The sequence below is a fragment of the Colius striatus genome, chromosome 5 (genome assembly GCF_028858725.1).
Source record: "Colius striatus isolate bColStr4 chromosome 5, bColStr4.1.hap1, whole genome shotgun sequence".
Classification (NCBI taxonomy): Eukaryota; Metazoa; Chordata; class Aves; order Coliiformes; family Coliidae; genus Colius; species Colius striatus.
This window is the reverse complement of record NC_084763.1, coordinates 15,006,338-15,150,516: the sequence shown is the minus strand read 5'-3', so window position 1 is coordinate 15,150,516 and position 144,179 is coordinate 15,006,338. Positions and strand designations below refer to the sequence as shown.

Sequence of the window (144,179 nt, the reverse complement as noted above, 5' to 3'; positions counted from 1 at the left end):
GCCATTGTGGCCATCAAATGGGAGCGACTGTTGGGACAGCCCTGCTGTCATGCAGTGCCTGCAATGTCGGGACTCTCCTGAGCACAATAAAATCTATCAAAGAAGAAACATCAGCAAATCTGCAGAGACACAGCAGGAACCAAGGGCTAGGAGAGCACGTCCAAGGCTGCAGTCTGTGGATGAGCAGACCTGTGAGCAAGGGCCTGTAGTAGAGACTCCCAAAGAAGCTCTCTCTTTGCTGGTAAACAGCAGAACTGAGCTGGCACCTGATGCTAGCTGCTACAAGAGGTAACTTAGATGTCATTCCTTATGGAGAAGGCATTACCGGTGCTTTAGTTCAGAGAAATCTCCAGGACTGCTTCAATCTAGCTGCCTGCCATCTCCAGCCGTGTTCCACTGGGTTAAGACCACACCCAGGAGCCCAGGGGTCTCCAGGACCAGCTGGGTCTCAGCAAAAGCACCTCTGTGCAAGGCAGGTTGTGGACCAGCACCCTCCCATGCAAGGAAAGACTTGTCTCCTTCTACTCTCCCTTCTCCCAGGGTCACACTTAAAAAGGCCCAGAAACAGCAGCTTCTTGCCGTGAGTCACCAAAGTCACTTTTAAGCTCAGAGGGAATTTTTGAAGTGATTTTTAATGTTGACAAGTTTACACCTGTTTGGGGATGGATAAAACTCCTAAGCCCCACTGTGTTGCTTTTGAAAATGCCATGCCATGCTGATTAGCTGCAGATAGAGGCATTTGCAGGGTGAAAATGCTTGAGCTTCCCCTGCTTTTCTGGGCTAGACCATTTCCTGAGAGCAAGCCTTGCAAAACCTCTGAGTTCTCACCTGCGCAGCACAGCATGAACATCATGGTTGCAGGACTGGGCTGTCTTTCCTACTGGTGTGGTTTTTGGGCAGTGCATGTCTTCGATGCCCTGTCCTGCTCCCCTTGCCATCCTTCTCCGTGCTCGCCAGTGCTCCACTGGGCTGTCTGCCTGTTTGCTCTAGCTGGACGCACACAGCAAGGTTGGGGTCATCTTCAATGCTTTCCGTAGTTGGGTTGGCCACTATGAAATATAAGTACATATTTAGTTATGGCAAATGCCTTACCCAAATGAGTTTTTTGTGAACAGCTAAGTTTCAGGGAACCACGTTTTCTGCCAGCATAACTTTACTGGAGCCAGTGGAACATCTCCTAAAGAAGCCTGAGTGCAGGGGATCGTATCCATCAGCAGGACTGAAACTACTTGGAAATAAGAGCACAGACTTCTTTTAAAACATAATGAAAAGACTGCTTCTCTAGGCCTAAGCTGACAGCACTTCTTCATGTGCTTTGCTCAATTACAATCTTGAGGACTTGTATGATTTTCAGCACCTGGAAAGCTTGGCTGTTTTTGCTGGGTACTGTTTGTATTTAATGTGATGCCGGGGTTATGCTGTAGTCGTATGCTGCAGTCTAACCAGATAAAACTGCTGGTTTTGGCCCAAGCTTGTTTGGTCTCTTATTTTTCTTGGGGTTTTATCTTCCAGGGTGGTTCTCTGAACTGAGCATTGCTCCAAGGTCTTCTCCATGCCTTTGGAAGATAACATCCATCCTGCTGGGACTTGCTGCTTAGGCTGTGTGGGAACGAAGGGCTGTTTGACTCGCTAGCCCACCTTAGGCCTGCTTGTGATCCTTCAGCAGCTTGGGTGACAAAGCTTCCAGGGTTTGTGCTGCTCTGTAGAGAATTTGAATGCTGAGCTAGAGGAAAGCAGGGATAAGGGAGACGGGAATTCAGTGTCTTGTCACCAAAGGTACGGGATAGGACATATCTAGAGATATGGCTTCAGTTATTCACAACAATTACAAGAGAAGATTGCTGAATGTGGTTCCCCCGATCTTCTGACCAGTGGGTCTGCACCCACACCCTCCAAAGCTGGGATGGGCTTCCACTGTCCCTGTGCAGGCTGCATTCAGCTGGCTGAGCTCAGGCTGGGGCAAGGCCCGCTCCTGGGGAGAGGTGGACGTTAAACCTTTCGCAGCCGCTCTTCAGCCAGCATCTTCGATCACAAGGAAAGATGACAAATTGTTTGCTAAATTATTTAAGATATTACTGACTGGTTATGAATTATTAAAGCGTTTATTACTTACCATTCGGATGGCAACTCGGTGCAGAAAATCATAAGCCTTTCAAGAAACCTGAGGCTGGCCGTGGCTTGCCAGACGTGCCAGGGGCTCAGAGGTGAGCCAAGGTGGTGGGCACAGCAGCAGCTGGTGTGAGAAAAGGCACGGCTGCAGCCTGGAGCGTGTTGCAGCCTGTACTGCTGCAGATGGCTTTGCCACTGGTGTTGCAGTCTCACAACCTCCTGCCACTCCTCCCAGAGCTATCTTTATTTAATGTTTGCATGACAGTAGTACTAGGACCCCTTTGTGCCATGCACTGTACGAATGTACCACAGAGATAATCCTGGTTCCACTGGTTTGCTCCGTATTACTGTGATTTTCTTATTAATTAAATTACCTCTAGGTAGGAATGGACAGCACTAAAGCGAGAATATGCTTATTCTCATCAGGAAACTTAAACACTTGTTTTATGGTCTCACTCTTTTGAAGACATCAGAGTTTTTCTACACTGGCCCTTTTACCCTCCTTTCCAGCCTTCCCCATGCTTGGGGTTTGTGCTTTCTGTTTAAGTTTTCCCATTCCTTGAAACTGCAATCACGTGCTGATCATCGGGACTGCTGTTCAATGCATACTCATGCTTTGTGGTCACCGATCAAGAGTCAGAGATTAGTGATCAAAGAAAGAGCTATACCTTATCTTCCAGTGTTATTTTGAGAAAGACAAAGCAAAGAGATAAAAGTAGCTACACATGGACATGCAGCTCTGCTTAACAATACCCCCACATCAGCATTGAGACAGTCAGGATTGGACCTGTGGTTAAAATACAACTCGTTGGAGCAAAAATTCTGCTAGTGGCTTCTGATTACACAACATGGCTGCTAAAAAAAGGAGAAGAGGTTCACAAATGACACCTTTGGCTGAGGGTGAAGAGTTTGGTTTGCAGGTATACACACCTCTTGGCAACCAGCATCCACAGGGTAGTCCGCTGGAAATCTCGGCAAGGATTTGTGAATAAAGTCAGCTGAACATGTTTGTCCTTGAAATGCACTGTTTCTTATTTAGTATCCTGTGTTCATTTTTCCTTCCTTGCAAACATTTCAGTCATTCAGCCCAGGAACTGATTAAACCACCCAGTAAACACAGTACAGATGTCAAAGTGAAAAATTCACAAGCTATTCATAACAAGCCATCTGCTGAAAATAATTTGTCTAAACTATTTGGGGAAAACTTACAAAGTAATGAATATGCTCAGAGATATTTGGGGAGATTCTAATTACCAAAAATCGACAGAGGGTCTAATGATATGTTTTGGATACGACTGAAATCTTTACAGCTCGTTGCAGGATTTGGGATAATAAATGCTCTTTGGCCTGCCGTGATAATTACTGGCTGCTCAGTTTTGAAGCATGTAAACCTGTTTCACATTCATGATTACACTACAAGAATGAGCAGTCTGGGGTAGTCCGCGGTCTGATTTATATTCCCAGGGCGATAAATGGCCAAACTCCTACTCAGGCTGTATTCAGTCTATATCGGAAACCCATTCCTCACAAATGTAAACCACCCAAACAGTTACATACAGTTTTGGTCGAGAAAAGGCATACTTAGCCTTCAGCAATTTTTCATTCAGTTAAATCATTGTTTCTTTGGCTGTTTAAATTGGTTCAGTAGTGCCATATCCAGTTTTCAGAGCTCCTGCTGAGCCTTGGAGATAGGCTCTTTCATCTGCTGTGGCTCCAGGAGCTTGTTTCTCCATTCTCTGCATTTCTTCTTTACCTTGGTTTACACAGTGGTGCTTTGACAGACACCTGAACTGGCTAAAGTGTTTTTTGTGTGTGAAATGCAGATTCGGGCCCCCCGGGAGATATATGTGCTGGTAGATCAGAGATCTCACCTTTAAACCACAGGCAATTTCCTGAAGAAGGCTTAAAGTGAAATAAGAAAGAAAGGAAAAAGATTAGTATCTTCAGGGGACATTTTCCAGCACATCACTTAAATCCTCCTCCCCAGCATACAGGCTGAGTAAAGGTTAATCCTACGGCATATAAAATTGCATACAGCCCACACTCCCTCATATACACAGCTCCAGAAGGAATTCCTCTGACTGAGCATAGTTGGCAGCCACACAGAAAGGTATCTCAGACCTGAACGGCCACAAGGCAGGGGAAATCTGGGTCCATCAATCTCCAGTGGATATGAGAGTCACATGGGGACATTGCTGCTGTGCACATGGGGGGATGGGAGCTTCCTTTGGCAGGACTGGGCAGGGTGTGGGGAGGAGGAACATACGACATGGACCAAGAAGAAAGACGTCTCTGAAAATCCACACCAAGAGGCAGTTGTCAGAGCTTTCACTTTGGGATCAATGGGCCTGGGGTCAAACAGATAGGTTGGTAGGTACTTAATGAATTTTTCAGTAGATGTTACATCTCAAGTCTGTATTTAGAGTTGTTTCCACGTCCTGTTTCTTTCTTCCTTTGGAAACTGTCAAGGTAAATAGACTAAAATAGACTGAATAGACTGAAACGTCCATGACTACAGCTGGTTGCTGAACTTCACCAATGATGACAGCAGGAAAATCTATTCAATGTTTACAGTAAGAACTTGCTTCCCATTTTTAAGTCCCAATTATATACTTTTAAATCAAGATGAGCTAATGCATTGTCCAGCTGCTCCTGCCACTATCATGTGTTAGTTGCCCATCTGTTCTTTGCCAGCTTAAAAATAAACACTCACAAGTAATATCAAAAGATGTTAATTTACAGTATTTTCCCGATGCTGCACAACTCAGTGTTTCCCATCTACATGTTTATTCTATTAAATAAAAACCACGTAAAAACACAGTAGCTGTTGTCACTAGAGGGACAAAATGGACTTGCTTTGCAGAAATGTGCTGTTAAATGTTGCTGCCAAATTCAGAACTTCAACACCTGCGTTAGCCTACTTCTCTTGCTCTTTTGCCTTTTATGAGTGCAATACAACTCTCAGATCTGCAAAGATATTCGAGTGTCAAACTGCCATTGAATGCAGTGGGAGTAAAGCCCTGCATGCGTTCACAAAGGCTGGGTCTGAGGGTCTCCAGCTTTGTGTAGCGCGTGGCCCTGCTGAGGCATGAGCACACGGTTTGACTGGTGTCCCTGAGCACCACTGTCTCCTGCCACAGACAGCGTTTTCTATGGCAGAACGCTGGGAGAATGGGAAGCTGCTGCAGGCCTTCGGGCCCCCCACGCCTCTCCCCGGCTGGTAGGTCGTGGGCCTCGCCATGGCAGCGGTTGCAGGGTGCTGAGACTCGTCGAGGAGGCAGAAATCAGAGACACAAAGGAAAACCACAAGGTGTGAAGCCAGCACGCCCCTCTCGAGCAGGGGGCTGCTCCTCACGCCAGTTTCGGGGGTCTGCTGGCCGAGGTGGCGGCGGGGCCCCGGCTGCCAGCAGCCCCTTCGCCGTCTCCGTCCTTCCCCGAGCCGCTGCATCCCGCCCCGGCAGCCGTGCCGGCGGGTTTGGCGTGACGAGAGTGTCACCCAGCGGCTGGCGCCGCCATCACAGCGCCGCTCCCCGTGCCGCGCCGGCGCCGCCGGGACAGACGCCGCGGTCAGTCTCCACACCACGACGCCCGGCCCTGCGAAGCCCTCGTAAACCACTGTAAGGTTTTGGGTGGTTTTTATAATAAAGCCCGGATAGACACGAAGAAGCGTCAGAGGCCTGAGGAAGCCCGAGGAAAGGCTTGGGCTTGCTGCTGCTGTGCCAGGGGTGGCGGGAGAAAGGCAGCCACACGCCGCAGGACCTTGCAAACGCTGTTACAGCATCGGAGAGCAGGGTTTCTCCAGTTTCGTCCCAGGAGAGTCCTCCCAGGATGGGGACAGTGGTCCTCCAGGGCCTGAGCTCATGTGTCTCTGCCAACAACAGGAACTGAAGAGAAGATGAAAAGTCTGCCCGACTTAACTCCGATTGTGGTCAGTGGTATTCCAGTGGAGATGCTGGGCCTGCCAGAGCACCCAGGAGTGCTGCACTTCAGAACCGATTTTTGGCAAAAATAACTCAATCCTCTGCCTTGGAGTAACAAAGACGACATTAATCGTGCCTGGCAAGTAATGGTCTGCAAGCCCCAAAGCCTGCAGCGAGCATGGGTGGCGTCTGCTGCAATGCAGCCACAGGAGCCCACGGGCCACCAAGCTGAGCCAGGAGAGAGACAACTGGAGAGCAGGAGCCAGCCTGTCACTCACCTTCCTCCTCTGGGTCTGATCCAGAAAGCAGTTGCAAGAGAAATGATGCTAGGCTCTGCCAGTTTCATTCTGGCTGAACTCCTAGGGCAAGGGGATCTTAACCCTACATTGCTGTCTTTCTAAGAAGAGACTGTTGATAAGGGATGATCCAGATGTGGTTTTGGAAACAAGATAGAGTGCTCAAATGGCTGCATTTCAGTAGAAGCTGACTTTGGTTGGAAAAATATTTGAAGAAAAACTATTTATTACCGTTTTTAATCTTTTTAGCATGACTACAAACTGGTCAAACAGGCTACTTTTCTTGTGGTGTAAAACAATCCTCCTAAATGAATAAAATATGAGATATATTAGAGCTCAGCTTAAAAGCTAGGGAAAAAAGAGAGAAGAAAAAAGCAGAGAGAACACAGACAAGTCCCCATCTCAGCTGTCATTGCCATCTGAGAATTCGTGGTTGGGATCCTGTGAAAGAAAACCCCCTGGTGGGACAAGAATTAAAATTAAAGAAGAAGAAAAAAACAACAAAAAATCCCAAAGTGACCCGTGAAACCTAGCCCAGAGAGAAGGAGGGCCACCAGAGGAAATGAAGTTAAGGATATGTTTGGAGGGAGTTTGTTTTCTCAAAGCCTTCCGTTTCACTGCAGCTGATTTAAAACAAGGGTTGTGTTTCAGTCACAGCAGTTGTAGAAGTGTAAGAGGGAAGCCTTGGCCTCTGCCAGCACACTTCACACAGAGACGTTTCAGGGATGAGACCCAGAGGAAAAGCTGCTCTTCGCTCCTGCAAACCACGCGGTGCTGTGCAGGGGTGAGCAGAGGCGTGAAATGTGTCCCTTAGCCTGGCTGCAGACAAACAAGCAAGTTTGTTGCCCAACAGATTTCCCTGCTTGCAGAAATGGTCAGCAGTGATGCAGGCCAGTGCCCACCAACACAATGATTTGAGCAAGGCAAGAACTGAGCTGTGCTGAGGAGACAGTGCCATGCCATTAAACCCTTTCACATGATAAATGCTTGTGGAGTTGTCATTTCCCCATCAGCTCAACTTTTTCCCTCTCAGATTAATGGCCTCACAAACACGCCTACTTGCTTATTTTATTTACTTCTTGCCTTCGATTGTAGAGACAGCCAGTCATGGAAGGATACTTTTTTGTTTTTTCCAGGATAATTTACCTATTCAGCTCACTTACTGCCTTGAAAACATCTCTGGAGGATACCTAAGTAAGGCATCACAGACTAGAGCTGACCCTGAGGTACCAGGCCAAAAAATTAGCTCCAAGATGGTGTTCAACACAGTGAATTGCCATGAGGAGTTTGGGGATGGATGCAGGAGCAGAGAAGGGTTTTGCTCCAGAGGACATGGGCTTCTGGGGCAGAAAGCCAAATGTGCTGTGTGGTGATGAGAGAGACACAGCTCTTCTCACATTGAGAAATCCTGTGGGGACCAGAGCAAAGACAAAGGATCCCCAGAGATTCTGTAGCTCTTTACCACGTCAGGAGGCTTGGACTGGGGGATGCTCCTGCAGCGACGGGTGGATGAAGGTGTGGTGGTGCCTGCTGCTCCATCTTTCCTGCTCAATGGCAGGAGCAGCCACCTGTGTTTCCCTCCTTGGGGGAGTGATGAAGGTCCATGATGTCCAGCAATGTCAGCTGGAAGTTGTTGACACCATTAAACAAACACATTTCAAGGGATGGTTTAAATAATTGATAAATTATGGAGAAGCTTCTGCTTAGCAGAGATCTTTACACATGAAATACTAGTACCGTGCCTGAAAACAGCGGAGTGGATGGGGAAAAGTAAATTACACTGTCAAAGCCGAGCTGAGTAAGTGCCGCAGCGGGGATGTTTCAAATTCATTTGCTGTTTACAAAGCCATGCTTGCAATAGAAAAATGTCTCCAGTGAAGGGGTGGCAATGCTGCCATCATGGCCCAGGGCCCGAAAAGCCCGCTCATCCCTTGCTGAGGTGCACAAGTGCTGAGCTGCGCTTTGGAGCACAGGGTCTAACTGCACGTCATGGCTGAGGACACTTTATTGCTTTCTATCAACACCCCAGCACCAAGCTAGGAAGTAATATGCACTTCTAGTGATGTGATCCCTCAGATGACACTTTAAATCAAGCTTCTGTCTGCAGGGAGGCATGAAAGATCCCATGACACCATTTTTATTTCAAGAAGAATAAAGGCATTGATCTCTGCAACATTGGCTAGATTCTCTGCCTTATCCCAACAGGGCATCTTCACATAAACAGCTGAATTAAACTGCAGTCTGGGATAGCAGTTGGGGTAGGAAACTCAGGCTAGAAACTCAGGAACTGGTTTTACTTCTTCACTAAAACTATCTGCGTTTTATCACTCTGAAGGCGGGTAACCAGCATTTTGTAGCACGGCTTCCAAATAGTGGCACCATTTTACCTTGGACCCCAGAGTAATGTTTATTTAAATGTGGATGGCTGGTATTTATGTTTTCAAGCCCAGTCGTGGCCAGGAGTGTGAGAAGAAAATAAAAAACAAGCTCCAACCCCTATTTTCAAGGAATCTGGCCAAGCTGTGGAGGTCAAATTGCAGATTATAGCTTTAAAATGCAGTTTTAGTTCTAAAAGGAGAAAGATTGCACCAAGACAGCCAAAAGACAAATGATGATAACAAATGTAATACCAGTGGGGGCAGCTGATTTGAATTAAGCCTCTTCTCTCAAGAGAGAGACAGCAGCCCTTATAAGGGCCACATCTCTGCCATTGTGAAGCTTTTCATGACCATTCATAGTCACGACCCTCCCGAAAGCCGTGGAAGCTTTGAAAACATTATCCTCATTTTATAGATGTGGGTCTGTGGCCCAGGACTTCCCTGAGGTCACTCAGCAATCCCACAGTTGAAACAATACCGAAACCTTCCTTACCCTGTGGCAGCATCCTCCAGGCTGCTCCTCACACCTTGTCCCTGGCGAAGACTGGCCCCGCTGCTTTGTGTGAGGGCAGAAGAACCAGAAGGCTTCTCTGGCTGGGCTGATTTCATTCTCCCAACAGCAGAAAGGAGAAAAAAAAAAACCCATGTGTGTGAAGGGTAGAAATCAAAGTTGATGAAGGATACAGACATGTGTACTCACCACAGTGTATGGTGTACTTAAAGAATGAAGCAGGGATTCTAAATCCAACTATCCTTTTGCTTTAAAAGTAAGTGCCACTGGTGAATATGTGGCTGGATGAGTTGGTAATTTAGTGTTGTTGTACTTGGACTTGTTTATGCATTTTGAAAGCTGCTTCAGCCTCAGGTGGGTCTAACAGAGAATCGGGAAATGTGAAGCACATATCATAGAATCACAGAATCTCAAGGGCTGGAAGGGACCTCGAAAGATCATCTAGTCCAACTCCCCTGCCAGAGCAGGACCACCTGGAGTAGGTCACACAGGAACTCATTCAGGTGGGTTTTGATATATCTTTTCTCTTTTTTAGGTTTTGCATCAGTTTGACTGAAATCTTTTCAGGTCAGCTTATATTACAGTTAGTTTGGATCTGGATATGTGCATTACCACATTAGAAAGATCCAAAGCTAGACAGCCATGGTTCACAGATCATTGCTACTTTATAAGCGTACATTTAAGAACCACCTGGATATTTTTCACCTCACCTTTTCACAGACTCAACTCTTTCTCTTGTTGTTGGCAGCAACTGGGGAGAAAACATCCAGATGAACTGCTTACAGTATGACCTGCCCTGTTCCTGCCATGGGATAGGACTTCCCTGCCTTCTTTCTGCCTGCCCTTTGCAGGGTTTTCAAAACAGTATTGTGTGTTTCTCCTGGTCCCCAGCAGGTGAAACTACTCAGATAAGAGGAGAGCTCTGCTCTGTGAAACCACTTCTCCCTCCTCTCGAGCAGCTCTACTGGAGAGAAATAGAGGTTTATCATCTCTCACCTGTCACTAGAAATGTTGGTGTGGAATATCTTCTCTCTTTTTGTCCGGACAGCTGTGCCCCTCCCTCCCCAGGTCTGGGGTGACTCCTGAGGAGAATAAATCCAGGCCTGGGGTGTTCATCCTACAGAAACAATACCTTGCTGGAGGCAAGTACTGCAGATGGCTGCAGCTGCTCAGGCCAACTGTTATGGCAGCCACCAACCCCCACGCACCAGCCCCACAGCTCAGGTGTCCTCAGGAAGGAGAGAATTAGTGAGGACTTTAATGCTGGATTAGGCATCCCCAAGTTTTTCCTTTCTCTCCTACCAGCAGCTCAGCCTTTGGAAGCAAGCAGGTGGCCTCCGGTGTGGGTTACAGTCTAAGATTGTCCCTCAGGGTGGCCATGTCCTCTCCTTGACCTGCAGCCCTGCTACCTCTCCAAGTGTCTGGAGGCAGCCGATGCCTGAGGACGCACCCCAGGATGCCATGGGGACAGGAGCTCCTTGGGCTTAGGACTCACAACCTGTCCTGTCCTCTGCTGTGCAAAGCTTGAGGCTGACATGGAGCATTTTGCAAAGGGGCTTTCCCCACTGTATGTGTGTGGTGGAGGTTAACTGGCTCCCAGGAGACTGTCTTATTCAAAATCTGCCCACCCAACCATGGGTAGAGACCCCTGTGCAGACAACATCTCCCATGTTTTCAGGCATTTCCCTTCCCCACAAAACCTTTGGGATATTCCACCAAGCTGCAGAGAGATCTGCATCTGTCTTGGCTGACTTTAATGGTCCTTTATCCCTGGAAGACTGAGCAATACAACATTGTGGCCTTGCTTTAATGCCACAGAGAAGTGTGCACCATTCCCACTCTGGTCAGAGTTGCAACCATCAGTGTAACCACCAAGAAACCAGAGCTGACGTGACCGTTGAGTGGCATTTGGTAGGCTCCCTGGCTTGATTTAGATAGGCTGGCAGGCTGCCCTTCCACAGCAGTCATGTGGAAAGCTGTGAAGATCTGGCTGTTGTTGGGAGCTGCTCTGTGCCTTTTGAGAATGCTCAGGTGAGAAGCTTTCCTCCTGATAGTTCATCATCATTTCCTAAAGGGTAATTAAAAAGCGTTTGTTAGGATGTCAGGTCTGTAGCTGGATTGAACGCATCTTGGATTGAATGATCTCGGAGGCATTAGTTTGCTGCATTGTGGATTACACAAAAACATGGCCAAACTAACTGTTTAGGTTATCAGTGTGTGATAACTGCCATTGGACATGAGTCATACACCCCCAGGGAGAAAACCAATCTAGCTAGAAACTGGGAAGGACAATACTTTATATTTGCTATGCGTAAAACCAGGCATAGGGGGATTTGCAGCATGATTGACAGGTGTCATGGGTTTGTGTTGAGATGCTTTTGCTTGGTAACAGGGGGAGGGGGATGCAGTGCTATCCCTGTAAGCAGTTCTTGAAACTTTCCCCCCTCAGCTCTGAGGTGGACCCACCTCCAGCCCAGCTGGGCCAATGTGGTGCTTCTGCCATCACCATTTAAGAAGAGAAATATGCAGCTTAAGAGGAGATGAAGGAGTGGTACAAGATGGAGGCGACCATGTGGACTCCACCGTCAGAGAAGGAGGAAGGGAAGAGTAGCTTCAGGTCAGACACCCTCCGTGGTGAGAACATAGGCTGTACCCCTGCAACCCATACAGGGCTGCCCGGCCTGTGAGGGACCCCGCGGAGAAGCAGGGAGGGCAGCAAGGAGCCCGTCTGCCCTGAGGAGAGACAAGCGGCAGGAGCCATCGGGAAGGGACTGACTGCACCCCCCATTCCCTGCCCCCCTGAGCCATTCAGGAAGGCAGGAGATAAGGACACCAGGATCAGGATCCTGAGCCTAGGAAGAGGGGAGGGGTGGGGAGAAGGTGGTCTTAAAGGGCTGGATGTGCTCTTCATCATTGTACCACTCTGTGTTGGTTTCTATTTGTTATGTTTTGGGGTTTTATGGTTTTTTGATGGTGGTGGGTTAAATTAATTTTTGTTTTCTTTCCCAAGTTGAGTAGACTTGTCTGTTTTGCCAGACAGAAGTGTCAATTGAGCCTTCCCTGTCCTTAGTGGATTCTAAAGGTCCTTGGTACTTATGGCTGATTGTGGCCCTTTGTTCCTAGATGGGCCTAAACCACAAAAACAAGCCAGGAGAAATTAAACTGGTGACCGCTCTTTGTGTAGACACAGCCTCGGAAGACAAAATTCTGGCCTCAGAGGTTTGCTTTTAATTTGCTGCTCCACAAGTGCAAACAGTTCAGTAGGAAAACTGCACCCAGGCTGCTTGACCAGGTTGAGAGTTAGGTGAAGAGGAACCTCATGAGGTTCAACAAGGACAAGTGCAGAGTCCTGAATCTGGGGAGGAACAACCCCATGCACCAGGACAGACTGGGGATTGATCTGCTGGAGAGCAGCTCTGCAGAGAGAGACCTGGAAGTTCTGGTTGATAATAAACTAAACATGAGCCAGCAATGTGCCCTCGTGGCCAAGAAGGCCAATGGCACCCTGGGATGCATCAAGAAGAGTGTGGGCAGCAGGTCAAGGGAGGTTCTGCTCCCCCTCTGCTCTGCCCTGGTGAGGTCTCATCTGGAGTCCTGTGTCCAGTTCTGAGCTCCCCAGCTCAAAAGTGAGAGAGAACTTCTAGAGAAAGTCCAGTGGAAGGCTATCAAGATCTCTCTTAATGAGGAAAGGCTGCAAGATCTGGGACTATTTAGCCCAGAGAAGACTGAGAGGGCACCTTATCAACACTTAATAAATACTTAAAGGGCGGGTGTTGAGAGGATGGGGCCAGTTTTTTTTCTATGGTACTCAGTGTCAGGACAAGGGTTAACAGGCACAAGCTGGAACACAGGTAGTTCCACTTGAACAGGAGGACAGATTTCTTTGCTATTTGGGTGAGGGAGCCCTGGCACAGGCTGCCCAGGGAGAGTGCAGTCTCCTCTGATGATTTTCAAAGCCTGCCTGGATGTGTTCCTGTGCAGCCTGATTGAGGTGAATCTGCTTTAGCATGGGGTTGGACTGGATGATTTTTGGAGGTCCTTGCCAACCATAACCATTCTGTGATGGCTCCTGACCCTCCTCCTGCTTGAGGTATGAGGGGCAAGAACCTGACAATCACGGCTGCAATACATCAACTAATTGAACTCCGTCTGCCAGAGCAACACCCACACACTGTGCAGCACCACTTCGCTGCTGGGATATGAATTTTCTCAAGGACAGCTGGATGCAAAACTCATACTTTGGGAAACTGGTGGAGCTTAAGGAACTCATACTGAAGTGCCATAAGGAATCAGTGTTTTTCACAAGAAATATGTTGAAGTGGGCCCAATTCTCCTCTAGCTAGTGTGATTTATCCCTCAGTATTTTGTCTTGCCTAAACCAGGCATTTATAAGTTTTCATTAGCACAAATTTTTCTTCACAGGTTGAGTAAGAAGAGGTGAGACAATCTCACACTACATGCCCTGAGCTGACAGTCAATTCACAGCTCAGGCCACTGACCCTGTCTGTGTGCAGTTGTGCCACTTGGAGCAGAAATTTGAAGCAGATGGGGCACAAGCATGTTGGGCTCCTGTTTAATGTGTCAGAGGCCCTAACACAGGTTTTGCCCTGGTGCATGTCATGGGCATGTGCTCTGTGTAGCAGAAGTCACTGCACTGCATGCTGCCATATTCTTGTTCCCCTGCCATGTACTCTGCAGTGCTGCTGCTTGTGGGTAAGTGCCTGAGGGTCTGACCAAAGTCAGCCAATGCTGTATAAAAAAACACGTGAACAAAACATCAGGTTTGCCAGTGGGACTCTTTGTCTGACTGGAGAGGGCACTCTGCATGTCACACAGTTTGGGACCAGCCTCCTGCAAAAGCCTTGGTGCCCCTGTTCAAGATGCTCAAGGTGCTCAGCTAAGATGGACATAGAGGCAAGTTTTCCTTGCACAAGCAAGTCAGCTTTTGGGAAAAGCTTTCTTTAGCTTTGAGAAGTTGCAATCTGTGCTCATACGAATTCATAGGGTTTTTTTGGACCAGATGTGAGGTGAGAAGAGTGACCCTGTCACAGCCTCCCCAGCTCAGTAAGAGCAAGATTTCAGTTCCTAAAAGAGCATTTCCCACTTTTCAGCAGCATGGAGCTGCTGTGCCCAAGACCATCAAAGCAGTCATCAGAGTCTTTGGGGTGCTGCTGTCCTGGGAGCCCACAGGGTCTTGCTGCTGATGTCCCTATAAGCTGAGGCATGGCCTGTAGGAGCCCCATGGAAACAGAACCCTTGAGCCCCCACTTCCTTCCTGGGACTGCACGTGGTCTGGCATCGAGTGCTTTTATCTCTGGTGTCCCAGAAGCAGATCTGGGGGAGCAAGGGGTAGGTGTGTTGGCATCTAGAGTTCCATCAAGAATTGATCTTGGGGGGAGGACACTAGATGATCTATAAAGGTCCCTTCCAATCCCTACTATTCTATGATTTTGTGATCTGTATGAAGAATTAAAAAAAATAACCAATGGATCCTATTTTGCAGAATGCAAATCAAGAGGGTGGGAGAACTCAAGCTGAGGGTTCACAACACTGCCTTGCCTTTCCTCCAGCGGCTCTCAGAGGGTGTTTTGGAAATGATGGTCCACACACATCCTTTTGGACCATGAACAGAAGTACCCACTGCCTGCAGACACCATAGAGGTTGGAAGATAGCCTTGGCCATGGATTTTCTTGTGCTCAATTTGGAGCACTAAGAGCTCATGCAACACCTAATGTCTCCAGGTAGCGCTTGGCACCACCAGCCAGGCTGAGACAGTCCCTACAGTCTGCTACAGAAACATTCTCAGCAATTTGCATGCCACATCCCAGCTGGGACTGAGAAACTTGGCTTTAACTTCCTTTTTTAAAAACTTCTTTAAAACAGCTTTTTTATTTATTTGCTGTGATAAGGTCCCTTCCAACCCCTACCATTCTATGATTCTATGACAAAGTTTTTTAGGGATCTCGGGGCAAATCCTGCCTCGGATGGTGGATACTGGTATTGCAGCTGAAGCAGATAACCCGTAAAATGACATGCACCAGGTTTCCCACACATCGTTATGGAGAAAAGTACATGCCCAGAATAGATTTAAAACATACAGAAGCAGAAAAATGCTGAGGTAGCAAACATTTTAAAGAAGAGTATCATAGAATCATAGAATGGTAGGGTTGGAAGAGACCTTTAGAGATCATCTAGTCCAAACCCCCTGCAGAAGCAGGGTCACCTAGATCAGGTCGCATAGGAACATTTCCAGGAGAGTCTTGAAGACCTCCAAGGAAGGTGACTCCACAACCCCTCTGGGCAGCCTGTTCCACTGCTCCATCTAGATGTTTCTTCCTGTGTAAAGAAAAAAGGGGTGTTATTCTGCATATACCCTTTCAGAATGATTTTCTGGAGTTAAGATTTTTTTATTTGAAATGAGCATCAACTATACAGTTGATACACAATATAAGATATTTATATTGATCTATTGAATCACTATAATAAAAGTAGCTGAAAAGCAGAACAAAGCATTCTTGTGCTCATCAGCTGCAAATTTAGTTCTAACTTGTCAGCTTCTTCCCTGTTTTTAACTCGTTTTCCACTGCCTCTTCTTACATGAGACAACTGTTCTATTTATCATTTTCATGATAAACTTATGCAGAACTTCATTCAGCTTTAGCGCAATGGTGGGAGAGATGTGTAGGATACAAAAGTGGAACTGAGACCTCGGTGTGGGGAAAGGGGTTTGTGTAAGTTGCTGAGCTCTGGCAGAAGCAAGCAAAGGGGGAAATTCAGTGAGACCCAAGTGCATGCATCCAGGACACCAGCTGGCAGCAGGGTGGCTTGTACAAAGTGTGTGCACGGATACCCGCTGCTCCTGGAAAACAGTTGTTTTCTGCACTACAGCCACCACCTCCCCGTGTGCTATGGTTATTTTGGGCAAGGTTGGGGGGACTGGTATGGAGACAATGGGCTTTGAAATCCTCCACTATGCTTTATAAGGAGAGGTGCCAGGTATGCAGGGCACAGGGCGGGGGCTGGGGGGCAGGAGGGAAGAGCAGGGCGCACAGCAGCAGGAGCTTTTTAGGATAAAAGCAGGGGACGAAGCCAGAGGCCAGAGAAGCACTGCAGACAGAATGCTGCAGTGCTGAATATTTCAAGTGGTGGGAATAACTCTTGACACCTCAGAAATGTCAAGGTTTATTTAATATGCCTTTTTTTTTGCTCTCTTGTCCCCAGCCCTGGAGAGGAGGGTGCAGTGCTGCTTTGCATGCCCGGTGCTGAGCAAGAAGCTCTTCTCCTGTGCCAATGCTGTGTGGCATCTCCAGAAACGCAGACCCCAACCCTGTGGAGAAATGTGTTATCAGAACTTTACCTGCAGCTTCACCAGCTCCTGCATCCACTGGCGAGGATGTGGTGCAGACTCTGTCTGCCTCTGGGATGCTCTGAGCTGAAAGCATCCAAAGATTGGATTTGCTGTGCTGCTACGTTCTTCTGCTGCAAGAAAATCAAACCATTGAGTAAAACGCTCCCAATAGGAAACATGAAGATCTTCAAATGCAGAACACAGAGTGGATTTTCTACTACTGTGCCAGCCTTGTACACATCAAGGAACAGTGAAATATGGTGTCTTCAGCTTCATATGTGGACTGCTGGGGCAGACTTGCTGCTGGCAGAGACAGAGAATGCTCTGTGTGGCTCTTTGGTTGCACCCAGAGACTGGACATGTGCTCCTCACTGCACAAAAAAGAAAGACAAGTGAGTCCTGAGTCATACTTGCACACAGCACATACACATTAGAAACAATTACCCAACATCTTCATAAGTTATTTGAGCTGGGGAAATAGCAAAGGAGGACAGAGAAATTTCTCACTAGCTAGGAAAAATGAGACCATAATTGCAAAGACATCGTATCCTCTGCCTTCATGGCTCTGGGTCTTATTTCCCAGCATGAAACGTGCCACTTCATTATAGTATGATTTGAACAAAGTCAGATGGAGCAGCATGGCCACACGTGGAAACCCAATGCTTGTGCCTCCCTGCACCCATCCGGCCTGCAGGAGGGCTCCGGCAGCAGCCTCAATGGAGGTGACTGCAGCACAGAGCTGGGGATGGAGCCCTGTGCTTTTCCCCAGGCGAGGAAGGAGTCAGTTGCAGGCGGCAGGAAGGCGGACAGGGAGGGACAAAAAGGAAGAACCCCCCGCCCAGAGGCCACAGCTGATGGCCGTGCCCAGGGCGCGCGCCCCGGCCGCTTCTGGTCCGGAAACACTGGCGGGAGGCCCAGCGAAGGCGAGCCACGCAGGGAGAAAAGCAGCCTCAGAGCATGTCTAAGGTCCTGACACTTGACCTTTTCATTTCTTTTCTTCTTTGAAACCTGATTACGTCTATTTTTAGGCCCGTGCTTGGGGAAGGAGTGGGGGCAGGGGTAGCCTGACCCTGCCCCGTAGTGTGGCTCTGCTGCTTTCCCCACCCCCCCTGCACGCCCCTCTTTGCACATCCTGCCCCATGCGCCCATGCATGCTCCCAGCCACCACACGAGCTGGGGCTGGGACGCGGGTACTTTCACGCCTGGAATCCCCCATGGACTGACATCCTCCCCAGTCCACTCAGCATGTGTGAGAGGGAGGAGCATGTGCCATACACGGCTGGTTGGAGAAGGGAGCATTGGAGCAGCGTCCATGGGGATTTGCTCCAGGTGGTGGGGGGGAAAGACAAAGTTTGGTGCAAAGGAGCATGGCCACTGCCAGATGTCTGCTCTGTATCGAGATAACCCCGTGTGTGCCGCTGGCAAGACAGGGATTAGTACTGGGATGGCAGAGGCAGAACACAGACATCTTTGATTTAGGAACCGATTATTGGAAGCCAACATAGGCTCTGGGCTTTTTCCTTTTATGGTGGGCAAAAGCACGCTTGCAGAAACAAGGAAAAGGGGGTGACATAATCAAGGGTGGTGGTAGCAAAGGTGGCATCAACACCCCCTTCACCAAGCATGACATTGATTTTACTTTAGCATTCTAGCTTAGCTGAGCAATAGGAACAAAAACTCCCCAAAACCTTCTGTCAGAGCATTTTTTCTAGACAGACATCAGTTTTCTCCCACTCAACTTCCAGGAGTGCACAAGGGGAAAGCCAGGCACTGAGCAGGCCGGGTCAGCACAGGCTGTCCCCAGGGGGCTGGGCTCTTGCCTTCCTCCCCCCGGGTGGGGGGTGGGTGGGTGGTGCAGCAGCAGGGGCTGCTGGGACCTCCTGCAGTAGCTGTTACTTGACCCACTATGAGTTTTGCAACCTGCCTTTCCCACAGCTCTGCCAAAAGCAAGCTGGGAATGAGGGGTGTGGGCTTTTCAGTGCTTTATGCTGTTTTATACATCGGTGTTTGGAAAAAGAACAATGCTGAAGGCCCCTTTGGTGACAGTGTCTGGGAGAGGAGGGACTTAGATCCCCAGAAATTGGTCCCTGTGACCATCAGCATGAAGCTTTTCAGGGGGATGCAAGATCACGCCCTTGAAGGGACTCTTCAAAACCCAAGGAAGTGCTGCTTGGCCCTCCTGACATGGCAGAATTTCTCTCTTTCTCCCTCTCCTTTTTTGTTTATTTAAAAAACCCCCATTATCCTGCCCACCCAAGGCCTGACTTGTTTCACTTCACCTAGGCAGCAGCACCTCACAAACCATTCAACAACAACAAAAAGGGGGCTTTGTATGCTAATATGATATTTACATGTTATTTCATATGCCCTTAACACACACACACACACACACACACACAGAGCTTTCTGCTTTGTGGTTTGGTTGGTTTTTTTTGTTTCAAAGCCCAGGGTATGGTCAACCAATTCTCTTGGCTGCTTAGCAACAGGCAATTGAGACTGCCTATCAATTCTCAGTTTGTAATAACCTGAGGCAGACCTAGATTTTTGTTTTCCCTTGAGCTTTTGTCTTCCCTTCCCTCTATAATAAATACCAGAAACGTAGGGGCAGCGTGTGTCAGAAATCCCCCGGTGGAATATCTTTCATCGTGCTGGCGGGGCTGCTCCTCTGGCAGGACAGAACTCCAGATCTCACACATCCTCCTCCCCTTTGTTGAAACATTTGAGAGATTCACTCTGCATTAGACCACACCCTGCAGTAGATGTATCTTTAAAATAGGTAAGTTAAAACCAGACATTTTCTATTTTGTATTAAAAATAAGATCCAAAGATTTGACCTGGACAGACAGACTGAATGTAGCTTTCCAAGTATACAAAGAACTTGGATATTTCTGTCTTTGAATGGGCTATAGAAGAAGACAGGCTATAATTAATTCTGCTGGCTAATGGAGCCCTAAAAGGCCTGTCGGTGCACTGTAGCTCCAGGGTCTGTGGCCGAGGGCCTGGCTGTGCTCCGAGGGTGCGGTGGTGGCAGCGCATGGAGGCGTTGGGAGCAGAAGGTGCTGTGCCCAGCAGGGGCCGGGAGCTGCTGCCCTGCACTCAGGGAGGGGCCACATGGCAGTGATGGAGAGGCAGGATGTCAGCCTGTTCCCAGAGGTGCCGAATGGGCCGTGGAGACTGTGGCCAGGCCTCTACAGCCAGCTTTGCAGCTACACCAAGCTTCCTCCAAAACCCCTTTGTCCTCCACTGGGAGCTCTTTAGGGATGCTGCTTCCTGACTATCACTGCCCTTACTCGGACAGGCTGGAGCAATGGGCCGAGGCCAATCACATGAGGTGCAACAAGGCTGAGTCCTGCACTTGGGCCACAACAACCCCAGGCCATGCTACAGGCTTGGGGCAGAGTGGCTGGAAAGCTGTCTGGCAGAAAAGGACCTGGGGGTGTTAATTGACAGCCAGCTGAACGTGAGCCAGCAGCGTGCCCAGGTGGCCAAGGCCAATGGCATCCTGGCTTGCATCAGAAATAGTGTGACCAGCAGGAGCAGGGAAATGATTGTCCCCCTGTACAACTTACATTGTACAGCACTAGTGAGGCTGCACCTTGAATACAGTGTTACATTTCAGGCCTCTCACTACAAAAAGGACACTGAATGCTGGAGGGTGTCCATAGACGGGTAATGAAGCTGGTGATGGGGCTGCAGCACAAGCCTTATGAAGAGAAGCTGAGGGAACTGCAGTTGTTAGTCTGGAGGAAGCTGAGGGGAGACATCATCTTACTACCTGAAAGGAGGTTGTAAAGAGGTGGGAGTCAGTCTCTTCTCTCAAGTAACAAGTGACAGGACAAGAGGAAATGGGCTCAAGTTGCACCAGGGGAGGCTCAGATTGGACACTAGGAAGAACTTTTTCACTGAAGGGGTTGGTAAACATTCGAATGGGCTGCCCAGGGAGGTGGTGGAGTTGCTATCCCTGGAGATATCTAAAAGACACATAGATGAGGTGCTGAGGGACATGGATGGTTTAGTGGTGGTCTTGGCAGTGTGAGGTTAGTGGTTGTACTTAATAATCTTAAAGGCTTTTTCCAACTAAAATGATTCTATGATTCTACTCAGGAGGGAAAAGCCACCTATAAGGCCTGGAGATAAGACAAACCTATGGAAACTTTGCCCCATGGGCAGTTCTGTCCTTAGAGAGCCTGAGGCAGTCTCAGGCTGCTGGGTATGACCATTCCATACTAGGATGACTATAATTCTCATAGTTATCCTGTACCAAACCTAAGCATCTCCATTACAAGAAGGATTTCCAGGAGACTCAATATATAGTTTTTGTAAGTGGTGCGCAGGAGGAGCCCAGCCACCCTGCATGCCCTGGATCATCCTGGCAAGGGATCAGCATCCCTGGCACCGGTCCCCAGCCTTCAGCTTTGTCAGGGCCACAGCTTTCCTGCTCACACACTGCAGTACAAGGTAGCTCCCTGCCCACCACAGCCCTCACCCCAACTCCAGGCAGCCTCCAGCATTCCTGGCCAGGATCCCTGCAGAGGATGAGTGTTTTCACTCATGTGGGGAGCCCTAGCTCTGGGTGAGAGGTTTTGCACCAGCCCTTCACCCCACCAAGACAAGCCTGCTCACTGCAAGTCCCCAGGCTCCATGGGTTCCCAGGCACTGCTGACCCATGGCCCTCAGCAGCAGCAGGTAACAACAGATATAAGCATCCTAATTGCAGACGAACAATGCAAGCAGCACTGGCCCTCACAGCCAGGTTGTCTGAAGGGGACTTAAAAGCGGTGCAAGGACAACTGAAATGCTCTCCTTTTGTTGAGGTATCTACAAGTCCTGCAGACAGACTCTGGCCCTTACCAGGTCTCCACCATGTGTCTGTCACAGGACCAAGCACTGCTTCTCCCAGAGCTCCTGACTGAATGAATGATGGTCAGAAACGGCTGGCAATGCTTTTGCTCTTTGATCTTTCTGTGCAGATTGATGGGGTCTTCAAATGCTGATTCATGCTGTTCCTGGAGGTGGCAGAGATGATGGAGACTGAGAAATCCAGTATGAATGAACCTCGTCCTACAAAGACCAGACTAAAGGATCATCTAGACTTTCCCCTTGCAGCAAGACTGGAGCTGGTGCCAGCGTAGGAGGACTGGGAGTCTCCATAGCCTGAGTGCAATCTGCATACTCACAAGCCCTTCCCTCCAGCTCTGGGCTGGAGCTGGCTGAATGTTCTGAGCTGCCATGTCACATAACACCATCACTCATCTTTTGTTTGCTGGAAGTTTAGCAGATGATCTAGCTCGTTAAAAGTCAGAAGGTCTGGAAATGAATGATGGGCAGGGTATACATGGAGACTGGCCTTGAACTTCACTTAACCTCAGGGCTCTTTTGTCCCCACAGAGACTGCCCAGCAGCTTTCCGCACCCTGAGTGACAGAAGCATGCTGCGTGCATGCATTGCCCCAGCTGCATGGCTTTGTAAGGTACAAGTAGCAAATAAATACACACATATTGACACACGCCTGAAATAAAAAGGCACATCTGGAAAAAGTGTGTGTGGAAAAGCAGTACTTTGGGTGCTGCACTTGGTCTAAAAATTATATTTTTATCACAAAACAGGTTGATGCATTAATCGTTAAGTAAAGTGAGTAAAAATTCCATTCCAGGTGGTAAGTGCCCCCATACAAAGGACAGGAGCATTTCTAAAGGTGGAACAACGTCTGACCGGGAAGACCAAAGACTTCTTCCCAATATAGATGGATGCACCCTGAACAGGGTGGCAAGGGCTGTCTTGCATCATACCATGTCAAATATGAAATCTGGCTTATCAAAGAAAACATGGGTCAAGAAATCCAGAACTTCTCCCAGAAAATCTACCTAAGCAAATAAAGCAGAAACCACCCCAGCAGTATCTCCAGGTGCCCCTGGCTGCTGAGGGAGGCTGCACTCTGCCATCCATCCTTTGAGCCATCCCTCAAGCCAGCCCTGCTGCCATTGTTGGGTCTCTTCTCTGCAGTAATGAACGACAGGACAAGAGGTAATGGGCTCAAGTTGCACCAGGGGAGGTTTAGGTTGGACATTAGAAAGAACTTTTTCACCAAGAGGGTTATGAAGCATTGGAATGGGCTGCCCAGGGAGGTGGTGGAGTCACCATCCCTGGAGATATTCAAAAGACACATAGATGAGGTGCTGAGGGATAGGGTTGAGTTTAGCAATGGGCCTGGCCATGTGAGGTGACTGGTTGGACTCCATGATCTTAAAGGTCTTTTCCAACTGTAATGATTCTATGACAGCAGTTGATCAGCTCCCTCATGCCTGCGGTGCAGGGTCACCAGTGGCTCAGCCTCCAAGTCACACCATGCCAGCAGGAAGGAGTGGGTCCTGGCACATGTACCTGCAGCTAAGCTGGTTGGAGGTGTCAGTGGGCAAACATGCAGAGTAGACACAAATGGAAATGTCTGGCTTCAGTGTTCACCTTCTGTGAGCTCTTCTGCCATGGGAGAAGCACATCATTGGGAAGGCAATAGGCCTTTCTTCTGGAAGAATCCTGCAGGAAAAACACATCTCTGCACCATGAAAACCCAGAGACAAGCAACTGCCAAGGTTTCCAGCATGAGTGCCTGCTGTTGCAGAGGGAGTTTGTGGTATGGTATTCTCTTCTGACCCTTCTTATAGTGGGAGAGAAAATTCATATTGCTGCTGTTGGATGTTCAGTTACAATGGTGTTGAAAATTGTGCCAACCTATCTCCCAGTGCTCTGCCCTCCTGTTAGGGCAGTAAAACAACATGAGAAAGCAAGCTCTACCTTTCAAAATAAGATGTTAAGGGGAAAAAATAAAAAATCAGAAAAATCTGTGCATTTGACCTGTTTGTAGCAGGAATTACAACCTACACAAAGAAATCCAAGACACCTGGTGCACCATTGTTTGAATGTGGTTTCTGGATGCAAAGCATCTAACGGGTTACAGAAACACCAAACTCCAATGGCATCCTTTAGGATTGGGGAAATATTTTAAAATACATCAGCTGTGGTGGATAAATCAGAAACAGCTTCACTGAAGACACACAAGAGCTCGTTACCACAAAAGCGATGCTGTCATAAGCGTAATGTACGGTAATGCTGGTGTAATTCTCCACTGGGAACTCACTTCTGGAACAATTAATATTACGTTTAAGGAAACATAAGAACCAAAACAAAAATGAAATACTGGAACAACTATCCACACAAGAGGTTACACCGTTTTAGTCACCTGAATTAACTCTGCCTTTCAAACTGGTGACATGTTCGCAGACACAACCTTTCCATAGACCCTGCAACTGAACATCTAAGTGCACCAGCTGGAACGAGGCCCTTTCCCAGAGAGAGGATGAAGCACTGGCAGCTCCATCATTAACTAGTTTCTTTGAGGAAAACAGGTTTACTTTTTAAAAAAAAATAAAGAATTGGCAACAACTACAAAGTACAAACCAGAATAGCATCAAGACAGAAGAAACCTAACCATGAGTGCCAACTGCTGAGAAGATGGCTCTGGTGTGCAGGAAAATTATCCATACTGATGCTGTGCAATTTGTGTGTTAAACTGTTTATTATGCTCATACACATGGTGACGGTATCAAACTTCTCATTGGCAAAATGTCCATTCAAAATTAAATGATGCTTAAGCCTCATCACCAGCATTTTTCTCATCCCAAGCTACGTCTGCAATAAACTTTATTAAATGCGATAAAATATTACACAGTTCTAACACAGAAACCCAACAGGGAAATCGCATCCATTTTTGTTAAACTAAGTAGCAGAGCTCTGTTGCTGAGATCAGAACAGCTTTGAGCTTTGCCAGAGATGTGTTCTAGAAAATCCCTGTAGCTCTTAATGAATAATTGAAGACAATATATAACTGAGATGCTTGTTTGCTGCCTCCACAGCTGGATCCTAGAGGACCGTTACATTCATTTTTAATGACGTATGCTATGGTTAAAGTTACGGGGCACAACATTTCACTCTAAACATCCTCATCGTATAAAGGATAATCCCAAGGTTGGAACCTGGGGAGCAGGAGGTTTACAACGATTACTAAAGCAGAAACACCAGGAGAGCTTATAGCCACTCCAATTTGTTTTTCACGTATCATTTGTTTACGCCTCTTACCTAAACACTTACTCCATGACTTGAACAGTGCACTGCGACAATAATGCTCAAATCCTCCAGTGCAGTTCTCCTCACTTACACGGTCACTTTTATTCCCTCAGAAGCCAGGAACTCTGCAGGTCTTTCAAGGGTGCAGGATCTGTGCATGGTCCTATCCAGTTTAGTTGGCAATCACACATGGTCAGTGAGGAGACAATTTCTGCTGCTGCCTCAGGGTGACGCTGTAAATGTTTCATAAATTCATTATCCAAGAAGAATTCTGTACAGTAAGTTGTCTGCAAAATAAATTTGTACAGAACAAAGTAATCAATAGGAAACATGGTCCATTTTAACTAATTGCTAGCTGCACCTATGCTTCCAGTTAGCACTGCAGAATAGTGTTTCACCTAATATTAACTCTGTCCTTAAGAAAGGCTGGCTTCTCTGTGCAATTAAGGAAGATAATAAAAGAAGGTAACAATGAAAAAAGCCAATCACAAAACCAGTACAAGTTTTAAACCAAAGGAAGAACAGAAGAGTTACCAAAGATCTTGTGCCATGGATGACCTGGTACTTGTATGAAGCCTCTAGGCACTGCCACCAGCAGCACGCCAGGACATGTTTGAATGCAGGCTGAGTAAGGCTATGACAGAACATGAGGGTTTCAGAGAGTGACAGTCTGCACTCAGAAAGCTTTTATTTCATTAGAAGCAGAAAGTAGTGTTGCAAACTCTGGTTTTAAATGTCTTGACAAACTCTGTCACTGTCACACCCAACAGTCCATGCTCCCTAGAGGTGGAGAAGCCACTTCTTGAGACAATAAATGGTGGAAAGAGGAAAACAGATCAGCTGAACACTCAATCCCTTCACACTCTCTTCTTAACCGCCCTTGAACACATTTAGAATAAATTGGTCTATCATTTGTACCTACCAAGAACAACCTGATGAGGGCGAAATTTGGACATGCATACCTAGACAGAACAGCAGTCCTTTTCTCCCAAAGAAACCTCTAGTGTCCAGCAGCTCTGCAGACATTTGCTATACAGCCTTATGCACGTTTGCTTGGATGAAAGAGTATCTTTTAGCAAGTGATTTTTCAAATTAAGACATAATTAAGTTTAAAGGGCTCTGAGAGAGACCTGTGAGCTGAGAAGGTCTGCTGTTGGAGACATCTGAAGATACCTGCAGAGGCAGCAAGGTCTCTGTGGCTTTCAAAGAGCTGCCACCCAGAAAATTATGTGCTACTAAATTACATTTAGTAGAATAATCTACTACTCAGATAGAACCTGCTCTTAAGATCTGCCATTGAGTGTTGGCCATAACAAACTACATTATGAAGGAGGTGAGCAAACACTCAAAATGTCAAGCTGCAGCAATCCTAAACCTTGTTGTTCAACGTCCTCATTTTTAGACCAAAGTATAAACTGTAGATGAAATGCAGCTCTTGCCAGCGGACTAGTGATGGTTTCCACACCCAGCAAAGATGGAAAGAACTACACAGTAACAAGACATCTATATATACACATACACACTATTTTTTTTCCAGTCCTGATCTTGGCCAGGAGGAGTTCAGACCTGCAGAGCTTTTTGTCCCACTAACTTTTCGCCATCTCAAAATTGAGACAGGGGATCTTCAGCACAGATTTCTTCTGGTTAAAACCAGAATGTATGTACACGCCATAAGCTACAGTATAGGCTGTTTTGCCTTCAAAGTTTGTCATACCAGGACAGCAAAGACCTGAGGAGTGAAAAAACATTTGCAAAAATACAGGCTTCCAAACTCTGATTCATTAATGTGATTTTTTTTGGCAGCAGTACAGGGTACAAGAGACCCAGCTATTCTAGGCAGCATGTAAGTACAAATGAAGACAAGATTCCCTGTTGCTAAAACCTTTATGAACTGGTTAGTCACATTTAGATTAATGCTTTGTGACCTTTGGAGAAAGGTCTCACAAGCTCAAAGATTAAACAGAAAGGAATGTGCATCTGATCAAGCAATACACTAACGGCCCTGTGTTTAAATATCACCTGGCAAGTGGGATTGTCCATTTTTCAGACAGCAGCATCATCCTTCAGGAATCTTCCCTTATTTCATATGTGCAAAACTGCACCAGAGAATTCCCTTTTAACACCATTAACAGTTTCTTTCTTCAACACTGTGACAAAACCAGTGAGCAGTTTCAAAAAGGTCTTTCCACATTTTTGTTTTGGTGGAGGTTTTGTTTGGTTGGTTTTGTGTGTGCTTGTTGCCCTTTTCAGAATGAGCAGGGCTCCTCAGGCCACCCCACCAGAGAGGCTGTTCTCCCCTGGGGCTGCTTAGGCAGTCCTGATGAACACAGCATTGGCTCACCCTTGGTAACTCTGCTTCTCCAAGCCAACATCACCTTCGCAAATCTGTGCTGGCAGGGTGAGCCCCAAATCACGCAGACTCTGTACAGCGCTGCCCTGGCTGCAGATTGGTGAGACACATCAAATTAAAGTTATTTGCAGTACTAAAATTAGCTCAAGTGCTTTCTAGTAATTTTAAGTGGGAAATTGAGGGATTTGCATTTACTTATATTTTTAAGTATTGTGTGACTGTGTAGAAGTTACAATTCTACCTTGATGGACTGTCTGAAATCAACGCAAGCCAAAAACCAGGAGTTACTAAGGTCTTTGAATTATAAAACAGGCAGGATTCAAAACCTCAACTATGACCCACTGACTTAATGAACTTGAAACATCCCACTAAACCCAGAACACGAGGTTCCCAGGAGCTTGACAAACCAATGGGTAAAGTAACGTGTGGGTTGGACAAAACACTATCAAGGAACTGCCTTGATCTTGAACTGTGGCTGCCAGATCACAGAGTAGTCTTGAGGGAGTAAATCAGGTTCTCATCCGATTGCTGCTTTCAGTAAGTGGTCCCAGAATATCCCATTACAGTGAGGGTGCTCACAGCTACCACAGGCATTAGCTGACTGCTCAACTGTAGCCCTGCAACATATAAAAATCAAATGACAAAGAGAGGTTGATTAAAGAGAAACAATCAAAAAAGAAATTAAAGCTGACTGGCATCTTAAGCTACATCAAATTGCCTTGCATCCTCCCGAGCAGCTAGGTAGGGCTGCTGGAGCTAAATTGAGAAGAAAATTATAACTCTGCTCTTTTTATCTAACCTCCATGTCAAACCCCATTTTGTGTTGTCATTGAAGCTGTTGCATTCAGCACAAACATCAGCCACTCTCTCTTTTCTGAAATCTTTTTCCCTGTTACAATCCAAGAGTTACACAGCTCAATTTAAGGCATGTTTGGTGGGGCTGCAGTTAGTACAGTCCACAGCACAGACAGGGCTAATTTAAACCTGTGCTCTTCAGGTAAACCTGTCAGGGAAAGCTAAAGGGTTAAAAACATTTAAACTTGCTAAAATTGTGGAGCCACACAATAAATAGCCAAAAGCTATGGAAATAGAGGATCACAGAAAAAGCAATTTCAGAATATAGAAGCTGGCAAGAAAATGTTACATTTCAGCTCTATTGAATAAAATATCTTCAAAAGCATTTTTACTTTCAAGGCATCATGGAGATCATAATCAATCAGTCTGGCTACTTAGACACACAGTGTCCCATTGGAGGATTTAGGAAAAATGAAGTACTAAGTTATTCAGCACTTAAGCAATTGTGTAAGGAATATGTAGTTGAAAAGGACAAACTGCAAAACAAGACTATTTTTCTGTTACTTCAGTATAGTTTTAACAGGGTCTGCCATAGTCTAAACATTTTTCCCAAGTAGAGAACCAAGAACTCAGCTTTTAATCTCATATTTTAAAGTCACTCTAGTACTAATATGCAATTGCAAAGCTTGATCTCCAACTCTGAGCTTTTTAAATTAACATTTTGAAGTTATTTAAAGCTCTGCTTTTTCTTGCTCAGCTAACCTGTCTTATTTTCCAACTGCCCTGCTCTGTTAAGAATCTATATACTGTTAGGCTTACAAAGAAACATTAGGAAAGCCTCATCTTTGGATACATGTACTAGACACACAGTATATGCGCATGTCCAAGGAATCACAGAGACAACCCTGTTCAGACAAATACTAAATATTCTCAGAAATGCAACTTCAAATTAATAAGCCTTAAAGTTTCAGTTTCCTCAGAAAGTTTAACTGTAATGGACACAAACTAGATGAGATCTATGTTCTCCATGAAAAGTTCTAATGAATTTTGGATATGCTTTGACACAGCAGCTCTAATTCCTTAGAAGACTTTCCCCTTTTTAAGTGTTTCTGAAGATTCACTGTCAACATTTTGAACATCTCAGAACATATGAATACAAGCCTACTAGTTCCAGAGATGGTATCACAGCACTTGATAGGCAAAAGAACAATGCCCAAACAGGCATCACCTCACATAATTTTTAACAATAAAAACTACATATCAAGGTGTTGAAACACAGGCAGGAGCCTGTAAAATTGGAATTCATACAGAACTGATGCTGTAAAGCATCGTGCCAACACCAAATGAAATGGAAATTGCTGTTTGCCACCGCGTGCATGTCAAGGCCACAGTATTAAACAGCATCAAAACAACTCGTTAAGGTGATAAATTTTGTCTTAAGTCCCCAAGTCTTTCATTCTAGCATTGAATTTCCTTCTGGCAGCTGCCCTAAAATACTAAACTCTTCTCAGAGGCTGAGTGACACGACCTGGGCACCACGGTTTATTAGCTCATGACGGATGACCAGTACATGTTGCAAGTCTTTGATCACTGGTAGAGATTCTTATTTATCTTTCAAATGTTTGTTGCAAATTTCTAAACAAGAGGAGAAAAACTCAAATCTAAGCCAAACAATCATGATGAAAACAGCAAGACATCAACTCAACCTAATATTTTATATTAGGATTTGTTTTTAAAGAGAACACTTTTTGAAACTTCCTACCAGGTGTGTTTTTGGTTGCTGGCCACAGAACAAGCAGGAATGCTGCACCAAGTAAAGCTACAGAGGATGTTAATATTCATTCAAATCTATTTCCACAATGAGCTGATAGCACAGCCTGGTGAACAAAATTTGAGGCATTCTGCATGGACAATGATTTGAAACTTCTATTTCCACTCTGCTATTGTGACACAAGACTTTCAGAGTTCTAAATCTTTTTTTTTCCCCCTACTTTTGGAAATAAGTGAATCAAAATAAATACCTACATCATGCACATTAAGTTTATCCTTTTGCAGTTTCTACTGCTCCTCTAAATATACTAATAAATGCTGGGAGGCCCATGTGTTTATAAAGTCAACTTGACCATTCTGCAGTAAAATGGTTTCCAGAAAGTGCACTACAAAATCGTTCTGTTAAGACACAACCCTTGCCATGCTGAATTACTGACCTATACACAACCTTCATTTTTATATTGCTTAACTTTTGAGCAGTTTTAAAGATTTTGACACGCAACTCCTTCAGAACTCAGGAAAAGCAAATCTGATACCTAATAGAGAAGGGAAGGACTACTCCCACAGCACCTGAGCTGATCACCTCTCTGGTGGGGTAGCACCAGGACTGGAACTCCTTGGCTTAGTGCACCGTTCCAAGACCCAAACCTAGAGGGAATCTTCAGAAAAGCAAGCTGTTTTTAATCTTTGAGGGCTGACATGTTTCAACAGAGGATTTTGGCTACTTCCCCTTACAAGGAATAGCAAGAATTTTCAGATCTCTCCCAGACTTTAAACGTTTAACAGCAACTATGCTGCTTCCACATTTAAAATGAATCCTGTTCCCTCCTGCCTGCCCTTGGCAACTTCCATCCCCACATTCCAGGTCAGGGTCTCCATTGTCTCAGTTGACTACAGACACATCCCATGCCCTGTTTCACAAAGGCTCTTTACAGCTTACATCTTCTCCTTCAGTCAGTCCTAGTGTCCTCTACGCCGTGAAGAGAAGGCCCCGAGCTCTTGTCACTGCCCTCTGTGGTGTGTTGGTCTTCACAGAATTACATCAGGCTCTTCATTGAGTCTATGTGCCTTCACTTAGACTTTATCCTCTCTACAGTCAAACTGGACAGCTGCTTCTTGCCTGAACACCTGTAAAGTTTCATTCAATTCAAGCAAGAAAAGAATGACATGACCACACTGAGTTTTTATGCCCCAAGATGCCCTACTTGCAAAGGGCAGCTAAAAGGAATACTGCCGGGCTTGAACTGCCAGCACTGGCTCTCTTGCTTAGCACAGCTGGGATATTAACAGGGTCACCAATGCCAGATGGAGTGAGGGCAAGTCATGGGCAATAGCATGTAACTACTTAGAAGAAACTAATCTTCAGAATCTATACAGGACTTGCTAGCAATTCAGCTGAATCAACGGCCTGAGAAAGTTACAGCTTCTGCCTCAAGGTTTTAAAAATAGACGTGTTTCAGATCACAGTGGGCGGTTAAGTTTGGTAACACAATAAACAATTTGACATGGAGCATTTTAAACAGGAGAAAACAGAGAACCACAACAATTTCCCTGTTGAAAACAAATATAAATAAATACAAGGCCTGTAAGCACTTGACGATTCCTTCTTTTCTTTTTTGCCAGTTGTTTTAGTTGAATTCATTTCTAGAAATGTTAAGCAGTTGGTTCTTCTCCAACGATATCTTGCAAAGTATAACCCAAATACAAAATGCATCTTCGTAGTACAGAAAAAGCATTGACATGTATTTACACTTTATTTCTTCCTTTTTTTTCAAGGAATAAAGTACCAGTAAAGATCCAGGCATTTGCCTTACTGCAAACTCCTTGCTCTCACTGAGAAGTACTTAGTCTTGCAGACAAACCCGTACAAATCAAAGCTTCCTTTCCTTAGATGTCACATCAAACTACTCGGGTTTTAAGTGTCGCGAATGGGATTTGCAATCTGTTGTAGTCCAAGTAAAGAGGATTGTCTGCATTTATGGAGCAAATGCTGGGAAACAAGAGAATGAGACCTCCTTTAAAGTAACTGTGGGCAGCACAACTGGCACATTTTGAAATTCCAAGGCAATGATGTTGGACCAACATATGAAACTCTACTTCACAGACCAACTTAACAAACTGTTTCCTTGCCTTTTTTTTAAACCCAGTCCTAGGCAGCAATATGAAAGGTCCATATTGACAACTAGATAACTTAGGTACTCTGCGTGCAGTGAATTCCCTAAGATAATCTGTCACGTCTGGTTTGAGCAGTACAGACTTTAAGATGATCTATGTGTCAACGTTCATACATATTCAAGATACACACGCACATTTTTGTGGACTTGTAATTTAATATATTTTCATAGTTCACTACAAAAATGCGGTTTCACAACTGCTATCATACACTGGGGCTCCTCCAGCAGTAGGAAGGATGTGCAAATGGCCTTCCCAGAACTAGTAATACAGCGCACTGTGCAAATTGTCTAGGACTCCCAAGACTCCAATCCTTTTTGAGCAGCAGTCAGAAGAGAACTTGTGGGCTGAATACTGATATCAAAATACAGATTTAAATAATTTACTCTTAAAAACATTCATATTTATAGCCTCTTGCAGAAAATAAACAATCCATCTGATTATCAGATATGTCCTTAGCTTTTCCAGTTCCAAGGTATACACAGGTCTCCATCCTGCAGCACAGAGTAGAAATGGGAAATGCAAAGGTGCATGCCTTGGAGGTACGGCAACGACTCCTCCAGGAGCCTCTTACAACAGTCTATCATCTGAGCGCTGGACACACTCGGCTCCTTATACAGGCGATCCAAACTAAATCTTTCAGCGGAAGTATCCATCAGCTCTTTTTCTGTAATCATCATCCTAGCAAACGAAGACAACACACAGTGACAAAATTACAATTTCATCTCATAAATAAAACACGTACCTTGAAGTAAGTCTATTTGCAGGTTATAGGCACGTACACAAAGGTGTCACTTCAAGTGCAGCTCTGGTACAGCTGAGATTTTTGTGCAGGTTGATACCTCAGAGGCTGGACTCAACATGTTTCCAGTGACCATGGACAACAAGTATGCCTAACAAGTCACATCTGAAAGCCTGCATCATGACTTTTTTTTTTTTTTGCTCACCAGTTAACAGGGAAAAAAGCCAAAATAAAAAGCACGTGAGACTTCACTTCTCACGTAAGAGGGTAAAGTACTTAACCTTTAAAGTGTAAGCTTTCAGAATAAAACCCTGTTTGTAACTACTGTTGTCTTAACTAAGACAAATCTTGCATGTCATCAAAAACAACAGATGACATGGTCAGTAACCTGATGCATATTAAATGTGTTAATAACTTACTAATTACAGAAGTATACGGACTCAGTTGGACTGCATGATCTTAACCTAAATGACTCTTATCAGTCTTTTTTCTGGGTGGCCAGTGACAAGACAAGGGGTAATGAGCACAAGCTGGAACACAGGAAGTTCCACTTGAACATGAAGAGAGACTTCTTTGCTGTTCAGGTGAGGGAGCCCTGGCACAGGCTGCCCAGGAAGGGTGTGGAGTCTTCTCCTCTGGAGGTTTCCAAACCCACCTGGACATGTTCCTGAGTGATCTTATCTGGGTGAATCTGCTCTAGCAGGTGGCTGGGCTAGATGATCTTTAGAATTCACTTCCAACTCTCACCATTCAGTGATTTTGTGAATATTGAATTCATAGCTTGCAGACACTTATTCCTGCTCACCTCAGACACAGAGTGGTAAGACAACACATGGCAATCTCAAGCTACTCAGAAATAAAGTCAATGTGCAGAATTAATTAAGAGTCACTGGAACTATGACTGATCATCCAGTGCAAACAATTCAGGTTCAGCAAGCCTTACTAGCTCAGGCACTGTGTCACATTAACATAGCTACCTTTCCAGAGTCAGCTTGGTTATAGCAACAGCACATTTGATTCGTGTGAGAATAGCACTGCAGGGACTCAACATCCCTTTTTCTAGAGCTCAGTATGGGACCTTCCTGTCCTTGCACAGCACTACCCTATGCTGAGGTACCCAGATTTCTGTGCAAGAGCTCAGTACACCTCTGACAGTCAGGGATGAACTGAGTCAGTGAGGTCACCTGGAACAAGTTCACCTCTCCTCTCTACTGACCGTATCCACACCATCCTCCTGAGCACATGCTACAACACCTGAGCACCAAACCTTCCTGTTCTGTGAAACCCCAGGCTCCCTTGAAGGATCTCAAGTTAGCTGCATGGAGTGAGAACTGCAGGGTCATTTTTAGTCACTTCCACAAGGAGGCTTACACCTCTATCACAATACAAAACTGATACTTTACAAAAGCAAGGGAAGGAGAAGCAGTTCCAAACTAAATCCTGCATTACTAGAAAACTGACGTTATCCTCACAGATAAGAATTTCTTATAGCAGCAGTGTTTGAACTCCCAGTGCATCAGGTCATACAGAATTCCTGGTATAGTATGCTCTTTTCTGCATGTAAAACATTCATCTCCATGTGCAAAATAAATCCAGTGTGTCTCAAAATATTTTCCTTTACCTCAGAGTCCTTTTAACAACTACGTGAGTCTAAGGAATATCAGAAGTACCAAATGGCTTCTGTTCAAGGAAGCATTAAGTGGAAATGGGGGTTTTCCATTTCAATAAAAAGACAACTAAGGGGAAATATGACGTATCCACAAAAAAAGGTAGGAGGTGATAAATACAGAATGATCCTTTTGTATTTTTTACATCACAAGAACAAAAGATGCCAAGGGAAATCATTAGGCTGCAGGTCTGTAATTCAAAGAACACCTATTCCCTGCTTCATATATACAAGCTATATGTAATTAAACTGTGCAATTTGCTGCCACAGGATATTTTGGAGTCACGAAGTATAATTTGGGTCAAAAAAATAATAAGACAATTAAGGAGAGGGGAAGAGATTTATTGAACACTTGGGATAATGTTTCTAGCTTCAGGTATTTTCTCCAAGGGCATTCATTAAGAAACTGATGAGTATAGAGGAAAAAACCCACCCTACTTTTTGCCCTGTTCACAGTCTTTTGTAAGCTCATGGATGATGGGGACAGAACACCAGTACAGGTGTTCTTTACAATCTTATACAAACCAATGTGCAACAGAAGAACTAGGCAGTTTGCCTCTTACATTCCTACAACACAGCTGCTTATGCTGAAGAGAACCCCAATTTTTTCCTGAATTAGTGTCTTTAAAATGTGGGGTAGCATGAGGTTTTTTGGAGACTGAGTTACCCAGATGCAAATGAATACATCCCTCAACCTCTACAGACCATACTTCCTCAGCTGCCACGTATGGACAGCTACACAGAGAGCTATACAGCAATTGTATGGCAAAACCAAGCTGGACTATAGTCATGGAACAAACATTCATATTTTAAGTCCACCTCCAAAATACACCCTCTCAAGTAATCAGGCCTTAATCAGAGCTTAAGTCATAAAGCCTTCAGTAAGACTCATGTCTGAAATCACCTTCACAAAAAAAATACCTGGATCTAAACATCTTGTACGCACTCAGGACACTGTGGTATATCAGTAATTCATTAAACATTTTCCAAAGCAGAAAAATAAACTCACAGTAACAATCTCTAAGAGGGCAGTAACACCCAGTTACCTCTAACATTTTATTCAAAATAAAACCAGTATCTCTACTTCATGCTCTTAATCCTCAAAGACACATATAAAGTCATTTACAGATCTGATGGATATTACAAGTCATAGACTTAATATTAAGTAGAGTACTGTTGCTATTAAGTGACTTACTACTGTCTTCTCTCTCATGTGTGGAAAAGAACCAAGGCCATATTTCTCTCATCATTCTATCCTGTTTTGTTTTTCTTCCCCTTGTCTCCTGCCAACTCATCTTTTCCTTGACCAGCTGACAAAAAACTAGAAATAATCATCCCTTAGTGGGTCTCAGTTAATTTTAATTAGATTTTACTGCTTTCTTGTCATAGTGTAAGCATTAACAGTTTGTTGCTTTCTTTCTTCAATAAAAAGGTCTCTTACAATGGATTACCTCTCCTCTGGGGAAGTAATTGCAAAAAAAGGATGTAATTTTGTTGTAAGCAAAGACCTTTTATTTCCAAATAAAGTACAACTGTTCCTACAAGGTGAAGGATGGGTATCTTCTACAACTGTTGATGGTCACTGAACACAAAGTTTTGACTCAGTGAAGCTGATAAGTAAAGTTTTATTTTATAAACAGAAGGGGGTTTTTTCCACCAAAAGAGTATGACTGCAATCTTCAAAGCTCTCTTCCTTCAAAAAAAAGCCAGAACCCAACATGAGATATGCAAATATTTTAATGAACTAAATGTATCAAACACTTACTCCTCCTTTCTTTTTAGATTCTCTCTTGCTTCCTGTGCTTTGGAAAAAATAAACCATTGAAGAGTTGCTGGATCACAGACCGTTGGGATCGTAAAGTGTCCAAACTCATGTAGGCCGGGAGCATATCTGTCACTAATGAAACATGATGGAAGTGAAAACAAGTTGGTTTTTGTAGGTTTTGATTGTTTGTTTTTTAAACACAAGTACTTAAATTCATTATTTTCATAAAGGAATATCAATTAATCACACTCAGAATAATTGGTAAAAGTCACTCCAATTTAGTTCACAAGGATACAGAGGCATCACACAAAGCTTTTTAAAAATAGCATTTCAAAAGCAACTGTCAACAACACTCAAAAAACATACAGCAGCACCATCATAGACAGTTAAACGTTGACCTGACAGAACAAAACCTTTGATTTAACCCAGCACAACACTAATATAAAGACAAAACTTTGACTCTAACTTGAATGGAATTAAAGCAGGATTTTCTTAAATTTGATTGCCTCTTAAGCCATAAAAAGGCATTTAAAAACCTCAGAAACAAAATGACTTTGACATAATGAAAATGCAAGATTATGTTTCCTCTTTAGTGTGAGCAACAATTAGTGTAACAAAAAAAACCCCAAATCCTGTAAAAGCTCTAAAAGAGAGAAACCTTTCCTGCAAATACGTACCTTTCCAGAATCATTTGCAAGCCTCGCAGACTGCGAGGATGAAAAGGTAGTCTACTGTCACATAACTTGTTATAGAAAGAGTCCAGAGTCTCATAGTACTCTTCTAGAGTCATCAGGGGTTGCAGTTCTTCAATATATATTACTTGTATGCCTCCCAGAAGCTGGCTTATCCGATCTTCCAAGAACAGCAGCCTTTTTTGAAGTTTATAATAATTTGGCAACCTCTCAAAAATCTGTACACACACACACAAATATATCTTATGTTATAAAGGGTAACTAGAATAAATGAAAAAATAACAAGAAGCTATAAAAGAAAAGTAAGACACATTTAACAATGCAAACATTATCAAAGAATACAAAAAAACCCAGAATTAACACGTATATTCATTTTAAGGCAAGATCTAATGAAGTAAGCTCATAAGTATTTTCAGTATTTATAGTATAAAGGCAACAAAAGGCCATTAGGAGATTGATGGATGTCCTTTTTCTTTACAAAAATTAATAATCACAGATTAAAAAAATAATTCTGAGGCCTACAAAAAATGTTTGTCGCCACAGTTATAGCGGTAGAGCTATTCCTCACACAGTCAAATGTAGTTTTGCTGGCCTAACTTATACCATTTCTCATAAAAAAGAGAAGTCATTCTTTCTGGAACTTCTTCTTTCCAAGGGTTTGCAGGATAACTTCACTCATTTTGGGTCTGAAGAGACGGCAGAAAAGAAGAAAGTCCCAGATCTCTGATCTACAAAACCTGTTCCAGAACAGGTTAAGAAGCAATCAGACTTGTGAGCCAACAAACAGGCGTGACAGGGAGAAGGCTGGAACAGGATAACAAGTGAAAAGGGAAAGTCCGCAGTAAAAGTCACTACTTACCATCTACCCAGTTATTACTCTAACAGTTTTCCACACAAAACCACATACTACTGCTAAAACAAGTCAAGTGATTTCAGAATAATCTTTGGAACACCTTTCAGCACAATGAAATCCATTGGTTCAGCATTTGCACTTGTTATAAACCGCAAAAATCCTCTAAACATTGTACCTCTGACCAAGCACTCCACAGACTGACTTGACACTATTCTACTCCTTCCTTTTTCTAAGAGTTAATAACAAAAGTAATAGCACTTTGGGCTGCTTTCTAAAAATCAGTTAGAATTTGACAAAGAATCCTGCTCTCTAAAATCCAAGTGGCTAACGAATCTCACAAAGACTTTCACTGATTTTTTTCTATGTAATGTTTAACGTGATCTTCAGTGCATCTTAAAAAGAAGAGCTTTTTTTTTCAGGTTCAAATATACACTTCTTCTTTGTCTTCCAGAGCAAATAGCATCACCACAAGTAACTACACATTATCCCATCTGCGCAATACTTTGTGTGGATATATGACCCCTTCAGAAAACGCCTTGGCAAACGTTATAAAGAGGAAGCATTTCTCTTTTAGAGGAAGACAGTATTTATTTTAGTATTAATCAGAAGAACACTTTTATTCCAGTGACTATCAACACTCACAAATCTCAGAGCAGAAAGCTAAGCATGAAATTCTAGTTTCTCAGTTTAAGTTCTTTGTTTATCATTTATACTAACAAACCATGGTTTGCTTTCTCACTCAGTGAAAAACATGCAGTCAAAAATTCAATCACCAGAGAAAGCTTTGGATTGAGTAGTAAATGTTCATATTATTAATTGATTGGAATACAGAAATACAATATTTTGATATTCTAGCTGAGAGAAATTCCCCAACTATGAAATTCCACTAATTATCTCCTTTACAAAAGATTTTGGACAGAAGTAGAAATATTTCAGGAACAAAGATGCAAGAAGTTTTCCTTAAGGGACATGCTGATATCAATGTGTATTGCATTTGTGATCGCTTGCATACAATACTTGATCATTTAGGATGCCAGAAAGCTTGTGAAAACTTCACACAAGCAGCAGCAGAATTTGCATTGTCACTACATTTCTGCAACATTCATGTAATCTGCCTAAAAGAACAAAGCAGATTGACATGGTTGGTTGGCAGCCACTGACTGAAACAATCACTTTACAACTCCTTTTAAGTCACATTTTTACAAAAAAAATGAATGAAATTCCTGAACACTTCAGAGGAAGAAGCTCTTTATGGATCAAGAAATATTTTGCCAGTGCTGATTACAGACTGGAACGTTGCATAAAAAACTCCACTTTTTCTTTACATCTAATCAAGGGTAGGACTGATTTGTTAGTGAAAGCAGCAGTACTAGCGACCTGACAAAGATTGTTGTTAGTAACAGTCTGTCAGAGGATTAAATTTAGAAAGCAGTGTATACAGTTATGCTGAACACAGTAGCTATGTGTTTGCTTTAAATTGAATTACTCATCAGTTATCTGCACCAATTCATATTTTGGTTAATATTTGGTTTGAAAAAGGATATCTTAATAAGAGGCATTATCATCTACTTTGAAATCTTCTTACTTTGGTCCAGTGATGGTGAACATCCATGGTCCCCAGCATTATGTGGCCTGCTGCACTCATACCTGAACGGTCTGTAAATACCACCGTGCGCCCTAAAGATCAAACAAAGCTCTTTACTAATCTGGGTTATTGCAATCATTCTCACAACTACTTAAGGCTTAACTAATGCTTATAACACGTCATAAGCAACACATGTCTGCAGCACAAACACACACAGGTAGGTGCTTTTGTTATTCTCAACATTTGAAAGAGTGATTCTTGAAAACTCCTTACCTAGAGTTTGCATTGTTTAAACTTCATAGTCTTTTAGTTAATTGGATTTTTTTCTTACAAATAATTCATTTAAAATAAGATAAAATCCCAGCAGTCAGCATATTTAAAGAATCTGTACCAGTCATGTATACAGCAGGAAATATTTGCTTAAGGTATATATAAATAAAGGCTGGTCAAAGAACTATCAGAACAGCCATTCAACACTAATTCCACAGAACTCTGCAACATGCAAGCTGGAAGAAAAGCTTTCACATTAGTTTTTTTCTTTTTCTTAGAAAGCAAGAATAGAGATGACATTAAAAGATAATACTAGGTTTACTTTTGGGAGCACAAATCAGTTTTGATCCTCAAGAGTTCTTTAGGGTAAAAGTACAGGCAACTATTTATCAAAATTAGCTTCCACAAAAGCCTTCAAGTGTGATGTATTAATCTACAAGATAAGGCTTAAACAGAAAATCTTGCTTTCAGAAATGTTTTCCAAAATTCTTAAGAAAGAGCAATACCTGACCTTAAAGCATCTAGTCCATCCTTGTACCTCAAGGCAAAATCAACTGTGTCTGTATAATGACTGACAGGTATTTGACCAGTTCATTATCAAAGATCTTCAAAGACAGAGACTGCAAGAGGTTCACAAGACTGACTTCTCTAGCACTTGAAATCCTTAGCTCACTTACGTAAAGAAATTAATTTGAAACCTGACACAATTAAAAACTACTACTTATTGTCCTACTCATTCTGTCTTTTGACAAAGGATGCCTCAAATGAATGCCACTCAAAATTGAGTAGCTGCGGACTGGCACAAAATGTGGAGTTACAATTAAAAGAAACAGCTACTGCCACAGGTCAAACATCTGTATGAGAAGAATGACAGGTCAGGTTTACAGAACATTTTAGTATTTCCTGAGAAAATGCAGACTTGAATACAGGTATTTTATGGAACATGTATGATAAGAGAATACCATTTTAAAGGTATTCTAGTAAGTCTTCCTTATATTTACTCTTTGGGGATCTACTCACATTTTTTCCTGAATCTAACATGGGTTAACAACCTATTGCTACCTCCACCCCACCAGAAATTAATATTTTTTACTTTTACTGTTAGTACCAAGTCTGGTGCCTTCAACTCACTCAATCTGCACTTATTAAGCAGTAAAACAGAAGCTGAGCATAGCAAATACACCATAAGGAAAGGTCAAGTTAAAAAGCCTCACCAGCTTTTCAGTAAGCCTGGCAGGCTTGTTTTTGCAGTTATCAAAAGCATTCGTGAAAAGAACTAGAGCTCCCTTGTCACAGCAGACTCATGCTCATCTTTGAAGCAATACTATATTGGGATACATGAAACAAGCATCAGAAATACCTTTAACATTCTTTAATACCTCAGGTCTCTGTTGGACTAAGCGACTTAGGCTGTGTAGCTGGCTACAGCGGTGAGCAATACCCCAGCTTCTCTGCCACCTAAATAAAAATAATTGAAAGCATTTCATTAGAAACGAAAAACCATAGAAGCTGGGATACAGCTGAAAGCCTCATAACACAAATTTAAACAAAAAAGCACTCCAATAAAAGCAACGGCCTGCTGAAAAGCTGTGTCACATGCTATCTGAACAGATAAAAAGCCTAAATAAAATTTCACAGTCTGGCTTAAAGTGAGTGCCAAAATAAAAAAAAAGGAATAAAATAAAACCAGACATTGGAAAAATAAAACCTGGCAGATAGAACAGAACTTGCAAATCTCTCCCTCAATAAGAAGGGGGTTAGTAAGTAAACAGCGATAGACAACCCAGTATTTGCTTCAGTGATACAGCATGTTGTTTCTGTTTCTACACTGTGTAATGCTTGTCTACAGAAGCAAATACTATGTAAGAACGTTGTCTCTTTTTTTTTCCCCCCTTTGAGTTACTAGCCCTAGACTGCTATGATTCCAGTGGTAAATTGCTATGTGTATTGATATTTTACAGTAGCATAGTTTTTGTTAAGCCACATAGGAGCCGGGTGTTACACGGTAACTGTAATACACATAGTTTTGACATCTCTTCCATCACGGACAGATCAAAACAACTATATTGCAAAAAGCATTAAAATAATAAATTTGGACTAGTGTTAAATCCTTTTACAAACTTCTAGCTGATATAAAACTCCCTCAAAGTGGGAAGTAACATTCCCTTATTGTACTGGGTCTGTCTGGGATGGAGTTAATTTTCATCATAGCACCCGTGTGCTTTGTATTTTTTTACTGAAACAGCATTGATAACACACCACTGTTTTGGCTATTGTGCAGTGCTGGCACAGAGTCCAGGTTTTCACTCTTCCTTCCCACTCTGTACCCTTCCATCAGTGAGTAGGCTGGGATGTGCAAGAAGCTGGGAGTGCACACAGCCAGGGCAGGCGATTCCAGCTGACCAGAGGGATATTCCAGACCATGTGATGTCAGCTCAGCAACAAATGCTTATGGAAAGGAGAGAGACCCTCGTGGTTGTGGCATTTTGTCTTCCACATGCTGAGGCCCTGTTCTCCCAAATTAATGCAAGTGCACAGGTTCTATTTCAAGTGCTTACGGTGTCTGCCTTAACTACAGCCTATGGTGTCTTTATGAGCAGATTGTAACAGGAAATTTCTGTCTGGATAGAATTCTTCTAGAAAAGTATTATTCAGTGCAATAACTCTTTTACATATACAAAAATATTTCTGTTTTGCTGGAAGAAGCCTTTAAAGCTTATGGCACAGTATTACACCACACTTCCTTGCTTTGACTGTCTTCATGCAAGTCCAACTGATCTATTACCTGATATCTGAGAGCTGGAGTTGACAAGAGAGTTCAAATTTTAAACGTTCTAGTTCCTTTCTAAGTGGCAAACTCCTTTTCAGCTTTTTTACTGCACTTGCTTCATTATCATCTAGCCAAGATCTGAAAGAGAAGAAGGAAGAAACCCAATAGTAGAAGAATACTCTTATTTTTCAGGCAAACAGTACAACTGAAGTCTAACTGTTAACATTTTAGTTCAAGTTACCAGGTAAAAAGTTACCAGGTAAAAGGATTATTTTTTTTAAAGGAGAAGACAAACCGAAATTGCTAAATGCTTCACCTTAAGATAGCTACAACTGAAAATCTGGCACTTAAGGTCTTTGAGGGAGACTATGGAATCCAATTGAAACAAAAGACATTGACAGTGTTACAACTGTAAGACTTAAGAGGTGTGAGAGGTATAGCGCTGCTCATTAGCATGATCTAGGGGAGGGAGCTTCAGAACTTTAATGAAAGAAGCTCCCACACATCAGTCTTTCAAAAAACAAAAAAACCCAACCAAAATGATCATAGTAGACTATCAAATAAGGGAGTTGGTACTGAAGGGCCAAGTTAGGTCAAACTCTTACAGAACTGGGATGAACATTGATTAAGCAGGTTAACGTTTTACAGTTCTTTTGTCAATAATCACAACCAGACAAATATGATTCATGGAGTATATCTAAAAACTTTCAATAAATAGATCATTCTCTTTCTAGGAAAAAGTTAGTCTTAAGAGATTAAGCTTTTGTTCATACCATAAATTATTTTCATTCCCCAATTTTTTACAAACAAATAATTCCATTCTTATAATGTATTGTAAGTGGAAAAAACCCCATCAAACTCAGAGGCAAAAAGAGAAACCCAATGCCAAGGGCTAGGGGCTAAAACCAGACTGTTAATATGTAACTGTGACACTTCTTGTAAAAGCATAAAAATAAGTAAAAATGTTCCCCAGCATGTTAAAACTCAGTAGAGTGTTTTACAGTAGCATATATTACAGCAGCTTTATTTGTGAGGTGCTACACAGGAGGAAGAGCGTTCTTTGCCCTGAAGATACTACCACCACAGTTCTGCATTTATTTCAAATGGCACCTAAGTCTTATTGTTACCAAATGTTTTTCAAGGCAGTACTTTTCCCCTTTCCCCAAAACAAGCACATACAGACTTTATAAATCACCAACTTCTAATACACAACATGCTGCATATACTGAAAGCCTGGTATTTATAATTGCCTCAATTTAAATATGGCATGCTAAACAACAAATCAGAAGCACAACACTAAGGCATCTGTCAAATTAAAACATTCTGACTTTAGTTTTCATGTATTATTTCCCATCCCCAATAGAATGTGTTACTGAAATAATAGCAATAAAAGTTAATAGCCACATAGTTGTGTGTTATGGAACTCCTGTAGGAGGTAAGGAGTTTTTCAGAGCAAGTGGAACCTCTGCCTCCTCCTGAATGGCCACCAATATTCCACAACACTGAAAAACTAGATCAGCCAAAACTATATCAACCAAACACAAATGCTGGGCAAAGAGACGAGAATGCCTCAGCTTAACTGGCACCACAGTTATCCCAGGAGCTCCTCTGAATTCTCTTTAATTATAAAAACCATTACAAGATTTCATGTTGGACTATGATGTTTTGTGTCATTCAGAATGTTTATTGACTGCCTTTAGAAAATTCAGCATTAGAATAAGACCAATCTAGGTTATAAAATATCTGTTAAATAAACAGCTACATTAAAGGTACATACATTAAAGTTGTTTCCACTCTCTGAGCTTGTTCTAGTTCCTCCTCAGGATCCTTGAATCCAGTAAATGAATAATAAGTTTTATCCCACTTGATAGGTCTGTTTGCTGTGCTTTTTACTTCCTTGTGGGGCTGAGAGTTCACATTCAAACTCTGAACATGCTCGGTAGATAAACTGCAGGAGTTGAGAATATCTAATACTGTGCTCAGGAGATCCCTGGTATGTAATGTAAAACTGACTGCTCGAAATCCTACAAAACATAAGTCCCACAAGATCAGTATTAGGTAATTAAAATTATTTACAATGCATTACAAGAGCCCAAACAAGGCATACAAAGACGGAAACGATGATGATATTGTTATTGCAATACTACCTGCAAAATTCATGTGCAGTTTAACCTTTAAAACTGTTACGTGTCCAAAAATATAAATAGATCTGTTCTAACAATCTGAATTGTTGGACACATCTTTAGCTAATTGTAGATGTAGCATAACTGAGAAAAAAATGCTTTCACTTCAGCAGTGGCAGTTTTGTCCAATAGCTCTACACAATCCCTGTTACCACTTGATACAATTTACTGTAGAAACATAGTACTATAACATTTCCTCACAAGCTACCAATAGAAGATTTAGAACAAAACATTACACTTGTACTCTGGCTAAAACTAAGTCTCATCCCTTAGCTACTGGGACTAATCGCCCCATTAGAAAGCAAGCATCAAACTCCAAAGCAGATCCTAACTGCCAGATCAAATGTTATTTTAAGTAGACTGGACATTACACTATTATTTTCTGAAAAATGGTATGATGTTGTTTTCTAGCACGAGGGTCCCTCTCAATTTGCTTGAGAGTTTTGACTAGCAAGCTATAGAACATAAACCTCATCTGTTAGATAGGCACACTGTACATCAGAGACAAATATGTACAATAAAAGCCCTATTATAAACTCCACAATATTTTCTGTAGTCTCAAAGCTAAGGAGGTAAATTGAAGCTTCAGATGTTCTACTACTTCTTCTTAGAGAATAAATTCCTACTGATCCCACAAGCCCTTTAACATTGTATACTATACATTATTTGCAATGAAAACAAGGAGCCAGCCGTTGTTCCACTTAAACATGACAATGGTATAAAAAGCAGAAAAATCATCATTTACATCAACCTATGTTTGACATTCTCATACTGTAACTTGACTCCAACTTCATAATTTCTCACTCTTCCAATGCTTTTTAAAGCTTAAGATGTTTAATTACTTGGGAGAGTGTCAGATGTCTGATCTAACACATATTTTCATGGTTTGACAGGATTTTATTCAGCTGAAAAGTCATTATGACTGCACAAGGCTAAGTAACCATCCTAAAATAATCTAAATACATGACAACACTCTGCATGATGTAAAAGCACCTGAAGCACTGAAGGATTCTTGAACATTAGAAGAGTTTGGTTCTCTTTCTCTTACATAAAAAGTAAGCTGAGTTGGCTTAAAGGAGCGAAATCCAGGTTTTTGTAGGTTCTCCAAGTAGCCATTTAACCTCTTCAGAGAATTTTCATTTACTTCCTGTTTGAAAAAAAAAGAAACAACAGCTGATGAATTTGACTGTTTTTCATCTAAACATTCTAATTTTAAATGCAGAATTAGTTTTTACAAATTGCCAGCTGCTTTTAACAAGTAGTGGCATAGTTTGTATTCTCAGCATAAATTAATAATTATCTGCTGTAATAAACTGCGAGATGCACATACTTGTACATTCCAAATCACCACTTTTAAGGTTTAAGGCTTAAAGAAATCCACTGATTCAAATATAAAGCAAGTAATAGGTACTATAAAATTAGTCTGGAAATACTTGGTATTTTCCTTTTAACAAATAAACAGAAAATATGACTAAAATAATGGATGTTTAAGAGACCTACCCTAGTTTAAAAATAAAGAAGGTGCATATTTTTGTTCTCTGCTAACAACCACATTCAACTCTAATAGTACTTTTGTTTCTCTGGTGGCAGAAAAAATAGAAAGTTTCCATCCTTGATGTATGACACATTTACAAAGAAAGTATACTAAAAGATTTTTACCCTCTCTTTGGGATGCTGGCCAAAGAAATCTGGATGCACAGCAAAATAGAAAGGTCTGAGAGCATTGATGGCATCAGCTCCTGACAAAGTTCTTGACTGAGGAATGCATTGTAACAATATCTTCTCCAGACATAACCTAATAAAGTAATAAAATGTTCAGGCACGATGCAACAAATCAAGTGATAAACTGATACAAAATACATTAGGATGTGACAGAATGGAGTAAATATTCACACTCTCAAGTATCATGATTTAAAACTGGTATTAGAAGTCTGAGTTCTGGATTTTTCCCCTTGAGACTCACAAAGCTTTGAGAGATGGTGTATCCCAATGGCTGATTAAAGACACGTAAATAAGTACAATAACTTTTTCCTCTACTTTCTAAAAGCAGGCTCAAATCAAAATTCTCCAGTCAAGTAGTTTGAATGATGAAGACTGGCTTTAATAATATTTTTATATCTATTTCTGAAGCTGCTCTTAAAATCCAACCCCTACATACTTTTGAACTTCCCAGTTAAGAAGCCAAAGCCAGTACCTTTCAAGTAGTGCCAAAAGAATATTAAGTATTATCCAGGAATAATAATCACAAGTCAATCAAAAGAAGTTCTGCATTAGCACTTGAGGTGTACATACTCGTGTCCATTTAACAAAAATTAACCTACTTTCCCAAAGATACTCTCACAGAAGACATCAAGTAAAAAGACAGAACTTTTTTGCCCTTTGATCTTCACTGAAATAGAAGAAAATAAGGACTTAAAGAAATATCAGTGGTAGGAAAAGAAGATTGTTTCATCCAAGATAAGAAGTTGAAGAAGTTCTAGGATGTTCAGAAAGCACAAGACTGAGTAACTCCAATTGTGTGTAAAGAAAACAATGGTTCTGCAATGAGCACATTTGTGTAATAGAAAACTGAAATGGAAGGAAAAAGCAGTTCTGAATTAAAGACCATCAAAATTTCCTGCCATAGCTCAAAGTTGATACTGAAGTTAGCAAACAAATTACCAAGAGATGGTACATATGAAAACTGCAAGAAAATGTGAAATGGTAAATACTGAATAATAGATTTCTCTTTGAGCTGATTTCACAGGCTAATAAACTCAACAGGCCAACCACTTTTTCTGTGATTAATCTTCACTTCAGTTTTTAGCTCAGAAGGGTAAGAATTCTGCTCTGTTAAGCAATACAATGCTGTTTGGCTTCTCACAGTATCATTCAAATTGCAGCCTCCAAATAGGAAAATACATGGCAGACAGGAGACAAAGCTGCTTCCAATTCACATAAAACTAATAACAGTAAGCAAGACTGTTTTACAAAGAGCTATTTGTTCAGCAATCTAGACCAAATAATCATCCTGGACACAGAAGTATACGAGACTTTTTTTTTTTAACTGATGAAAGCAGTCAACAAAGTCCTCAAATTCATGCTCGGACAATAACCAGTATTTTTCATTTTGGCAGATGGTAGAGAAAATGACAACAGCTGAGTTGTCAAGTAGATGCAATGACCCTTACTTTTCTACTTTTCCTTCAACCTTTCCAGCTCGTCAATTAGAAACATGAAAGAAGTTGAAGTTAATGTTTTCTGCCTAAGAGGTGAGCAAATATTTAATTAGTAGCTCCTAAAAGTCAGCTTGCTGAACACAGGAGAAGTTTTCATAGAAAAGTGGGATGGAAAGCCTGTAATGTAAGATGACTGATGAGGTTTCAAACTGTTATGACCAAAACCAATTTTCACCTTATGGATTAAATAGAAGATTAAAAAAAAGACAAAATGTATTACTTCTCATTTGCTGCATCTCAGAAAGACTCTAAAACCAGCCACTGCTATAGCCCATGACCCTACTCAAAATAGCAGGAGATGGTGTAGCACAAAAGCAATATCATGTTTTTATGGAGAGCAAAAGCTCTCAGCAAGAGCATGCCAGAGTTGCTCAGCGACGCAGCAAAGTTGTCTCTACCTAAACTGGCAAGAGAGGAACCAAAGCACATTGGATCAAAGTCCACTTGGTCACATGCTTTACCATTTTGGATCCAGAAACGCCAAAATAAATGTCTTGAGAAAAAAATCCAACCAAAATCAACAGGGTTTTTTTTTTCTGTAGCAAGTGGGCACAAGTGGTAAAAAGCAAAAAACCAACTTTATAACAAAGGAAAAAAAAAAAAATATCAGCCACCTATCTGATAGCAGTTTTGAGTAACAGCTGTGCAAGAAACCCACATTGTCCTTGACCCAGCTGCTAGGACAAAGTAAGGAGCTCTCTTCACCTGAGTGGTACATCATTTCCCACATCCACTCTGCAGTGACACTGCATGCTGTTTCCAGCAGTGACGAAAAAGGTTCCAACATACCTGGAAACGATTGATCATATTTCCAAGTTTATTAATCATAAACTTCTATCTGATATCCTACGATAAATATGGCCAATTATCTTTAACTTTAGATCCCTTGTTTTGAATCTAAACAACAGTGTCATGCTAGTAGGAAGGCTCAGGATTCCAGCCAAAAGTCTATTTTGAACTTGCTTAAAAGAGAAATGCTCCAAGGCCAAAATTAGTCTGTGTGACAGAAGGAAGAATTCATTCACTGAAGGTGAAAGACAGAACTCTGAGGCATCCTTCAAGTGAAGTGACAAAATAAAGACACTAAAATGAACTTAAGAGAAAGAAATTGCAAGAAAGATGCTCATGGCTCCTCTCACAAGGAGCAAGGATTGTTCTAAAAGCGTCATTCAGATTTCAAGAGCAGAGAAAGGCTTCGTGTTAAAATCAAGGTCACAACCACTTTGAGAACAGCCGTCTCCACTTCATGAAAGACAGGAAACACAATCTCTACTAGAACACATTATGCAATCGTACCCCATGATAGATTTAATTTATTGATTAAATAATTCCCTTCAGCTTTCTTTTTACTTTTTCTTCACATCTCTCTGAAGTTTAACTTTTTCACTTATAGCTTTGGCACTGAAAAGCTTTGTTAAATTAAGCTCATTATGACAGATACATTCTCTCATTTTGAAACACTAAGCTTTAATAACTCAGTAACACAGTAATATATTGGATATCATATTCAGATTTAGACTACCACTTTCTCATAATTAAGCTATTCTAAAACCCTTGTTTGTCAAGAGCCTTTTTAACATTTCACTCTAGGACAGGCATATGGCTTTTGGGGATTTTCAACTGTGGATGTTCTGTAAAAGCTTCAAGCTGTAAAGATGAGAAGCCAAAGAAACAAGCATGAAACAAAAATGAATAGTTTTTCAATATATGCAAATCATAAGCAAACATCTAAACATATGCTAAAGGTAAACTGGGTAAGCAACATGCCATACCTTCTCACAGTTCTCAAGCAGCAAAACATTTCAGCAATTCAATGGTCAAGCCAACTTTCAGCCATCCACTAACTCACTTAGAAAAAGAAAACAAAATCCTGTTTAGTAGTGGACATGAGTATTTTCCCCTGTTACTTAGCAGTGCATTCTCTAAACCCTAGATGACAACTTTTAAAGTTACAATAGTAATATGAAATTGAGAAATCACACATAAAACCTAAAGCATAGCATATGAATGTTTCCAGTTTCTGATACTAAAAATTAGACTAATCAATATTAAAAGTTATTACCAGATTTTGATTTGAAGATGAATATGTAAAGATGTAGCACCAAGGAACAACAAAATTAGTTTTTGAAAATGTTTCCTGCTGTTCCTGATGTCTTTTGTCTTGAAGCATGGGAACAAAAGAATACAGACTCTCTTCAAGCACTAACACACACCAGCTTGTGGAGTTCGACTTTAATTTTTGCTCTGCTACATCCAAAACTTTCAAACAAATGGTAACACTTTACAATTTGTATGACAGCTATTTTATGGGGACATAACACAAAACCAAAGGGAAAGGCACTGTCATATACCAATGCTTGGAAATGTTTATTAAAAGTTTGCTGGCAATCATAAAAATGAATTAGGAATTTTTACCAGTAGCTTCTGCACTACACAACTATAACTAGGAGTTTTCCAACATGAGATAAACCACTCAGCTTGTCAGAGTGCAAACCTATTGTAACTATTAAGGATTAATAGGAAAGCTTCCTGTTGGCAATGCCTTTCTCATTTTCACATGCTTTTTTTTGCTTTAAATATACTTTGTAAAATAACATGTTCCCACTAAATATGCCATCTCAAAGCAGCTGAGATGAGTAGCTGTCAGAGAAATGACACCTCTGTTCCAGTACAGTACTATAGTTCCTATGACTATTGTGCAAAACACTTAGAAGTACATCTTACCAATACAAATACACTTAACTAAGAACACAAACTGTTTACCAGATGTATTACTACAGATGAATAGGATTAGTAAAAAAATATGCTGAGCTAGAATAACCAAAAAATATGGAGTGTTTTGAGTCTTCTGATTTTCAGGTGGGCAAGACAATAACAATCTAATTTTTAGTGTCCCTAACAACAGACCTAAAAATTAACTTAAATATATTAACAGGCTCTGTGGTAATAAAACTGGTTTCTCTCGCTGTAATTTTAGCTTCAGGGATTTGGACAGATGGAAAAAACCAACAATCTCACTAATCTGTGGTGACACTTTATATAACCAGACAAAAGCATCATTGTTTCTTGTTTTAAATGTTCAATTAACTGCTGTGAAATTGTTATATTGCTCAGTTAAAAAAATAATATCTCCTGGTTTTGAGTGAGCTTTTGCCTGCACCCCACCTCAAAGGCTTGCTTGCTAACACAAACCAAAACACTAATTATGCTGAAGTCGTTTTGCAAAAGCCTTTGGAAACATGACAGGGCATGCTAGTGCCTCACGCCTCAAACTGAGATTATCTATTTCAGGTGTTCACCTGCGCTTGACCCTTAAGGTAGGACGGAGAAAACAGTATGAAAACAAACAAGGTGACAGTGCTTAGCAAATAAGCTTGGGTGAAACCGACTCGCCCACTGCTGGAAAGGAAACAGGCTACGGTGTTCCAACCACTAGTTTTAACTACTTAAAACAGAGCCCTGATAGAATTGACTTTAATGTTCACTAAAGAGAGATCTCTCATATCGTTAATTACGGCATAAGCGCTAGTGACACGTATCACAGGCCTTCTCCCCGCCTCGTTAAAAAGGCACCGCATATAGAGCCATCTCGTCCGCACACCCGCGCTGCTCTGGGCCGGGCCGGTGCCGGCCACCCCGGGCCGCAGGCAGCGCCCAAGCAAGTGCCTCTGGCCCCAGCTGCCGGAGAACAGCAGCGAGCGCCCGCCTGCCCCACTGCCCACCACACCGCCTTGCGCGGGCGGGCGGCGAAGCCCCAGCAGCGGCCCCGCCACCTGCCGGGCCGGGGCCGCCTCACGGCCGCCAGCGCACCCCGCCGCGCGTGCCGCCGCGCACGTACCGCTACGCGTACACACCGCTACGCGTACAGGGAGCGGCCGCGGCCGCCAGCGCCCCGTTACGAGTAGCCTCCCACGGGGCGCCGACCCTGGCCCGGCCCCCTCCATCCACCCCACCGGGGCCGGGGAGCGAGATCCCGGCCCGCTTCAGCACAGCCCCGGGTCAGCCCCGCGCCGTCCTCCAGCTCCGCTCCTCCCCTCTCCCCGGTGTACCCCTCGCGGAGGAGCCTGAAGGCCCCATCCCGGCCCCACTTACCGCCACGGCCGGAGAGTGCCCACGGCAACTCGGCCCCCATTGCCTGGCGCAGCCACCCCCGCCGACGGCTCCGGAGGCGGCGGGACGGGGCGGGGCGAGGCGAGGCAACGCCGCGGCGGGCGAGGGGATTCCCGCCGTGGGGGCGGGGCGAGGGCGTGGATGGGGACGGGCACGGGGGCGGGCACGGGGGCACAGCGCCGTGCAACGCTCCAGGCACCGCGGCCGCTCTGCCACCGCCTCCCCGCGCCCCGGCCCTGGACGCACCGCTCCGCGCAGGCGCAGGCGCCCGCTGTCAGCCGCGCGCAGGCCGGGCCTCGCTCTGGGTCGGGGGCGAAAGCGGCGCTTTGGTTCACCGCGTGGGGGGCTGTCGCCCTGCCTGCCCTGTCAGAAATGTTACGGGTCGGGCACCGGAGGGCTGACCGAAACAAGCACGTAATAGCTGTTGATTTCGTGCTTTCCGTGTTGCTGCTGCCTTCGGTTGCAAACTGTACCCCATCGCTAAAGGTGAACGATGGAAGGGCAGCCGTTGGTCCAGGGCCTGTAACACAAGCTGCAAGGAAGCGGTCCCGTCCCATTTCTGTGAGGACTGCTGCTCGTGGCAGAGTGTGTCGGCTGTTGTAACTCAGGGAGATGGAAGGGAAATCACTGTCACAAGAAATCACTACTCTTCTGCAAAGAGGATGGAGAGGGGTTATCCAAATCCTTCCCTGCGCATTGCATGGCCTTATTTCTGCGACAGAAAAACACCCGATGGGTGAAGTCCCAGCTGCGAGCTTTGCAGTGCCAAGGGAAAAAGCAAGAGCCATTTTGCTGCCATTACTAAGGCCTTTTGATACATAATACACACTTATCTATTTTTCTTCCAAGGTAGGTGGGTGTCAAGGAGCAGCAATGCAGACACATGCAACCTCAGAGAAAGAAACCCTCTTGCTGATGGGTTTCAGAACCAAGGGAAATGAACTGTTAGGGACTGGCAGTTATTTGCATACAATCTATTACATTTCTAGACTGCACAAAAAGGTTAAAAAGAGGACTGACGAGGTTTAGGAACTATCTGTAGTTCAGTGAAGCTTTAAATCAAGTTAATGCTCCCACAGCCCTTGGGGGATTTGCATAATTTCCATAATGTGCAGCATGTTTTTTGCATCCAGACAGAAGCCATCAGCTATGTAAGCAAATTGGTTGCATAATTATGCAGATGGAGAAATAAATTTAATTGATTCAACAGAAGAAGTGTGCTGTTAATTTCACCTGGGATTTCTTTTTTAAGTCAGTGAGGAATAAAATAAATTGGGAGAGGTAATCAGCAGGTGACACAGCCAGATACCAGCTGCATTGTGTAGGGAACGGATTTTCAGAGCCCCTCTACCCCCAGGCACAGGGATGAATTCCTACTTGTTAGCTAAAAGTCTCAACACTTAGTACTTATGAATATTGCCACAGTATTGCATGGGAGTAGCAGTATTGTGGCTTCATTTGGTCTCATCATTCACGACCAGTTCCCAGGACACATCCCGCTGGTTCAGCAAGAGCAGCATGGACATTTCAGAATGGAAAGCTTGTAAAGGTAACATGTGAAAAAAGATTGTCTTTTGATTACCTCTTGTCCCCTAACAGAAGGAGAATTTTAGGCATCACAATGAAGTTGCTACAAGCAGCAACTGTGCCATTTTCTCCTTGCTCTTTTTTTCCTGTTCTGGTCCTTGGTCTGAAGTGGCATTGGTTTCTCCAGTCCCATCACATGAAATGGCACAGAGGCTCTAAGGCCAATAATGTCAGCATTAATTTTGATACTGCTTATCATACTACTTATTTTAGAAAAGAGTTATGCAGGAAGGGTTAAGACTTAAAGAATGTAGATCTGGGATTGGCCTAAAAACCCCCACAAAGATGCAAGATGCATCTGGAGAATGTGAAAGGACAAAAAAGTGAACTAGTAATTGCTCTCAGTGTGGCTGTATTTTACTGAGCTGAGGAATATGGCATTAAGATTTTGGTAATTTAAAGTTTGATTACTATACATGGGACACTGAATGTTACTATTTCTCCTCATGTAAACCTCTCACTAACATTTCTTAGAATTCTTTATCGAACTGAGCCCAGCCCTGTAGGCTCAGCTGTAGCCTTCCCTTAAGTCTGTAGTTCAAACTGGAAGCTGGCCATGCCCACAGGTGGGGAGTTTCAGCCCAAGCATTTGCTCTATCACGTGCTATGGCGTGGTGAAAAACTGCAGCGTCTGACTGATTTCACATATTCTTAACCTGCAGCATATTATACTCTAGATTCTTGGAGTACTTACAAGATATTAAACTTCACATCTACTTTGCCACTTGCCTATCCTCCGGTATGCCTAAGAATACTAATTACAGGGATCTGTATGGAATTAATTTAATGACCATACCGACTCACAGATATTTTGAGTACTTCATATAAAGAATAAAACCTGTTTATTAACATCTTAACAACTCCTCCAAAATGATCCCCCCAAATGTTCTTTATAAAACACTGTAAAACTATCAAGCTTCTATTTCCAGCTTTGCACCCCTGACCCTGCTGTGGGTTAAAAACCTCAAAACTATCAATGCTTTGAAATGAAGTTGTGGTAAATCTTCCAAACAACATTATTCTAGTCTTTAGTTACAAGAAATTTCCATACCTAACAAAAGTAATCTTTCCAAAAGCATACCCTGTATTACCCTGTTCTGAAGAAAGACTTTCGCAAAAGGATTTTCTTCTGCATCTAACAACATACTGAAGGAGCACAGCGTTGTCTAGACCTCGATGCTGAGTGCAGCACAGGAAAAGTTTTTCACACATTTTTCTGCCTCTGCAAATGGGTAAACATATATTTTATTTCCTATATGAAAAATTAAATATATCAGAAGAGCTGCTTAATCTTAAACACAGAAGTTCTTTCAGCTACTAAGAAACAGTAACTTAAACCTAGGGTAATGCAAAAATATGGCTATTGTCTACTGAGAGGCTGGATCTGCAAAACTGCCTCGTCTCTGTTGTACTTCATTCTTAGCAACACGTTTTTTTCATCTTTCCAGGCTTGTTTCCATTCCAGATTGGAATTTTGTCCTGTTTAGCACATGGAATTTCTGTCACCAAAATGCTGCTGAGAACATTGCTCAAGAAACCTTTCTGGCGTTTTGCTACAGATGGAAGTGACCAGATTTGTTTGGTGTTTCAAGGAGACTTAGACAGTACACAGATAGGAAATGCTGGACTTACCAGTGAAGTTGCTTAGATTGCCTGCTGGTTTATCAAGGCGAAAGGGAGAAACTGTATCGGTAGAAACACCATCGGCTGTAACTAAACTTATGAGCAGTGATTCGGGGAGCTTGCTGGGCTTGTTAATATAAAACGTGACTGAGATTGCATCCTATCAGCTGAAGATGATACTCAGGAGATGCAGCCAAAACATTGCACAAATTTTACACAGTTCCAAGTTAAGCTACAAGGTCAATGATTAACCTCTGTCTGAAAAATAAAGCAACGCTGGCAATTTTTTTCTGGGGATGATCCAAGCGAAAATTCAAGGTTGCTTATAATGGAACAAATAATGCTGTCTCTAGAACATCCCAAGCTTTGAAGTCACACAGATTACCAGGAGAATTTTGTCCTTCTGCATCTCTCTGTCACAGTATTAGCCACGTCTGATACTGCTTACAGAAATGCGGGATTTAGCTGAGGTTCAGATAGCCCCTATCTAATTCCAAGGGAGATTTAAGCTACAAAGGATCTTACAAAAAGTAATTAGCAAAAATTACTTAAGTTTCTCATTGCCAGTTTTAGTTTGTTGAAACTTGTCAAAATCGCTCTTGCCACCAATGCTGGAGAGGTTTGGAGAATATCAGTTTAGATCCCTCGTCTTAAACCTGATCACTTCTTATCTAGTCTTTCAGCTGTTGGGAAACAAAAGCATTGGAATGCTACCGGATTTGACCAGGTGGATAGCCTTACAAATGGCAGAGCCATCTTGGTGAATACCAAAGGGTGGAATCAAAAGTCCATTTGAACTAGTGCCTACTGTTCTTCAAGAGAAATTCTGAGGTAAGGGGCTTCCAAAGAAACGCTATTTGATTGTTAGTACTTAATCTACCATTTTTTAGAAGGGAAGCAGATGAGATCCCTACAGAAGAATGATGCCTTGTGAAAACACAAGAGCTTCTTTTCTGTACAGGTGGCACAGGAGGAAGGCAGCAATCTTGGTCATCATCAGATTCCACCCTCTCTCTTCCAGTAACAGCTCCCAGACAGACTGGTTGAGCAGCAGTATGGAGAAAGGTCAGGACACAATCCTGAAGAGGATCAAAAATCTAACAATTGTCAATCAATGATACCAGATTAATGAACCTCCAGACTAGAGTGGCAAACTCCCCAACCAAAAAAACACTGCTCCAAAATCCTTCACAGCCCTCCAGCACTAAGATAATTTCATGATTCAGACATGCAAAGGACACCTTCAGTGATGCTACTGGAACTGTGAAGAGACTCACGCTGACCTGAAGGAGGGAAAGATTTTTCAAACATTGAGGTCTTATGCCCCCATTTTGATCTCACTTATGATAAAAGAGCCTTGAAAAACTCCTGAACTTCTACACTCAAAAGAGTTTTACTTTTCAGCATATAAAACTCTGAAGGGGATAACAAGTAGGACTAAAAGAAGTGTATTATTGGTGTGTTATGAAGGTTGGTACTGGAGATCTAAACTAACACTACAGAAGTGGTACCAACTTTGCCAAAGGTCCCACTGATTTGCTACAAAGAGTTTTCTGATATGAACCATTTGGTTCTTCTTACTCAGGATGCTGATCAGTAGATGAAGTGTGACCTTAATTCATGCTCCAAATCAGATTCGGGATATGCAGGTAGAAAAAAGAATTCCTGAAGAACCAAGAATGCTAGAATCAGCTTGTCAGAAGCCTCCGTTTCATCATACAGTTGGCAGAAGCTAAAAAATGGGCAAAACCACTTCCCTCTAAGAGCAAAATCAATGGAGAAAGGAAGATTTCCTTTTCAGTGGAAGTATGTGTACATACATGTTATTCTCAAGACAGAGGGAAACCTTTAGCTGTGAGCAAGTTGTGTAGACTCTCAGTTCTGCAAAGTACCCTAAGTCAGGCATGTCTCAAGTGATTTTGAAGTTATTTTCTTCTCAGTGCTTTCTACAGGGTTTTTTGAGTAAGGAAATTAAGATCAAAGTGCCACGCAGACGACAGCTCTAAGGGGCATATACGATACTGTGAGGAAGACAAAAGGAAGCATCTATTACTTCTACAGACTATTCAGCAATGTGGAACACATCTCACTCAAGAGCAGTAGATATACTCCATCATGCACTTCTATACCATCATCTGCTGAGGGAAGGGTATCACTGCCAGATTCTCCGTTAACAAGATTGTAGGTCTGAGGCTGCAGCTTCCTCATTATGTAATGATGATGAAACATCCATGTAAGTCAGTGTGATAATCTATATAGTTAGGGATAAGAAATATTCTGTCTGTGCTGCTATCTGCTTATCCATCAATAAGTATTTATAACGACAACTTGGAGATAGAAGCTTTGCTGTAACTCAGAAAGGCAGTCTGAACACAGTGGGAACTGCCTTTATTAATTTGTGTTATTTTCAACAATTGCTTTGTTTTAATGTTTTAACTGTTCAAAACCCAAAGTCTTCACTATTTGATGACTACTGAAACAGCCAGACCTTCCCAGCCCATTTCATATTCTCCTGAAGCCATTTTACAGCAGATGTAAACTCTAAGGTGTAAACTTCTTCCATATTAACATTCATTGTCATATGTTTAAGAAAAAGCTTTGGATCACAAAGATGAGCAGCCAGAATCAGTCTCTCCACTGCTGCTGCATAGTCACTGTTCTTTTGATCTGTCTGGTCTTCAGATCTGTAAGTTAATTTTGACAAATATAGAATTAGGTACAATACAGGCCCCGTGTCACTTGCCTTATGACTAGCAACCAGAACACAAAAACATTAAAACAATGCCTTGTGTTCACTTTACTTGTAATAGATGATGTTATTTTCTAGGCAAATTTTATCTGATTAACCTGAAGAATGAAAAAGTTAGAAAAGTGTATTTTAATAGATTTTACAGTAATGAAAAGCAATTGGATTTAATGCCAATGCAAAGCAGGTCTGCAATATTCACAGCATGTTTCACGAAGAAATGGTCGACTCTGAGCTGGAAAATTCAGTCAAGGAATGTAAACTATTTTACGAATTGATATAGGAAGAATTCATGTACATGCTTGAATCCAAAAAGGATTACTCATTTTTGGCATGTAATCACTTTTGGAATAAAGATGTGCCTAAGTGACATGCCTATGTTTTTGCAAGAGCAGAACTTAACTCTGTACGCAAATAAGCAGAGGTACAATAGTACATTCAAAAAACAAGAGATAGAAACATTCTAATTTATCAAAAAAATCCAAAATTAAGAGATGTATCTCTTGGGAAGGGCAAAGTGGAAGGAAGAGAGAGTACTCAAGTTTGAGATGCCTCTGTTGATTCATAACAAATTTAGCTTTCCTATCTGATTTCACAGTTTGATGCTGAGCCAGTCAACCTCAGAGAAAATGGACCCTTTCCAAATAAATTGTAGGTATGATCTAGTGACAGTGGTTGATGGTTTATGAATAAAAAGAAACAAACAACATTTTTAGCTGAAGCTATTAAGTCTCACAGAAAGGGGAAAAAAAATCTAACCAATTTAATATTGGTAACATCCTCTATAAAGAGAATCAAATAAAAGGGCTTCAGGTACTTTCCAAAAAACAGCCAAGAAATGTTATATTAAAGTTGCTTTTTGAAAAGGACTAACATCTTGACTGTGCCCTTCTACTCTACTGCTTAACCACAACTCAAGAATCTATACACCAAGATATCCATGTAGACTGTTTTTGAAAATACAGCACACTCTTCGCACAGCAGACACATTCAGTTAGGGAGCACAGCCCAGTATCACTCTGCAGCTATTATTTTACTGCTCTGTACATGTAATAATAAATCCCCCCAAACATTGTTCTATAAGAAGCTTAGAAAGAAGGATAAAAAAAAAAAAAAAGAAGTTTAAAAGCAAGCATTCTCTATCCCAGCCAATGGAAAGTAAGATTTCTCATTAATTACATGATCACATAGATAATTAGATAATTACAGCCGAAGTGGTACGTATCTGACAACAAACCTTTTCAGTATTATTTGAAGAGTCTGACTAGTAGTCATTGGACTTAGAATACCACTGGCATTTGAAACAAGAAGTATTTCAATGGCCAACAGCATCTCAACTTCAGACAGGTAAGATGGAATCATCAAAGTTTTGCGGTACAAATTTCCTTCCAGTGGTGGGTAGCAACCCAATGACAGAGCACCTGAGAGTAAATGCAGAAATATAAGGAATTAGGATTATCAATACTGATTTCTTTGCTATGTGAGTAGCTAAGAATGTGGGAAAAAATCGCCATCAAACCCGTAAGTAAAATCCATTAATCCATTTATTTTATGCCAGGTAGTATGCATTGAGTATTTTCAACTGTCACTATTTCCCGAGAAACATTTTGGCTACATATAAATTCCTGATAGTGACACAGAAAGTACTGTTTTCTTCTTACAAAGTATACTCTTGCCCATTTCTCCCCCAAATACTGAGCTGTTATAGGTTATCCAAAGAACTTAAGATATTAAGAAGCAACTTACTTTTGTAATAGGTCCTAGCTTTAGACCACAAAGAATTTCTTCCCAAAGCTGTGATTAATTCTCGAAGTAAAAAAAAATCAATAGCTATGTTTTTTGAAAGCATGAAGTCTACTGCAGAACTTGGGACCCCAAGATTCTTGCTCTCAAAACAGGCACGTATCAGCTTGTTAAAAAGGCAGCTGTACTGAGAAACACCTACAGCATCTGAAATGAAATGAAGACTGTTAGCTAGTGAATTAAGTCAAACACAAATCTCACTGAAGAATCACTTCTCAATCAGTACCTAAATCAGCACTCTTGATCCCATCAGCAAAATGGAACAAGGTTGAAATAATTTATGATAATTCTTTACTAATAAAGTTTTTTCATACCGTTAGTTCATTCACATTGTGAAGGAGAAGTGTTCTGGTCCAAGTACTGATTCACTGCCAAAACCAATAGGATCAGATAAAAGCATATTCATTTGACCAAACTATAAATACAATCTTCACCTAATGTCTCAAGACTTAATACTGCACCAATAAAAATCACCTTGGTGCTTCGAGTTCTTCTACACTTACTCTGAACTGTCCACTTCTCAGAACTGAGGAACCTTATATCCACCTCATGCTTCAAAGGACCAGATCCTTTTAGGAGTCTCTAAAAAGATGGGTCTTTCAAGTAAGCTCTCTTGATGTACCCAAAACTACACACTGAACAGGACTGACACCTACACATGGGAATCAGCTGGGGCTTCCTCAGTGGAGCCTTGAAGTACATACCCAGAATTTATCAGGTAAATTGAACCCAAAAAAGCATTCAGTTCTTACTATGGTATGTAAAAGAAACCTAGGTTATTTAGCTCAGTTACAGAAAAACAAAGCATTACTCTGAAGTTAAGATAAAATGAATCATCCCAATGATATTCCTGTTTTATCTTGTTGTGCAGACTCTTGTGATCCTTAAAAATTCAGTGGATCTTTCCTGTTGCCCTGTGTAACTGAGCCAACTGGAAAAAAAAAAAAGAGTACAGGTGTATAAACCTGGTGTGCATGGGTCTGGCAAGAGCTGCAGAGTACAACGCATATTTTAACTGACTCTTTGGAAGAAAAAAATGGGCTTGTGTAAAACCATCTTACTTCTTCAACAATTTTTGTCTGGAAAACAAACAAAAGAGCAGTACAGACAATCTTAGATTTTTACCACAGTACCTTTTTCTTTACTTACCAGAACTATTTAGAAAACCTGGTAAGTTCTGCAGAACTTCAAATGCCTGCCTGTATAAATTCTTCCCCAAGTATCTGTGCACTAGGGTACACAACAAATTATGTCGATTGAGAATGTCTGTTTTATCACAGGGCCACATCGGTGTGTTCGTGGTCCACTTTGACTCTGTGGCAGACAACAGTGCAGTGTTATTAGTATGAACTGAAACTTCTGGAGCCTGAGGCTTTTGGCCATTAAGAATATGCTGGAAACTGTAGCAGACAACAAATGTCAGAATTTCACCAGAAATGGGGTTCTAGTTATCAACAATTTGTTCCTTACCAGCAGTACTCTCAGATGGATCCTCTGAATCTTTATAATGGAAATAACCTCTTTTATTAAATAGTACAGTAGTAAAATGGTCAGTAGCATATATATGTGGATAAATATGTATATATCTATGTACATATATAGAATTGAATACCAAATTTCAGCTCCTCAATAATACTTTATAAAACAACTTCTGTTCTTTTTTGTACTTTTGAGTTTCTTCTCTTCAGCAGAATTTAAAAAACCCCAGTAATTATACATTACTTGATTTTAAAGCTGTTTTAGTAAATGTGGCTACTGTGAGGGGTATAGAAATACTGCACTGACCCAAGCCTGAAATTTTTTTGACACTGAATGTCACCTGTCTCAAAGCAAATCTATATGGAGCAGGGTCACTTTCCAAGATGCACCCCTCCCTCATTATGATAGGCTTTTGAGTAGAATAGTGTTGGCGACAGAACAGTCTGAAAGCTTTTCTGAAAAAAAATGTATTAGTCTTAAGTATTTCTTACACGTATCAAGAAAAATACTAACCAGTAAGATGGAGCACGTTGTTTTTGTTTTCTCAGTATTATCTTTATTTAATAACACAGACCAGCTTGTAACTTTTATCTAAACTATCACAGAAACTGTTCCAATTGAAGTCAAAACTCCATCTAAGACAAGCTTACCTCTCAATACCCGCATTGCTCCATCCAAACTTCCAGTTTTAAGAAAAATTTCTGCAGCTTTATTAACAATTTGACATCTTGATGCTAACCTCTCTGTACCTGAAAGTCCTTTCAAGACTGTAAAATCTATCTGTAGCTCATGCAATTTATCCAAAACCTTCCTTCCCTAGCATAAGAGGGAGAAGAGAAAGAGGGAAGGTGAGAAGAAGCAATGAACACAGAGTATATTTACACAAAATATAGCAGATGTGATTTGGTGAGACAGATTTATAGGCATCAGTTTAAGTTATCCAAATTGAGTTGGAGAAAAAAACCCAGTATGGTAAAATTTTTAATTAATAGTAAGGGTTTTTGACTGTGTAGGCAAAATTCTGTCTGTTATGAGGGAACATTATTTCTACTATATAATATTCTTATACAGTATTTTTCATGTACTTTCTAATTATTTTTATTTTCCTATCAGTATTTTTACTCTTTTGATTCCATTCAGCACCATACAACCTATACAATTCTAAAAAGATGATACAGAGAATTTTCATTTTGCAGCAGAGGCATAACTGTTAAACTGAAATAATGATTCCAGCATAAGCCAAAGAAAACACTGATAGCTGTACCCAGGACAGTAAAATGGAAGAAGTTTGGCTTATCTAGCCAGCAGGGTAACAGCCAACAATTTTAATAATCATACTGCAGGTTGATATTTAGACTGTTTCCTACAGTGGCTTCCTCTTAACAATTGTTTGGTTTGTGTTTTTCAGTCAAAGATGAAAGAAAGGTAGCGGTCTCAAAGATAATTAGTATCTGGCCAGTCTAAAGAGCATGATGGTCCAGACAAGGTGGAATACTAAATTAATGTTCTCAGCAAGGCAAGGACAAGTAGGATTCATCCCTTGTCCTGTCCAGCTGCACCTTGCTGGTCAAGCAGTATCAACGCAACTCCAAACTGGATCAGCTCTTGCTTAGGAGGTGTATCAATGAGAAGGTGGCTTATTAAGAATTGTGTGTGCACTCACTGTGGTGCTAGAACAAGGATCATGGAGGCAGAGGGAAAGGTGAGTTTAGGAAAACAAAGGAGGTGACAGAAAATGAAACTTGCTAAGAAGCTGATGTTTTGAAACTGCTTTATGCACATGCACATACGTACTGTGGACTGGCATACTGTAGACTTTTGAAGGCCTAGAGGTGTCTGCAATAGTTGATCTCAGCATAATCCATAAAGAATTACATCATTGTAGTTACTATTTAAGGTATAAAGAACCCATTTGACTATAGATATATGTGGCTGAAGGGAAATAATACATACCAGAAAGACTTGGGTGAAACTTTTGAGAGCAAAACAGAAACTTGAAATCTATGTGCAAACCAGAGACAAAAGACAAAATTAAGTAGGATCTGCATCTATTCAATCCATCTAGCAAAAGGATGGGTCACTAAGGAGTCTTTAGAAAAAGATGGAAAGCATACAGCTATAAGCACAACTGATCTATAAAGCAAGGGCACCCAATTAAAATGCAGATGTGGAATGAGATCCTTAATAGGACAAAAACCTCTGATTGATCCTCTGATGTATATAAGAAGTTGAGTAAAAATAAACCATAGCAAAGACTTCAAGAGGGGAAATAGTTGAAACAGGAAGTGGATGAAGTATTTGCCAAAGGAGTGTTAACATTGCAGGAGTATCTACAAGTATACAGAAAGTAGTCCAGTGTTGCTTGAAGAGCTTTCTTCACAGAACAGCTATTCAGATGTTTCAAGTCTCTGTGCTTTTTCGAGTATGTCTGTGTTATGATCTTTCCTTAGCTCTTACCAAAAATACTCTCTCAGGACACATTTTACCCCTGAAAGCCACCAAGCATGTGATAAAGCTATGTGATAAAGAGATTTGATGTTCAGAACGGCAAGATGATCTGAAAAGCACATGTAGAGTTTAAGCAGTCTAACATATTCATAAAATGCCAGAGTGCATATCCGAAAGCAAAAATTACTTTGGACACAGCAGGAAGAACAAACCCATCACTGTCTTACTTTCTGGACCACTTTTTGGAAAAAACAAGACATGGGATCAAGGAGATATTACTCCATAACCACAGGATTAGGGACTTATCCAATACATATAATGGAGTGAAACTGGCTGGAGAGAGGGAGGAATGACAGTTCAAGTTTGCCCCTGAAGCAGAGATCAATTTGGGATCTGCTAGGTCTGATAAAAATCATTCAGAACACAGCCTCAGTCACACTTCCATCTGATCAACACAGGTGGTCCACAAGGCTATTTGAGGATCTTGGTGAGCAGTCTGTTGAGAGGTGGGTTTGATACCGAACACAATATTCTCAAAGAAACAATGATCTTTTGCTGTAGGCATGAAAAAAAATGATAGTATCCTAAGGAGTGTCTACTTTTAGCAATTCCTGTTACACAAGAGAACAGTACACATACTTTTGACACCCTGCACCTCTGAAATTTAGACATGAAGATGAACCTCCTTGGAATATCAAGAGGTCCTGCAACTCAAATATTAGGATCTTCTTCAAGATGGATCTGGAAAACAGCTAAAACATATGAAGGCATTTCCCTACAAACATTGAATATATGCTGTCTCTGCTGTAAGAAGACAGACAAAAGCTAAGCCAAACTAAGGTCTTTGATGGGGATCTGACCAGTACTCAATGACAAAAACTTAGACTGCCTCTTCTATGGCCAGGAATACGTTAACTATTCTAATTGCCGAGTCTTTTGGAATTAAAATGCTTAAGAAAGTTCTAGTGCAGTGCCACAAAAGTGGTAATGCAGCTTCTCTCCTTCCCTTTACTCCAAAACTGTACTACATTCTGCTGCTGCTTGATAGAGACCTGCTAGAGGCCAGTCAACTCAAGAAGCTGACGCTGCAAAATTAATGATTCCTCAAAAAGGGTGTATTGCCTCTACACTAAGCACCTCTATCAAATATCTCCCGGGCTTGGCTTGACCCTGGAAACACACTGAGCAGTGCACAGGTTTTACATAACAGAATTCCTGAAGGTCACTCCCTAGAGACAGAAGTACAAACGTCATTTTAGTCCTTTGGTGCAAAGTAGAAAGGTTTCCTCAATGCTAATTCACCAAAAAACCCCCCACCCCAAACCCAAGAGACAAAAGTGGAGAAGGACTGTGTTTACTTTTGTCCATAGAAGTATATGCTGGAAATCATCTTGGGATGAGGAACCTCCGCATACAGCATAATTTTTAGTTGTAAAGATCAGGGCCTTTGACACAAAGGTAAATTCTGAATGTGATCACTAGCCAAAATATACTCTAAAATCATTGGCAGTTTATATTATTTCTACATTGTTACTTGTCATGTTGCACTGTATAGAAGGTCCGTCTTGTTATATACAGCTGCCTTTCAAGAGGAAAAAGATGAAATTAACACTGCAATGGATCTTGCTGCCTAAAAAGTGTAAAACATACAGTGAAAAGTCTAGTCTCTTGATCTTGGCCCTTTGTAAAATCTGACAGCAAAGAAAGGACTGTAAGGGGCATTTTTTTGTGAGGTCCAAGTGTTTAGAAGATTTACAGAATTCAGAACCTCAGATTCAGTGAAGTGACGTTTTAGGGAATGAGCAGTTCACCAAGTGCAGTCACAGCCTTGCTATGCTTCCCTTTTGCCCTCTTGGCCTTATCCATTCCTTGTGAGGCCAGTTCCAGGAGCATCAGTACAGGAAAGGGCCCACTCAAACTTCTGTCGCTATTGCTTGTGTTGGGAGTATACGCTGTGCCAGAATACACCAGTACTGCCAGACATAAGAAAGTAACGTTTCTGGGAAACAATCCTTGCTGCAGAATCTCAGGAAGACCTGCCTCAAAATCCAGATTAGCTAAGAAAAGTCAAAAGCTGAACCTGAACATTCAAGTTTCTAGGTTGCAAGACAGAGTTATAACTGGCTCCACAGAAGACCACTACTCAGAAAGGCATAATAAAATATTTTCATCCAAGCTGGACAATTAAGAAGTACTAAGATGGTGCTGCATCCTGCCATTTATCTAGAGAAACAATTTAACATCTAGAAAACAAATGACTCATTCTTTTCTTCCAGTCAGGTTCCTGTAGTCCAGTATACCTTTATCCACTGCAGAGCTTTGAAATAAGAATACATTACACTTATCCCAATCCTTCCAATGAAAATTCTGTCTGCTTCATTATGGTGTGATTTTTTTATTACTGGAAAGAAAAAACATTAAAAAATATTTTACATGTAAATGCAATTTTAAAGAATGAACACATTTGAAAATCACAGTAATTGTGAAAATATTAAATACACTTTCTGAAATATTTTCCACTCGAAGTAGTAACTTCTTAAGTTAACACTAAAAGCAGGGTAAATAACTATAGTTTATTCAGATACTGTTTCACAGAAGTCTACTTCATCCATGCCTGGACATGCAGTAATTTAATATAATCATCATTTGTAAAAGTTGTGCATTTTCTGACACCATGAAGAAATGCTGGCCATTACAGAACTGAGTAATTACAAGTTTTTCCAACCATATTATGCAACCACTTTGGAAGCACTGTTGGTATTCTGCAGTAGTGGTCTCCAAAGTGAGCTATGAGCACAATTAAGGTGTGGGAAAAGAATATTTTTTGTACCATAAAAAAAAGAAGATAAATATTTTTTAAAGTACTGTTTATTTAATCTTTACCTCATCTTTTTCTTTCTGTTTTTGTGTATGCTTTATAATGTACTTAATGTATTAGTGCAGTAGTACATGGATAAAATATTTTTTAGTCATAGAGGTGCCTATCAGTTTGGAGACCATTGCTCTAGGGGAGACAGACTTCCCAGTCCCACCAAAGTCGTTCTTTGGAACCTGTGATAGCTGTTTTCATACTATAACATAAAAGCCTGTGGTCAGAAAGGTTATGTCACATATCCCAAAAATATATTCATCATGTTTTAGTAGTTAACAGAGTTTGAAAAAGATCTGAGGCACCCATTCTAAAATGCTTTAATATGTCACTGACAGTTCATTAAGTCTCAGTTTTCTGCAAACTTCTTAGTTACAGATATGTAAATTAAGAGCCACAGAGAAGACAGGAGTAAGAAAACCTGCCAGAACTATTAAAAAATCTAGAAGGTGTCTGTGGACCCAGCAGAAATTCTTGCTTCTTTAGCGGATGAAATAATTCTAAAAATCCAAATTACTAAAAAAACCCCCAAACTACTGATGATAGACATGATGTAACCTTGGTCAATGTGTTTTGAAATATAGTAGATATCTGTATCTACAGCTCTAAAGTAATTAAGAGTGTTATTAAGAGTATGACACTCCACGTGACAATAATGAAATATGTTTGTCTGTCTCCTGAGAACAGGACATTCTTACTATGAGACCACTCATTTGTTTTCTTTTCTTGATTTCACATACTTCATATGTTCATCTTTCAGAACTCTCTTTAAGTGTAAGCACTGTGGATTTTACTTCTACTACCAAATGGCTTCTATTGAGCATACAAATTTGGTTTTTTATCTCTTACAAACTATACAAGAAACAGGGAAGAACAAAAAGCATGTCTTGCATCTTAATTTTACCTGCATCAGCAAAATCACAAAAAGGAACTCCTGGTCTCTGTGTCTCAAGATCTTTACATAGTATTTCAGCAGTACATAAAGACAGTTTCTGAAGATCACCAAAATGTTCACATCCCCTTTTTACATGAATAAACAGAGCTCCCAGCTTGGTCCAATCACTTTTTTCCTTGCAATGCTGCAAAGAAGGCAGGTGATAAACAAACCTACTTCTAGAACATCCAGTAGAAAATACATCTAAATACATATAAAATACATATAAAATTTGAGAGATACACCAGGGATAAACTTAAAGCAGAAAAAAAGAGATGCAGATGAAACACTACTGCCAAGAACCCCCATGTCTCATGTGGCACAGTTGTACAGTGCCTAAAGTTGCACAGTGCCTAACTTGTATCCACTACTAATCACTTTTGTCCCTCAAGAAATTAAAATCCTTCTTCCATTTAATTTATGTCATGACCTCAAATGGAGAAGCTTATAACTTAAACATCCTATTTAAGAACCGTCATTCTTCCAGTATTTTACTATATTTTTTTTTCTTTTTGCACAATGCATGCCAAATTGGTGCTTATTTTCTATATTAATTAGTCTTCTGTTTGCCAAATCTCTTGATGACTTTGGTGTTAAAGGAGTAAAAAAATTAGTCCTGGTTCTTCTCAGATTTTGGTCTCTGGATCTGTGCAGTAAGTGTGATAATATGTAAATGATATAATAATTATGCAAAATAAGTAATCTGCCCTTGATTATGAAACATGCAAGTGTCCAATGAAAGAATTTTTAATAATATTTTCTTATTTTTAAAAATATCTGCTTTGTGTTGCCAATTGCAGCCTTTTACAATTGTGGGTTTTTTTACAGTATACATGAATTCTATCTGCCAAATAACATATAGTAAATAAATATTTTGATGAGATGATGTACCATTACCAATTACAAGCACAACAAATGTAAAGCACAGGTAATAATTGTTTAAAATTATAAAATCTTTGAATTAGATGCAAAACCAAGATAAAAACTAGAAGTATATAAATGAAAATACTGAGATGACAGAAAAGCAAAGAGTTCTCCCCTGCACGTTAACATTTCCCAAATATGGCTTTGCATATTTTGTAATAATATACTTAATAATAAAGTCCACTGACTTTAAATGATGTAGAAATTGTTATTTCTTGTAGGTTTAAAAGAAGTCATGGTTTAAGTATTCCAAGAGGCTTGAAGAATGCACATACTGTACCTGAATTTCAGCCATTGCCAAGTTGAAGTCAAAAAGCCAGCTCTTTTCAAGATGCTTTTCCTGAAATCTTCCATAAGGAAAAAACACTAATAATTTTAAACACATCCTATTGAACAACACTAATTATCATGAATGAACAAAAAACTGATGTGATTTTTGAACCTATTTAGTAGACACTATGCAAACTGAAACAGATGCTTACAGTCATGCTAAGAGAAGTCAATACGTACATTAACCAAATAACTGAGCAGAGCTATTTTCACAGAAAATACTCCCTTGTTTCAGTAGAAATGGAACTGAAAAGGTATGACTGAGTCTAGCAATCCATTAAGTAAATGCAGAACTTTATTGTATATATTTCTGACATAAATGTAAAAAAAAGTTAATTACATGAAAGAAAGTACTATTCAGCTTCAATACCTTAGGGCATAATACTTGACTCTGATACCACTGCTTAAAGAATGGCTATGTCTACCCAGTGTGATGCTATGATGCCAAGATACATAACCTACACATGAGCTAATACTTGAAGTACAGCTGTTCAGCCTTGATAGATACACAGACTGTTTCTCAGTTTGTGCTGAAAACACATATATACTGAGGTAACCTGGAAAAGGCTCTTTCTTTGTAAATCAGACTCCTGATCTGCAAAGTGATACAAATTACCTTCAACATGTGTACTAAATTGCACTGGTAAAACACTGAGATCTGTGGCTAGAAAGTACTCTAGGCGAAAAGTATGAAAAGTGGCAAATAATTTCTAGTGCTTTCTTGAGAGACTGCTGGCTTGTTTTGACACAGTAGATGCTGTGTAATTGGTTTCGTTTATGAATCAGAAGTTGCTTTGTGAATTGTAAATTTAGTTTCTCAAATTGTGTGTGCATGTATGATGCAGATGATTAAAAAAAAGAGAAAAGGATCACAGTCTTGTGCAAGTGATGGAGAGATATCCATAGTTTTGGAAGAGATTTCAGCCATGATTTCACATTTTGCCCAGCATAATTCAGCAGCATGTAAAAAATGACCTTCCTCCCTATTTATGTTGGCACAAGTGTTAATGCAGTCACACAATAAATGAAACTAGAAAACTACTTCAGATTATAACTGATCCTCTTATTGCCCGGAAGGGCTTTTTGGTACTGAACAGAAGTACTGTTTGTTTACGCAGGCCTAAATGATATATTAAATAATTATGTTTCTATTTTGACTCCAGTTATATAAACTTGCAACAGAGCTGAGTACAGACTGTACAATGATGATCAATATGGACAAAAATTAATCATAATTGCGGTCAGAACATAAGTTTTGACTTCACAATAGTTGGTCTTTGAAGCAGAGTAGATTGATAGCACTTCAAAAGACAATTAGGCATGATATGATTATATTTTCATCCCAAACACAGATTTTGTATTTCCTAATTGCCTTTTAAAGTTTCTGCATGACTTTATAAAAATAGAACCTAAGGAACTGGAGTGATATAATTATAAAACAGCTCCTTAAAGACATACCTGGATTTTATGTTCAGAACAGTATTTATTTCCTCTCTGGAAACTTTCAGTTGGTGAAGAAACTTTAAAATATAGTCAAAATGTTCAGACTCAAGGAACATACCAGCATCAATGAACTGCAGTATCAAACAGGGAGAAGAAAAGTAAGCATACAAAAAATTGTGGTAACCTACATATTTCCAGAGACAAGTGGGAAATAACAGTGGGAAAAACAGGTCACAGTGAATCTCAGTCAAAAATTAAGAGATAAAGAGAAATCTTTTCAACAAAGGGAAACATTCAGCTATCCATAACATAGCTTTTAAAATATAGTACTGAAATAATAATAAAACAGTAAGTTTCACTTTTAAAACAGGCATGGTATTTCAGAAATTCCAAAAAGCAGCACCAGCACAATGAAACTCATACCTTATAAAAGGTACTGATTAATGTAGGTACAGCGTCTCTTATGTTCAAAGATGCCACATGCTCAAAAACTTTCAGAAGAACATCTACAGCTGGCTAATTTAGACAAAAAAGCACAATCAGTTTTGCAAGTCTGTTCAACTAGAAAGCTTAGAGTTTTTAAAACAGGAACTCTTGGCCTGCTCTTCCCATCCCCTGCCAAGATTTGAATACTAGAGTAAACCCGAAGTTATTCCTACACATGGCAGAGTACTCAAAAACCTAACAATTTTTGGATCCAAGATTTAAAAAATATTACAAGGTCACCTACCAGTGTATTGATTTGCATAGTTACATTCAATATTTGAAATACTTCCTGCAACAAAGAGTTCTTGAGCAAAGAAATGAGAAGATCGTTCAGCACTTGAGAAGCAAAATCCACACCAGGAGTACCTTCTCTGTAGAATTCCACAAATATTTGGACTGAAAAAGCAATTTAATGAATTTCATTTTGAGGCAACGGATGCTACGTTAGCAGGTTATTTCCTTGAAATCTTTAATGCAGTGTAAACAATCCTTAATTATCCAGGATATTATGGGAGAGGGATATGGAGAAAAATCACTGAAAGGATCCAGTGTGAATATAGCTAACCTTACTAGACCCAGACTGACCATCCTGAAATACTTTATGCCATTGAACTGAACATCATAAGCCCTGTCAGTTTCAAGAAAGTGTAGCTGATTTGGTGCAGCACAAGAAGAATGGACAAAACAGGTTACACTGGTTAAGCACATTGAGGTATTAAGACCCTTCCAGACATGAAGCTCTAGGAAGTCAAGTGCCATATTATCACGGTGGATGGTCTTACACCTTGTTCCAGTGCTTGCCCTGATGGACACATGCTGTGGCCCTGCTGGTGCCCACTGTTAGAATTGCTCAGTATTAGAATGTATTAGTATTAGAATGCTCAGTATTTCATCATGAGACCATTACTACACAAACTGCAACTGCATCACATGTTCACGTTGTGCTACACACTAATAAGCTTTCAAAAACTTCAGACTGCTCAGGACAGGTACAAAAGGTCCTTTTTGACTGAACTTAAAAGCTTAGATGGATTTGAATCAACTAAAGTACCTAAAATTTGTTGATTATAATTGTTTGCATATATGGGAATATGAAAGGACTAAACTAAATCTTGTTTGTGTGCTGTAACAACATTTCCAGAGCTTAATTCTAAAGTTTTTGGATTTGTGCTGTTTGGCCAGCGTGTTCAAAGGTGCCTTAAAAAATTTTTGGTTCTTTTAAATGTCCTCCCTGCCCCATTTACTCATTTCTACTCTCAAGACCAGTTCCCCTCAGGTTAAGTTAACTTCCTGTACAAGTTAAGACTTTAAAAATCTTCTGAGATAACTCTGTATCTAATTACCTAGCTTCAATGGCAATATGGAACAGGAAGACATATGGACCAAACGTACTCCTTTGAAATCAGAACTTTTAATTCACTGTTGTAGTGGCACTCATCTATCTCCTTAGAGAATATTTAACTTGCTTTAAATAGATATCAAAGATACATCAAAAGTTACTATGACATCATACCTGCACGTTTTAGAAGGCCTGGTTCTTTGATACTAATGTATGTCCTAAGTATTGTCATGCAAATCTAGAAAAAGAGGAAAAAACCCATAGTAAAATGTTACCTCAGTTTATGTCAAACAAAAGAACTACCCATAAATATAAGTTCTGTAAGGAAACGAGCTTTACATTGCTTCTATTTAACCTACACATACTGACAAATGGTATAAGAAGGTAACTAGGTCTGCAGGCAAAGACACTGTCAAAAGCAGAGAAAGAGAACCAGTGGAAACGAAATGTTTGGAAAAGGAGCTGCTGAGACCACAACTGCATGCATTCATACCCATAGCAAACAAAAAAATTTGCAAGGTCAAAATAAAAACATGATGAACAAAAATTACATGATTGTACCAACTAAGAAGTAAAAAACTTATCTACAAATGGAGTTGGCAACACTGCTAATCAACAAGAATCATTCACAAGGACGTAGATGAAAAACCTCAGAAGGAACTCAGTTTAATGAACCATTTCACCCCAGATACACCTAGATATTTTAATATATTATTTGGTATTGGAACACTGTCTGAACATCTTAAGCCGTTAGCTTTGTAATACACATTTTACTCCATCTCTGCAAGTGAAGAAATAAAGGCTATTGAGACTGAATCTTTAGAGTTCTAAGTTAGGAAAAAAAACACCTTTCAGATACCCTTTGTCACTTCTGGAACACATACAGTCTTTCTGCAAAACAATGCAAATGCATCATACTGAACACTATTTTGAGAAATAATGCAAAATCAAGAGACCTAGATTAGTAGCCATGTTATTATGGAATTGAGTCAGGTTTATTTTACATGCAACTTCAAATTAGACAAGCAGAAGATTCTGGCTTGTGGCTTTTTAAAAAACCATTAACCCGTTCAGATCAAGTCAAAGAACACAAAAATCATACATGTAAGTATGCTGAATATAAATAAAACTTGTTGCTTTTATTCTGAAAGTGTCATAATATTGTTGTACTATGAGATATACATTTCACAAAATCATGTAGAACTTGGATCATTAATGGATATGCAATGCCACTTGGCAATGGGTTAACTCATTTAATCCAAATCTACTGTCCCAGGTGGTTGAAGGCATTTCTAAAATAAACTTTAGCACATGCTTACAGTATGTAAAATAGTTTGCTTTCTTTTGGAATCTGTTTTCCTCCTTCTTTGGACTGACTCCTCCAAAAGTTCAAGTTTGCATCTGGAGCTCTGACTGTTCCAAGTATTAGTGAAATTGCTTGGAAAATCCAGTTGCAGTAGTATTTAATCACGGGACACGTTACATTACATTCATAAAAGAAACTAAATGTGTTACTCATTTACAGCTTCTAGGAGGCTTCAGTTGATTTAGTTGTTTCAATTTTAAAAGGTGTAACTGAACCTACGGTCCATGTAAAAATGTTACAGTCTCTAAATTTTGAGTTAACTATAATACACTTTGAATTAAGGTACTTGAAAGAAACAATTCTCATTTTCAAAAGGTAGTATAGATCACACTATTCTGTCACCTGTAAGTTGATTCCACAACTCATTTAACATGACAGTTTAATAAAAAACATAATAAAGGGATGTGTATCTTATACAAGCTACTGAGTATCTAATAAAATACAGTTCTGTGTAATATGGAGGTGCTTAAATCAGAAGAAAAGTACTAGAATTTATTAAATCCTTCAGCATCTCCCAGTCAGTGTGCACTCTGATGGTTAATAAAGGAGAAAAACCCATGCTTCAGCCCTTAGCTCAGTGAGATCAAAACTAGGATCCTTTTTAAAAGAGATTCTATTTATGAATCCTGTGGCATCTTTCTGACATCCACTTCACCTTAAATGTGGCTGAAACTGACCAACGGGTTAAAAAATGATTTAAAAGCAGTTAGAGATACTAATAGAAGGACAGCACAATGCTAAGTTTAATTTTTTAGGAAGCCAGATTTAAAAAAAACCCCAACATAACAGAAGCATACACTCAAAGCTCTCAAGCTGCAAGACAACATTAAGGAATTGATTGGTTCCAGTTAGAGGTTTGTGGGATCAAGGAAAAAGTAAACCTTTTTTTTTAGTGGATATGGGCCCAAAAAAGTTAATGGCTACAGTGCAAAAAGTTAAAATCAGAGAAACAGAGTTTGCATAAAGACATGTTTTCAAAACACTTAACTGTTCAATTATTATGTGTCCTGGTTTTAGCTGGGATAGAGTTAATTTTCTTTCTAGTAGCTGGTATGGGGCTGTGCTCTGGGTTTAAGCTGAAAAGAATGTTGATAACAGGGATGTTTTGGTTACTGCTGAGCCTCAAGGCCTTTTCTGCTCCTCACTGTGCCCTGCCAGTGAGCAGGCTGGTAGGCCACAAGAAGCTGTGAGGGAACATGGCCAGAACAGCTGATACTCCAAATAGTCAAAGGGCTGTTCTATGCATCAGAATGTCAATCCAGTATGTAATCTGGTGGGGGCTCATGGGGAGGGGTGGATTTCTGCTGAAGCATCAGTGGGTGGTAAGCAATTCAACTGTTAATGACTCTCTCTTTCTTTTTGGTTATATTCCTTTTCTTTGTAATTATAATATATTTTATTAGTGTTATTAGTATATTTTATGTCATTTTAGTTATTAAACTGTTCTTGTCTCAACCCATGAGTTTTACTTTTTTTCCTGTTTTCCTCTCTGTCCCACTGGGTGGGGTGAGGAGTGAGGAGCGGCTGCGAGGTGCTTAGGTGTTGGCTGGGGGCACACCATGACCCTGTGCTACAGTCCGAAGCATCATTCAAGCTAAACTGCATTTCCTGGCATTTCAATTTATGCTCAGTGTCTCTTCTCCTTTCACTGGGCACCACTGAGAGCCTGGCTTCATCTTCTTTGCCCCTGCCATCAGATACTGATAAACATTATTAAGATCCCTTCCTTTTAAATACTTTGGAGAGTAGTTAAAACTTAAGTCTTAATAGCTTTGTTTACTTTGCCTAATATAAAAGAGATTTCAGTGTTTGAAATTAATGGCATCTTTTGAAAATAATAAAAACTGCTATCTTGTAGTACTGGCTTAGCTCAAGAGTATGCCCATTTGTAAAACATATGTATGTATTAAATAATTCACTATTGTGTTGTGTGATCAGCCACAGCCGAGAAGAACTTTCAGTCCTAGTAAATGATGCCTTAAAGCATCAACCAGCTACTTAAGAAAAAGGAATATTAATTATGGGGAAAAGTATCTCTCTTCAAAAATTCTTGTAAACAATCAGTCCTAGTAAATGATGCCTTAAAGCATCAACCAGCTACTTAAGAAAAAGGAATATTAATTATGGGGAAAAGTATCTCTCTTCAAAAATTCTTGTAAACAAGTGCCACTGAAAACAGTACTAAGCAAGTGGACTACCAGTCTGCTTAGCAGTTCCTAAAGAGATTTCTTTCCCCTGCACTGAAGTGGATGGCTATGTTGCTGTTTTTACCTGTCTTCCATTTATGTACTTTGGTGCCACCATGAGGTGCTTGGACCTAGTACCATTGTTTCAATGGATGGTTCTAAAAAATTAAATAAATACACAAACAAACCAACCCCAAAGTACACATCCAGACTACTAAGAAAGTTAGGCTAAGTTTGGTAGGCAGAAGAAATATTCTGTAGTGCTGCACCACAACTAAAATCACATGGAACGGATTTTTAATAGTTTGAAGCAAATAATGTAATTCTTCAATGTGTCTATATATAATAAAGCACTATAAACCGTGACAACTTATACAAACTAGCTGAAAATTACTGATATTCACTACAGCCTGCTAAAGATATTTCACAGTTGAGGAAAATGCAAAATGCCCCATAAAGAATTACTCTCAAATGATTTTAGAGTTTGTAAGCTGTCATATAAACTTTCAGTGGGGTTACAAATCATTAAAAAAGAGCTCTTGTGATATAAAAGAGAAAATAGTCAAAAAAATAAATCCAAATGACTGTGATGTATTTTTAAAATCTTGACAGAGAATATTTAAGATATGAAAAAGATGTATAAGCTCCTGTAGATGCTACTTTTTATTTTTTAGTATTGATGTCTAACAGGTTCACCATGAGTTATTGTTTACATTTTGGTCCTGTAATTTCTTACCTACAGACAGCGATGATAAAATTGTATTCATATGAATAAGACAGTAGGTAAGAAACAGATCACGTAAGACCTGATAAGGACAAGTCTGGGCATTTGTCTTTGTTTAGTTGTTTTCACGTTTTTGTTTGCTTCCAAGTGACTGACAGAACCACATAAGAAGCACATTACAAAATCTTATTCCATGACAGCATAATTAGCTTGCCTTGCACAGTTCTTGGAAGTATTGCAGACTCTTCTTTGTTAAATGGTTTGAAAACACATCTACTTTGCCACCACTGGAAAAGTATTTTTGCTTGCAAATAATATAAGAATTGTTGCTCCATTTGAAGCAGATTACACCTTTAAACAAATGTGACTCTGTTGCCATAGTTGCCTTTTGACTTTAAGAATACATATGAAGTCCAGCTTTGCTTACAGGTCTCCAATGCCTGGGATGGGGAGATTCTGAGACTTTTTTATTTTACTACTCTGTATTTATGCTGCCTAATTCTTGCTGCTTTGCTGATGTCTGTTCTCTTTAAAAGTCTGCTAGTTCAAACTGTTAGCTTTTCTTTTTTTTAAAAAAGGAACCTTAAAGGACCCTGTGAGGAAGAATTTCAGAACTGTTTTTTGATCTGTCACTCTGACATTTACTCCCTTTCCATACATAGATGAAGAAAGGAGACATTGCTTTGCATTTAAACAGTATTCACACTTACAATTCCCCTTTTTTCTCCAATAAATCTCTTTACCTTTTCATCTCCTTGTTCAGGAACATGCCCAAACCAACATTTTGCTCTTCCACACCCACGTAAAGTCATGAAATAAAATCTGCAGTATTTACGGGGCAATTCCATCATCTGGAGGATCTGCTGAACTGAGTGGCAAGCCTGAAATAAAACACAAGCAAAACAAGCAAAAAAACCCCAACAGATAATATTTTTTGGAAAGCAAACATGCTCTTTTTTTCTGAGAATTTCAAAATATTGGCAAATTATAAACAAAGGAGAAAAAAAGGTCATCTATAACTAAACCTTTGAAATAGCTCTTATGTCTATCTGCAGCATTTCCCAGAAGGCCACAGACAGAGAGAATGCAAGAACTGCTAAATGAGACAGACAATGAGCAGAGAGAAGGAAGAAAGGTAAAAGACTCCTGCATGGCTCTGGATATCAGTCTGAGAATTCTGGGGCATTTCCTTTATTCTTGTTCAGTGCCTAAAATAATGGATAATGCAGTCTGACTTAAACATGTGAAACCTTGTCTGTTTTTCAGTTTTATAAAAACAATAGAGCAAAATGCACTATTTGATTTTGCTTAATCTGGAAATAGAAATCGACAAAGTTCCACTGTGAAGAGGTGTCCCCTCATCACTGATTTTGTTCTCAGAAATTGTATTTACACAGTGATAAAACCTTTAAAAGGATCATAAACATAGATTCGTAATTTCTGACTAGAACCATAGAGAATTGTCTGAGTATCAGTAACAAAATTAGTGGCAAAGGATCAGAAATCATTAAGGATTTAACAACTCACAATTTCTCTTTTTGCCATCTTCCACGGCTGAAAATCTTTATTATCTTGCAACAGTAGTAAAGGACTATTTCCTGAAAATCTGTAATCTAAAAGTAAGAATGAGAGTAATACATGAATCATGTAATGAAACAAATATTGAAACCACTCTCATTTATCTTATTTTCCTTTGTATTTATAGTTCCTTCAAGTCACAGCAATGATTAATGAAAATTTGATTGATACAATCTAAAGACAGTAATTTAAGTTACAGTTTTCTTAATTATCCTAAAACTGAGACTTCACACAAACTTCAAGAGTGGGCATATTCAAATGAAAAACTGCACTGCTTTATCCACGGTTTCTAAACTAATTTACAGGGTTAAGAAATGAAATTAAAATATTCAGAAGTTTTCACTTCAAAGGGGAAAAAAAGCCAAACCCCTTTATAAGTAATCTTTAGATTCCCACATCACTAGCCACAAATTTAAACTTTTTTTTCCCAGAATTAAAGAAAGCCTTTCATACTCTGTTTTAAGCAGTTCAACATCAAGCTGAAGCCAAACCTAAGTTACTGGTTTCTTAACCATCAAACTTGGTTTTGGAATTTTAATTATTATTGATATCAGACTTCTTTCTCTGAAAAATTATCATGTTAATGGAAAAGAAAACTTCAGATTTTCAACTCCACATCTAAAGAGAAGAGCTTTTGAATATCTGACTTTCAAGGGTTCCCATCTGTCCCCTTGAAAGAACTGTGTATTTAAAAGGCAGGCTGCTTAGCCCTTTCTGACAAACTACAGTTACTGAAGAGCATCCAATAATGACACATGTTCTGCTAGAGACTTTTACTAGGTACACAGTTCTTAATCTGCATGTCTTTCTAATCAGATAGGACTATGACAGAATAGGAAGGATCAATATAACATTACCTACTATCATGGTTGCATCACTTTGTGGATAAATTGGATGAATTTAGTGACAGGAAAAAATACTATGGGAACAATCAGCCGCTGGCTGCAGAAAAATGCCAGAATGAGAGCCCGAGCTCAGAAGTCTTTCCTTCAAATTCTTGCTGTTCCCACAGTAGAAAGTTTCTGGCCAGGTCTCAGGTCTCTTCAACATTTTGTATTCTCTCTGCTGACCGTTATGTGAAATTTGGAGGGAAGAGGCACTAAAATGAAATACCCAATTCTGCCTGCACAGTTCTTGGGAAAACAAAAGGCTGTTCTGTCCTCTCCTAGCATGGAAACTCTTGCTTTAAGAATGAGTTTAAATGATTTTAAGAAGGAAGTTTTGGAAGAACTCATCAGGAGGTATATATACTTTTAAGGCCAAAGATATGAGCAGTTTCAAACTACTGTAGTCTAGAGACATATTTCACAGTTACTTTTTGTAGTATCTGTTTCTTGCATTTCCTGAAAATATTGTTAAATGACACAATGATAAAACTGTTCTACAAGCTCAGACTGGCAGTATAATTTGAAACTAATAATGAATCTGCTACTGACCTTATTCAGGGAAGTCATGTTTATAAACATTTATATTAACCAATAATTCAAAAAACATTAATTCCCAAAACAGCTGTTACAAAAATCTAAAATGCAGTATCTATCCATAAGTAATCAATTCCTGGTTTCCTCTAACTTGTATGGCAAATAAAGTATGCATTTATGTAAGGATAAATGTCAGAGTTGTTACATGCAGACCAAAGAAGAAAGAAACTTCGACTACAATTCCATTACATTATGATTTCTGTGGTGGCAGAGACACTTAAGAAGTACTATTTATGAAATAAATCAGGTCAAAATGAAGCACTGCTTATTGTTATATTTGATTCCATTTTAGTTATTAAACTATCTCAACCCATAAGTTTTAAGGTTTTTTTTCTCATTCTCCTTTGCATCCGATTGCAGGGTGTCTGGGGAGGTGAGCTAGTGGCTGTGTGGTGCTTAGATGCTGGCTGGGGTTAAACCATGACAATGTGTCCACCAACATTTGAACTAGCATAAACAACAAAGTTCAGACTTTGGCAAGGTGGGAAAATCCCTTAGCTACATTTTGCTGACAGATAACAAACTACCAAGAAAATCTGCAGTCATGTTCTCTGACCAGAAATAAAGAAAAACCAATAATGTCTCAAACACGATGTGTCAAAATATGAACACTGTACCATTAAAGTATCTGAGAACCATAAATACCAAGACAGAATGATTGCTATTTGACCCTACCAATCAGGACTCTGCTGTAAAACCCAAGCCCAAAAACCTCAGTAATTGACAGCTTGCCTTTTTGCTTCTATGTATGCAAACCAAATCAAATTCCAGCCAACGCCTTCAGGAATTGAAAAAATTAGTTAAGACTTTATAGGTAAATAAAACACAGGTAAAAATGTATTCTGGAGGGTTCACCAATACAGCATACAATACCAGTTCTCTGCAGTTTCATCACTGTAGCTTCCCTGAGGTCATCTACTTTCCGAGCAGTCAATGGCAATCCTGAGAGCAATTCATGGTTTGTGAGGTCTTCATGTTTACAGTCACTGTTGAATATTAAAAACAAAAAATTTGTTCAACCAAATTAAACAGGTGCTTCTCCCATATACTTAACGCCTAAAAAGGGGGATGAAGTGTATAAAAAGATGACAATTTCTTCGACAGTTTACAGAACACTTAAAAACTGTAAATTTAAGTAGCAGTCCCAACAACTTTACTTACATTACTCTCATTTATTTACTTCTGTTACTCTCATTGCCTGATCCAATCTGATTATGATCATTCTAGGTATTTAATACTTCTCATAGTCAGGATAATTCCACTCTTTCCTAAATTACAGGCTGTTTAATATAGTTTGAAACTAAAATGCCATGGCAGAGAAGAATAAATTCTGTTTCCAAAAACACTTGATCTTTTATTTTCTCCTGCAGGGCTTAGTGTCTGTGTTTCTAATTTAAAAGCACTGGAATTAGTGCTTCATTGGAGAATTATTGTTTGAATTATAATACATAAAGTTTTGTTCACTCTTAGCTAATTGATGCTGAATATTTTGATGCCATCTTTCCTATGGATTAATTATGTGTGTCTTGTTATATATGTTTCATTGATAAATTTGGTAAAATAATTATCCTGTATAGCTCCATTATTTGACCTGGGAAAGTCTGAATTTCTCATCATCTTCTCTAGAATGCCATTTCTTTTTTAACGCAGTGGTTTTGGTTTTTGTTAGGACTGTTTGTGTTTGATCACAAGTGTTGACAAACTGAACTTTGAGCTGTTTAATGTTTCTGTGTATAAGCAACTGAAGAAAAATAGACAATTGAAGATAACTGCCTTGTTGTTTGTATCACTCATTAATGTTTATAAATATGTAAAGGGTGGGTGTCAGAAGGATGGAGCCAGGCTGTTCTCAGTGATGTCCAGCATTAGGACAAGGGGCAACAGGTACAAGCAGCAACATCAGAGGTGCCAAAGAAACACAAGGGAAAATTTCTTCACTGTTCAGGTGAGGGAGCACTGGAACAGGCTGCTCAGATGGATTGTGGAGGCTCCTTCTCTGGAGACATTCAAAACCCACCTGGATGAGTTCCTGTGTGACCTACTCTAGGTGGTCCTGCTCTGGCAGGGGCGTTGGACTGGATGATCTTTCGAGGTCCCTTCCAACCCTTGAGATTCTGTTTCAACAAACCTAAATTCTTCAATCTTTATTTTTATTCTAGTCAACATTTTGTATTGGTCTCTACAGGAAAAAAACCTGCAGATCTAGCTACTCAGAATTTTCAAGTTAACATGTAAAAAAAAATCTTATGCTTCCTTGTGATGCTTCCTCAGATCTGACACAGCAGGATTTTCATAGCCACTTACCTTCAGGATAACAATCTAAGCTCTCTTTTTAATCTAGACATTTAACTACACACAGTTTTGCCTGGAGTTGTAAACTATAGAGCTCTACAATCAATTCCCTTTTTTAAGTAACAGCAACACTAGGAGTGGAGTCTGCTAAATAAGAATAGTAACTACATTTTCTTCTAGATGAAACTTTGCAATGGCAACACTTTTGAGTAAAACTAGAGAAAACAGTTTGATTCCAAATGAAGGAATAAATCCCTCTTCTCTAACTGCAGAGAGTGCTGCATTTCAGCTAAGGAAGTAATGCAGCATCCATTGTACAAACATTTTATCTAGCATAGTCTACTTGCTCTATAGCCTAAAAAACTATTTATGCTGCTAAGGTAAATTTAAATGGGTATTTTACTAGGAGGAGGAGCTTGGAGCTATCTAGCAAATTAATTACAAGATGTCATAATCTCCATTTAAGGGACTTCTAGTACACTTCAAATCTGTCGCAGAAATGTGACTAGTGCTGGAAAAACACAATACCCTCTTCTACATCAGCCAAGGTTTCTTGGCAGTTGTGAAAACAACTCTGAAATATCTGTTATTTCTCTTATAATTACCTAAGTATTCCACCAGTTAACTATACTTTTTCTACAAAGTCTTATCCTGCTTAATTTTTGGGCTGACACTTTGAGTTGTACGTACAATAAACACTGTAAGCACAGCTTGAAGTTAGCAAAACAGTAAAGCATGTGCTTTAACTCCACATGCCATGTTTTCAAGAGCCTTTTTCTACCGCTGTTCAAGTATTTGTCAGCCTGAATTTGAATGAGATCCTTCAATTCTTTCATCACTTTAGAAAGTCCCAAGAGGCAGAAAAGCAAGCTGAAAATTTCATCGATTTTGGTTTTTAAAAAAAATGTTCTGGTAAGTGCTATTGTGGCTGGAAATGTATCTTATGCTACACTCACACTGAGATGTCAAGGAGAGACACTGGCATAAAGTGGATATATTTTGTTACCAGCCAGAGGACAAAAAAAAGCTTCTATTGTCCCACTATATGACTCCACTTGTCTTGTACTTTGCACAGAGAAATTATATTATTTGATGTATTTATTTTCTTCCTCACGTAGTCACAATAACATAGAAAAAATGAATTAAAAGGCTGATGGTGATTTGGTGAAATCATATTTAATTTGTACAGTGACTGGGGAACATCACGGGTTCCAGGAAGGGCACAGTATATATACCTTTTTTCAGCTTCACTCTTTTCTTGCTTCACATCTGGCACTCCATCTGCAAAACTGAACTGTGAAGATATTTAAAGTGCACTTTGAGATACAGCAAAGCAGTACTAAGCGTTTTGCACTACAGACTTAAAACTGTTAGTGATTACTGAAAGGTGTGATGACATAGTCTTGATGGTAAAAACTGTAATTTGGACTGTAAGGCTACCCTTATATCATCTTTTTAAATGGACATATTGCCATTATACTCCAATCTTTAAATTAGTGATTTTTAATTGGAAAAAAAAGTGACATGACTGCTGTCACTTCTTTTTGTTTTGACTGATAATCCCAGCAATTTTTAGGCCCACTGCCTGACTTTAACCATGGCTGACACACAAAAGGTATTCCATCACATTGAATGAAAATTAAAAGCTGTATTGGGGAGAAATCTAAGGCTTTTGCTCAGCATGCACCATGGCGTGTAGGAGAAAAAAGACAGCACCTAACAGATCTGGGGGTGAGAATCTGAAAGGACTAATATAGAACAGAGTCATGGAATCCTGGCTTTGTTTTGTCCATTATTTATGAAGTAACCTGAACTTTGTATTACATCATAGATTTACAATAGTCAAAGAATTAGAGATGAATATGCTTTCATTTTACCAGTTCCCCAAATATTCAGTTTTCTTCATGGTTAGTTTTTGTCCTTCTCACAGCATTATTGATTGGAAAAGCCATCAAAAAACCAAAATCCCCAAATCACCCCAAACAGCAGAATACTTGCAATGTGTCCTGCACTGCACTCGCTCCCCAAGTCTGCATAGTTGGTTTTTCATCTACATACAGGAATGGGCTGTAGCAAGTGCTTCATGGCTCAAGTTTGGTTAAGTGTGAGTGAAATTTGCTTTACATATTTAATGATGACCAACACAGCAGCACAGAAAAGCAAACATTAGGACATGGATTTTAGCTCAAACACTACAAAGGAGCCCAACTGGGACTGATCTGGCAACACTGCAACAAGTACGGCACCTCCAGTAACCTGTCCCATTGGACAGACTCTTACCTTCAGAGGTCAGGGAACAAAACATTACTGCTCACTTTGTGAATGAGATGTCAGCAGTCCCAATTCCATTTACTGAAGGAAACACTTCTGTTTTCAAATAGTGATTTTGCCAGGGAAGTTGATGCCCTACTGTTTGATTACCTTATCAATAACTTACCAGTTTTCAGCCATGTGAATTTTACAGTTTGACTTATCCAGTTAAAACCATTATCTACTCTTGAAGTAGTGGAAGATGGTAAATGCTACCAGCAGCTATGTCTGAGTGGCAGTGAGATGTAGATTTCAATCCATTATCAAAGAAGTAAATAGTATAAAACTTCAGCAAGTCTTAAAAGACCTAGACTTATTATCTAGAGGAAGGAGGACAGAGAATAGAAAGGTCGGATAAAGTTAGTAAGTATGAAAATGGCTTAATGTTCCCTCTGAATTGCCAGGAAGTCAGAATGTTCATGTAATGGTCCTTCTGCCCAAGTAACGAGCTACAGAATGATCCTCTATGGATGTGTGATGTGTGGCTGTGTGGCTCCCCAGCTTTCCAACACTACCCCATCCTTCTGAGACCGTATGGTGAGAAACATTTAGCACCAACTTTAAAACTAGGTATGTTATGTAAAAATGTCACATAGTCACAATAGGACTCTTAGGTGTTCACTGGAACAGTAATTTCCATACAATTAGCAGTACAGAATTACTGTAACAACTGCTGAAACAGTATCTCATTTCATTTCAAATTGAAGATGGATTATTACGGTGAAGTAAAAAAACCCCAAGATCTGTCAAGCAAAACTTACACTGTCAATAACACAGCAATCTATGAAACACTAATATTCTATTACAGGGAATTAAAATTTTTTGTTCATGACATAGTGTTAGTAATTAAAATTACCCAATTACACAGGCTATCATTTATTAAACTATTTAGTGACAGCATGATTTTTCAGTACCTTTTTATCCATGTCAAAACTCTTTAAAAGCTTATCTGTTCCTCTCAGCTGCCCATCTTCAAGAAAGTCTTCAGCAATATCTCCCATAGGATTGCTTCCTCTGGAGAAGTCGTGGGTTTTAATATTTTCAGCTGAAAATGTATAAACACATGACTTTGTGTTTCCCATGCTACAAGACAGCAAACCATTTTATTCATAAATATTACAAAGTCTTAATCCTAATGACATTTAAGAACTCCTAGGACTTCCTAAATGTGAAATTTATATGTAAAATTATTTCACCTTTAAACCATGAACCATTTCAAATAAATATTAAGTGGAATCTGCAATTAAAATTCTCTCCAAGCTCTATGTTGTCTAATAGTCCCTGTAGAACAGTACAACAGGTCTATTTACATAATACCAAATTCCATATTTTAGAAATAAATTCAGTTAAGCTTTGTAATTAAAACAGCCAAAGATGTGTATGGTAATTTGCTAAGCAAATAAAGACTTATGCTTTGCTGGAGAAGGGGTAAGTTAAACGTAACGACGTGACGTAACCCTGAACTAAATATAGATAGCTCTGAGAAACTCCAAATTCCTGTATTACAGTAAACTCAATGTGAACTCAGTGTCAGGAAATCTCAGCACCTTTTGCAGATGCCACAGGAAATGAACAGAATGAACAGAATACCTGACTGCAGCTTTCTTTTCTGAATAGAAAAGAAATGCACTATTTCATTGGATCACACGAATGAATGTCAACTGCACTGCATTGTCCAGATAGAGGAAGAAAGAAACTGATTATTATTGGAAAGGCTTTTATCTTAGAGACACTAGTCTCTGTAGGATCATCAGTACAAGACACATCTGCTTGAAGATGATGTACCTAAGATTGCCACTTGAAAGATGAAGAGGATTGATGTCAGCTAGAATACCTTAAATGTAGTATTTGTTGCCCTTTGACTATGAAGCCACTATGGCAAGGAGCTACGATTTCACTACATAACACAAGACACCAAACCAGTAATGTGCATTTCTAAACAAATGCCTCAATTGTCAGTGACTACCAAAACACCTTTCTTTTGTTCTGTACAGGTCTTTTTTAAAAGGCATACATCAAATCTAAGTTACCATGTGCATATTAACTCAAGTTTCAGTTTTTTTCAATTAATTCAAGTTATCCTAAGTTTCTTGTATCTGGCAAGAAGGATCTACTTAAACCTTTATCTTAAGTACCACAAATAAACCCAAGGGCTTTTAATCTCAAACTTTGCTAGAACATTAAGTGAAACAATGGTCTAAGACAATGCAGAAGCTACTAAATAGTACAGGACTTGCTCCTAGGTTTGGTTTCAATCACCTCAGAACTGTAGATGCCATGGCACAGGGCCCTCTGGCTATTTACATCAACAAAGGCCTACCTGTATATTTCCTGCCTAGTCTTCCTCAGGGAACTTGTGTCTATTTTTTTGTGCTATATTTATATCTACACCTATCTCTTAAATCCTCACTACCTTTTACTTTGCCTTCTAATCACCTAAGCCTAAAATTTTCCCTATCCCAATAGTTATTATTCACTCTTGTTCTTCTCCAAGAGGCTACGTCTATCTGCCCAAACCACTCACATGAACATAATACATTCATATGAAAAAACAGCACAAGAGATACTTTCACAAACACTTTTCAAGCCTGCAGCAAAATCTACACATAATGGCACTGTCAGATTAATAGCAAGCTGACAAACTAACACCAGAAAGGGAAACATGGAAAACCTTCAAAATCAGTCTCAGCATTCTGTGTCTTCTCCAGTATGTTAGTAAAACAGGCTTCTGAACAAAGTCAAAATCCTGTTCCTCCAACCTAAAAGGAACTTCTACATCAGGCATACCTTGCATATTAAGTCTATATGCAAGCTGTAGGAAACAAAACAAATTGCACTCAGATGCTGCCTAGATGGGTTGTTCTGCTTAAAATTGGAAGAAAAATTGGAAGAAAAAACCCACTAAGTTGAAAGTATCCTTCTTGAAAAAAAACCAAACATCCTTAAAATCCCCAAGTTTGTCAGAGGAATGGGCATAGAATCTGCAAATACCCAAAAGTACAACCTAGAAAAAAACCTATTATAAAACTGTGTCTGCTGATGAACATGAGAACAACCAAGCGAGACCGAGTCACACTCCAAAGCAGTATCACAGTACTCAGTGTCCCACTATCATCTCACCAACAGAATTCCCTGTATCAGAGAGATATCAAAATGCTCACAATCAAAAATCAACACCCCCTCACACTATCAACAGACAAATGCTACAGAGAAGTAGATGTTCCCCGTAAGGCTCAGGTTGGTACCATTTCAGAAGACATTAATTTTATATGCATTAGGAAACAAACTGCTGTTACAATAAAAAGATACTACTGAACTAACAGGTTTTAATTTTTATGTGAAAAGTAGAAAGCCTAGATTTTGCCACTGAACATCTTTGTGGTTACTTTCTTCTCTTGGTTACACATTCAAAAATCTCCAAAGACTCTTACCTTTTACCATCCAATGACAAGACTTTTCAGTATCATTTGACATTCCAGATTCTTGTACAGTAATCTTTCTGTTTTGAACAAAAAACATATTTAAGATTTCCATCTTGCACAAGAGCAAAGTTAATCTCACCAGTTACGTAAAATTAATGGTGTCAGTAATGCTTTTAGCTATGTACAGAATCCTTATGTACAACACACTGTTTTAAGACTGTTCTTAACTCTCTCTTGTGGCTTTCTTACATCCATCCTTACACATACACCCGTAAATACATTTAAGTAAAACCAAGACATTTCAAATCTCCAAATATGTCAGTAGAAGTTCATTATCTCATTTCACCTTTGTCTAAAATATTGAGAAGGAAAATTTTCTCTGTAGAGCCAATTATGGAACTATTGTGCTAATTAGCCGATTCATCAGTTTCTACAAAATGTGATTTATAGTAATTTTGTATTCAATACAATTTGCATAACAATGAATCTCAGAGACTAACAAAAACATTTGTTCACAAAAAGATACTTCACATATTTTAAAGTGGGAAAAAAAAGTACTTCTCTTAGAAAAACTTAGAAAGTAAAAATAGACATTAAAATATGACATATAGATTATACAGAACAAAAATGTAATCTTCACAGATTTTGGAAGCTCGTACCTGGTGAATGACACCAAGTATAAGAACAGCAAGCTGCCTAGTAAAAAGGAACAATGAAAATTTTCAACAGCCCAGTGGAAATGGAAAAGTTCCCTAGTACATGTATCTTGGAACTACAGAAACATTCAGGCACAGATATCTATGTATATACATAAGATGCTGTAACTCTTCTGCTTAACGTATGTTTGCAGATACAAGACAGAATTCTAGTAGAGGCAGAATCTCTGTATTGTTTCTTGCTTACTTCCTCTCCTCCACACATTTTATGTAAAATGCAAAGTTTGAGTGATTTTGCCTACAACAATTGATTTCTTTGCCTGTAAAAGGGTGGTACAGACAGTTCCAGAAAGTATTGTCTTTATAAACACTGCTTAAACCTGAAAATATTTAATAGCATCCAGAGACTGAATTCTTCATGTTCAGGTCAAAAGTAACTTCCAAATATTTACCAGATTCTGCTAATTGTTTAGGGTGATATAGTTACAGAAGCACTTTATAAGTTCTTGTAAAGAAGGTGTCTGAAACATATAGAGAAAACTACATTTATTTCAGTATCTGGCATTGGCTCACGAGCCTGACAAATCTAGGAGTGCTGACAGAACCAGAAGTCAACACATTTTACAGATCTAGAAATGGAGACAGACTAGACATGTCAAAATGTGAGATATTCTTGCAAGCTGCTGATGATTAAGCTTAAACAAATCTCTCTTTAAAGCACAATTTACATGAGCAATAGTGTTCGGTTTGCTATTCTGTGTATGAAAAATGGATTCAAGTTTAGGCTTTATATTCAAAAGGAAAACAGTGAAATGCACAAGTCTCCCAAGAGCAAGAACGCAGTTGATGCACTTTCAAAGGTATCCACTGAACCTACTAGTTCTGTTGGGATGAAAAGACATATTGGATGCCATTTAGAGTTAAGATTCCCTACATAAGAGGAAAGAAACTTCTCAGATGATTATTTAAAAACCTGCGCTGTTGGGAGTCTCTTAAGGGTTAGCAACAGAAAATGGCAGAGTTTTATGTGCAAACTGAATTTCACTGCCCTATTCAGGCTGTAGGTCCAGAATCCTTTCCTGGTAACTGGCAGCTAATAGCTGGAAGTGACCAGCACTCAACCTTCTCTTTTTAATACAACCACCATAGGAATAACCAGTCCTACTTATCCTAAAGGTCAGAGCATGACAACTGAATCAAACCATTCAAGATATACACATAGTATTTTCTGAATCTTCCTGGATTAAGAGACAGGATCTGCTTGTCCTACTTTAACCTACTTGTCCAGAGACATCAGTTCTGGGGACATGCACGAGCAGAGTTACAGTAGTTAGGAAACTTTAAGTCAGAGGTGTATAATAATGTTAGGTGTCTCTTTGGTGGTTGGGTGCTTTCTTAGTTTGCTTAAAAAAAAAAAAAGACAGAAACAACAGCATATTCTGCTTTTGAAGGACATATGCTCTCTTCTGAAATTTAGAAGCCAAAAATTATTACCGCTGAATTTTCTTAACTAGAAATAGACATGACAGGTCACAAACAGTCAAGGATGAAAAGTGTCATTGAATAAACATGTCTTGGTACTTCAATTCAAAGCTCAAGCAAAATGGATCCACACTAATAGTTACACATCCACAGTGACTAATGGTTGCCTTAACTTTAAATGTCCCCCCGTTTCCTTCGTCTTCTCCCAGATTTACACGCTGAGCATGTGACTTGGAATATCCCTTTGGCTAGTTCAAGTCAGCTGTCCCAGCTGTGTGCCCTCCCAACTCCTTGTGCCCCGCCCCAGACTACTAACTGGCAGGGCAGGGTGAGAAGCAGAAAAGTTGTTGACACTATGCAAGCACCGCTCAGCAAGAACCAAGACATGCCCGTGTTATCAACACCATTTTCAGCTCAAATCCAAACCACTGCTCCATAGCTCCATGAAGAAAATGAACTCTATCCCAGCCCGAACTAGCCCAATCCTTCACATAGTTTCAATGTCTTGGCTTCACAATGAAACTTGAATAAAAAGTATTACTTCATTATAGCAACTGTCATTTTGACAAGCTGCTAGATTTCAGATTTTTGTAGCTCGAAGAACAGCACAATTTAAAGTACCAGTTGTTTCCTTTACAAAGACAATTTAAATGCTACTAAACTCAGAAATAACACTCAACACATCTTAAAAAGCTTTTTAACAACCCAGCTATACTTTTGAATATCTTGCTGCTAGCAGAAACACAGCTCTCACTACCCTGTACCAATCTAAAACATCAGTACACAAAAAATAATGTACTGAAATCCACATCCATGCATGCACACACTAAAAGTTTTAGCAAAGATCCAGACTCTCTCTACCATCATCTGCCTGCTCTTAATAATCTGAAGGGAAATCACAACAAAAGCTATGTATTGATACAGTTAAAGAAAACATTCAGCGAGAACCATCAGGTGGAGCCATTAAGTGCCTGCATTGCTCTTCTAACCACAATCCCCTAGACTGCATTCATCTAGAGTATAATGGCTAATATTAACCAAATGTTAAACAAAATATGCATCTAAACTAGTATTTTTACAAGTTAGAGATGATTTACCATACTGCAGTTCTGACATACTGTTCTACGTGGGCAACTGAGCAAAATTGAGTATGCATAAAATAAAAAGCCAAACAAGAAAATGTAAGCAATACTCTTGAATGTCTCTAAAAAAAATCAAACCTAACCAAAACCCCAAAAGGAAGCCATTAACACAAGCAATATTTTATCTTAAAATATGTAGTATGATGTGAATGGAACCCTTCTGGCATAATAATTTTTTTTTGTTGGCTAAACAAAGTTGAAGTCCCAGCTGTATCTGGTAAATGCTAACAAAATAAAAGCCAACAGTATGAACTGGCCATTATCTGGTATTATCTGGTGATATCATAAGCTACCTGAACAAACTGTGCTCAAGTCTATTGCCTTCTTTTAATATTCTCATATTCAGCTCATTAGCGTGTTTCTGACTGCTCCCAGCCATGATTAGTCACTGTCTAATGATCTTTGCATGAATTTATGGAAACCAAAAAACTAAAATAGACAATTTTGTCAGATTCTTTAGCAAATTAAGAGGAAATTCTAAGAAATAAGAACCATGCAGTTTTATTTTCCTTGTCTGATGGCAAGCTTATTCTGCAGACACCAGGAAGAATGGTGAAATACGACTTCAACCAACTACTTTTTTCATGTACCTAATGACTGTGATAATGTTATTAATTAAAGGAACTATTTGTCCTCTCCAGAAAATACTTAAAAGATCAAATCAAATTTTCAGGTTTTATTTCTATAAATAGTAAACTTTACTACCATAACCAATACATGAGTGTAAAGGGCCCGGAAGTTCTGATCTTCTCTCTGTGAAGCAGCTGTGTAGACAGACAGTTGGAAACTATCTCTTCGCAGCCATTTTTACCCCGGGGGGTAACACAGAGCAAACACTCACTCTGTTATACAGTGCATGTAAGACATCATACATGCTGTACACAACACAAATACCCACTCTAATAAAATTACCATGGTACAGCCTAGCTGTTTCTTAAGATGTTGGATGCTCTTACTAAAGACTCGTCTCATTCTTCAGAGGCTTGTTTTGGCAGAAATTTTACTCTACTAACATTTGAGTTTTATGTTTTCATTTGTGAGATAGAAATTTAATCTGAAAACTCATTTATCAAAATGAGTATCATAGCTTAGAGAGAAAACAGACTAGACAGTTGGTAAGTTTATCTGTCTCTTGAAGTACTACTACCTCTTTTATAAATGTTTGTTTCTACTTTAAACTTCTCTTCCCCCTTCAGTATCTTTTAGTGTCACCTCAAAACCCAGAAGTACATTAATGCCTAATGATTTACACCAGGAATTAGCTGAATGAAGGTGCAGGATCATCTTATAAAGTGTTAGCCAAATGACAGATTTGAAAACCGTTCATATGCTTGAGAACAAGAGAAAAGCAGGGAAGGAGAATGGCAGAGTGGAATACTAATGTAGAAACAACCATTTACTCATCCAGATCCAGCAAAAGAATAAGCTGCCCTTAGAAAGTAAAAAGTGTTTTAAGATTTATACCACTTTACAACTAAATACTACCCTCAAAGGGATATTTGCCATCTAAAATCAAGTCAGGTATTTAAAAAGATGAAGTTATTAAGAATATTACTCTTAATTGCCTTTGTTTTTAGTTTCATATTTCACTTCACTCTGTCATTTAGGACTACATTTTCCTTTGATTCAGAGTTTATCCTAGTTCATATGAAGACTATATTAATTTATTTGCATTCAGGACACTGTCATACTGCAATCAAATTTTGACACTTAAAATCAACCCAGAATTTAGTGAAATTCTGTAAGGAAGCCTGACCACTACAACCAAATATACTGAGAGTAAAGTACTTAGGCTTATTGCAATTAGAAAAAAAATTATATGCATACCTAAAATTATCCTCTACTGAAGCTCTATTTTCTGAGATAAGAGGATCCTGAGGCTTAAGATCCTGCTTTTCATCTTTAATGCAGATGCTAGCATAGGATGCCTTCACAGGACAAAGCTCCTCTTCATTATTGGTTCCAAAAAGGTCAGGGTCATCCTCAATCACATCAATGACAAGAACATCTTCTTCGTAAGCTTCATGAATATCTGGAAAAATTTTACTTTTGTGTTGTGAAAGAGTCTCTCTCGGTTTGCTATCATCATTTATTTCTAATGCAACTGGATGGCCAACTGCATTCTGAGAATGATCGGCAAAGTGAGGTTTCAATACACACTCAGTAGCACAGAAACCAAGCACAGATGACTCTAACTCTCTCTCAGGAAAATGCTCAGGGAGTGCAAATATGTCATTTGAAAGGTTCTCAGAGCCATCATGCTGAAAGTCCTTACTGGTGATTGTATCTGCTTTCTGCATGGAAGCTGTAGCTGTAGCATCACTCACGACAGGAAGAAGTTGCTGCTTGGAATTTACCAAAAATGTCTTTTCATTTGTTTTCTGCCTTCCTGAAACACTACTACTGTTGGTAAGCTCCAGTGGACTACAGGAACGGACAGACTCCAATCTCCTGGATTCAGGTTTGTTTCTGCATAAAGGAATACTGAATTTTGGCAGGTTTCCAGTGTTTAATATTTTCACTTGCTTTGAATCAGAAAATGTCTGGTTCACTACTGTCATTTTATGGCTGAAGTTTATTCTGTCTGTGTTACCTGCAGGTGTATCATTCTGGACTGTTGCAGACAGCTTTCTTTTTGTTAGAGTTCCTTTATTTTTATCTTTTTGTTTTGTTGTAAAATTCAAGTTTGCTTTAGCTTCCTGCACATTATCGTGGTTAAAAGCCACGGCACTTCCATCCATATTGACTGGTGATTCCACATTTGCACTGCTCATTCTCAAAGTCTCATAATTATGCATAGAGGAGGATCCTGGCATTTGAAGTGAAGTCAGACATTCAGTATTTGGACCCATTATTTTAAATGTAGACTTTTCGTTAATTTCTGTCGCCTGCAAATCCAAACACCTCACGTTCCCACTCACAGCAATGTTTCCTACAGTTTTAATCGTGCTTTCATCAGAGGATTCCTTGAAAAAAGGCCTTAAAAGTCTTCTTCCTTCTGAGATGGACCCGTGATTTTTATGAACCCATTCAGAAGTCCTGGCACAAGATTTAAAACGCCAAACATTTTTACCAGTCATAGCTATTGTCCTTTGACAGGAAAACTGATGCAATTTTTTATTAACTTTGTTCAGTTTTTTCTCTATCTTATTTTTGTGACAATTAGAAAAATCACGGACCTGAGCAAGCACTCTCAGGCTACCTGAGGCACCAGAACGATGTGCCACACTGTCTAATTCTCCTTCTTCTATTACAGAGCACTCAGGTGTCTTTTTAAATCCATCTTCAAATGCAGGTATGTTGGTACTATTCTTTCTCCAGACTGATATATCTTCTGCTTCACAAGTATTTTTTACTATATGAAGATCTGGTATATGATCACACGAAGTCATTTCTTTATGATTCAGTCTCAAGACTGCAATGGAGCTTGATGTGCCAGCTGCTGCTTCTGTTTTTAAGTCACACTCAGTGCACTCATTAGCCACATCTGTGAAAATATTCTGTGCTGCTGACTTCTTGGTGATTTTCTTTTTTCTAGGCTTTCTAACACTATCCCACTTTTTTCCCCATAAACACTTACTGTTTTCACTCTGACAGCATGAAAAACATCCTTCTCCATTTGGATTTTTTTCTTCATTAAAGGATAAACCATCTTTTATGGGTGATGTCTCCTTTTGCATTTTACTATTGCTCAAATTCATATCACTCTGTCCTAAAGTACTATCAGGAAAAACATCCTTTCTGTTATGTCGGGCTACATGGAAAAATTCACTGAATTTGTAACTGCTGGTAGTTCCACTATTTGAGGACTTCACTAATCTACTGATATAACTACAGGTGTCTAACCTCACGAATGGATTCTTCCTTGTTGCGCAGAGCGTGCCATTACAGTGATTTACAGTGTTTCTGCAATGCTCAGCATCCCATTCTGCAGATACATTTCCCACTTTTTCAGCTGTAGTCACAGTAAACCTTTTTAAGTTCTTGAATTGGTCAGTTGTGGGTTCCCTTTTTTCACATTGCACATCAGACTTTTTTGTTAAAGGATGGCACAGAAAACTCTTGCCCGGAGTCTCACCTAAAGTAGCAATTGTGGATTTGTAGTAGTGAGGTTCCTTGGAATCGTCTGATCTTTTTTCACTTGTCTCAAGCTTCTTCGCAGCCTGTGTACTACAGTCTTGCTCAACTGCTTTCCCTTTTTCCTCTGCTGATTAAAAACCAAAGAAGTGTCATTTAAGAATGTTAAGGGGAAAAAAGATTAGCCTATTACAATGTTTTCTAAAGAGAATGAAAACCATTCAAGGCTACTTAAGAACATTACACTCTACAAGGCTAAAAAATTTCTGCAAATGTTTATCTTTTTTTTTTGTTGGCAGATGTACAGTGACAAATTATGGTTTGTCTTCAGAAACAAATGTGAAGATGAACAGAACCTGAAGGTGTCATAAGGACATCAGAAACTGTAGATTTAAAACAGGGGGAAAACAAATTAGAGCAAGTCTGGGAAGAAAATGTGAATGCTGTTCACACACTCAGCCTGAAATCTTTTGGTTAAACAGTAGATTTATACACTAATAGGAAAGCTTTTTCATAAGAATGCAGTAATTTACTTCAGATATCCAGTCCAAACAAATGCATCAGGCTGTTCAAGAAGATCCAGGAAAACTGCAGGGCTTGCATTTTTTATAAAATACTACTTTTAATTTAAAAGCAAATACAGATTATGTAAAAAACTTTACATCTGAAAATTTTGTCTGGAGAATGGACTCAAGAATGTACTGGTAGAATACTGAGATTTTTAGATCTTAGTTTTCAAAGTTAGAAAGAGATAACTTTAATATCTCCATTTTTCAGAATATGGGTTCTAGATAAAAGATGTCTTAATGTTAACCTAGAGCAAATATTTGTCTTTTGAATGTACCCTCTTTTGAAAGTAAAAATAATGTCTTTTAGAAAATCTCTTGAAACAATAAAATACAATCTTTGTTTCTGCATCTTTTAGGGTTTTGCAGAGAGTTTTAGCTAAAGGCAAGAAGTTCTAAAAACAAAACCCAGTATCCTACAAAGGCAAGTAGTAAAACACAACAGCACAATGCCCATTCAAAAATAAATCTGATACTATACACATGAATGAAGAATTTACTCTTTTATTTTGGGTCTGCTGAAACTACTCCCTCTTTTCCTGCCTGTGCCTGCCCTTCTAGGCATAAATGAACTGCTTTTAAGGGGAAAAAAAAAAAATCTTACTGAGGGCCTGTTGCTGTAGTATTCACAGGACTGTTATAAAGCAGATCCTTACTCTTAGCCCTATAGTTCTTGAGCTAAGTTAGCAATCACACACTAAGAGTCATTCAGAGACAGGGTACAGGTCACTCTGTCCTGCACCCATAACTTTGTTCTATACAGATATCTGCATAAGAAAAATTATCTCCTGTTTTTCACTTTTTAATGGGGTTTTACTGCAGTACCAGCCCCTTGTCCTGAGAGCCCAAATTCTGCACCCGTACTTCTACAATGAAGTGTTATGTGCTTACCACTTTCCTGGAGGCTGTCTGCTTCTGTCTGAGGGTATGAGCTCTGCAGCTCTTCCTTAATGCAATGCTTGGGCATCTTTCTTCTGGTTGTTGGCTGTCCTTGCCCACTTAGACCCTGCAGCTGCTGTGACGCTGGTCCATTTCTGTCCCTCATCCTCAGACACGCAGCTCTCCTCTTGGGCTCTGGAGACTGTGGATACACTTCTAACAAGGCAGATCTACCCCCATCTCTGGGGCTTTGTAGTTGTGGATCCAACAAAGATGGCCTGTCTTTCTTGCTCAAGCACCTCTGTCCTTTCTTCTGTGTCCCTCGTGGTTTAGATCCAGTTAAAGAACGGCCATCCAACTTCTCTGGTGTGTCTACCTCTTCCTGAGGTTTTGGTTCAGATGAGGATTCCTGAGTCCCCAGATTAAGATCTGGGATTTCTGTCTTCGGTGTCATTATGGAGTCAGTGCTTTTCATTTCAGTACTACATGTGCCCTTTCTCAATTGCAGCATCTCTGGTTCTGGCAAACAAGAAATGCCACATCTCTCTGTGCTCTCAATTTCCTTCTCTGAGGATGGGATTGGTAATTTTATTTCCATAAAGGAATATTTGCCTTTTTTTCCTGAGCTCCATGAACTCTCCCACAAACCTGAAAGATCTGGTCCTTCTGAGCTATGGTCTTTCCTTTCAATCCCTGCTGAGAATTTATTTTGTAAAGTAGTTTCTGAGAAAAAGTGCTGTTGACCTATTCCCCTCCCTCTCCTTACAGTCTCTTCCCAGCATGCTGTTTCATCTGTAGTCGCTACCTGCCCCTCATATACAGCAGTGTCTGAAATTGGTCGTGGTATACCTTTGCTGCATCTGGCAGCCCTCTTACACCTTATTCCCTTGTTTTTTTCACCAGCAGTTACCACTTTCCCTGACCTTAACTGTGGCATCACGGGAAACTTGACAATGCAACAAAATCCTCAAAATCCTCTCATTTGTGCACCTTTAACAGCACTTCTGCTAGCCTAGTACCTATGGCAGGCCCAGGCCCAAGCAAGAGGGAAACATAACCTTCCCCAGGCCACCGCCCCTGAAGTCACCTGGAGGAGCCCTGCCAGACAGACAGCAAGGCCAGGCCACCTCAAGGGATGCCCACAGCCATCAGCGAGCCCCCATCACCACCTCCCCAGCCCGGAGCAGCCCCTCACCACCGAGAAGGAAGCAACCCAGCAGCACTCCGGTCTCAAGGACCGCGGCCCCCCACCTCCCACGCCACCCTGGCTCCCACAGCAACGGCCTGAGCCACCCTCTCTCTCCCTGTCTCGTCCCGTCCCGTCTCTCGACACTTAGCCTAAGCTCCGTCAGCGCCGCCTGCCCTCAACGCCGCGGTCACACTGACAGGTAGCGGCCCGCCGCGGGGCGTAATGGTGGGGCGGCCGCCGCAGGCGCGGAGCGAGAGGAGGCCGAGCGCGGCGGCGTGAGGGAGGCTCTGAGGCGGGAATGAGCGAGAGCCTCCGGGCGGGCGGCCGTGCCGACGTCTCCAAGCAGAAGGAGAGGAGCAGCTGCTGCTTCGCTGTGCTCCTCTGGCCGGGTCAACGTTGCCCCTTTGGTGCCGGAACCGCCCCGGCAGGCGCTGTTCGGAGCTCAGTGCAGCCGCGGCAGGAAGGGCCGTTAGGGACAGCCGCGGCCACAGCCGCAGGCTAGGGCTCGGTGTACCGGCCGTATGTGGGATTGCCAAACCCTGCAAGGTGCGAAGTGGTGGCAAACATCCAACTGGCTCAGAGCCGAGAGTCAGATAGAAAAAAGCCCAAACTGCACATCTCGCAGCTTTCTTCAGGAGCTTCATCCACCTCAGTGAAGCAACATCGCCTCCTTTGTCCATGGCATTCCAGAAGCTCTCCAAAATAGAGGGGCAATACGCTTGTTTCTGGAACTATGCCTTACATAAACATTGTATTTAAAGTAACACAAGTTCTCAGGACTGGAACTAGGAAAAAAATAGCTCAAATAGTTACGTTATGTAGTAAGAAAATTGCCAAAGGCGGTGTTGGGGCTTCAAATGTGATGATAGTTTTAATAGAAATGGAGGACACCAAAGCTTCAGGACTATTCACTGTGAGATAATGTGAACATGTAGAAGCTAGTTTACAAAAACAAGGTTGCACAAATGGCAAGTGCTAGAAAAATCATAGTGTTTAAACTTACTAAGGTGATATTTCAATGGCAATGGTGCAATCAGCAAAATCACGTGGTTGATGAATGTCTTACAAGCAGTCTCTTCATGTCTCTGAGGGATGAAGCGTCTTCTTTAAATCCACATCACACAGATTTAGTGCTTGGTGGTGTTCACATCTCATGCATCCTAGTTTGAGACCTGAGCACAGAAATAAAAGCTTTTTGTGTCACTACTTTCTAGAAATGAAGTACTGTGGATGTAAAAGAGTAGTTGAAAATGGGTATTTTACCAACTGACCAGCTGTCTGTGTGACTTCAGGTCATGTTACTCACTTTATCTCTGTTTCTTCATCTATAGGTAAAGATAATACATTGGTGTCCAAAGGAAGACAGAGAACATGGGATGGAGAGCAAAAGTTCTCCATAGATAAGGAAAGAAGAGGCAGGCTGGGAAGCCCTTAATTTTCTTTTGCTTATTTTTGTAGATTGCACATACATGCTAAGTACAACAACAACAAAAAAGTCAGCAAGTGGTTAACTAAAGCTAATCAAAACAGAAAAACCAGATTTCTTAGGGAGTTTCTCCACTGTCTGGGTATTGCACTTCAGGTCCTTGGGATAGAAAGAGAGTTAACTGCATAGCATCATCAATGTTTTACAAGGCTAGTATTACATAAAACATTCAGCTCTGGCAACATTTAACCTTCTCCAGCTCAAATATAACCTTCTCTGATGTGTAGCATAATCTTTTAGGTTTGAGGGCAAGAGAAGATTGAAAAAGATACGCTAAAAAGCGGTACTAGAAGAAATCTGGAAGAATGGTGTGTGAATTATCTTACTGCTCTCTAGTATAATTTTTAAGATTTGAGTATTTAGTCAGTTATTTACAGTGATGATAACTCTACTCAGACCAGATTTTTTATGACATGAATAAAAAATGTACTTGAAATAAGTACTAATTAAAGACATTCTTCATGGAAATCCTTTGAAAAAAGGACTGGAGTCTCAGAAAGGACATTTTGAAGCAGCTGTGGATTATGTTAAAAACCAGATTGCATTCAGTTTACAATACTGCTAAAAAGAAGTAGTATAAACATTATCTTACAGAATAGATCATTTTAACTGCATTTAAAAATACTTGAGATAATTTAAATATGTAGACATATTACTTAAAGAATTTCTGTGTCAAATTTTTATTAAAACTGTAGGTTATTAAGGTGGAAACAACTTTGAAAAAAAATATTAAGGGGAAAAGAATGAGTTATTTTAACATTCCACCAATATTCGTGTTAGTAATACTACCAGGAAATATTTGAACTTTGTTTTAAAGGTGTATCTTGCTTGGAAATAAAGGTAAATGCTTGTTTCTCTTCAATTTTTAAGTCCAGTATCTCAATGTCATATCTAAATTTTAGAATTAATTCGACTTTTGCTGATTAATTCAGCTATTGCTTTGTTTCACTCGTTTCGTGTTCATCCTTGACACTTAAACACAGTAATAGGAATATGATGTACGTAGTCTCTCAAAGTGAAAAAGGAATCCTGGTGCCAAAAACTTCTTCCCCCCTCCCCCCCCCCCGAATAACCAGTACATTCAGAGATGCCTGGCAATTTGCAAGAGTGAAAAAGAAACGTAGGTGACAACATTTATTTTTAGTCCATGAAATTATTGGAGTGTGTGCACTTAGCATCCCCAATTAATGTAGTTTACATTACTAATGCTTAGAAATTATGACTGCAGATGTAGCAATCTTAAGCAACCTTACAAAAGTTTTTGAAGGGCTGAAATTTATAAACACATAAACAAGCTACATAAATGAGCAAATATAGTATATTTTTTCTACTAGGCTGTATTTTAGACTTTGCTAATGCACTTACCTAGCAACAGGAATTAAGTCTTTTTTAGCCAGGGAACTGAAAAGAATTAACTTGAAAATGAATTTAGTTTTTTGTGAGCCAGTATGAAAAATTTCTTTTTGCACTGCTTACATCTTCATGCTTGGCTGAGGGATAGATTTGTTATCTCTAGCAAACGTTAGAGGAAAGAGATTGGCTGTGCTGTAATTACTGAGACTGAGCTTTGAAGAATAGGAGACTTCCATTCTTTAAACACTCCAAATTAATCCAGTAAGTAATGTAACTAAAATGAAACAAGGAAGAGTTTTAGTCTAGCACGTCTAAGAAAGTATCCTTTTATGATCCCAAGGGTTTATTTATTATCAGCTGTGAGCTATTGGTTCTGTGAAGGTAGCACTCAACGATGGTAAACATAGGATTTTTAAGTAACTCCCTTATCCCCCTGTCTTTTGTTCAGATACATGGGTGTTTTGGAAATGAGTGAATTTTCTCATCTGTTTAATTAAGGATTGTGTCTCTAAAACTGTTGTTGCCTTCTATTCCCAGCCATTTAATGCAGGAGCAACCTTTGACATGACATATAATGGGAATGGTGCTAACTGCCCTTGTTAGGCTTCAGGTACAACACATGCTTTCTACTCATGTCCTTGGTAGCACAACTATATAGATGTTGATCCAGTTTGTACTGACAGCTGTTGGTCTGCTTGTCTGTCCTGACACCATAAGCAACGTTAGACAAGGGCTAGTATTGTGTTGAAAGCAAAGGTGCCTCAGTGGAAATATGTGATCTGTTTTGTGAAGTAGCTGAGTGATTACACTACATGGCATCCTAATGGTGAATCCAGTGAGTAGCTGGATATTTCAACTCTTATTTTGGTGTCTGTTTTTATTATGGAGCTGTAAAGGGTAGATAAAAGTAACTTCATTTTCCATCAGTTTAAAATGAGATGTTGAAGGAAAAAGGACAGCTGGTGTATTTCATAATGAACCATCTGGCATTTCTTGGTAGATCCTCTGATTCCTAATTTACTACTGAATTGTGACAGCGTGAAAATCAAAACTATTGATTGTGTGGAATCAGTGTTTCCCTCTGGCACTTTTTGTTCCTCTTCAGTTTCTGTCAAAGGATAATCACAGGAGGGATAAGGACCTCTCACACTGAGCTTTGCAAATCTTGAAAGTCATCTATACTGTTGGTCTTTTATTTGGTAATCATGCTGCTTGACATTTATTCTGGAAGACTCACTTTCCAGATGATCACATCTGATCTGAACCTTACAGAAAGTGGGACTAGTCAGATTTAAGGTTCCATGAAAGAACTCCTGTGCTAGGTTTATATTCTGGTTTATTCCATCTCTGTCTCTTTTTTAAACTTAACCCTGCTAGGAGTTTAACTGGGTATCTGGAATTTGAGAATCAAAAAAAACCAGATGGAGTAGAGGATTAATTAGTCAAATAGGAGACTACATGTTCAGTCTCAAAGTATTCAAGAATTCTCTTAATAAGGTGACTAGATGCACCTACCTAAGTACGCACCTACTGCTAAATCTTCCGTCAGAAAAAATGTTGGACTTAGGAGGAAAGCATCTGCACACCAGCAAGTACATGACACCTCCATCTTGCTGCCAAAAGGGATTATGAAATGTGATTTCTAAATAAGAAAATTAGGAGAGAAGGGAAAGAGGAAATGAAAGTTAAGTAAATCAGAGCTGGAAAAGGCATAGGATTAGAAATGGTAGGGGTGAGGTAAGATTTAGACAGAATGTAATACAACAGTAGATAGGTAGGAAAAACAGTGCTAGAGAAAAATCAGACCAAAAAATTGGAAATTGCTTCAGAAACTCATCCTTAAAAAAAAGAATGCAGAGGTGAAAACAAGACACAGTAATGGCAAACACCTCTGTGGTTCAGACTGACTGAAGAAATAGTGAGTGGAGGATTGTCTTCAATGCTCCTAGGAAAAGTAAAGAGAGCCTTAAACTTTGAGTGGTGACAGTGATCAATTGCAAACTAGAATCCAGATTGGAATCCTAATTAATCTTCCGTTGGGCACTGAACAGTGACTGGCTCCTAGGTTCAATTTCTTGTGCCATGGACATCTATTAAGGCCTTACATCTCTGTCTGTTTAATAGTGTCAGGGTGGCTGCCATACAAAGTGTGGAGCCTCTGAGTATTTTCCTGTGTCTTTTCTTCCTTGGATGTTTCATCCATAAGCATCAAATCACTTCACATCCCCTAATAAATTATATAGTTTCTGTATATATATATTTTTTGAACCGGAGGAGTGTTTTTGCAGTTACTGTATGTTTTCAGAATGTGTTAGTTTTTTAGAGCTGCACCTCTAGAAAATGGCTGCTGCTTGCCTCTTCTTCTTATTTTTTAGACACTGGAACTCTCTTGCAATGAAAATACCTTTTACAGTTGATGAAACATAATTGTTTCAGCTGTGCTGACTGTATTGAACTATGGACTGACTATATAGCTTCCCTTAACCAAAGCAGCGTACAACCATTTAAAAACGTATGCAGACTTTACCACTGAACATATTCCCACTGGAATATACAGGGTAATCTATGGGAGGAGTTGCATGAAAGTTGGCATTATTGGCTGCTGTGTGCAGCAACTTGCTGTATAGGAAAGGGGAGAGGACATCAGAGATTTGCTTACTTTTGCATTCATCTGCTTACTTCCTCATACACAACTAATGAAGCTATTTGAAAACAACAGGAAGTGATCTTCAGATAAAGCTGGCACATACTAGGTGCTGTAGTGAGGGTTTGAGGTAAAATTCATTGATGCTAAGTTAAAGCAAGTCACCCATTTAGTTAATATCAGTTGTGTATTCTTCATACTTTGATGAGCTGAGTGGCTGGGTCATAACCTCTAAGTGGTATCTCAGCTATTTGTACTCTACATATGAGAAGACAGGTTCATTTAAAATCTAAATACTGCTTTCCTTTATGTTCTGCTGCTTAACCAGCATTTAGGGACAGATAATTTCCTTTTTCTCCCTTCACCTAGACAAATATTTTTCTAATCAGCAGAGGATTGGTGGTGTGTTTGTGATGACTCAGGTTCCATACTATGTTAACTGCAAGAGTGTCCACTATTCTGCTTGGCTGTCATCTAGTGGGTCAGACTGAGCATGTAAGTAATTATGGAAAGTGGTATTTCTGGAGTCTGTATCCTGCAAACAACAGCTCTGTGACTGCAGAGACCTGATCAGATCTCTGTACCCATCAGCTGTAGACAACTATATAATTACTGAAGAAATTAGATGTTTCACTGTTAAAGGAGGAATTACTTTCTAGACTGCCCTTCAGCCTTGCTGCTTTCTAGAGCAATTCTTTTGTCTTTAAATAAAGAAAACGTCATTTAATGGCGTTATATGCACAACAGCTCTGAAACCTCATTATGAGTCATGACTCCTGCATAATATTGCTATTACTGTTACATTGGTGGCATCCTACAGTGAATAACTCTATTCCTGGTGCCCAAGCCAGTCAGCTGAGGATGGCTGAATAAGCCATCTCAAGTGCTAGTCTATGGAAGCTTCCTGAGCAGAGGCTGTACCTGAATGGTTTAAAGACTTTTATTCATTATGATAATTAAACCTGTCATTTCACTGCTTTTTTGGGCATGTTGCTCAACATTAGAATTGGAGTTCTTTGCATTAATCTTCTTTTGCTGATCAGGTGAGAAGTAAGAATACACATTTGCATGGCATAGGGCACAGAAATCACGAAGAGTAGATCTTCTCTGATGTTACTGTATATATGAAGAAGTTCCATTCCTTGTACATCAGGAGCCTCTCCCTGAAAAGCTTATCCACCCTTTTCACCAAGGCTGGCAACAAGTGCTAATTCTCAGTGGATAGCAGTGCTGCTGTCGCTGTTCAACAGACAAGTCAGAACAGCAAGGCAGTCTATTTCTTCTTGGCTGCAATGATGGTGTTGCACTCACAATTGAATGTATGTCAGTCATTCTTTCCTGGCCTCAGACTAAGCATCAAACATCAGGCAATTTTGTCTAAATGTGATCGTGATGGGAGAGAGACCACGGAGCTGTTAAGTTCCTGCGTATTTTATGAAGATGGACATCCACCTGGGTGAGAAATGGTCCATGGAAAGAAAGGCTCACCCTTTTTTAAGTATAAAAGAATCCAAAGAAAAGAGAGAGATCAGATACCAGATCTTGCTCTGCTGATCTACTGATTACAGAGCTACTAATTCTAAGCTCTTGAACAGGGTTTCAGGCAGGACTTGCTGTCAGGACATCGTGGTTTTGAGAAGATCTGCTGGAGTGGTGAGAGCTTCCATGGGAATTACACTTGCTATCAGAGCTTCATGACCAGACGGCCCTACATGTTGTTCTTGAGAGTTTCCTAAAGCTGAGGCACACAAGCTAGTAACTGCAAACCAGCCTTAATCCATTTGTGGATTAATGTGTTTCAACACGTGATGTATCTGAGTGATTTTTGATGACTGGTCCAACAAATGAGCCTCTTCCTTGGTTCACATGAATTTACAGCAAAATCATTTAAATGTGTAGATTATGTATAAATCTATATAATCTAATCTATAATATAGAAATCTACATTTATATACATAGAACTACAAAGAAATGCAAATTTGTTTACATTAAAATATATATACATTGTTCTTATAAAGATGCAAATAGTTATTTTGTCTTTGCAGCCTACATTTGAGTTTCCTATTCTATTTAGAACCTTGAAAAGAGATAGATAATAATTTGTATTCATTTTGCACACTCAGCAGTCTGAAAAGAGACAAGTGAAATCAGTCAATTGCCTTATGTGGGCTAAGAATGATTCCTTCAGGGATTCAAGTGATCAGGGCTAGGCAAATACTTAACTGGAACCCCTGCCTGTGGGGCAGGATACACTTGGTACCTTGTCTTTTCCCCATCGTCTAATAACGTTTACATTTCATGTTCAGGTAGTGGTTCATCAAATCAATCTACATGGTGGTCTTTCTGGACAGCATTATATTGTTGTTCCTGGCCATTGAGGAAATTAAAAGAAGTAACCAAAAGTAAGTAATTCTTTCTAATCAGGAATCTGCTTGGATATTTTTAACTAGTATATTTCCTTCGGTGTAGTTACAGGCTTCTGTGAATACAATATGTTCCTTATATTAAAAAGAAAAGATCAATTACCAATTTGCTGCCTCACTTAGAAAGTCAGGCACTATGTGCAGCATTTCTTTTTTGTGCTGCTTTTTTCAGAGACCTGTTTTCTGATGCCCTCATCCTCCTCTTTGCCTAAATAAATGTTTTCTGTGAGTGAGATGGGAAGGAAGTTATTGTAAATAGTTCAGGGGCTGCACCAAGTCCTTACATTGACTTTGGAATCTGTCAGTACTGCTGGATGTACTGCACTACCAAGAGGCTACACATGGGACTGTGTAGAGCTCTGCGATGGGTTTTTTTTGGTATTGCTTAACTCTAGAGAAATAACAAAGAAATGGTCCTGTGCAAGTCACTGCCTGATCTCTTAGTAAAACACCCTTGCACTCCATATGCCCTCTTGTCCCCAGGAGTGCTGAGCTGTGAATGCTAGGCAGAGATTGTAATTGCAGCTGGATTCAGATGGATATTATTTGCACCACAAAAAACAGTGCAAGTGTTGCTAGAATATAAAAATGAGGCAGGACAGCAGGACCCTCCAGCACCTCTTTCTGGCAGGCACAGCCCTCCACTGCTAGCCTGGGGGCTGCTAGGAAGCTCTGCTCTTGGTTCTGTGGAGAGCTGGCCTCAGGCTTTGAAGCCTTAGCTGATGTTTTAGCTGACCCTTTGCTTTGAAGGACTGCCTGTGCTCCTGGCATTTGACCACATTTTTATCTCAATAAAGTGATGTAAGGATTTAAAGACAGCCTGAAAGCTGTTTGAAATCAAGGGCTGGCCAACAATTTCCCTGACACGTATGTCTTCCTCTTTTATGGGAGAGTGGATGCTAAGGGCATACCCCAGTGTGAATGAAAACTAGTATTCATACAACAAATCCCTTCATGCCAGCCAGAACTGGTATGCTTGAACTCTCACCTTGGGGTTTTGTGTGTTGTTTTCTTTCAGAGTGACAGCTAACCTCCCCAACCAGCATGTGCTGGCCCCCTCAGGTGGAGTTTGTGGTCTGCTACCATGGCCAGGCTTCACACACATACAAACCTCTGCATTTTGGGAGAAGAAAAATGAGAAGGAGAAGAAGACAAATGAGAAGCAGGAGACTTTGAAGAGAGAAATACTGGCATAATCTGTGAGGAGAGTGCTATTTCTTTTCCCTCCTCTGCATGCTGCTCCACCATGCATGAAAGCTTCAAGCTATGTAAGATGAACTAGTACATAGCCTATGTAAAATAAAAGCAACCTAAACCAACATACCTCATTAATCAGGTGGAGATTCAGGTATATTGTTCTGGAAAGGAATTATATGCACTAGAATGCACCACCTATACATTTTTATTATCCAGTCTCATATAACCCCTCATTTATGTCACCCTTTTGGGGAGATTTGTCTTTGAAGCTGCAGGCTTTTGAGTCAGGGACCATTCTTCTGGGTGTCTTTGACTCAGAGTGAGGCATCAGCTGGTGGAGCCTACAAGTTGCTGCTGTGAACTGTACACGTGAGATAACAGCAATAACATCTACAGGGGCAACTGAATAAAGAATTTTATCATATATGCCCTTTAAATATTGACTAATTGATTTAGCACTTGAAAAATATTTGGGGCTTGTGGATTTGTCTATTAAAACTGTAAATAGCTACTGCTAGCAGTCTCCAGCTGGATTCGGAGAACACTGTTGGGCACAGTGACCTTCCCTCCTGTTCATTTTTTGTTACTAAAAGTAGTTGGAAAAAATAATTATTCAGGAGTGTCATTCAGATTATTCAAGCTATAGTAGTCTTTATTTTAAAAAGTACCTTTTGTGAAATCAAGCCATTTTTTTGAGGAGGAAACTAAACTATATTGAATCAGAAGTGCTAGAGGTTGTTGCTCATTGGTATTTATGTAGATTAATGTGCTCAGTTTTCCCTGTGATTTTATGAAATTCTCATGATAGAAATTGTTTTCCAGAATCATAAAATGGTTTAAGAGAAATATAGGTTGTGTGTAGGAGATTGGGTTTTTCAGGTGTGAATGACTGCAAATACCATCATGGGGCAAGTGACACAGAGGCTTAATGAATTTTCGAAGCTGTCGATGGGTAGTGATGAAAACCTAGAAATATTTTGATACATTAATAACTGTAAACAGGAAGCCTTTCTTTGAAAAACATAATGGATGTCCCTTTCTTGATTGTTGATCTATGATGGTATTCTCAGTGAATAAAAAAGCTACTGCATGCTGAAAGTCAGAACACACAAGCAGATTTGCTCGTGCTAAGCCAGTCCATGGGGATTAACAATAAAAGTGAAGAAGAGTTTCTGTAACAAACTAGAGGAATTGCCTCTCCTAAGTGCATCTGGTCTCTAAATGTCTGATATATTTTGTCATCTTGAACAACTTTACAGCATTCACAACTGGTTAGCTGATACTGAATAATGCCTACAACTCCATCAAGGGTTCCTGAGTGTCTTTCCCACATCTTTTACTCAATGTAATATCATTTAGTTCAACCCACTCGTACCCACATCTTATTAAGGGATCTTTAGCTCTTGGAGGTTTTGTTTCACTTTTAAAGGAGATTTAAAAATTAATAATTTTTTAATAATTAATAAATCCCCACCTCAAAACTATAAACCCCTCAGGAGTATCAGTGAATTAGTATTTCCTTAAAAACTTTGTCTGTTTTTCAGTAATGTCTTTCTTGGCCCTGGCTGTGCCACACAGTGGGATGGGGTAAGAAGATCCCTGCAGAATAACAAATTGACGTATTTCCCGCAGCAGCAGAATGATTGTCTCAGTGTGATACCCATACTCTAACCCATACTGTCACCATACCCTTCTGTGGTGACAGAAATTCTGTCCTGGACCACCCTTTCAGGGTGAAAGCTTCTGATTTCCATCAAAGGTTCAGACTCTTCCAATGAGTGGTTTTTTTGAGCAGAAAAAAAATCCAAGAGAAAAAAAAAAGGCAGCCAAATTTTTCCAGCTGGCTTTTGCTGTTAATGTGGAGAGGATGCATGGTGTTTTTCATAGCTAGTAAAGATGTTTATGTCCTCCTTTATAATGGAACTTAGTTTTGACTGTGTAAATGTGACTAATTCTTCCACAGATTTAAAACAACAGCAAAATAACACGGTCAGTGCTATTCTCACTAGTTTAGATCTTCCACCTAGCAGGACTTTTTGCTGAATTAACCTTGCCTTTTCTGACTCACTTCTGAAGGTCTGAAACCTGTCTCCTTTAGAAGGCTTGAATGCCCCAAAACATTGCTCAGTCCAAGGGGCGCTGCCTTAGGTTCCCAGGTTCATTTTGGCATCACTAACTTGTCCCTGTCTGCATGTGAAGTTAGTCCACTGAGATGAGAGGCCATCATATCAAAATAGCTTCTTGGCTAGGACACTAAAATGCAAACTTTCTGCAGGCCATACTATGCTTTTTGCCAAGTCCTCCGAGCTGCCAATTGCTCCAGTAACAATCTGATGAACTTGCAGTGATTAATCACTTCATTTTTGCTGAAAAGAAGGATGATGAACAGAGGAGTGGAAATTTTCAGGGCATCTTGTGTTTAGGAAGCCAGGTGGTGAAAGGTTTGTCTCAGTGTGGATGTTCCCAGCAGAAGGTGCTTGTTGGTGGCCATCAGTGAGGGATGCGCCTTGGACTGTGCCTCATCTGTGGGTACCATCTCTTGTGATAGGCAACTTGAGATGCAATGTTTATTGGGGGCAAGAGATCCTGAGGACGCTGGAAATTGCCATCCTACAAAGTGGAAGTGGTCTGCAAATGCTGCTCAGGTGCTGTGCAATGTGAATTTCCCCTTCTGGCATTTTGTTTTGTTTGCATTAATCTTTAGTTCACTTGCGTTATTGGCTTAGCATTGTGCTGCCTAAAGGTCTGCATAATTTAGATAAAAATATAGCATGCTTACAGGGCTGGAAACAATGTGCACCCTTATTTTTGTTAGTCCATTTAGATGGGCCCGGGCAGTGCTCCTCTTCAGCTCTCAGTTAAAGAATTATTTGGCCTTTTGGGAAAAAAAAACCCTAAACCCAAACTTTGTATCACCTCATACTTTACTACTTTGGAGTGATTTGTAAAGATGAAAAGCACGTAGCAGTTAGGTTAGCAAAACTGCAATTTTAATATGTGTTTTATAAACTCACATTTTTTACTGTTGTAATCACAAGCACCATACTCAGGAATTGATGCTAAAAGAGGCAAGTGTTCACTAGGCTGCAGCTTGCCTTTCTTGATCAGGAAGACACTGGCAGCAATCAGAAACAATTTTGCCAGTGTCCTGCTGACCTATGGAAGCCCAGTTGCCTTTGTCCCATAAAGTAACTAGTAGGGGATCAAGGTTTTGAGCAACGGGGAAGGGATCCCATGAAGTGACCTTATGGCTGATAAGACCAGCCCTAGCAATAGCAATATTTCAATATTAAATTCCTCACAGAGAATTTGTCTGATCATCTGAGCAGACAAACTTTGTGGGTGTGGTTTAGACCCATCAGGGAACAAAAGACCACAATTAGCCTCAAGTACCGAAGACCTGAGGATTGCCAAAGGGCAGGGAGAGCTTAATTACTGCTTAAGGTCCAGGACGAAACAGGCCAGGCTACTGGGCTTGGGGAAGAAAACAGAAAAGAATTTAATGCAACACCAACTAAAACATAACCATAAAACCCCAAAACATAACCAACAGAAAACAACACAGAGTGATACAACAATGAAGAGTCCGGCCAGCCCTTTAAGAACACCTTGCCACTCCTCCCCTCTTCCCCGGCTCAGAGCCCTGATCCCGGTGTTTTTAGCTCCTTCCTCCCCCTTAAACGGCCCGGGGGGGCAGGCAGTGGGGGTTTCAGTCAGTCAGTCAGTTCCCGATAGCTTCTGCCGTTTGTCCCTCCTCAGGGCAGGTAGGCTCTGCACCTGTCCTCCCTGCAAGTCCGTGGGGTACCCGACACACATGGCAGCCCTGCACGGGCTGCTCCAATGTGCATTTATCCCAAAGGCCGCAGCTCCTCTCTGCCTCTCGTGTGGGGCTGCTCTGGGCCCGCAGGCTCCAGCACGGCCTGCGCCATGGCCGCCTCCTCACACAGTCCCTCACCCGTCCGGGTGTACTCGCACGGAGCTGCTGGTGGCTCTCAGTCCTGCATGGGTTGCAGGGGTACAGCCTGCATTCTGGCCACAGCTTGCAGAGGGGTCTCTTGGTCTAGCGCTCCTCCTTCCTTCCTTCCTCCTCTGGCTGAAGGGTCCGCGTGGTCGCTTCCATCTTGTATCACTCTTACACCTCCTGCCTGGCATTCCGAATTCCCGTCCCCTAAATAGTGATGGCAGAGGCGCCAGATTGGCCCAGCCGAGCCGGAGGTGGGTCTGAACCCAGGAGCCGGGGGAGGGTCCGCAAACTCTTTACCGGGTCTTCACTGCAACCCGCTCCTCCTGTTACCAAGCGAAAGCTGCTCCTTGTTAAACCACGACAGTGGGGCAGCCTTCATATCGCGGGCATATTTTGTGCACATTTCATAGTGCTTAAATGCTGTATTGTAAGTATGTGAAAGGAACAAGAAGTATATGCCAAATGCTGTGGATTTACCGTGTTTTGAACTGCCCCCTGATTTTTAAAGACCTTATACAAGGTCACAGTAACAATATATTAGAACTCTTAAAATTATTTAGTAGGGAATTTTTAACTCTGTAATCGAAAGACCTGATTATCCACGTTATGTGCAATCAAGTAGAGTGAACATATGAGAAATCTTCCCAAGCAACATAACAAAACATATCAGTGTTGTTCCCCGTGCGAGGCCACGGCCTTTTTATCACGTTGACTGTGCAGCTATAGCAGGGCTTGCAGTATTTCCTTCCCTACCTTTGTGATTATCACTAAGCAACTGGCCCCTCACTGTTTCTCTGCTCAGAACTGGCTTAGAGAGATTTGCGTCATTTTGAACTTTGTTAGAAGCTGTATCACAAATTAATGGACTAAAAGGCAAGTGCCTTAGATGAGTGACATTTCTTTGTTGAAGAATTATGGTTTACATTTTCTTCTCCAGCTCTCTGTGGAGACAACGTGAAAAGCATCTCTGCAGTCCCCACAGCGTCCTTCTGCTGTTGAAATCTTGTGGTCTTGGAGGTGAATTTTGGAGGTACTTATAAACAATATATCAAATGCATGTGCTTGCACATGGATGTCCTAGTTCAGCAGCTGAGTAAATCATGTGCTGTCAGTACAGTTCAGATGCTTTGCTACATTGCTGCACAAGATACAGGATTTTTCTGTGTTGAGAGCCGATTTATATAACTTTTTTCTCTCCTGAAGATGAAATCTACTCCAAAAAAAAATCTTTCTCTGCTGCTTCTTGTAGGTCATTTCCTGGGAGAGGGGAGCTCTCTGTCATCACAGAGGTTGAACTGGGCTGGTACATAACCAATATACCCTGTCCCACTCCCAATATGTGTTACAGACACAGGGATGTCACACGTTAGCTAAGGGAAAAGTAACTTTCAGAGATATGTCTAGATTTTCATTCTAAATATTGGCATAAAAGTGAGTGCAGCAAGAAATGTGTGTGAAGATATTAGCTCTACTCATACTCCCTGAATCTGCTTAAAAAGAGTGGTAAAATCTTAAAAATGACATCACATACTATTTGAGATCTCATCCAAGTAAAGCCTTTTGTTAGCCTCAATTTAGTGTCAACAAAGAGAAAACAACAAGAGAAAAAGATGCCCTGGAGATTTTGTGGTGTAAACTTTGTCCCTTTTTATTCCACCATGAAATGAAGAGAGATCTCTGAAGGTACCACAAATTTCTGATGGACGAGGTGTTGAGATGCCTTATAGTAAAGCAACTAGATGCAAAAAATTATGTGCAACTGTGTCATTAGGAAGTGACATCCATGTGGTGGTTACAAAATGGCTGTTACTGGCATGAGTTACCTGGTTAGTTCCTGGGTGAAGCTGACCACCTTCAGCATAAAATCTCTTCAGGGAAGAAAGGAAAATCAAATGACCTTCAGCTCCTCCTTCTTCTTTTCTTTTAATTTGTGTGCTTTAATCCACATCTCCGTGTTGTGGAAATATGGGTTGGTGTGTAGTGAAAGTCTGCATTTTTCATTCAGGTTTTAATTTCACAAATTCTTGGGATTTTTGCTTCTTCTTTATAGTGGACTTTCATTAATATGTAGCAGAAAATTACCCGAGAAACTCCACTGCTTGATGCAGATGATTACAGAGAGTTAATTTCCACACCACATCCCGCCCCCCCCCCACATGCCTTGCAATGATTAAAGTTTTCGAGAGCCTGATGATACAGTTATTGGATGCTGCTTCTCGTAGAGATAAGATGTCTTTTGTTAAAGATTGGTTTTACAAATTCTGGTATTGGATGTTCCATATTAAGATACCTCATTCTGCCACGTGGATAATGGCCATTCTGCTGTCTCTGTTCAGACCGTATGGAAAAGAGGGCATAATGTCTTGAGAAGATGATAGGAAAAATCCCATTTCTGGACTACAGGCAGAGTAGGAAATCCCATTCCCACTGTCGGCAAAAACACCAGGGAAAGCGTGCTCCTGCCCCAACAGTCAAATATTTAATTGTAAGGCTAATGATGATTTATTGCAGTCTACAATGTGGGTTTTTTTCCCCTGGTGCTTACTCAGAATAGTCAGACCTCTCCCCTTTCCCTCATGCCATTCCCTCATGCCATTCCCTGTGCGTGGCATACGAAGTGGACTGAGGTAGCTGTGCTCACGCTGGGACTCGCAAAACTTCTCCTTACAGCAGCACAGCAAGCTACCATTTATTTTTAATTGCTCCCCACCGTGTAGGCCAATTAAGGATGAAGCCAGCAGGGCAAGGATCACTGGCAAAGCCTTTGAAGGGAGCAGACCCAGCATTTGCTTCGCCGGAAGGCTGCCATTCACACATTTGTGCAAGAATGCAAACAATTGGGCTCACTCAGTGGGATCAAGTACTATCTAGTTCAGTCTGAACCGCCTTCTAGTGCAGATGGCAGTGAGAGTGGCAGCACCACTGAATATTATCCCCGGGGTTAGAAACCTTCCAAATGAGATTTACATTTGTGACCCTCCCCGTTTCAGCAGGAAACACCTGCTAAAGCAGCTTTAGGAAATGCCTGTCATTAGCAGCTTCTGTTTGAGCTCAGGTTCTCGCAGCCATTGGAGTTCAGCAGGCTTAACAACTTGATCTTTTGATAATATGAAAGGAAAAATATTAGAGGAAGCTAGGTATGGGATCCATTTTTGACTCATGTTTCCTGCTACTTTAATTATTCTTTTAAAATCCTGGCTTGAGACATTTCTTTTCCTAGAAGAGAAAGTTGCTGGATATCCTAAGTAGCTTGGTCATTTCTGGGAAATGCTGGATGAAAGGTTTGTTGGGTGCATTGGAATTACCAACCAAGTATCTCAGATGCTCTGGGAAAGGAGTGACTCTGAATTTGGTCAGAAATGTTGTGAACAGTCTGTGCTTTCCTGGTTCTGTGGAAGAGAGATGGCCATCATGCCCAATTTCACTCAGAACTGGGAAATGTCAGTGTACATAAAACCAAAAAGTACTGTGGAAAAAGTAAGAAACCAAAATGGAGGAAAGGAAACTTATCCTGGGAAAAGTTTTGTACTGACTCGTTCCAGGGTGGCCTGCTGTTCCTTACAGTGGGCTTGTACAAACTGCTGGCCACGGCACGCACATCAGTGTCATCTCTGCTCAGCGTTAGAGAGGCAGACATGCTGGGTTTGGTGTCCTCTGATGTCTGAACACGCACCATGCAGGTAAATTTTAGCTCAGGTAAACCCAAGTTCTATCATTGTTCTGTGCATTGGGCAAGGAACCTCCTGTGAGCTAGTCTTCCAGGGAAGCCTCCCAGTTACACACCGGTCAGGATGGTGCAGGCAGCTGGTCCAGCCAGTCTTTCTCATTAGTGACGCTGCCCTTCCCTGGTGTTTGTCTTTGCATCTCAGTGATATTTATTTCAGAAAACCCTCCAGTTTTTCCAGTGGAGAGGAAGACCCTGTATGAGAAATCTTAGATTAAGCCTTTTGTGAATCATTTCAAAATCCTGGCCACAGCTCATATCTGTGCACAGGGGTCTTTTCTAGACATAGTCCCAAAAATATTCCACTTCCTGCCTGGGCATATGTTTAGTCATCTATCTGGGGAAGCCCTGTTTGTCTAAAAGGGCTGGTGTCAGGTTTTAAATGCTATTCTTTAGACAGCAGCAGTGGAAAATGATGCAGCAGAATTGAGCCCACAGTTTCATTGCATGAAGGCAGATGGATGCCATGCAGTCATGTTACGCCATGTAGCCTGGTTTTGCATGCTATAGAACATGGATGCTCTCTGGCTTGTCTGTCAACTGGATTTTCCCCACAGAAACTCCTGCAAACACCTGCAAGGCAGAAGAGCATTGTGGCTTGGGTTATTCCCAGGTGCTCCCCACCTCCCTGGGTCCTTCTCTGCTCCCCATTCCGCACCTCCAGCACAGCCAGTAGAAAAGAGCAGGACCTTCCTGAGCCCCAGGAGTGCCGAGCTCTCACTGACATGGCTCTGCAAAGAAATGTCAGAACTGCAGATGAGAGGACTGGCATGCCTTTAGGGCCAAAAAATAAAAGGAGCTTCTGGGGTTACTTTTGTTCTGATCCTGATTTATCTCTTGCTGTGTGACTGCTTTTTAAAATTGCCCTGCATGTAGACTTCTGGGGATACTGTGGCTTTTTGTGTCATGTGAAGTTATTGTGAGGATCAGTTATTGATGGCTGCTAAAGCAAGCTAGCTATTAACGTTACTAAGAGGGTTGTGGGGGTTTTTTTTGGTTACATTAAGTGCATTTCAGCAGTAATGTAAAACTTTAATTAAATTTCATCTTTAGTGACACCAAGAAAAGTGTTGTTATTTCACAAAATGTTCAGATCTCTAATGGGTGTAACTTTGTCTTCATTTTTAAGAAGTTACTAATTCCAAAATATGTACAAATCAAGTAGCTGCATATGTTGGTATTTTTTGTTTTGGGGTTTTTTTTCTTGTGTTGTTTTTTTTTTTCCTTTAGGTGCCTGTAACATTACTATGCTATAAAGATGGAAATTCTCAAACAGTCTTTTCTGGAGAGAAATGCAGCTTCTTACCTGGAAAATTATGTTCAGCTCTGGGGCCCTCAACATAAAAAAGACCTTGGAGCGAGTCCAGAGGAGGCCCATGAAGATGATCAGAGGGCTGGAGCACCTCTGCTATGAAGACAGGCTGAGAGAGTTGGGGTTGTTCAGCCTGGAGAAGAGAAGGCTCTGGTGAGACCTTATAGTAGCTTTCCAGTACCTAAAGGGACCTAGAAGAAAGCTGGAGAGGGACTTTTTACAAGGGCAGGTAGTCATAGGAAAAACAATAGTGGCTTCAAACTGAAAGAGGGGAGATTTAGATTAGATGTGAGGAAGAAGTTCTTTAGTGGGAGGATGGTGAGGCACTGGAACAGGCTGCTCAGAAAGGCTGTGCGTGCCCCATCCCTAGAAGTGTTCAAGGCCAAGTTGGATGGAGCCTGAGCAGCCTGGTCTAGTGGAAGGTGTCCCTGCCCATGACAGAGGGGTGGAACTAGATGATCTTTAAGGTCCTTGCCAACCCCAACCACTCTAGGATTCTTAAAACTATATGAATTATACCTGAAAGGAGATGTATTTGTGCTCTCCTGGTAATGGAATAATATGGTGCCTGTGTGTGTTTTAGTCTGGTATTTGGTGATTGTACAGCACAGTGACATAACAGGATTTCAGAGCCTGGATTCGGCAGAAGATGCAGAATTGTTTTCAGCATGGTAGAGAATTGTAGCAAGGGAACAGACAAAGCTGCTCAGTGTTAGACAAGGGTTTCTCTCTCCCATTGCCAGTAGTGTATGTTTTGTAAGTTAGGATGTGACTGACTATCTATTTATATGTCTGTTATAGAAATATATATGTGTGTTTGGAATGAGATTTTTCCAAAGCAAGCTGGCTGTGCACTCCTGTATGTAGTTAATCATTTTACTATGATGCTTATTTTGTGAAAGCTCAACAATTGTGTTACAAACCCTTCAATATTATGATCATTTATCTTGTTTTCCCCATGATTAATAAATTCTTGGTGCACCAATAAAAGAAAGTTTATGTACTGAAACAGGAGCCCATCATTCCAGAGGCAACCAAAAACATTAAATAAAAGGAAACTGCTAACTTACATTCATGAGCACTTACCAGCATTTAATAAGACAGCATCCATTTCAGACCAAAAGCCATATCCTGCCTTGTATCAGCTATGTTATCTCAGGCTGGGAATTTGACTTGTTATATTTGCTTCCCGTGTTTTTGCAGTCAGTAGGTCTTTGAAAGAAAACTTTTGTTCTCATTTCTTAGATGATAATCGCATTTCAGTTGACAGAGAGTGGCTGGGTCTGCAGTTGCTGCAATAGTTTTGGGTATTTTTAGTAAGAGAAAAAAGCTTGTGCCTGTGTTCTAGAAAGTGCTCTATTGCTTCTCCATAGACTGAATATGTGTTAGGGCAGCTGAAATGAGAAGGTGGAGAGTCAGCTTGCCATGACTATCCATGCTGCTAGAACGGCATGCAGAAAACACTCCAGGTGTTGGAGGCATGAGGTGTTGCACCCATCAGGACTTAGTGGCCGCTGGCTAGGCAGGGAGGATGGTCACGGGAGTACTGGCAGGGCTCAGCAGGGAGAGAGGATGACCAAGCTGCAGGAAAGCAGGTGCAGATGGAAAGAACAATCAGACTTTGGAAACAAGCAATGGGAAGAAAAGATGGCTTTAGCTGAGCTGAGTCTCCCGAGGTCCTGGGTTCAGCATTCAGTTTGGCTTGGGCTCTCAGTGTCATAGTGGGGGAAAAGAACTGCAGTACATCTATCTTTCAGTCAGCCACAGGCCCCTGAGAGGTAGTGATGTGCCTGCATGCAATACCAAATGGATGAGAGGGTAGGTGTAGCTGCAAATGCAAGTCAAAGTGCCCCTCAACACCAGTGCTCCTTAAGATGATCATAATGCAGAAAGACTTTTGGTTAAGCAGTTCCAAACACCGTAGTGTAGTTCTTTGTTTAGAAATATTTCCCTGGGTATTTCACCTGCAGGATTTTGGCCAGTTCAGACCTCTACCACCTTTCCCAGAAGCTGTCTGTTGCATTTAAAATAGAGGTTTTTCCTGCCCAGGCACAAACATTTACCTTTCAGTTTTCATCTGATTTCAGCATATAGGCAACACCCACTATTCAAGAAATGTATGTATTTTGTTGCTAGAAGGATTGCTTCTCTTTCACATACTGACATCAACCACAGGAGCAAACATTTTCCTGACCCCGTGCTTGGGTTATGAAGCTGTGAAACCAGCACTGCAAAGGAGCTATCACCAACCTGAGCCTGTGTTGACTCAAATAATCAGTCTCCCGCCTCTCTTTTTACATCCATACTGAGGGGAGAGAGCACCAAACTGCAATTACTGCATCTCAGCAAGTACCTGGAATACCACAGATGAGGATGTATGTTTCAGAGAGGATCTGGACACCTAAAGCTGCAATTTGTTTGAGATGTATTGATTGCTCATGGTCCTGCTGAGAAGCAGTTGTACAAGGGATGCTCGATGGTATGCTACAAGAACAGCCCTGTAAGATTTTTTTGTCTGTGTATTTCAAATCCCCACCTTTTTTCATGTAAACAGTAAAATTACAAAAGCCCTCTCAAAAATCGTTATGCCCAAAATGTTAGCAAAAAGTACTTTTTTTTGTTAACCAAAATTACAGTGCATTTTGTTCTCTTCGTGTAGTCTAGTGTCTGTCTTATTAGCCCGAATTTGCATTTGATGAAACTGTATGCCACGGATTTTGTCACCAATTATCATTCTTTTCAAGGGAGGATGTTTGTGATTTGGGCTGAAATATGCTAATTACTGAAAACCATCGACACGTGAAGAACTCGCTATTTCAGCCTGCTCCCCATACCCCCACGAGCAGTGAATGTGAAATACCACCTGTCAAGCACTTGCAGCAGCCATGGCATACATCCTGCGACGTCCTGGGGAGTAAGAAGGATGTGGGAAATAAAAGTGCTGGAGGATGCGATGCTGCTGCTTGCCCCTGCGGTTCGTACACGGAGCAGCCTGGCAGCGTGGCGTGGCGTGGCAGGAATTCCTCAGCTGAGCAGGAGAGGCAGCGTCGCCGCAGGATGCTGAGCTCCCTAACGCTTCCCATACCAAAGGGGAAAAAGTTTGCATGGGGATTGTTTTCCTTTGTTTACAAACCCGTACTTACAAACCAGCCTCTTACACATGAGAGTGGCATCGAGGATTATTTTGAAAGTGCTTAAAAAAGATTGCGAGAGAAGGGGACTGCTGATTGTTCAGATCAATGCAAAGCTGTTGCTGCCTATTCATTTCATTCATCCTAAACACTCAGTCACAGTTTAATTCCTAGATGTACTGTATGCCCTTTCGTATCTAATCAGCCTAATTTGTCTTCAGCTGCACGCAAGTGAACCAAGATTCATTTAGTTAAGCAAGCTAAGCAAAAACATTCTTTGCTCACAGATGGGTAAGCCAGCCGATATCTTGAGATAAATGAAGGGAATTTTGTTTTCTTTTCTTAGCTACTGTAAAGAGTCCTACGGACAGAAGAACGACAAAACAAAATCCTTCCCTCCGTAGTTTTAATTAGTTAAACAGGGAAAGACTAATAGATCTCATCCTGGAATCTGGAATCCTAATTTGCAATAATGGACATTGTTTTGACTTCAACTGGCACTTTTAACAAATAGGCTTCTCACTAGAGGTTTTCAGAAAGACTGCACGTAATATTAGATGAGAGGTACTTAATTAATGTAGGAAAGTGCCAACAAACTATCAGCCAGCACTGACTTGTCTTGGATTTGAAATAAAAGGTATTTGCTCTGTGCTGACTGCTTAGCAATTACCATTAAATATGTGTGGATTCAGGCCAATTCTTAATGAAAAAGGGACCAGCTCACAACAAATGTCACCCATGTTGTCTTGGGTTATGCTGACAGTGTGGCAAACGAATCAAACAAAATGCAAACATTAAATCTGGCTGACCCCAGGACATCTGGGGGAAGGCAGAGATTGGCTATGGTGCCACTTATCCTTGTGTCCTGTGTGCACCCAATGGGCAGCAGGAACAGGTTGGCAGATCCCATGGGCTTCAACATACAGCAGAGGTAGGCTTTTTAGCCTACTCATTCCCCACTCTAAGGTCTCATGTTATGATCGTTACCTTCCTTCTCTTCTTTTTGCAGTTTCCACGTGGCAGCTTAAGGTCCAAGCCCATCACTAAACCATATCCCTCAGTATTTTATCTACGTGTCTTTTGAATATCTCCAGGGATGGTGACTCCACCACCTCCCTGGGCAACCCATTCCAATACTCAATAACCCTTTTGGTGAAAAAGTTCTTACTAATGTCCAATCTAAACCTTCCCTGGTGCAGCTTGAGCCCATTTCCTTGTGTTCTATCATTTGTTACTGGAGAGAAGAGATTGACCCCCTACCTCATTACAACTCCTCTTCAGATAGTTATAGTCATCATGTCTCCTCTCAGCCTCTGCTTCTCCAGGTTAAACACCTCCAGTTCCCTCAACTGCTCCTCGTCAGACTTGTTCTCTAGACCCTTCACCAGCTTTGCTGCCCATCTCTGGACATGCTTCAGCACCCCAATGTCCTTCTTGTAGTGAGGGGCCCAGAACTGGACACAGTATTTGAGGTGAAGCCTCACTAGCAAGGAGTACATGGGGATAGTCACTTCCTTGGTTGTGCTGGTCACACTATTTCTGATACAAGCCAGGATTGGCCTGCTTGGCCACCTGGGCACACTGGCTCATGTTCAGCTGCTGTTAGTTAACACCTCCAGGTCCTTTTCTGCAGGACAGCTTTCCAGCCACTCTGCCCCAAGCCTGTAGCATTGCCTGGCATTGTTGTGGCCCAAGTGCAGGACCCGGTACTTAGCCTTGTTGAACCTCATGCAATTGGCCTTAACCCATTGATCCAGCCTGTCCAGGTCCCTCTCTTCTGTGTCTGTTTCTGTGATAACCACTGTTACTCTCTGGTGAGTCACATCACTGGGCCCAAATGAGAGCAAAGCAAGCTATGAGTTTCTGCTCTGGAGTGTAAAAAGGAGTTTTTGGCCCCTTGGAATTCATTCACACTATGCTTCTGTAGATACTCTCCAAAACCTAGAGGTCTTTTAATTAGAAAGTGAGTGTTTCAGGAAGAACAGTGTGCTTAGCACTTTCTCTTTCCCTTCTCCCACTTATTTTTTCTGGGAGTATCAGGCTGCTCTGAGGTGGGTGGGCTCTTGGAGGAGATGGTGAGTGAATCCACCTCACGTACAGTGTGTGGGAATTGTCTGGGCTCATTGTGGAGCAGATCAAGGTGTTTGCTCAGAAACAAAATTCTGTCTAGAGAACTTGTCATTTGTTTAGGTTAGCTGGGCACAGCAGCCAAACAAGGATTTTTCTCATAATCTTTATTGCAGAATTGTGGAATAAGCTGAAGTTATATGGGAAGGGATGATCTTATTTTGCAGTGGCCACTTGTCGATGTAATCACACCTGTGGTCTCAGAGCCCTCAGCTTTCCTGTGGCAGTAGTGCTCAGCAAGCCTTTCTCTCCCCAATCAGTTTCAGATGCACTACAGGTGCAACCTTTGGTGCCCACCCACAGGACTGGTTGCCTCCCATTAATCTCCTCTGGCCCCATACCATTTGGATGGGCAAAGTGCTGTTCTTTCTGTTATTCCCTTCTTTTTCTTGTCTTTTCTTTTTTTCACAATAGCAATCAAAGTCATAATAAATTGCATGCCTTCTTCAGCTACCTGCTTGTGTGTGTAATTGAAGGAAGTGGTTAAATTTTCAGCACAGTGGGTCATTCACAGTACTAAAATTAGTTTTGCTTTTGTTAGACCAGAGATCCATTTGCTGCTAACACAGTTAAAGCACGGGGCAGTATTTGTATGAAAGACGACAAACGCATTGATTGACCAAAACCTCCTGTGCCACTGAATGCTATGCAGTGATCTAAGTAGAGGTGAAACAAGTAACTTATCACAGCATTGGAATTACACGCACGTAGCAGGAAAATCTCTCTCCTTCTTCTTTTTTTGTGTTCACAAAAGGACTTGATCACATGCCATTATTCAGAGAGTAGCTGAAATCTCTGCAGGCCTTTGCTCTGTAATCTAAAAAGCCCTTTGCTTTTTTACTATCGTAGGCTTTGGCAGCTACAAGAAAATGCAAAATGATGGCTGTGCTTGTATCGATTATCATCCTAATTCTGCTTCCAGTGAAGTCCATCACAAACCTGCCACAGCCTCCCGTGGGAGTGAGTGCAGGCTGTGTATAATTGCGCTTACTTTAATACAAATTTACTTACTTGACACTTGAAATTCTGCATTCTTGCTGCAAGTGTGCTGTGAGCAGCATTAAATTAACTGACTCCCAGAAAAAGGCTCTTGCTCATCTGTACTCTTATGTTCTGCTGGAGGAGTGACAACTCCCTGCCTGGGTTGGGTCCTGTAGCAGCGCAGGGCTTTTTTCTGCTTCCCTCGGTCACCTGTGAGATTCCTCTGACGTGCTACGTCTTTGTGATGGATGCGCTGCCCGCTGGCAATTGCTCATTTTGATGCTCTGCATGACATCTCTGCTTCATGTCTGGCTCCTTATCTTGTTATTTATTTTATGACCTCTCTCCCGATTCTGATCTTCAGTCACTCCAAATTCTCTTTGCTGCCTACTTCTCCTGCTCAGTTTGCTCAGTTAGCAGCCCTGCATCTGGTTTTTGGGTCACAGGGAACGAACAGGCTCTGGCTGAATGCCTCCTTCTTCAGGTGGAGAAGAAAGTGACATCTTCTAGTGGTTCTAAAGCTGTTCAGTGCCTTTGATCAGTTCTTTGCATTGTCTGAACGCAGTACGTATAACCATTTAGCTTTGCCAATTGAGCCCCTTCAGCAATAGCTTTAACTCAGTCTTTATGAGAAGGGGTCACGAGGCCACAGCTTTATCCAGAGTCTATTTTAGGTTTGTAGATTGGGCAGAGACCAAAATCGAGCAGTTTTGCCACCTCTTTAAGAGGTGTGGTGTAAAGCTGGAGAACCCTGATGCTGTGTCATGCAGAGGAGCCAGCACCGGGGGAGATTCACTCCTTCCCAGCTGCTCTAAATAAGTATATGCCTGGAGCAAAGCCTCTTGACAATAACCCATGAGTTACCTGCTTCAGCTGTGAGCCTGGGCAAGGTTAGGACTCTGATTGAACCTCCTATTATATTCTAGATGCCTCCATGCACCCACATTTTTCAGATGAGAATTGGTAACCTGTGTGACTTAAAAGCTGTCTGTTACTTCTACTTGCAGTTCACCAGCTGCCTGTCAGTGCAACATCCAGATGCTGCAGAGAGCTGCTGGGGGAGGAGGCAGAGCAAGGCAGACTTGGAGAACACCGGGTACTGAATGGGTGCAGACAAGTCTTTAGAAAATGTCTGTCCCAAATGTGAAGCCTGTTTTAAAAAATTTGTGGTTTAGTATCTGTTCTATTTCACTTCTGTCCTTGTTGCCAATAAACAAATAAAAGATCTCCAGCTAAATATCAGCAAGTTATGCCCAGCCCTGCATGAGCTCAGGGACTCTGACTGGTGTGGGGGAGGACTGTGCAAGCCCAGTTGGCAAGACTGGGCTTCAAAACTGTGATCCTGGGTCAAGTCTGTACCACATGGGCTTGGTAGATGTAACTGAAGACAAAGACTGTTCATATCACTGATCTTTTCAAGGCCCATGCAAGAATGGACCTGATCCTACACCTCAAAGCTCCAATGGTGCCCTCCACAGAAATCCTCTGTGCTCTCACATGGATGGGATGTATACTCTGTATATTATGCTCGGCACAATTCTTTGCTTTTTGCTGAAGAAGTTGTGAATCAGAGCCAAGGTGATCACATTGCATCTTGGGAGCTTCCTGGGTGGCTGGAGCAAAGAGCAAGGCTTGGAAGGAGTTTCAAAATGATGCTTGCACAGATATTTTACTTCACAATGTCTCCTCCAGCCTAGGAACAAAAAACCTCTGGCTAGTTAGGTTGTAAGAAGCTCTGCAGTAGGAGTTGTGCTAAAAACCAACAAAGAGAACACAGGGCATAATGTGCACCAAACTATTTTCTGATATGATGATAGGCTCAATCATTCTGCAAAACAGGGTTTCCAACTATGTAGGTTCAGAAGCAGAGCCCCATGAAGATTCAGAACAGAGCTGGTTTGCCTCTTGGACTGGTCCTGCTGTGTGTTACATCAGTGCACACTGACGTGCACTTCATGGTAGTCTGTGAAAAATAACCTAGAGGTGTCTTTTCCTTCCTTTCCCCTTATTCTCCCTCTGCAGGTGTTCAAATACGTGTACTCGACAAGACGTTGCTTAAATGTGAGGGGAGAAAAGAGAATTTGAGAGGGGGTACCAGCCTTATCAGGGCAAGTTACAGGCAGCTTATTTCTGGTCAGTGGCTGAGGCCTGCACATGTAGGAGGGTTATGATGACATGCTGCAGAGCTCTGTTCCTGCAGACAGTCAGGAAAAGTGGAGGGATGTGAACAGGGATGTATGAAACTTGGTGCCTCCATGATCAGGCTGTGTGTTTTTCATGTGTGGCTGAAATGTTGTACTGAATCCATCCATGCGTATATCTGTTGCAAATGAGTGACTATATGAAACATGTAGTGAAATACAAGCCCTGAGGTTTTTTTGCCCACCTGTTGTGGAATTAAGAGAGACGCAGAAGATGCGAGCTGAACTGCCACAGGAAGGACCCTGGCTGCTGGCTGCCTGTGCTAAAGGAGGCGAGAGTTCAGGGCCACGTGGGCTAAGGTCAGCGTGGGCCCCCAGGTCCTGCTCAGCTGAGGTGTCCACAGACTTGCAGTTGAGCCTCAGAGAAAGGGTGGATGCTTCTGTGGTGGCAGAAGAGGCAGCATGTTTTACTCCTCTTCTAAAGTGGGCTGCAGAATTCATTTTACCTGGCAATTGCACATAGGCTGGGAATTTGAGAGAATAAACTCCTGGTTGTGAGATTTCCCCCGCTCCCAAAGCAGTATGGTTGAGGACCAGTGTCCCAGCCCTCTCTTCCCCAAAGCTCAGGCACTAACTTATCTGCAGAGACCGAGGCTGGAAACACAGCTGATCATATATGTTGAGTCTGGAGAAACTTTTTGGGGTTGAGACTTCTGGGTTTTGTTCAGCTGACAAACAGGAGCTATTCAAAACTCATTTACATTGCAAGTGTGCATTAAAATGCATGAGGCGTGTAAGGCTGGGGCTGGTGGAAGAAAAATGCGTGCAATTTGTGCAAACTGTGGATTGTTATGACTCCTGAATTGGCATATTTATATGCTTCATTGTTCTTAGATTGGGGATTTTCTGTTTGTCAAATATAGTGTGTGACATACACACCATGGCAGACTTTTCATTGTCTTTCTTTCACCGAAGACCTTTCAATGCAGCCGATGTCACAGCATAGTCATGACTACTGGAGGATGGACTAGGTGACCCAGAGACATCCCATCCAGCCTAAATCATTCTTTTCCAGGAGCATACTTGCTAAACTAAGATATTTCTTGAGAATTCATCACGCTACAAATCCCAGTTGGGGAATGAGTACAAATCCTGTGTGATGCCTCCAACTGAGACAGTGTTTTTAATCCTTCTTTCTCAGTTATCTAAATGCAGTAAAATTGAAGGCAGGATTAAGACCTGTTATGCAAAGGATCAAAAAAAGTTTCTTGAGACATAACATTAAGAGGTATTTTTCGATTTGAGGATCTCAAATGTTTTCCAGCAGCAGAGATGCAGAGCCCTCTGGAAATGTAATATATGCATAAAGATATTGAATATCAGACAAGCTTGTGCATCTCAGTCCTCTTTTGCAGGACACTTGGAGGAACATCCTAATCCTGCAACAGCATCAGACCCTTGCAGGTGGAAAAATTATTGGTGTTCAAAGAAACTCTAAACCACTTTTCATATGCTGCTGTATGAGACCAAGAAGTCATAATATGCCATAGCACGTAAAACATTATGTCACCGATTACATAAACTGCACTTCTTCTGGTCTAGCAAATATACAAATGAAAGTTGTGATAATATATCACAAGTTGGATATTCCCACATGATAGATATTACTTCTCCATCAGATGTATTCAGCATTCCTCTCAGGGTATGGACTCACTAGACAATGTCCTTTTGATCCCCAGAATGATGCAGAGAAGTCTCATCATTACCTCAACGAGCTCTGCAGACCTCTACTGTCCAAACTTGCCACTTGGAAGTCACCTGGGTCAGTCATTGTCGTGACTCAAACCATGGGGCGATGAGGTGGGTTACAATGCATGTCTCTCGTCCTACATAGAGAATGAGCTTATTGGCAGCATGAGCCATGTGGCAGCAGCAAAGAAGAAATTTAACATCTTGTAGTTTTTATCCTACAGGTAACAGGACGAGCTGCCAAAGGAAAGATGGATTGACCACTGCTGGTGCTATCTAATCCTGGACTTGGACTGCAGCAGCCAGGAATACGGTAGGTGTGTGGGAGCTGTGTATGGATGGGGGGAAAGCAGGGGCCAGGAAAGACCTTTTTGTTCAGAGCTGCTCTGAGTGAGAGGCCAGAAAACTGGCATCCACTGCTGTGACAGGGGTGGTGACAGAAAAGCCCTATTCCTCATGAGGGATAATACAAAGAGTTGTACAGCTTCAGGCAAGTACAAGCTATTCCTGAAAAAAAGGGAAAATACAGAGTATTTTTAATGTTTGTGTGGCACTTTGAAGCTAGAAATTGTTATGAGTGCTAAATATTATGTTCCCTAATGTGTAAAACGGTGACTAATACTATTACATTCTGTCATACAGAAGCCCTTGGGATGCAAATGCAAAGAGGCACAATAAATAACCATAAAATAAATTAAAAAGAAAAAAGGAGAACAGAGCCCCTCTTCTCATTTCAGTGCAAATGTGCTGACTGACAGCAGACTTGAGGAGATGCTTGTCTTCCCTGCTTAGGCTGCAGAGCCCAGACCCAGTGCAGGGCAAAGAGGGATGCTTGTAGAATGGGTAGCCAGAAAATAGGACTGGCTGGCCACCACCTCACATCCAGCTGCTGACATAAGCAGAACATAAGCTGGTGAACATAAGCAGCCACACTGCCTGAGCCCTTCATCCTCTGTGCCATTAATGCAAAGCTCTCAGTGGCTTTTTGAGAGCACATCAGCAGCTTTTCCTACAATAGCTCTGCTTCAAAACTGCTGCTTAGGGAGAGTGGCATCTCGTTGCCACCCACTCTCCTGACTCCTGCCAGCGCTCTGCTCTCAGGAATATGGCCCTCCTTCCTCCTACACTTTGCCTGCATTATTTTTTTCCCCTGAGTTTTCACATCATTTGTGTGTGCTGTTGTCAAATGAAATTACCGGTCTGTAATCGGTAAGCGGAGGGACAGCAGAATTGTGCCCAACCACGCTGCCTGCTGCGGCAAGGGGAGGTGACAGCCTTGGTGACGGGGGATGCCGTTTGTCGCTGCTTTAGCAGCGTTTTTGCCACAATGCCCCACAGTATCCTTGTAGCCAAACTGGTGATGTTAGGGAGTCAGTTCTGGGCTGGGGCTGGCACAGTTTTTACGACTGAGCTGGTCAGAGCATGGCTGTGACAAGTTGCCAGTGGCAGTCTGGCAGCTGTCAGTGCTTACAGGGACGGTCCCAGCTCAGCCGGCCCTCATGCCCCACACCATGAGGGATGCTTTACTGAAGCCCCAAACTGGTCACAGGCCGTGATGTCCCTGCAGGTCCGGCTGGCCACACCACAGAGGAGCAAGGTGCTGCTCAGCCACACCTCAGAGGCAATCTCTGCTGGGAAAACCCCACCCAGTGAGACAGGAAAAAAAGCCAGGAGACTATTTCCTTAAGCCCAGCTACAATAAGCAGAGCTTGAGGGAATGTGCCGGGTGACTGTCTGGCGTGCGGCCGCTTTTTTTGCTTTTTGCTTTTTGCTTTTAATTAGCCAGGCTTAAATTAGCAGCATCTACTGTTGATATTCCTTGGTGAACAGCTAGAACACTTTCAATCAAGAGCCTTATTAATATGCAGAAAAGTGATTTGTTTTAATTTCAGTCTGGAAGAGTTTCCCCCTGCCCCAAATTTCCATTTCAGTTTCTTCTGCTCTAAGCAAAGTTGAAATTACTGTGTTGTGGCCATATAAGAGAACTTGAGTTAACTGGGGAGCAAGGAAAGGCTTCATGGAGTTTCAGAAACTCCCACCTGGGCTGGTATTTGATCTGCTGTCTTTTTCTACACTGAAAGAACACCTTGCCATGGGATAGCAGGAGACTCACCCAGGCTGCTGTGCTCTCTGGCAGGGTAATTAAAATAAACATGATGCAACTTTCTTTTGCTTCCCAAAGGCACTGGGACTCTGATTCTCAGATATCTCCTACTCTCCCAAGCTACAGTTTTGGATAGGAGGAAGGTACGAGGTTTATTTATTCCTTAATTCCTAAATCACTTCACCAGTATATTTGTATTATTATATTCATGCTGCAGGTGACTGGTGCTGGTCTGTGCATAGAAATGCAGCCCCAGTGAGCCTCACTCATGGCAAAGATTTACTATTCGGTCTTGCTAAGAACATCAGGTCCAAAGTCTGCTTCCCTGCTACAAAGGTTTTGGACAAATGTGGCAGCAAACTTAATTTGTTCACTTCTCTAATGTGTAAATCTTCAAAGAGGCACAGAAATCAAGATAGAAACTGAGCCAAAATGATGGTGTGAGTGGTTGAGGCCCAGTTTTGGGCTGCAGAGCATCAAGAGGTCTCCTCCCCGCCTTGCAACAGGGCGAGTGGATTTCATCAGCCTCTTTGTAGGCTCTGTCCCTGTCTGTAGACCATGAGTTCTTCAACTGTTCCTGTGAGACATCCAGATGGGGAAGGCCAGGGTTATGACTACTTTTTATTGTGTGTCTAGAAAACCTCACTGTGTGTCATAACCCCACTGCGTTGTGTGCGATGCCTGTACAGAGAAAGCTGAGGAAATGCTGAAAGAAAATACGAAAGGGACTGAATTTCTTGGCCTTTTAAACAGAGCAGGAGGAGGAGAGCTGTGCCTACCCACCCTACATCCTTGCAGGAGACACAGGGCACTCAGATCCTTTCCACTGTTCTGTGTGGGGAGGCTGGTGTGGGCAGAAGTTTTCTCTGCCTCTCTTCATGCCAACCTTTATAGGAAAAAAATCATTTTGAAGTGATTGGGATTTTTTTGTCCCCTTTGAGAAAATCCTGGTTTGTCACTGTTAGCCTGGGTTACATCCATTAATGGAATGTCTCGCTTTTTCAATTAAACTCTTTCCAAACAGGGGTTTTTGCTTCTATGAACACATGGGGAAAAGCCATTTCTTCTCCCTGACCAGATCTAACTCGAGACTCTGTGGATTCAATTCATGTGCTTAAATTAGAAGAAGACACCCAATTCTTCAGATGTAGGTTAAACTGACTGATGTCGGGTTTGAACAAAGCAGATTGTGAAAAGCAGCGATTTGCACAGCACACATCATCTGTTCTGGCCCTGCTTGCTTTAGGCCATTGTGTAATCACAAATGTTGAGTAACGGGAGAACCCCATGCCTTATCTTATGTTCATTCCACCTCTCCAACCAGGTACACTTCCCAGATGGGATGTGGGGATAAACTCAAGAGCAGAAAGGAGGTTATCCCACATTAGAGTGAGAAGAGGACATCAGCCGAGGATGAGCTCCCTATGCTCCTCAAGAAAGGTGCGATACCTTTGGCTGGTGACCTCCCTGTGAGGCTGAAAGTCAGTCACTGATGTGCACTTCTGGATAACCTGGGGACAGGACAGTGATGGACTGTGGGATAGAGGCTGTAGGACCAGGGTGTAGAGAGCATGCTGTGGTGCTGCAGTCCTGGCTGCGGTCCTGGTCACACCTGTGCTCTGGCACCAAGCTTGTGCAGAAACGGACTGAGATGCTCCAAATACTGCTTTCAAAAGAAGGAGTCTTGGGAATGAGGGGGATAACAGCAATACCTCTGACCAATACTTGTGTCTGCGGGGTGGAAGGACAGACTTGTGATGTGTGTTTTCTCTGTGCCTTTCTTTGACTGCAGTTCCCCCCGTGTCTGGGGAATTGGAGCCCTGCATGTCCCTGGAAATTAAAACAAAAACTGGCTTCAGTGGTATTTCCTGAAATGCTTTCTCATCTCATTGAATCTGTCCTAACAGCAGCCCCCAAGCATCCAAGATTTCATTTTCATCTAGTAGTGATCAAAAGCAACATCAGCAAGGAATAAACACACAAAGCCACGCTGCAGGGATATTAATTCACATGACAAGGCAGTGTAGTTTGCTTTATTAAAAAAGAAAGCTCACGTGAGGGTTTTCTTGGTCACCGAGCATTTCAGTCACTGAGAAACATCTGTATTTTGCAATCCCGTATTTTTCTGGGGATTAGCTTTGAGGGAGTAAGTCTTCAGCTCCTGTGAATGAAGCTGCAGCCCCAGTGAAGGTGCCTGAACCTGTGACGTGTGTGGGACACGGGCAGCCAAGGGCAGGGGCTGAGCAGGGAGTTTGGCTGCACAATGCCAGAAGCACTCTGTTAATGGTATTAGGCTGCTAGAAAGCTGCTCACTTGTCCTGGCAGAGACAGGGGCTTTTTTTGGTGAACATCTCCCCTTTTCCCAGCACAAGTACAGCTACTTTATTTACAAAGGCAAAGAACCAAACCCAACCCAATCCCAGCTAGGCAGACTTTCTTTCACATGGGTTAGAACAAGCCAACTGCACCCAAAGCTGCTCACGACTGAGCTGCCTGTTACAGTCCTGAGCATGGAAAGCTCATTTTGGGTGTCCTGGCCTTGGAGTTACCTTGGCACAGGTGTCAGGGCACGCATCATCCCCCACTACAAGCAGCTGCCTGCAGGCTCACAACCCCCTTGCCAGGGTGAGAGAGATTTCTGGGTTACTTTTCCCTGACAGCTTCTCCCCTGTGACAAGATGAGTGATGCTGTTCCCTCGGCATGTGCCGTTGGGAGCAGTCACCAGCTCTGCTTCCCTTACTTTCTCATTAAGCAGCAGAGATGTGGCCATTTTGAATTCAAGGCTCGAAGACAGTATGCTTTCAATTCAAGTAATAAAACTAGAAGGGCTGTTTCAGCAACGCAGCCACTACAATGCAATTCAATACTTTTGGGCTTTTGACTAGCTGAAAGTGGGAAGAGATCAAAAACCACTCCTGGAGGAAAAGAGCTGCTGCTTCTCACCAGAGAGTTGTTGCACACTGCAGCCTGATGTGGGAGATGCTGCCATTGTGTTATCGGTCTCTCTTGGAGGTCTCTAAGGCAGAACAACAACACAAGTTTACTTGGAACAATCAAATGATAAACTAGACATACTGAAACCTAATGAAGGGAGAGCTTAGGGAGAGTAAGAGTGCTTCCCCTACAAACACCTTGCTGATGTGCAGCGGTTCCCAGGGCACACGGGGATTTTTATTCTCTGAGAGACTTCTGCAACGTATCTCCAGAGTTGGGGTAAATGCCAGCCCACGTGGCTGTCACTATGGAAACCAGTATTTTTACATAATAAAAAATAGTCATGTAAAACCCCAGTAGGCTGTCAGCACTAAAGCCTTTGCCATTCAGCAGGGAATAGGGCTGTTGGGCTGACGGGGAGAGCAGTGCCTTTTCCAGCAGTCCATCCTGCTCTTTACCAGTTGAGTGTGGTGGGCACCTCCTCCTGTTTTAGCCATCTGGGAGGCTTTGGGGAGGGGAGCAGCTAAGTGGGTGCCCATCACAGCCCATCTCCTGCAGACATGTGCCTCAGCTGGGTGAGGTAAAAGAGGTAAATATTGAGGAACATGTAGTTAGTCTTGCTAAAGAACAGATGCAACTGTTTATCAAAGCATCCTCTTAATTTTTGCTATCTCCCACATACATGAAGACAAAGCGTATGACATAGCAAAGTCTCCATTGCTTTGGCTTTTAAGTGGGAAGAATCTCCTTAGAGGATGGATTATAAAACTTCTACAAGTAGTTTATGTGAACTTCAGAGACTACTTACTCTCTTGTGTTGTTTAAAACAACTTTTGAGTGAAATGGTTGTTTAGCCTTACTTTGTGATTTTTCTCTCTTTGTGGTGCCACTTGCTTGTGAAATGGGGATGTTTCCACTCCTTTTAGGTGCATGTTTGAGGCCTGATTATATAGTGAGAGGACTCTGATTTTTTTTAAAATATATATCCAATAAATATACTTGATGTGTATTTGTGAACAGACCACATCCATCATTTACAATGGGGTGCCCCAGCACTTAATTTTCACAGCACTTGCTCTCTGGCTCACCATTTCCCCCATGCCTGCCTTGCTGCTGGGGCTAGAGCCTGGGGTGATGCAGCCCAGTCTCAATGTCTGCTGCTGGGGTATCATCCCCTTCCCTCCCAACTCCTTTTTTGTTTGTTCCTTTCACCTTTTTTCCCCGTTTTCCTGCTTTCTTTGCTACCAGCCATCTTTTTGCCAAGTGTGGTATAAAGCACAAGTCCCATAGAAACGATTTCAAAGTACCAAGCACAGAACAAACAGATGGGAGTTTCATAGGTTATTTAATCTGATCAGCCTCCCTATCAAAATCCTACTTTGTTTTTTAAAATGGTAGCAGTGAACAAGCCCTCCTTCGCATCACCTCTTGCTCGCTGTGTTCAGATGCCTCAAGACTGTTTCTGTATTTTCTCCCTCCTATTGAGCTGCTGTTATAAGCACTGCAATAAAACCTGACTCAGGTTTGTGGGTACCAAAATTTAAGCCCACCTGCTGTTTGCTTTGCAATGCTGCCTGAAATATCATTTTAATTTTATATTAGTTGCTTGCCAAAGAGGAAGCCTAATTACAGAGAGGAAAAGGAAATCCGTTAATGGCACTTTTCTTGAGGAACCCCGCGATACAAAAAGCAGCATGCATGCAAACACAGAAAGTGAGAGATGCTGAGCCCCACTGTGCCTGTCAGCTTGGCTTTTGCGTGCAGGGGAACGAGAACAAAATTTACAAGGATGCTACTCTCTGAAGTGGTACATGCACTGCTGGTGAGCCTGGGAAGGAAACAAAGACAGCCATTCAAAATAACTGAAGAACAGCCGTAGTACTAAATCGATGTGCTAAGAAAATAAACCCATCAGATTTAGATTTTAAAGGGTTCCAGGGCGAAATGAAATGTTATTTGCTTAAATACAAAAACCACCTTTGGAATAACAACCCCTTCATCAGAATAAAAGAAATCTCACAAGAGATCAGAGCCCAGCATTTCAGCTCTCACAGACTTTGCTCCTTCCCTCCTCCCCACACTGCTGAGCACAGAGCTTCATTAAGATTGTAAAATTAGACTTTTCATCAATTCGACATATTTTTTAGGGGTAATCTTCCATTTTTTGTAATAGTATGCAAGTAGGAGAAAGGATTTGGAAAGCACCAGAAAGCTCTCAAGGTGTAACCACAGGCTGCAGGTGCCTCCCATTTTGGGGGCTCCCCAGAAACCCACCGAGCCCATTTTTCCAGCTCAGCGGCCACTGAGCGCTGGGGTTGACATGAAGATGAACTGTAGGCGCTTATTTAAGAATAACACTCACACCAATTTAAACCCGTATCAAACTATTTATTTTGTTCATTTGCCTTTCACTGTGGCACACGCTAACATCAAGCGCTTCTAACTGCTCAAGGGAGCACACAACAATTGCTTCCATCACTTTCAGCTGATGGTCAGCTATTCAGCCTGCAATCCACCTCACTGGATGACAACCATCAGGCTCCTTAATGACAAGCAGAAGTGCTCGATTTTCAGTGGCAGTGCTACATTATGGCATTAATTTGCTAGGAAATCACTTTAGAAGACCATAAAGTGTGATGGATTCAAGTTGGAGACAGGGAGTACAATAAGTGCCCCAAAGGTACCTCTGAAGTGTGATGTTCCCGAGAAATTCTTTAACAAAGGAGACTGAAAATCACCTGTCTTCACATATCATAATTGGAGAAGTATGGAGATAGTCTACCAGGTCACTCAGCAGCAGATATTACGCATTAACCTACTTCAAATGTTATGTGTATTTACCGACAGAAGCTGAGTAGGTCAAATGAGTTTCTGGCTCACAACAGAAGATGAAACAGTGCTTTGTTCTATATAAGACAAGCCACTCGCGTAAACTGGTGTATGTGCACGGGTTAATGGGGTTATTTCGTTGTTGTCTCCTGTCTCTAAGGAGTTGTGTATTTTACTTCATGAAACAAACCCTGAGTGAAATGTATCAAGCTTTAAAACAAGGTGATAATGAACGATGAGACTAGCACAGAGCACGTGGTTTGTGGTAGCAGAGAACAAGTCTAATAGAACAGACTTCTTGCATGTTGGGTTGACAAATTCATACCCTTCCTTACCATAGTGCCTGACCGAGACATATGATCTTGCTTTTCCTCTAATCAGTGAAAAAAGGCCAATGCTAGCCTGCATCAACAGGCTGTCCTCTCCTAACTGTGAGAATGTCCCTCCCATACACCTCTTACATTGTCCATGGCGTTGCCTGTAGACTTTTTACCATGAAAGGATTTCAGGGGTTACTTCTGTAGGAAGCCCACCTGAACAGGAAGGTTGGGATGGGTCTAATGTAACCACTTTGTCTCCTTTCACTTGATCTCCATGCTATTTCTGATTATGTGCATATCCTGACACTCCCCTACATCTACCTCCCTGCCAGCAATCATTCATCTGGGATGGGATTTAAGGCATTCTTACTGCTGACTTCAATCAGATGAGTTAGGATAATAGAGAAAACTTAAAAAAAAATCCTCATCAGTTCTATCTTACGTTGACTGTTGCTCTTTGTGTTTCTCCACTCTTTGCTTTAGACATGTCCAGTGGCTTATGTCATATAGAAAAACAGCCAGGCAACACCTATGACCATATAGCCAGTCTACCTTAGGGGGTGGCAGGAAGTGAAAACCCACCAGAGAAAACTCTGTCCTGCATCCAAGAGCAGATGGCTGTTCTCAGAAATCAAAAGTCTTTGTCAAAGTACTTCAGTTTGGCTTAAGACATTGTACGTGGCCATCAGCTTTGTGCTGACCTCTGTGAACATGATGCGGTTTTGGGGTGGAAAGCACTCTGCTGCAACCTGCTTCCCTCAAACTAACATCATGCTGCTGCTGCAGCGCAAAGCAGGAGGCAGGGAAGAGCTGAAACACATGGCACCTATTATAGGGCCACTCTGGACAGGGTCGGTTTGAGTGTGCTTCGCTCTCCCTCTGTGCCTAATAATTTATGAGGGGTTGCTTAAGCAATGCAAAAATCAAACATTTTCTCTATTTTAAGGATAGCACTGGCTGGTACCACTTCTGGACAACCTGTTCATTTTTTGGTGCTTTGTCATTCATTACAATGTACCTAGGGCTGTTTTAGCGTTGCTTACAAGGAGTCTGGCTTCTTTCCTGGTATGTACAGCATCTATGACATAGTGAACACATATACTACACAGAGGAGGGATCAGGACTACTCACAGGCAAAAACCACAGATGTGACTGTCAGGCAGAACTACACACAGAACACAAAGAGGCTTTTTTTCCACTATTTGCCACGGATTAGTTACTCGTTCCTTAACATTCACACAGCATGCAAACAGGCAGTGACTGCAAGGCTGACAGCACTGCCCTGTGCCTGCCGAAACACTGCTCTGCACTGCACAGCAAGGCAGGGGCTCGCGGCCAGACCCACACAGATATTTAGGGGCCTAACTTCTATTTCAGACTTCAGTGGGAGGCTGGTGCCTAAATAGGAGTTGAGCACCTGATTACCTTTGCAGGTCTGGGCTTGGGCAGAGGCATCCAGGAGGTGCTCCACATCCCTGCCTGCCCGCGGGAACCTCCGCTCCTCTCCTCTCCAGCTGACGGTTGATCCGTGGTGCGGTGCGACCCTGGTGTTGTGAAGTAGCCGTTCTCTGACTGGTGCCGGCCTGATTCACAACACCAGCTGCTGCACGGCACCCCAGGGGGTCCCCCAGCCAGGCTCCTCGCCATCAGCTCCTCCACGCTCTGCCCTCCTCGGGGGTCCATCTTCCATGCCACCATGTGCTGGAAAGCAAGGTGACAAGGTTAAGTCCACTGATCCCAAGGGTTATATACCCCTGCTTATCTAAAATATTAAAGTGTGAAGGGTGTATGTTTCCAAGAAAAAAAAGTGGCAAACTGGTTCTGCACTCAAGATCTACCATGCTTTGCAGAGATGGCCGCTGCGGCACAATACCGGTAACATGCACAGCTCTGCTCCTGCTCTTCATTTCCTGTGCTTACCTCAGGAGGGATGGAGGCTCACGGGCAGAGAAAGCAACCTAGAAACTCTGCCAAGTACTGAGAGACCCATGAGAAATAGGCTGCATTTTCACAGATCCCAGAGCAGTGTCAGGACATCAGCGCCCAGGGACTGCGTGGCTTCCCAAATGTGATGCCACCATTGACCCTCATGCCTGCACGCTGCCTGCTCCCCCAAGGTGGGTGATATGGTCCATTCCCAGAAGCTGCCCAGTGTGTTGGCATTCAGGAAGGTGCCTCCATCTCACTGAGACCCATGAATGTCCCAGTCTGCAGGCCCCTTATTCCTCTCCAAGGTGCCCATCTCTCAGGATTTCACAGAAGCTGAGTGACACAACCCACTGTTGACTAGGAAAGCTGATCTTCTTTTAAGACCACAGTTTTGGGGTCTGAGTTGTGGGGTCTGGGACTTCTATATTGCTCAAAGGAAGAAGAAATCTCACCTGCCTGAGCAGACCGCCCATGGCATCGCAATCAGCATGCAGCATGTGTCTCTGGCAGCACAAGAGCTCAGCCCTGCAATGCTGCAGCACTATGGGAATGACCTTGGGGAGAGCATGGGTCCAGGGGTCCTGCAGCTTTTCAAGCAGACAGAAAAAGCTGGAAACAGAAATACACTCCTCCCCAGTTTGCCTCAAAATGCTGCAGTGGTGGTATGACTGACTTGTTTGCCATGGTTGGGCTGTTCTGAAGGTGTTACCAAGAGCTCCTATTGGGCTAGTTGGCCTAGGCACACATGAAAAGCAAGTAGATAATAAACTTCATCCTTTATTAGACTTTCTCCTGCAACCAAAACCCAAAAGCAGTTTCTGTGAATCAGCTCAGGGCTGTCCCTGGGATGAGCACCATTCCAGGAGTCCTTAAGCAAAGCTGAGAGGAAGAAAGCGATCTGAAGCACAGCAAACCTCCAAGGAGAAACTGCTGGTTTCTAACAGTCCTCCTGAAATGGGTTAGATGGGGGGCAAAACTTCCAACCCTATTCATCAAGGAAGCATTCCTCCTATCCACGTCCACTGCCCAATTTAATCCAAATGACACTTCACACGTTGGCTTTCACCAGTGCAGAAGGGAGATGTGGTCACGTTCAGTCCCTGGACAGAAGAGCAACAAACATATGCACTAACAGGAGATATCCCAGAGAGACAGGATGTGCAATTTACTTGCTGTAGGAAACGGAGCTACATTTCCTGATACCCGTGCATGTGTGCACACCTTGTCTCAGTTGTGTTGTACTAACAGAACTGTTATTTAAAGAGCAGTCTCTGCAATTTTAACATGCTGAAAACCCCAATGTATTTATATTTTATGCGTATCTATTATTCAGCCTTCAACCCTGAGAGGCAGAGACTGAAAGCTGAACTTGTGTTGTGGCTGGTGCTGATCAATGGTGACATGATAATGCCAGATGAAGGTGAATCCTCTCCCCTGAGCAGATCTTTCAATGCGTGTGGTGGCACCAAGCACACTTGATAAAGCACATTGTGTCACACACAGAGTCATGCCAAATACTTTCTGTACGTTCTCTGTTCCCTGGGAACACTAAAGTCTGCCACTAGTACTGTGGGTGGGAAAAGAAAAACAAATTATATGAGCCTTTTTCAAGGTTGTTTAAATCCTTCTGAAACCTCTCATGCAATCTGCACTGAAGTATATCAGAGATGCTTAAAAAGAAACCCAGGCTACTGTATATGCTTTGCTTGCTCCCTGAAGAAGCCAATTTGAAAGCCTTCTGAAGTAAAAACCAGTATTATATGTTGTACAAGTGCAAAATGAACACTTAATCTAAGTCTTTCTCTCTCTCTCCTTAATGTATCAGAGAGGGAAGTTGGTTTTCTACTTCTTTACCCCCACGGTCAAAAGCCCAATGTAGTCTTACAGTACATCCAAGATGAAATTTTAATCTTCTTCCATTTTTTCCTTAGTATGATTTTATCCACTCATCTATTGGCAATAGCTTTAATGTTTTTTAATGCCATGTGGTTTGAAAGCTTTCTTAGGATTTCAGCTAGGTCACCCATATGTAAGTGAACAATCTCTTAAACAGCTGAGTAACCAGCAGCTCAGGAATTGCATCCCCCCACACCAGGCGGCTGGGTTTAGAAGCCCTGAGGAAAACCACCAAACCCAAATATTTATGCTGGGATGACAGCAGTGCATCAGGAGAAAACACATTTTCTATTAAATAGGAAAATAAATGTCTCAGTTTGGGGGGGAGGGGGGAAACCCCAACACAAAAACCCCTCAGTAAGACAGATAATCTTGCCTTGGAATTAGCTTTTAAAAAAATATATATATTTATTTAGAAACAGGAAAGCGTAACGAGAAACTGAGTCAACATGGTGGGGTTTGCAGCTGAGTTTCCGGGTGGTGAGCAGGACCCGGGCGCAGGATCAGCGCAGGACTCGGGACATCAAGTGCAACCCTACCCTGCAAGATTATTAACGCTCTTAATATCCCATGCAAATAGATTTCCTTGCCTTGGTCACAGCAGTCTATTAATTCAGCCCCTCTTGTCTGGTACATCTTTATCCTCCACAGGTTAATCCTGCCAAATTCCTTTGCTGTAGTACATGTCACACAGCACATAATATCCAACAATGCAATTTTGCTAATCCTGTTTTATCAGCTTTGTTGCCCTGTCTGGTCAATCCAATAGTGAAAAACTGCACATAAGGTTTTTGCCAAGATCTCCCTCTCTTCTGCCCCCCTCCCCCTCTTTTGTATGGTTTCAATTAAATGGTTTGAGAGCAGAACATAGTATTTGGATATCCGCCAATGTCCTTCAGAAGCAGAATGTCAAGGCACTTAATTATGTAGGTCTCCCAATTCTTTCAGGCTCCCAATCTACCCAGTCAGCTGAATTTACTAAATGCAAGTGTAAAAAATCAGCCCAAATCTCTTTTTAAAACACTCTCCACGCATTAAGGACTTGAAGATAGCTGAATAGCAATATATTTATCGCCCATTATCTTACTGAAAGATTAAACAAATGAGTAAAGACTGTCTCATTAACAGTTCTTTGTTGTCTTGTTTACTGTTTAGTGGATTCATTAACATTAATTATTAGAAGAGGAACATCAATTATTGCAATAACCTTTGTCAAGCCTAGCAAACTGACTGCTAAACAGCAAACATTTATCAAGTGGGATCTGCACGGACAGAAAGGAAAAAGGAAAGACCCTCAAAAGCCTCAACGCTGCTGTGAGGCAGCAGAGACCCAACGTCGCTTGTTAATTCTGGCAGCAGCAGAGCATCCTGCTTGAGACCTCTAGACAGAGAATAAAAGGGTGAATAAATGCAGAGCTGAACTCCACGAGACTGGCTTACCCAGCCCTAAGTGGCGAGATGTGAACAAAGGGATCCCTACTTCCTCCGGCGCTCGCCAGGCTGTATTTATTACACTAATTACTGTAACGCGTGGCGCAGCCCATTCTCCCCCTCGACATCAGCGCGGTGCATATGCTCACAGAAACACAACGCAGACGGCGGCCTTGGTTTCAGGATTCTCTGTCAACACGCTGCGAGAGCTGACTGCTTTACTGCCTCAGGTGAAGGGCATTTGTATGCTCTTATAATATATTACGGCTTGGGCTTCCCCTGCCTCCACCCTCTGATTTCTTTTTCCTTTTGAGAAATCCAGTCCCAGGTGGAGATACTCTCCTCTGCCTGAGCAGAGATTCAATGTTATATCAGTATTTTAAACACACCGTATATTTTGGCAGCTCTTAAACATCAGCAGTAGCACATCCGTTATTTAGGATACTGTGAGGAGGAAGGCTGAGTCACTGAGCTACATCAGTCACCTCTGACATCGAGTCTCAGCCTAAATACAAGTGCCGGCCTGCACCCAAGAAGGAAATGAACCTTTTCAGAAGGACCTTGAGCCAAACCCAGGGCTCCTAAGATTCTATTTGTATACAAATAGAAACAAGGGCAGCACTTCTTGCAGATGCTATCTGTGAGCTGAATATGCAGACCGCTCCTCAAGCCAGCTAGGCTTTAAACAAAAACCCCTGGTAATTTCTGCCAAAATTGCCCTGCGAGGGCCGCCCTGTGCTCAGCATCACCTGGAGCCATCCTCCTCCAGCTCGGGCCACCATCACCTTCCTCTTGCCACCTTTTGTAGTGCACCGGCTCTTCCAAGAGCTCCCTGCTAATTAAAATGGGAAACGATTCAGTTATTTGCTAAATGAGCAATTCTGGCCCTACAGCCTCCTGGCCCATGAGAGGTCCGCAGAGATGGCGTAGCCTGTTACCTCGGCATGAATTTGTGCTGACAGGACAGTCCATCCGTCTTCACGTCCTTAGACAGCTGTGCTTACCTAGCAAAATGCAAACATCTCTGAACTTTGCTTACTGGATAAAAGGAAGCATTAGTTTCCGATTGCATTTCCTCCTACAAGATCAATCATACATATGGGCTAGACGCAGCATCCCCATGTTTGTAATTAATCTCATAAAAGAAGAACATCTCCTCTCAGTCGATACTGTATTTGTATGCAGCCTTCCTGCAACAGAGGGAGTGGAAGAAGAAAATCAAAGCCAGTAGCAGAACAATAATCAGCTGATCCCTTAATAAAGGCCTGCTACGTCCTCTATATGCACAGCAAGATGCTTCTTTAGTGAGCTGATTCTCTGTTGGAAAAATCACCTTGTAATCAATGTTGATCATTAACCATGGGGATTTCAGAACTGCTTTTAGATGTCCTGATAGAATCCTGCAGAATTAGATAGAGGGACTTTGTTTCATCATGGTGAAACTCAAAAGGATTTTCTGGTTTTTGTGGTTATGGTTTTTTTTCACCCCTGGTTATTTCACCAAAATGTATGTACTTCAAAATAATCTTCCAGATTATTTCCATGTGTCTCTTGCCCTGTGGTACTGACTGCAGACTACAGAACTGAACACCACAGTTTGTACACTGCCCTGTTTGCACACAGGAGACTCCTTCCCATCAACACATCTCTTCATGAAGGATGTCTCCTTCACATTTTCCTTATTGTGTATGGGAATGTTTAAAATCCAGACTAAGGATACAGTTGCTAAAAACCAAACCTATGCTCCCCCAACACAATCTGCTAGATCATCTACGAAGAATGATTTCTTGCCCTTTCAGAGAAAGAGGTTATTGCCCTTCTGAGTTTGAGACTCAAACTACTGAGCAGAGGGGCACAAAGTGCTTAAAAAAAAGGGAAAGCGAGTGCCCTTCAGCAGTTCTTAGGACTCAGGCCTGACTCTTGCTACTGTTTTCTATGTCCATTTCATTGCACAAAATGCATTGAGCTCGCTGACACTGACATTAGTCCTGCATATTCTTTGTAATAAGAAAATGTTCTCCAAGATACATTTAGATGAAATGTACACTTCTGAAAGGCACCCTACTACAGCTCAAGGTGTCACTGCTCATGTTACGATACAAAGATTTGCTTGCTGAATGCAATATTGAGACAAGTCAGAGTCCCCCATTATGTAAGCAGGTGCAGGACAAGGCTGCTACAACTGATGACAGAGTTCTCTCCATGGTACTTCACACAACTTGTTTTACAGGCCTGGATATGAAGGTCTAATATTTATTTGATCAAATATTCAGAAGTATTGAATTGGACATGTATGAGAGGAGGGAAAAAAACCTCCCCATATATTTTAGGAACTGATTTACAACAATAGAGAATGCCACAAGTAAAAAATCACTTTAAAATAAAACGCAGGCACCACTTTATCTTCCTGATGGTCAACACTACAGTCACATTAGCAGGGCCTGGGAAGACCTGGAGTCTTTCTTCCCACCAGCATCCCACTGCTGGAGCAGGGAATAATGTAGTCCTTGCCAAATGCTCTGCAGCGGCTCAGCCTCACTGCGGACAGAGCCTGGATGCTTTTACTTTTTACTGTTCCTTTTTAATTTAAACACCTTTAGATCGAGAAAAACTAAAGCGTTGCCTCAAAGGAAAAAGGATCTCAAATACACACAGAACACTTAAGGGTAACGTTTTCTTTCATTGTACTTAAATAATGAAGCCTCTGCTTAGATACATAGGTGATTCTCATAAAGAACTGGATGCCAACGCCTCCATTTTAGAAATCCTTTATCAGAAACTACTCACATCTACGTGATAATGAGCTGGCTTTCATCTGAGGAAATCTATGGCCCATTACGAGATTGCCTGTTCATTGTTTAGAGAAATTACTAGCAAACCAACACCGGTTTAAATGTTTCTGCCTCCTTTCACCTGCTCTCTGCCTGACAGAGGAAAACTCTGTGGACCAATGTTGCTGGCACCTGATCTGAAATGACAGACACTTCAGGAAGAGCATTCAGTCACCCAGCCCCTTGCCTCCTTCCTGTCCTGGCTACAGTGATGGGCATCCTCCTTCACCACTCTCACGGAGGTTTCCACAGCTGTGAGGTGAACAGAGGCTCAGATGCCTGCCTTGCTCTTTGAATGCCTCCTCTCTGCTTCTTTTTAATCACAAAAGTCCCGGGTGAAAAGTGTAAAGGTGCAGCAATGCAGCTGGAAGCACCTCACCTCCCTCATCTTCTGCAACCCAGCACTACTGAGCACAATCCTCAGCAGTGGAGGAGGGAGCTGCTCCCTGCTTTGCTCAGCCCCTGGGTTTTGCCAGGCCCAGGGTCTAAAAAAAATAATCCAAGCTGCACCCTCTCTTAAGAGACATTGTTTGCAAACACTGATGGCTAAAATTAAGGCACTGTTAAAGCGTTCGGTGTTTGATAAGTTGCAGAGATTATACGATATGTCCTCAAGACACCGGCAATAAGTGTCTGACCAAAGGGCAAGCGGTTAGCCCTGGGCCAGGTACTGAGTGTTAACCTATGCTTTCTCTCTGTGCTTGTTTTAACAGGGGACTTGGAATTTTTGATGCCTCGCCAATTGCCTTCAGGCTGCAGATCTTAGAAGATGAGATTTTCCTGTGGCATTTGACTTTTCTGGCTGAGACTCAGAGAGCTCAGAGAAGCAGACAGAATGGAGGTGAAAAAATTGTAATACACTCACTGCACGTTTTAAGTGAAACTTGTGTACAGTGTAAAGGGAAGGGAATTTTTCTGTTGTTACTTCCTCTATATCCATGTGACCATCACTGTCCTTTCTTCCTCTGTCTGTACTGCTCTCAAGTCTGGAAGACCAATAAAAGCAAAGCATTCTTCAGGCTGCACTTACTTTCTCAGCCTTGATGACTGAAGTGCGGGTCCTTCTCATCTCCCTTCCATAACAAAACTGAAGAGCAGTATTCACGCTAGTTCCTACATGCCGCCCCCAGCTATAAGGCACAGGTCCCTTCAGCTCTTGTCAACCATAGTCATAGCCCAGGGACAGGGAGAGCTAACATAACATGATATTCAGGTTAACAGAAAGTCTAATAAAGTCTAATAAAGCTTCAAGAATTTCATATTTTCTTCAGTGTCATCCTCTCCTAAAGGAACACTGCTACATCCACGGTGGATGGGAATAATGTTCAGCATTTGGGACAGGACTTCAGCAATCAGTAAGGATGTTGTAGGTCAGGATGGAGAGGCACTAGCAGAGTTTAGTGGGCAAGGTTTGCACAAGGTACCATTTCTCTCTCCAGTCAGAGATATCAGCTGTCCATTACCATATGAGGGAGAAAATAATGTATATGCATCAAAATATATAAATGAGAAATTCAGGTCTATGAACTTACACACAGCCTTTTCAGAAAAGAGGATTAGACACAGTTGAGACTTACATGGATAAAAGATGGAAAGTGTGTCCTTTAGACAAATTACTCTGAGATCGGAAATATCAGAAAAGTTGGTCAGGGGTCTAGTAATTCTCCTTCTTAGGAAAAAAAGACCCCAAACTCCTTCAAATTCTATCTACAGTTTGTTATGCTTCTTTCACAAGTAGCTACCCTTCTGTTCCCAGACCTCTGGAGGCTGGAGACACACATTTCTCAAAGCAGACAGGAAGACAATTAACAGCATTATTCAGTTCTGCTGAAGACAGATAAAAACCACAATCAGCATTAGAATTCAAAATTATATCCCTAATGAAATGTAGTTTCTGGTCCCAGAAACTGGTCACCATTTTTTTCCTAAAAAAACCCTACCAACATCAAAACCCACCAAAAAATATCCTCAAAACAAACCCTCCCCAAACAGATAAAACAAAAAAAACCAGCCCAAAGCAACTCTTAAGGGTATGTGAAAGCTTCCCTTTCCTGCTTTGCATAGACCACACTGCAACCTACCTTACTGCAAGCCAGCTGCACAAAGCCATCCTCTCTTTTATTACCAAACCAGTGAAAAAACATGAATCAAAGTGCAAATACTTCAGAGATTTCTCACTAAAGCTGCAGACTTGACAGAGAATCACATATGGTCAGTCGTACCACAAACGTGAAGCCACAGTACTAAATCCAGCTGGTCTCCTTTATCACAACAGGATGCGCCTGTCTAGCAGTAGTCACTGAAAGAACAAGTAATCTAGGATCTGAAAGATTACAAGTTGGAAGGAGGCATGTTTGAGGACTTCAGCTTAATTAATAGCAATAGATTTTATTATCCTCTGTCTCAAGTTTTGCTCTTCGTTCTTCTTCAAACTTGCTCTCCATCAATGAACAGAATATAATCAGGAAAACTAAGAGTAAGAGAGCTTAATTAAGCATTTTTTTTTGAGGGAAAAGAAATCTCACCCTATAACAAAAAAAAAAACCCCAAGGCCACCATGTATTTGGGATTCTTACTACACAATATTCACATCTCTATCAGGGTGTGTGTTATTATGGCACTAAGCTGTTTAATGCAAACAAGCACAAGTATCTGAAGATGAGAACCTGTATGTAAAGACAGAGCT

The 144,179-nt window shown here is 41.4% G+C and overlaps 2 protein-coding genes across 2 annotated transcripts; both read right to left on the bottom strand.

Moving 5' to 3' along the window:
• Positions 1–31,920: 31,920 nt before the first annotated feature.
• On the bottom strand, positions 31,921–51,736 carry TCAIM (T cell activation inhibitor, mitochondrial). The gene is made up of 11 exons (XM_061996821.1): positions 51,608–51,736; positions 49,288–49,363; positions 45,957–46,092; positions 45,291–45,444; positions 43,892–44,138; positions 42,130–42,252; positions 40,705–40,802; positions 39,075–39,166; positions 36,622–36,854; positions 35,945–36,076; positions 31,921–32,452 (listed from the first exon to the last, which is right to left on the bottom strand). The coding sequence occupies exons 2-11, from the start codon at positions 49,314–49,316 to the stop codon at positions 32,227–32,229; spliced, it is 1,470 nt and encodes a 489-aa protein (XP_061852805.1). The 5' UTR covers positions 49,317–49,363; positions 51,608–51,736; the 3' UTR covers positions 31,921–32,226.
• Positions 51,737–54,579: 2,843 nt separating this feature from the next.
• TOPAZ1 (testis and ovary specific TOPAZ 1) lies at positions 54,580–96,734 on the bottom strand. The gene is given in 21 exon segments (XM_061996915.1): positions 54,580–54,711; positions 57,324–57,519; positions 58,819–59,002; positions 59,328–59,531; positions 60,534–60,698; positions 61,514–61,679; positions 65,612–65,712; positions 67,085–67,259; positions 68,319–68,385; positions 69,827–69,942; positions 70,235–70,327; positions 70,542–70,693; positions 71,811–71,874; positions 76,656–76,793; positions 77,440–77,525; positions 79,845–79,957; positions 82,499–82,557; positions 84,488–84,618; positions 87,005–87,072; positions 92,103–94,482; positions 95,810–96,734. Coding segments are annotated over 21 exon segments (5,715 nt in total).
• Between the last annotated feature and the right edge of the window lie 47,445 nt (positions 96,735–144,179).

Excerpts from the sequence above, each read along its gene's own strand:
- TCAIM (XM_061996821.1), bottom strand. The coding sequence starts at position 49,316 with ATGTTTTGCTGCTTGAGAACTGTGAGAAG. Across the intron at positions 46,093-49,287 it reads TGCTTGAGAACTGTGAGAAG|GTTATGTCTGGAGAAGATAT; the intron begins GTATGGCATGTT and ends TTACTTTATTAG. Across the intron at positions 32,453-35,944 it reads AATCTAAAAAGAAAGGAGGA|GATGATGATTACAGAAAAAG; the intron begins GTAAGTGTTTGA and ends TTCGTTTGCTAG.